The 144,179-nt window shown below is 44.1% G+C and overlaps 1 protein-coding gene and 1 non-coding gene across 2 annotated transcripts; both read right to left on the reverse strand.

The window, feature by feature from the left end:
• Window positions 1–5,281: 5,281 nt before the first annotated feature.
• Window positions 5,282–105,418, reverse strand: LOC121550602 (eukaryotic translation initiation factor 3 subunit C-like). Its single transcript, XM_041884693.2, has 26 exons — window positions 105,296–105,418; window positions 98,801–98,921; window positions 98,650–98,715; window positions 96,478–96,667; window positions 96,113–96,238; window positions 86,819–86,870; window positions 86,358–86,470; window positions 71,553–71,677; window positions 70,986–71,148; window positions 68,609–68,700; window positions 68,104–68,245; window positions 67,395–67,523; window positions 66,948–67,041; window positions 66,450–66,638; window positions 60,567–60,793; window positions 26,656–26,847; window positions 23,156–23,327; window positions 22,109–22,268; window positions 21,724–21,789; window positions 20,888–20,975; window positions 20,541–20,706; window positions 7,686–7,730; window positions 7,098–7,142; window positions 6,872–6,919; window positions 6,180–6,221; window positions 5,282–5,627 (listed from the first exon to the last, which is right to left on the reverse strand). Exons 2-26 carry the CDS (start codon window positions 98,899–98,901, stop codon window positions 5,575–5,577), a joined length of 2,886 nt encoding a protein of 961 aa, XP_041740627.2. The 5' UTR covers window positions 98,902–98,921; window positions 105,296–105,418; the 3' UTR covers window positions 5,282–5,574.
• Window positions 67,871–68,019, reverse strand: LOC121585179. The gene has a single exon (XR_006003811.2). It is a non-coding gene; the product is annotated as a small nucleolar RNA SNORA29 (small nucleolar RNA).
• Window positions 105,419–144,179: the final 38,761 nt, after the last annotated feature.

The raw sequence follows: 144,179 nt of genomic DNA on the forward strand, positions 1-144,179 counted from the left end.
TCCTTTACACGGATCAGTCGTCCTGGTCCCTTTGCAGAAAAACAGCCCCAAAGCATGATGTTTCCACCCCCATGCTTCACAGTAGGTATGGTGTTCTTTGGATGCAACTCAGCATTCTTTGTCCTCCAAATACGACGAGTTGAGTTTTTACCAAAAAGTTATATTTTGGTTTCATCTGACCATATGACATTCTCCCAATCCTCTTCTGGATCATCCAAATGCACTCTAGCAAACTTCAGACGGGCCTGGACATGTACTGGCTTAAGCAGGGGGACACGTCTGGCACTGCAGGATTTGAGTCCCTGGCGGCGTAGTGTGTTACTGATGGTAGGCTTTGTTACTTTGGTCCCAGCTCTCTGTAGGTCATTCACTAGGTCCCCCCGTGTGGTTCTGGGATTTTTGCTCACCGTTCTTGTGATCATTTTGACCCCACGGGGTGAGATCTTACGTGGAGCCCCAGATCGAGGGAGATTATCAGTGGTCTTGTATGTCTTCCATTTCCTAATAATTGCTCCCACAGTTGATTTCTTCAAACCAAGCTGCTTACCTATTGCAGATTCAGTCTTCCCAGCCTGGTGCAGGTCTACAATTTTGTTTCTGGTGTCCTTTGACAGCTCTTTGGTCTTGGCCATAGTGGAGTTTGGAGTGTGACTGTTTGAGGTTGTGGACAGGTGTCTTTTATACTGATAACAAGTTCAAACAGGTGCCATTAATACAGGTAACGAGTGGAGGACAGAGGGGCCTCTTAAAGAAGAAGTTACAGGTCTGTGAGAGCCAGAAATCTTGCTTGTTTGTGGGTGACCAAATACTTATTTTCCACCATAATTTGCAAATAAATTCATAAAAAAATCCTACAATGTGATTTTCTGGAATTTTTTCCCTCAATTTGTCTGTCATAGTTGACGTGTACCTATGATGAAAATTACAGGCCTCTCATCTTTTTAAGTGGGAGAACTTGCACAATTGGTGGCTGACTAAATACTTTTTTTCCCCACTGTACATCTCTGGTCCTGGCTTGTAGACGACCTTAAGGCTGTAGTTTTGCAGAGTCAGGAGCATGCTTTGAAGCCTCTTGGGTGCGTTGAGGAGAGGTTTACTGAATATTGCAATGAGTGGTTTGTGGTCAGTTTCAGTGGTGACCAGCTCTCGTCCACATAAGTAGTGATGGAAGCGCTGGCAGGAGAAGACGATGCCAAGGCACTCTTTCTCGAGGCAAACGCAATGGGCTGGCCTTCCTGCATAAAGCAGCATCCAAGTCCACTTTGGCTTGAGTTGCTCTGGATTGTGACAGGCTTTGTACGTAGTAGCACAACACTGGCATGGATGAAGCCAGAGATTTAATCTCCTGCACCGAGACCTCGTGTTTGGGTAGCCAGTGCCATGGTGTGTCTTTGTCCAGCAGCCGGCGCTGGGGCTCACAGACTGCTGATAGGTGTGGCATGAAATGTGCAATAGTTTGCAAAGCCGATGAGACGCTACACTCCTTTTGCATCAGATGGGTTTGGCATGTCGAGGATCATGCTGACTTTATCTGGGTCCGGCTTCAGGCCTGTGGCCGAGAGAATGTGGCCATGGAAGTGACCGTCTTTTACCTTGAACTGCAGCTTCTTCAGGCCAAGGGGCAGCTTAACTGATCGGCAGCACTCCATCAGTGCCAGGAGCTTCACCTCGTGGTCGTGTTCTGCGTCTTCGTCTGTGTCACCACAGCCTACGATCAGGACATCATCAGCGATGGGTTCAATGCCCTTGAGCCCAGCCAGTAACTCGTGCCGCTTGTGTTGGTATACCTCAGGCGCCATGGAAACACCAAACGGGAGCTTGAGCCAGCGTTTGACCCCAGGAGGTCCAGAAGGTAGGTCATGAAGCTGCTTTCTTTGTCCATTTTGCATTGCAGGAATGCATCTCGGGCGTCCACCAAGGTGAAAATCCAGGCCTTGGGAAGCTTGTAGAGGACATCCTCCAGTTTGGTTCAGATGCTTTGGGTCGATGCAGACCCTCAGCTTCTCTGACTTTTTCATTATGACCATATTGCTGATCCAGTCAGCTGGTTCAGTCATGTGGCCATCGGCCTCATACTTGTCCAGCTGGGCCTTCACAGCCACTTTCATTGCAATGGGCACATTGCGAGGAGCACACTGGACAGGAGTGACGCTCTCATCCAATTCAAAGTGTACCTCCCCAGGTACTGACTCAACAGGCCTGTTGAATACATCGTCATATCTGCTGAGTAGTTGTTCTTTGGACAGGAGTACATGCTGGACATGCTCCACGATGTGCAGGTCATTGGGTAAGGTGAACTGTCTCAGTCCCAGGCGTTCGCATGTAGAGCCTGAGAGGAGAGGATGTTGACTGGTTTTCACAATCTCAAAACACCAGCTTGTTTGTGTCCCCGAATAACACATTCGGTCTCAAAGATGCCCATAGAGCTCATTAGCTCTCCTGAGTACAGCTTTAGTCTAGTATTGCTGGGCAAGAGATGCGTGTCAGGTGCCAGATTGATTTTGCTGTAGTTATCATTATTAGAGGGCAACAATGTTTTAATGGACTTATCAAATAATCATACAAAACCATATATTAATTCAATGTTTATTTCGGAGGTTACAACTGAAAAGACTTCACTTGACATATCTCTGACCCTGCTACACTGCAAATGCATTAATCTTGTCACACACAATTATTAAATGCCATTTGTCCAAAAACACATTCACACTCGACAAAAAGCATAGGCAATGCGGATATTACACTACACATTTTTAATATATAGGGAAACTGACTTTTATTTTGAAGAAGTAAAACAGTTTTCAAGCCTGTCATGTATAGGGACAGGCGGTCCTATACATGACAGGCTTGGTCCTGCTCATTCAAGGGTCTTTCTTTATATTTACTATTTTCTACATTGTAGAATAATAGTGAAGACATCCAAATTATGAAATAACACATATGGAATCATGTAGTAAATAAAAAAGTGTTGAACAAATCAAAATATATTTTATATTTGAGATTCTTCAAAGTAGCCACCCTCTTTGCCTTGTTGACAGCTTTGCACACTCTTGGCATTCTCACAACCAGTTCATGAGGAATGCCAACGGTCTTGATGGAGTTCCCACATATGCTGAGCACTTGTTGGCTGCTGTTCCTTCACTCTGTGGTCCAACTCATCCCAAACCATCTCAATTGGGTTGAGGACGGGTGATTGTGGAGGCCAGGTCATCTGATGCAGCACTCCATCACTCTCTTTGGTCAAATAGCCCTTACGCTGTACTTTGCTCCGTTCATCTTTCCCTCAATCCTGACTAGTTTCCCAGTTCCTGCCGCTGAAAAACATCCCCACAGCATGATGCTGCCACCACCATGCTTCACCGTAGGGATGGTGCCAAGTTTCCTCCAGACGTGACGCTTGGCATTCAGGCCAAAGAGTTCAATCTTGGTTTCATTAGACCAGAGAATACTGTTTCTCATGGTCTGAACGTCCTTTAGGTGCCTTTTGACAAACTCCAAGCGGGCTGTCATGTGCCTTTTACTGAGGAGTGGCTTCCGTCTGGCCACTCTACCATAAAGGCCTGATTGGTGGAGTGCTGCAGAGATGGTTGTCCTTCTGGAAGGTTCTCCTTTCTCCACAGAAGAACTCTGGAGCTCTGTCAGAGTGAACATTGGGTTCCTGGTCACCTCCCTGACCAAGGCCCTTCTCCCCCGATTGCTCAGTTTGGCCAGGTTCTAAACTTCTTCCATTTAAAAATTATGGAGGCCACTGTGTTCTTGGATTTCCAATGCTGCAGACATTTATTGGTACCCTTCGCCAGATCTGTGCCTTGGCACAATCCTGTCTCAGAGCTCTACGGACAATTCCTTCGACCTCATGGCTTGGTTTTTGCTCTGAAATGCACTGTAAACTGTGGGACCTTATATACAGTGTATTGACATTTTCCACATTTGTAAAAATTTATAAAAAATAAAAAACATATCTTATTTACATAAGTATTCAGACCCTTTGCTATGAGACTCAAAATTGAGCTCAGGTACATCCTGTTTCCATTGATCATCATTGATATGCTTCTACAACTTGCTTGGAGTCCACCTGTGGTAAATTAAATTGATTTGACATGATTTAGAAAGGTATGCACAACTGTCTGTATAAGGTCCCACAGTTGACAGTGCATGTCAGAGCAAAAACCAAGCCAGGAGGTAGAAGAAATTGTCCTTAGAGCTCAGAGACAGGATTGTATTGAGGCACCGATCTGGGGAAGGGTACCAAAAAAGTGCTGCAGCATTGAAAGTCCCCAAGAACACAGTGGCCTCCATCATTCTTGAATGGAAGAAGTTTGGAACCACTAAGACTCTTCCTAGAGCTGGCCGCCCGGGCAAACAGAGCAATCGGGGAAGAAGGGCCTTGGTCAGGGAGGTGACCAAGAACCCAATGCTCACTCTGACAGTGCTCCAGAGTTCCTCTGTGGAGATAGGAGAACCTTCCAGAAGGACAACCATCTCTGCAGCACTCCACCAATCAGGCCTTTATGGTAGAGTGGCCAGACGGAAGCCACTCCTCAGTAAAATGCACGACAGCCCGCTTGGAGTTTGCCAAAAGGCACCTAAAGGACTCAAGATTCTCTGGTCTGATGAAACCAAGATTGAACTCTTTGCCCTGAATGCCAAGCGTCACGTCTGGTGGAAACCTGGCACCATCCCTACGGTGAAGCATGGTGGTGGCAGTATCATGCTGTCGGGATGTTTTTCAGCAGCAGGGACTGGGAAACTAGTCAGGATCGAGGGAAAGATGAACAGAGCAAAGTACAGCGAGATACTTGATGAAAACCTGCTCCAGAGCACTCAGGACCTCAGAGAGGGGCGAAGGTTCACCTTCCAACAGGACAACGACCCTAAGCACACAGCCAAGACAACAGGACAAGTCTTTGAATGTCCTTGAGTGGCCCAACCAGAGTCCGGACCTGAACCCGATTGAACATCTCTGGAGAGACCTGAAAATAGCTGTGCAACGACGCTCCCCATCCAACCTGACAAGAGCATGAGAGGATCTGCAGAGAAGAATGGGAGAAACTCCCCAAATACAGGTGTGACAAGCTTGTAGCATCATACCCAAGAAGACTCAAGGCTATAATCGCTGCCAAAGGTACTTCAACAAAGTACTGAGTAAAGGGTCTGAATACTTATGGAAATGTGATATTTCAGTCTTTTATTTTTTTATACATTTTCTATAAACCTGTTTTTGCTTTGTCATTATGGGGTATTGTGTGTAGATTGAGGGGGAAAAAACAATTTCATCAAATTTAGAATAAGGCTGTAACGTAACAAAATGTGGAAAAAGTCAAGGGGTCTGAATACTTTCCGAATGCACTGTACTATGTGTGGGCTAATGCTAACAAGTTGTGCGAAGAACGGAAGTGAAAGACTGCAGGAGAGAATGTGAAAAAAATTAAATGTGGAGGGATGTTTTTAGAGTGGCCTAAAGGCTCAGGCATGAAGGGATGATAAGGGGTGAGTGCAGGTCACAGACTGTGGCTTTAAGAAAAAACAGAAGTAAAAATTCAGAAATTTTTTAGAGGATAAAGGTGGTATAAATTAATATGCACCTCGGTTGTAACCGCCTTGCCTCTGTTGGTAACCACCTCCGTCTGAAACCAACCTTAAATGGTAAGCATGTGCGAGGCCACAACTAACGTGTCCAATATATTCTACAAATGACTTTTGTGCTTGTTTGCATTGGTGGTTAGTTATGTTTTCATGATTTGCATGCGGGTTTAGGGTACTTTTCTTTCTCGTTATATAAATAATATGTTACTGGGTTCAAATACATGTTCTTTCTGTTTCAGAGTTTTAGCTCAAGTAATCCACAAATAAAAACAAAATGTGTGTTTTTTTCCCCAAATAAATATAAAGTTGATAGTATGTTTGAAATACTGGTTTCCTTAGAACTACCTAAACATAACCAATGCATTGTTTTTACGATGGTATATATTACATGGAATTAGTACACTTTAAAAAATAATAATGTTATAGGCGTCAAATCCCATTCTAGACTACTATTAATGGTGCCCAAGGTTTGGGCATTTCGAAATGGGAGAAGAGGGGACTGCAGCTCACTGACGGTAGCTTTACGAAGAAACAGAAGGAGAATTCAGACATTCATAAGAAAATAAAGGTGGTATAAAATGGTTCATAAGCACCTCGGTTGTAACCGCCTTGCCTCTGTTGGTAACCGCCTCCGTCTGAAAACAACCGTAACCATAAACTGTAAGCACAAGCGAGGCCACAACTAATGTGTCCAATATAATCCACAAATGACTTGTGCACTTTAATAACAGTTATTTTCCTTTATAATGTCTATACATTTGTGCTTGTTCACACTTTATATCAAGTTAATTGTTCAGCTATGCTTTCATCAATTGACCTTGCATCTGGGTTTACTTAAAATAAAATATTTGTCATCATAGCAAGAAGCTGTTACTGGGTTCAATTACATGTTCTTTCTGTTTCATAGTTCAAGCTAGAGCAATCCCTAAATACAATTAAGACAGTATTTACAGTGCAGTAAACCCATTAATACATTGTGTTCTTAGAAATTCTAACTTATCCCAATGTTTCTGAAGAACTGCCTAAACACAATGTGAAGATATACATATTACAATACTCTTTAAAATGTAGATATTAAAAATATGGTTGTTGCCGCCATTCTGTAGGTGTCAAATCCTGATGGTTCTAGAATAGTATCAACCATGTCCAGCGGCTCTGGCACGACAGAATGATAAGAGGTGTCTGCAGCTCACTGATAGTGGCTTTAAAAATATCATAAGATTTTATTTTTTCAATAAAGACATTCATTAGAAAATAAAGGCAGTAGAAATTGGTTCATAAGCACCTCTGTTGTAACCTCCTTGTTTCTGTTGGTAGCCGCCTCTCTGACCGTCTGAAAACGTACAATGAAAACACTTTACACACAGCTGAAAAAATAACACATTTCTGACGACATATATATTTTTTTGTCTCACTCTCTCTCACATACAAACTGAAATAAGACCCATACACACAGTTGCTCTCTTATAAGATTCAGACAATCATGCATTTCAATCAATTATTTCAAACACCTCTGTTGTAACCACCTTGCTTCTGTTGGTAACTGCCTCTCTGGTCTGAAACCGTACAGTGAAAACAGTTTAGAATTACACACAGCTGCGGCACGCAATGAGCGTGGGCATACACACAAGGATAACAAAATAAATATCACATACAAACACAAATATTCAGTTTTTTCCCACACAATATATGCCTATTGCCTACAGGCAATACTTTTTTCACACTATCGTGCCAGCCACAATCTCATTGTGTTAGCTTAATATTTTATTTTCACATTGTCCTCTCCGGCACGGTTCCAGTATTTATGGTGGATGTATAACCAGGCAGCCCGTCTCAGTAGTGAGAAATGGGCAATACACCACCACCCTCACACCCAAACATTTTAACATATTCAATAAACCATGCATTATAATTAACTCTCAATGCATTGAGAGAAAATAATACATCATTACAACATTCAAAATACAGGACAGCGACCACCTGCGTTGCATCCACTCTAAGAAATGTTCAGGTTTGCTAAGGATAATATTGTGGTCAGTGGTACGGAAACACACACACACACCCTAAGGCAGACCTGTGTTTACAAGATTGGCACTTACCTCTGTTGTAGCCACCCTGCTTCTGCTGGTAGCCACCTTTCTGATCTGTAATAGAGACACACAGGACCCGTTAAAATCAATTACAGTCTGTGTTACTTGTGGTATGTGGTGCCTTATGTGTCCCAAGGGACCAAGAGGATTCAATTACATTTACATAATTTAGCAGATGCTCTAATCCAGAGCGATTGACAAATTGGATAAGTGGTATGTGGCAATTTTCATCATGTCACGCAACAGGGCATATAAAAACAAAATACTGATACATAATCAGTATGCTAGTATTTGTGTTCTTGTTGGACTATGTAGGAGTAAGGCATTTCATTCTACACCATATTGCAACGTTTGGCTAAAAGCCCTAGAAGCTGCCACATTTTAAAAAGTAACTTTCAGGAAGAAAAAAAATATTCTCCATCTAAAACCAGATTAGTTATAGTGAAACAAGTTAATTCTGGTCTTCATTTTGACAGTTTGTTGCATAAGTTAAACTCTACCATTGAAATCGTGATGTAGAGACACCTTGTGAAGGTGGGAGGGGTTCGGTATGAAATACACTCCTCTCTAGATGTGCTGGGTGGTACCACCTCAAAGCTTACTATAAAAGCAGGTGACAGCGCGCCTTATTTGGCAATGGAGTGTGCCAATATATTTACCATGATGCTTCCTTGACTACACTACAGACATTACACAAAATTCACAAGGCAGTAAGGCACATTTCCACATGACCAAATTCAAAGTTTTTGCTTACCGTTTCATATACATCTGTGTTTCTACAAAGACAAATAAACATGTAGGCTATGAGGATTATACGATTATATTCGTACCTACACTATATATGCAAAAGTATGTGGACACCCCTTCTCACAAGGTGAGTGGATTTGGCTATTTCATCTACACCCTTGCGGATAGGTGTAAAAAATCGAGCACACAGCCATGCAATCTCCATATAGACACATTGGCAGTAGAATGGCCTTACTAAAGAGCTCAGTGACTTTCAACGTGGCACAGTCATAGGATGCTACCTTTCCAACAAGTCAGTCAAATTTCTGCACTGCTAGAGCTGCCTCAGTCAACTGTAAGTGCTGTTATTGTGAAGTGGAAACGTCTAGGAGCAACAACGGCTCAGCTGCAAAATGGTAGGCCACACAAGCTCACAGAACGGGACCACCGAGTGCTGAAGCGCGTAGCGTGTAAAACTCGTCTGTCCTCGGTTGCAACACTCACTACTGAGTTCCAAACTGCCTCTGGAAGCAACGTCAGCACAAGAACTGTTCGTCAGGAGCTTCATGAAATGGGTTTCCATGGCCGAGCAGCCGCACACAAGCCTAAGATCACCATGCGCAATGGCAAATGTTGGCTGGAGTGGTGTAAAGCTCGCCGTCATTAGACTCTGGAGCAGTGGAAACATGCTCTGGAGTGATGAATCACGCTTAACCATCTGGCAGTCCATCGGACAAATCTGGGTTTGGCGGATGCCATGAGAACGCTACCTGCCTGAATGCATAGTGAACGCTATCTGCCCTGTACAGTTTGGTGGAGGAGGAATAATGGTCTAGGGCTGTTTTTCATGGTTCGGGCTAGGCCCCTTAGTTCCAGTGAAGGGAAATCTTAACACTACAGCATACAATGACATTCTAGACCATTCTGTGCTTCCAACGTTTTGGCAACAGTTTGGGGAAAGCCTTTTCCCGTTTCAGCATGACAATGCCGCCGTGCACAAAGCGAGGTCCATACAGAAATGGTTTGTCGAGATCGGTGTGGAAGAACTTGACTGGCCTGCACAGAGCCCTGATCTCAAGCCCATCTGACACCTTTAGGATGAGTTGGAACGCAGACTGCGAGCCAGGCCAAATCGCCCAACATCAGGGCCCGACCTCACTAATGCTCGTGGCTGAATGGAAGCAAGTCCCTGCAGCAATGTTCCAACATCTAGTGGAAAGCCTTCCCAGAAGAGTGGAGGCTGTTATAGCAGCAAAGGGGGGACCAACTCCATATTAATGCCCATGATTTTGGAATGAGATATTTGACGAGCAGGTGTCCACATACTTTTGGTTATGTAGTGTACATCCATCGTAAACAAGAAATAGATGACAATGGTGGTCATGTGAACTCGTTTTTTTCCCCACCCCCTATGACTAATTGGTGGCACAGTCCGCTAAGACAGTTGGTTCTTGGTTCAACGGTTGTGAGTTCTAATCCCACATGGGTCAGATATCTATATATATATTTTTTTATCCTTTATTTACAATATTCATCCCGTACACACACACTTCTAATTTTGAAAAGTGAAAGCATACCTGTTAGAGGGGTCGCCCTGGTAGTAGTTTTTTTATATACAGTACCCAAGACCAATCTGTGAGTTAGTTTGACCATTGGAAAAAGAGCTATTGCGTAAATAATTACGGCAATGCAGGTTGGATTGAACCCCTAATCTTCATTTTCAAGGTGATGATTGCACTTTTCTTCCCAACACAATACCGCAATAAATGTGAATCCACATTTTAAATATATTTTTGGGGTGCCCAATGGGGGATTCGAACTTACACCGCAAGTGGAAATAGATGTCAGGAACTAAGCACGTTACCACTGTGAGCTAACTGTCCAGAACCATATTTCCTCGCAAAGCACAATTTTATTATCAGTACACTTATAGTGAGAAAGTGTTGGGATCTGGCACAACTACATTTACCCGCCCCCAAAATGAATATTTATGAGCAACTCCCCCCACCCACAAATGTCTTACCTGATCGCTTTTTTAAATTTTTATTTGAAGGGGTTGGGCAAAGGCTGAAATTGGGGTTGAGTAACGCTTCACATTTCAGGTAATTTGATACAGAGCCACAGATGGACTATTCTATATGACTGATTTGATAGACTGATCTGATTAAGACCATTGGTGAACTAACCCTTGTATCTAGTAAGGGTGGGTGATAAGAAACGTACGCACTCCATTTTATTTTAAATTGACTCCTACATGGCTAACGATTTACAGTCTCTCCCCTATGTCTGTCGTGTTGAGTGCTTTTATTTTGTGCTTTATTTAGACATACACTGAGTGTACAAACATTAAGAACACCTGCTATTTCCATGACAAACTGACCAGATGAATCCAAGTGAAAGCTATGATCCCTTATGTCACTTGTTAAATCCACTTCAATCAGTGTAGATGAAGGGGAGGAGACCAGTTAAATTATTTTTAAGCCTTAAGACAATAAGGTATTGTGTATGTGTGCCATTCAGAGGGTGAATGGGCAAGACAAAAAAGGTTTAAGTGCCTTTGAACAGGGTATGGTAGTAGGTGCATTCCATTGCATGAGCCACATCAGTTAGCATAATTTATGAACATTCTAAGTTACCATGGCAATTGAGCATCAGTTGATAGAACATCCCAAATTACCATGGAAATTATTGCATCACAATACCAGGCAGCCATTGCGAGTGTACCGATAGTTACCGGAGTTGTAACTCCAGTTCTATGAGTGGAGCGGAGCCCCATAGGGGAGCTCTGCTCCTATTGGTTTACCCCGCTGCCTAGGCAGCGAACAGCCTGAGACAAAATTATGCACACACCTGCAGCCAATAGGAGTACAGGTGTCCCTATAAGAGGGGACGCTTCCCCTCAATCAGCCTCCCAAGAAATGATCTTCAGCGAGACTGGAGGGTTGGCAGGGCCTTAAGTCCTATGGGGCTCCGCTCCACTCATAGAACTGGAGCTACAACTCCGGTAACTATCGTTCTATATCGTGGAGCTCCGCCCCATAGGGGAGCTCTGCTCCTATTGGTTTAAGGCAGAGCGCAACGCTCCAAAATGAACTCCCTGCCGAGCCCAACACTTCCCACTTAAATGAAAAGGTCGGGCCTAGCAATGGCTGCGACCAAGTCCCACAGTACTGTAACACACTGTGTTACAATATACTGTGTCCTCGGTACAAATCCGCCCCACCTAGTCCAATGGCATTGCCAATGTCTAGTGGGCAGATAACCAGAATATGAGTCATACTAATCTGAACCAGCAGATAGATGATGTCACAATTCCGTCAATATTTTATGACCGGTCTAATAGTAATGTAACAAAGTTACAAAAACTATTTCCCTCATTATCCCGCCCCAACCCAGTAACACTGGTGGGCAGATTAACAACATTCCCTCTACTGTACTGAACATGTCAATCAGGAGTCATGTCCTATACAGTGAGGGAAAAAAGTATTTGATCCCCTGCTGATTTTGTACGTTTGCCCACTGACAAAGAAATGATCAGTCTATAATTTTAATGGTAGGTTTATATGAACAGTGAGAGACAGAATAACAACAAAAAAATGCAGAAAAAAACGCATGTCAAAAATGTTATAAATTGATTTGCATTTTAATAAGGGAAATAAGTATTTGACCCCCTCTCAATCAGAAAGATTTCTGGCTCCCAGGTGTCTTTTATACAGGTAACGAGCTGAGATTAGGAGCACACTCTTAAAGGGAGTGCTCCTAATCTCAGCTTGTTACCTGTATAAAAGACACCTGTCCACAGAAGCAATCAATCAATCAGATTCCAAACTCTCCACCATGGCCAAGACCAAAGAGCTCTCCAAGGATGTCAGGGACAAGATTGTAGACCTACACAAGGCTGGAATGGGCTACAAGACCATCGCCAAGCAGCTTGGTGAGAAGGTGACAACAGTTGGTGCGATTATTCGCAAATGGAAGAAACACAAAATAACTGTCAATCTCCCTCGGCCTGGGGCTCCATGCAAGATCTCACTTCGTGGAGTTGCAATGATCATGAGAACGGTGAGGAATCAGCCCAGAACTACACGGGAGGATCTTGTCAATGATCTCAAGGCAGCTGGGACCATAGTCACCAAGAAAACAATTGGTAACACACTATGCCGTGAAGGACTGAAATCCTGCAGCGCCCGCAAGGTCCCCCTGCTCAAGAAAGCACATATACAGGCCCGTCTGAAGTTTGCCAATGAACATCTGAATGATTCAGAGGAGAACTGGGTGAAAGTGTTGTGGTCAGATGAGACCAAAATCGAGCTCTTTACCATCAACTCAACTCGCCGTGTTTGGAGGAGGAGGAATGCTGCCTATGACCCCAAGAACACCATCCCCACCGTCAAACATGGAGGTGGAAACATTATGCTTTGGGGGTGTTTTTCTGCTAAGGGGACAGGACAACTTCACCGCATCAAAGGGACGATGGACGGGGCCATGTACCGTTAAATCTTGGGTGAGAACCTCCTTCCCTAAGCCAGGGCATTGAAAATGGGTCGTGGATGGGTATTACAGCATGACAATGACCCAAAACACACAGCCAAGGCAACAAAGGAGTGGCTCAAGAAGAAGCACATTAAGGTCCTGGAGTGGCCTAGCCAGTCTCCAGACCTTAATCCCATAGAAAATATGTGGAGGGAGCTGAAGGTTTGAGTTGCCAAACGTCAGCCTCGAAACCTTAATGACTTGGAGAAGATCTGCAAAGAGGAGTGGGACAAAATCCCTCCTGAGATGTGTGCAAACCTGGTGGCCAACTACAAGAAACATCTGACCTCTGTGATTGCCAACAAGGGTTTTGCCACCAAGTACTAAGTAATGTTTTGCAGAGGGGTCAAATACTTATTTCCCTCATTAAAATGAAAATCAATTTATAACATTTTTGACATGCATTTTTCTGGATTTTTGTTGTTGTTATTCTGTCTCTCACTGTTCAAATAAACCTATCATTAAAATTATAGACTGATCATGTCTTTGTCAGTGGGCAAACGTACAAAATCAGCAGGGGATCAAATACTTTTTTCCCTCACTGTAACAACGCTCTGCTCAAATCGCCATTAAGGGCAAGGCAGTCGGGTCTCGTAGAAAGCGCACACAAATCACTGACACGCTTAGCAGTAGTCAAAGCGAGCAACAGTGCAGTCTTCAAAGACAGCATCTTGAGGGGAATTTGGTTCAATGGTTCGAACGGCGGCTCGCAGAGCGCTTCGAGTACCAGAGACAAATCCCACTGAGGAACCGTGGCTCTAGGCGTTGGCCTAAGCCGCCGTGTTCCCAAAAGGAAACGTTTCACCAGAGGGTGGCTGATGAGAGTGTCTCTGCCAAACCCCTCATGACAAGCCGAAATCGCCGCTGCAAACACCTTAATGGTGGCGGGCGATCGTTGCTTATCAAATAAGAACTGTAGGAACGAGAGAACACTCTCAACCTGACAGCACACGGGGTCCACATTTTCTGTGGCACACCACTGTGAAAACACGTTCCATTTGCTGGCATAAACCCTGGAAGTGGAACTGGCACGTGAACCCTGTATGGTTCTGATTACAGAATCAGATAACCCACGGCGCTCTAGCCTGTCCCTCTCAGGAGCCAAGCCTTCAGTGGTTGGCCGATTATGGGCAACTGCCCTATCGCGCCTCCCACCTGAGACAACGTGTCCCGTTGATGTGGAATTGGCCAAGGTGGTGCAATCAACATCTGAATCATCTCCGCGAACCATGGAGCCCCTGGGCGATCGGGAGCCACCAATATGATTGACAGCCCGCCTGATCTCACACTGGCTAACAGTGGGAGAATGCAGGACAGCGGTGGGAAAGCATACAGGAGAACTCTCGGCCACAGTCGGTGTGCAAATGCGTCCCTCCCCAGTGGCGGTTCGTCCTGAGCTCGAAGAGGGAACCAAAGAGGGCAATGCGCGTTCATGCGTGACGCGAATAGATCCACCTCGTCTCTCCCGAACCGTTCCCAAATTTGGAGAATGATGTTCGGATGCAGACGCCACTCGTTGTCTCGAGGACCCCCTCGAGACATGATGTCTGCCCCTACGTTCAAGTAGCCTGGAATGTGTGCTGCTCTCAATGAGCGAAGGTGCTCGTGAGCCCACAGCTCTTTTTCCAATTCACAGCGAACCCAGACGCGTGAGATTAATCACTGTCTGTGTCGTGTGAGTGAACGCCAGCTCTGCTGACGGGGCGAGAACCAGTAGGTCGTCTAGGTAGGCTAGTAGCCTTATTCCCTGACGACGCAACGGTTCTAATGCCGCCTCCACACATTTGGAAAACGTGCGAGCTGCCAGGGCGTACCCGAATGGCATCCTCGTGAACTCGTAGGCCACCCCTTGAAAGGCGAACCGCAGAAACTTCCTGTGACGCGGCTGCACCGGCACATGAAAGTACGCGTCCTTTAGGTCTATGCTCGTACAAAAGTCTCTCTTCTGGACACATTCCAGTAGACGTTTTGTCTTTAGCATTCGGAAGGGCCGTTTGGCTACGCTCTCGTTGAGAATGCGTAAATCCCCCTGTCTTTTTTGGCACCAGGAAATAGGGCGAATATAGTCCTTTGTTCCTTTGCTCCCAGGGAACTACTGTGACCGCCTCCTTCGCCAAAAATTCCGTAATCTCTGCAACCAGAGTGGCGACTTTTTCGGGCGTTTTCATTACCGTCTCCACCACCCCCCTGAATGGGGGAGGGGTCCGATGAAATTGGATGTCATAACCCTTCTGAAGCGTCTGGTCTAACCAGAGGGAGAGGGTACAGCTTCGCCGCCACTCCCAGCAATGCAGAGAAAGCGGAAGAGCGCGAAGCTGTGGTACATTCAGTAGGAAGGACCTGTATTCCTCGACGGCCCTCGCCGCTGCTCTTCCCCAACACTGAAGTTGTGGAACAGCCCAAGGTGGGCCTCCCAAGAAAGGGAGAGGAAACATTAGCTCATTCGGAGAGAAACGGGGACGCCGATACGTTGGTTAAACTCGTAACCTCGATATCCCGGCCCTCCGTGAACGCAGCACGGGTCTGAACTGCACTGACTGAGGAGCCTGAGACAGAGCGCCGTCCCCGAATAGCGATTGCGTCATCATTCCATTATCTGGCTGTGACTGCAGTCTGCTATGTGAGACCTTCACTACAGCACTAGAAGTCTGTGATGTGAGGTCTTTATGAGGTAAAGCAAGGCGGCGCCTTGTCACCTTAACACCCGCCTCGTGTGTACTCAACTACGCACCCTTGGTGGGCTGAGCTACACTCAGAGTGGTGAGAGAGAGACATAGAGTGAAGAATCCTGAACGTTCTCAGATGTATTATGGAAAAGGGGCTCTCTTGTGACAAAGTCAATTGGAGCCAACTCTTTATTACACACGTCGATACATAGTCTCCTCCGTACCCTCAACAGAAGGGTGGGGTGGGAATAGTGGGCGCAGTCGAACCAGACACTGTGCCAGCCTCCATTCTCTCCCCCTCGTCCTGTCATAGACGCCGTCGCTTCTGGCTGCCCTTCGGGTGATGCCAGGTCGGCGTTCTGATGACCTCCCTTGCCGGCGGAATGGTCGGAACCTCAGGTGCTGCTGGGGGGGCGGAGCCCTCTCTCCTGCTGCTCGAAGTCGCCGTCTGACGCCGGGCACGACGCCTTGCAGTAGACCCAGGTCTACTAGAGACGGTGGAGGTGGACGGTTTCTGCGTCGCATGGCTAGATCTCCCTGCCAGTGGCAGGTGTCTGGCCAACTGCTTACTCTCCTCGTCCAGCTTCATGAATCGCACAGTCGCATCCTTGACGACGACCCCAAAAAGGCTGTCGTCAGAGATGGGGGCGTTCAAGAGCAACGCTCTATCAGCCTCCTTCATGGCCGTCATGGACAGCCACAGGTGTCGCTCCGTGACCACCGAAGTGGCCATGGACCTCCCCGCACAGACAGCTGACGCTTGTGTCAGGTGGAGAATAGCGCCAGAAATCCTGGACACCTCTTCCACCTCCTCCCTCGTGAGCTCAGTCCTACCCGTGGTTAAGCGGGACAGAGAAGCTGCGAGTAGGGCAATGTTATTTGCTGCTGCTACAGCTTGGGCTCCCAACACAAAGGACTTCTCAAGAAGCTGCGCTGTGAATCGGTCCTTCTGTGTAGGCAAGGTGGCTTTCTTGGACGAGGGCCAGGGACTCAAACCCGGCACGAGATACGCAGCCATGGCGCTCTCGAGCCTGGGGATTCCCTTTGAGAAGCCCTGGTGTCTCCCTTCCACTCTGGTGAATGGGAGGTACGCCTTGGCCGGCGAACGCACCGCCAAAGGTGCCTCCCATGAGCCCTTAACCTACTTACCAAGTGAGGGCATGGCTGGAGCCAGAGGCTCCGCCTTCCTCCTCGGCCGAGAATAAGGGCCGCCCTCCATCATATCCACTTCCGATCTGGAGGGCAGCTTGATCTCTAGACGTTTGGCAGCCCTCTCAATGAGCCCTGGAAAATCTGAGCGCAGAGAGGCTGCAGCGTAAGACAGGGCTGCTGAATGTTCAGAGCCCGTGTCGTCATTGCCCAGGGATGAACATGACCTCTTGCTTTCCAAAGGAAAGGGGTTCTTGAAAATCTGGGTCATTGAGACGGATTGTTCCAATGGAATATCCATCTCATCCCCAATATCCCTTTCTTCTCCTGAATCAGCGCCCTCGGATGACACCTCAGAAGCTGAGGCTAACACCGATAGCACATCCTCAAGAGGAATATCCCCCCTGAAAAATGCCCAATGCTGCTTCCTCTCCTTTAAAGAAAGGAGGGCGCAGCTGGCGGATCAATGAGGCCGTCCCTGGCGTGCTGTGACCCTAAACACACGAAACATAAATCGTGGGGGTCAGAAGCCGTCATGGCGGAACAGCGACATTGAGCTGAAAATCAACAACGTTCTTCATCCTGAGTCTTCGTCTCGTAGCTTCTTCAGTCCAAGATAATGGGAGGCTGATTGAGGGGAAGTGTCCCCTCTTATAGGGACACCTGTACTCCTATTGGCTGCAGGTGTGTGCATAATTTTGTCTCAGGCTGTTCGCTGCCTAGGCAGCGGGGTAAACCAAATAGGAGCAGAGCTCCCCTATGGGGCGGAGCTCCACGATATAGAACAATAGTTACCGGAGTTGTAACTCCAGTTCTATGAGTGGAGCAGAGCACTATACCAGGCAACCATTGCGAGTGTACCCATTAGTTTATCAGTCAAATTGCCAGGGTTAGAGCTTCAAAGCATGTTCTATTCTTTCTATTTCTATAAGTAGCATGTTGCTTTCAGTTGCCTAGCAACTGCAGTAAACAAGTCCATCACACAGTCACAGATAGAACAATGAGCCAGATGCTTCACTGGATGTTTAAAAAAATTGCGTTGTTTAGAAGGAGTGCAAGGGTGAATTGAGTTATTGCACACACGCACTAACGGAAATACAGTGGGGAGAACAAGTATTTGATACACTGCCGATTTTGCAGGTTTTCCTACTTACAAAGCATGTAGAGGTCTGTAATTTTTATCATAGGTACACTTCAACTGTGAGAGACGGAATCTAAAACAAAAATCCAGAAAATGACATTGTATGATTTTTAAGTAATTAATTTGCATTTTATTGCATGACACAAGTATTTGATCACCTACCAACCAGTAAGAATTCCGGCTCTCACAGACCTGTTAGTTTTTCTTTAAGAAGCCCTCCTGTTCTCCACTCATTACCTGTATTAACTGCACCTGTTTGAACTAGTTACCTGTATAAAAGACACCTGTCCACACACTCAATCAAACAGACTCCAACCTCTCCACAATGGCCAAGACCAGAGAGCTGTGTAAGGACATCAGGGATAAAATTGTAGACCTGCACAAGGCTGGGATGGGCTACAGGACAATAGGCAAGCAGCTTGGTGAGAAGGCAACAACTCTTGGTGCAATTATTAGAAAATGGAAGTAGTTCAAGATGACGGTCAATCATCCTCGGTCTGGGGCTCCATGCAAGATCTCACCTCGTGGGGCATCAATGATCATGAGGAAGGTGAGGGATCAGCCCAGAACTACATGGCAAGACCTGGTCAATGACCTGAAGAGAGCTGGAACCACAATCTCAAAGAAAACCATTAGTAACACACTACGCCGTCATGGATTAAAATCCTGCAGTGCACGCAAGGTCCCCCTGCTCAAGCCAGCGCATGTCCAGGCCCGTCTGAAGTTTGCCAATGACCATCTGGATGATCCAGAGGAGGAATGGGAGAAGGTCATGTGGTCTGATGAGACAAAAATAGAGCTTTTTGGTCTAAACTCCACTCGCCGTGTTTGGAGGAAGAAGAAGGATGAGTTCAACCCCAAGAACACCATCCCAACCGTGAAGCATGGAGGTGGAAACATCATTCTTTGGGGATGCTTTTCTGCAAATGGGACAGGACGACTGCACCGTATTGAGGGGAGGATGGATGGGGCCATGTATCGCAAGATCTTGGCCAACAACCTCCTTCCCTCAGTAAGCGCATTGAAGATGGGTCGTGGCTGGGTCTTCCAGCATGACAATGACCCGAAACACACAGCCAGGGCAACTAAGGAGTGGCTCCATTAGAAGCATCTCAAGGTCCTGGAGTGGCCTAGCCAGTCTCCAGACCTGAACCCAATAGAAAATCTTTGGAGGGAGCTGATAATCCGTATTGCCCAGCGACAGCCTCGAAACCTGAAGGATCTGGAGAAGGTCTGTATGGAGGAGTGGGCCAAAATCCCTGCTGCAGTGTGTGCAAACCTGGTCAAGACCTACAGGAAACGTATGATCTCTGTAATTGCAAACAAAGGTTTCTGTACCAAATATTAAGTTCTGCTTTTCTGATGTATCAAATACTTATGTCATGCAATAAAATGCAAATTAATTACTTAAAAATCATACAATGTGATTTTCTTGATATTTGTTTCAGATTCCGTCTCTCACAGTTGAAGTGTACCTATGTTAAAAATTACAGACCTCTACATGCTTTGTAAGTAGGAAAACCTGCAAAATCGGCAGTGTATCCAATACTTGTTCTCCCCACTGTATGTAAATACATCCTAGATCGCACCAATAGGATCTCGCTTGCGCGTGCTTGGCTCTGCCCACCACCTTGCTTGTTCTGCCCTCTATGATTAATGTGCTCCCATTGGAAACGACAGGCTGTGGTCTATCTTGGGTTATATATACAAATATTTGAAGCAGTGATCATGCTGTTGCACACATGCATCACTTTTGCTAGTCTAGCATGGATTTCAACTTCGGTTTTCATCGGTCATGGCTAGAAGAGATAGATCTTTGGTCAAATTAACGTCAAAAGATTTTGGGGGCATTTTATCTAACCCTAACCCTTTTCATAACCTTAAACTAATTATCCTAACCTACTACATTAATTATCCTAACCTGCTGCGGAAGTTCTCCTAACATGCTACAAAGTCAAATCTGACAAAAGCTGTATTCCATCTATTCAAAACCGTTTTCATCACCTTCTCAGATTCACATTCCCTTATAAAGGTCCACACTCAACAAGAATCACATCTGGTAGTTCATTTCAGCAGAGATGGTGGTTTTTAGCATTGTTTTTGCATCTTTACAAACCGGATTACATTTACATTTTAGTCATTTAGCAGACGCTCTTATCCAGAGCGACTCCCAATTAGTGAGTGCATACATTTTTCATACTGGCCCCCCGGATAAAACGTATAGCGGGGCACATAAGGTAGATACAGATCATGTTACAGCATCAAAGGGAGTATATTTTAAGGAGAGAGCGCATTTTAGAGGGAGAAGATGGAGACCGTTTGACGGATTAAGGTAGAAAAACTATTATTTATAATACTCATTCATGTACACTACCGCTATTGGGCATATGTACTTAAAAATACAATACAATTAATGTATTCGAACGGTTATGACGGTTATTTTATTTTATTTTATTTACGGTCTTCATCCATAATCGTCGGTTACACGGTTATACAATTACCATGTCAGCCCTAGAAGGGAGACCGTATAAATGGCGGACACGGAGATTGAACCCCGGTCTCTGCGGTTGGCATGTATGTGCTAGGAGTCAGGTGTTACCACTAGACAAAAGGCTCTGCACATGTATTCTATGTGGCTGCTTCACTAACCTCTGTTGAAGTAGCCTCCGTAGACGCACTGCTTGAGGTCAAAAACGCGCTCGTTGTTCTCCACCAGGCCACCCAGCTTCTCGGCCAGCTGCAGGGCCATGTTCTGGAGGGAGGTGGGCTCTGTGCGGTGCATCACCACCGTCTGGGTGGGCTGGTCCAGGGATGCCTGGGGGAGGAGCGACACAGACGAGACACGGACAGACAGACACACACACAGGCGAAAGCCATTCAGAGAGACACACACAAACATATTACACCTCCAGATTCATACAATCATGTCATCTAGCTTTATTAAGTCTATGGTGCTGTACGGTTTACACATGACACATTGATGCCGTGGGTTTTACCATGAGCTCTTCGTTGATGATCATCTTGCTGATGATACTGTGCACCATGGGCAGCTCCAGCTCAAACATCTCCTTCAGCGTCTCCATACTGAGACACAATAAAAGGGGAAGGAGAAATTCGTTTATTTTATTTTATCCATTCATCTGTTTAACCAGGCAAGCAAATGATATAATGAGGCAGAGTAGATGTAGCCTGGTCCCAGATCATTTTGTGCTGTATAACCAATGGTAGCCTCAGAATCCCAGGTTTCTCACAGTAGTTAGAAAGCAACTCCTCAGGAAGCAGTCTTGCTTGGGTTGAGTTTGGTAGTCTAGATGGAAACTAGTGACGTGTTGACATATCAAACCAATCAAGGATTTTGCATGGGTGGAGTTCTTAAAAGCCATTGTGTTTCAAAAACAAATGTTGACTTGCAACAAGTTGGCATACATAAGATACACAACGAATGCCGCATAGGCTACTAAAACCGAGATATGGACAAAAAAACGAAAACACGATAGACAAGGAAATGCCTCTCCGGAGGGGAAACGCCATTTCTACTCAGAGCCAATCAAATGCGAGCACTGAATGTCACCGACTCTGGCAGAAACCCAAACATGAAGTTCACCAGACTTCCAATAGCTGAGTGAACAAGACGGGATTTTGGAAGACTGACTACGCCAGAATAAGCATATAGTAATCCCCATGGTCGTTGTCATGCAATAGGAGTTGGCTATACAACAGTTGGGGACCAGGCTACACGGAATAGACAATCTCCATTGAAAGTGCTTTTTAGTCCAGGACTAGGCTTAATCTATAACTGGGAAACCGCCCGATTAGTTTTAAAAGTTATTACCTGATGGAGTCGTAAACGCTGCTGTAGGTGAACAGGTACGTCCTCAAAGACTCCTCCTGGATCTTCCTGCAACCACAAACCATCAGGAAACGTTACAGGAATGATACCTCTGAAGGAGGCACTGTGTTGCCGAAACATTAGTTCAGTCATGAAATTACAAACTACTGTGAGTACTAGTGTGCAACTTTATTTTTCTAAAGGAAAGCTACTAAAGGGTTGTTTTATTAGCCCTACTACAACTTGATTGAATTCATTTTATTCAACCATTCCAGGCTGCGATTCGTTGATACTGCCTACTGAAATACGACTACTGATAAAATGGGGGACAGTTGCACAATAGGGGTTAAAGCAGCCCTTTTATATCATCCATTTTTGACACACTCACCTGACAAGCATCTCTCGTACGCAATGCGTCTCAGGGAATAGGTCCCAAACCTTGCTGTTCATCTTCTCGTTGATGATGAATGAGTGGCAGGTGCGCCAGTCGCCCATCTTCATGGACTTGCTGGCCGCGACCACGTGCTCGCGCATGCTTTCTGGGGGTCCTGGAAGGGCCATGGAGAGGGATAGATTTGTTTAGTGTATGTCCATTGCTGTATCGGTACTTGTCTGTATTAGCTGTACAATCTTATCGTAAGGATTAATGACATTCTTAGCCACCCACTTTCCTCAAAGTACATCTCGGGATTACTGGATATTTTTGATATTGTGAAGGCCAATCAGAAAACAAAAACCAAAACATTTTTGCCCCTATGTCTTCTTAAAGGTCTAATGCAGCCGTTTTTATCACAATATCAAATAATTTCTGGTTAAGAATTAAGTACCTTACTGTGATTGTTTTCAATTAAAATGGTCAAAAAGAAACAAAAACAGCTACTTCTCAAGCAAGAATTTTGCAAGGACTGTCTGGGAGTGGTCAGAGAGGGGCATATTTGGAAGAGCCTAATGGGAGGGATGTGTAACCTGAAACTAGCTGTTATTGGCAGAGAGCAGGACAAACTCTCTTATTGGTCTATTAACTTATTTCTGGACTGGCTGGTGATGTCACCAGGCAGTCCAAAAACCCCACCCAGCCAAACATGCTGAAATTTCAGGCTGTCTTTTCATGCAGCTCTTACACTAAAATGCATTATCACAATTTCACAGTATTATTCCAACCTCATAGTGTGGAAATACATATAAAACACGTATTTGACTGCACTGCCCCTTTAAATCCTGTCCGTCTCTTATCTAGGTATGTAACCACCCACATTTTGGTCCTAAACTAGGCTGTGTTCATTAGAGCACTCAACAGAAAAAGTTTGAAAATAAAATAAATTAGCATTTATTATTGGACAGGTCCTGGTAGTCCCTCCCAGTTTCTGTCTTTTTTCTTCCATTTAGTGCATAATGAACACAACCCTGCTTTGTCTGCACAGTCTACTGTACGTACCCAGAAGGGGCTGCCTCTCGCCCACCCTGAGCTGGTGGTGGAACTGCTTGCTGATCATTCTGCGGCGGGCATCAAATTCATGGGCTGCCATGTAGGGGATCTCCAGAAGCATGGCAGACACCAGGTACACGCACTCCAGCAGCTCCAGGTTGATGTGCATGTGGAAGGGCACCTGGAACAAGATGGATAACAATGTCACGTCGGAAACCAACTAAAGTCAGTGTAATACTGTACAATATTCATAAAGAGACTATAGTACACTATTTATATACAAAAGTATGTGGACACCCCTTCAAATTAGTGGATTCGGCTGTTTCAGCCACACACGTTGCCGACAGGTGTATAAAATCGAGCACACAGCCATGCAATCTCCATGGACAAACATTGGCAGTAGAATGGCTTTCCTGAAGAGCTCAGTGACTTTCAACGTCATAGGATGCCACCTTTCCAACAAGTCAGTTCGTAAAACAAGTCAGTTTTGCCCTGCTAGAGCTGCCCCGGTCAACTGTAAGTGCTGTTATTGAGAAGTGGAAATGTCTAGGAGCAACAACAGCTCAGTCGCAAAGTGGTAGGCCACACAAGCTCACAGAACGGGATCGCCGAGTGCTGAAGCGCGTAAATATTGCCTGTCTTCGGTTGCAACACTCACTACCGAGTTCCAAATTGCCTCTGGAAGCAACATAAGCACAATAACTGTTTCTTCGGGAGCTTCATGAAATGGGTTTCCATGGCCGAGCAGCCGCACACAAGCCTAAGATCACCATGCGCAATGTTAAGCGTCGACTTGAGTGGTGTAAAACTCTCCACCATTGACTCTGGAGCAGTGGAAACGCGTTCTCTGGAGTAATGAATCACGCTTAACCATCTGGCAGTCCGACGAACAAACCTGCGTTTGGCGGAAGCCAGGAGAACACTACCTGCCCTAATGCATAGTGCCAACTGTAAAGTTTGGTGGAAGAGGAATAATAGTCTGGGGCTGTTTTTCCATGGTTCGGCCTAGGCCCCTTAGTTCCAGTGAAAGGAAATCTTAACGCTACAGCATACAATGACATTCTAGACCATTCTGTGCTTCCAACTTTGTAGCAACAGTTTGGGGAAGGCCCTTTCCTGTTTCAGCATGACCATACCCCCGTGCACAAAGCGAGGTCCATACAGAAATGGTTTGTCGAGATCGGTGTGGAAGAACTTGACTGGTCTGCACTGAGCCCTGATCTCAACCCCATCTAATACCTTTGGGATTAATTGGAACGCCGACTGCGAGCCAGGCCTAATCGCCCAACATCAGTGCCCGACCACACTAATGCTCGTGGCTGAATGGAAGCAAGTCCCCGCAGCAATGTTCCAACATCTAGTGGAAAGCCTTCCCAGAAGAGTTGAGGCTGTTATAGCAGCAAGGGGGGACCATCTCCATATTAATGCCCATGATTTTTGAATGAGATGTTTGAAGAGCAGTTGCCCACATACTTTTGGTTATGTTGTATATACAGTGGGGAAAAAAGTATTTAGTCAGCCACCAATTGTGCAAGTTCTCCCACTTAAAAAGATGAGAGAGGCCTGTAATTTTCAGCATAGGTACACGTCAAATATGACAGACAAAATGAGAAAAAAAAATCCAGAAAATCACATTGTAGGATTTTTAATGAATTTATTTGCAAATTATGGTGGAAAATAAGTATTTGGTCACCTACAAACAAGCAAGATTTCTGGCTCTCACAGACCAGTAACTTCTTCTTTAAGAGGCTCCTCTGTCCTCCACTCGTTACCTGTATTAATGGCACCTGTTTGAACTTGTTATCAGTATAAAAGACACCTGTCCACAACCTCAAACAGTCACACTCCAAACTCCACTATGGCCAAGACCAAAGAGCTGTCAAAGGACACCAGAAACAAAATTGTAGACCTGCACCAGGCTGGGAAGACTGAATCTGCAATAGGTAAGCAGCTTGGTTTGAAGAAATCAACTGTGGGAGCAATTATTAGGAAATGGAAGACATACAAGACCACTGATAATCTCCCTCGATCTGGGGCTCCACGCAAGATCTCACCCCGTGGGGTCAAAATGATCACAAGAACGGTGAGCAAAAATCCCAGAACCACACGGGGGGACCTAGTGAATGACCTGCAGAGAGCTGGGACCAAAGTAACAAAGCCTACCATCAGTAACACACTACGCCGCCAGGGACTCAAATCCTGCAGTGCTAGACGTGTCCCCCCTGCTTAAGCCAGTACATGTCCAGGCCCGTCTGAAGTTTGCTAGAGTGCATCCAGAAGAGGATTGGGAGAAAGTCATATGGTCAGATGAAACCAAAATAGAACTTTTTGGTAAAAACTCAACTTGTCGTGTTTGGAGGACAAAGAATGCTGAGTTGCATCCAAAGAACACCATACCTACTGTGAAGCATGGGAGTGAAAACATCATACTTTGGGGCTGTTTTTCTGCAAAGGGACCAGGACGACTGATCAGTGTAAAGGAAAAATGAATGGGGCCATGTATCGTGAGATTTTGAGTGAAAACCTCCTTCCATCAGCAAGGGCATTGAAGATGAAACGTGGCTGGGTCTTTCAGCATGACAATGATCCCAAACACACCACCCGGGCAACGAAGGAGTGGCTTCGTAAGAAGCATTTCAAGGTCCTGGAGTCTCCAGATCTCAACCCCATAGAAAATATTTGGAGGGAGTTGAAAGTCCGTGTTGCCCAGCGACAGCCCCAAAACATCACTGCTCTAGAGGAGATCTGCATGGAGGAATGGGCCAAAATACCAGCAACAGTGTGTGAAAACCTTGTGAAGACTTACAGAAAACGTTTGACCTGTGTCATTGCCAACAAAGGGTATATAACAAAGTATTGAGAAACTTTTGATATTGACCAAATACTTATTTTCCACCATAATTTGCAAATAAATTCATTAAAAATCCTACAATGTGATTTTCTGGAATATTTTTTCTCATTTTGTCTATCATAGTTGACGTGTACCTATGATGAAAATTACAGGCCTCCCTCATCTTTTTAAGTGGGAGAACTTGCACAATTGGTGGCTGACTAAATACTTTTTTTCCCCACTGTATCATCCTAAGACGATACAAAGTTGATTGACTGTTTAATGGATTTCATATTTTTCGAAAAGTGACGCGAGCGAGTGAATAAAGATTAAATATCTGAAAAAATAAGAGGTGAACGCACCCCTTGTAAAAATACTACTACTAACAACCTTTAGTACAACACCTAGTGACCTTACCAAGCGAGGCTACAGCTAATATTTGTTGCTAAAATTACTGTTCGCGATTCACAAATGATTATTTTGAGTCACTGCGATTGAACCAATCCAAACTTTTATAACGGCAAAGTGAACCATTAGTTTAATCAAAAATAACTGTTTAAAAGATTTGATTCATATGCCTATCCTCAGGCTACCTCTGGTCTTTTCTGCTGGGCCTAACCTAGCCGTAGCCGACCAGTCGTCTCTTTGCGGAGTTTAGCTTAGCTGAGCCGTAGCTTACCTGTCGCCTCTTCTCGATTTTCTCCTGCTCGGCGTTCCTCTCCTGCATGTTCCTCATGAGCAGGCCCTGGCCCAGCAGCTCCTTGGCGTGGCCACTCGATTGGATGTCCAGCAGGGCATTGTGGGCATCCTTGATCATGCCCTGGTGGAAGGCACAGATCCCCAGCTGCACCATGGTCCTGTTGTACAGGATCTGGAAGGGGGAGAGGGTTGGGGGAGACATGGTCACACACAGATAGTTCTAGCAGTCTGTGTGGGTGGGTGTACATACGCAAAAACATATTTTGAGCGCAGGGCTCCAGAGTGGGACCATTTAATAAAATGTTGTGTCTCTTTGACTTAGCTATTCAAGTTTAATGTTTACTTGGTCGCATCAGTGCCAGCTGCAAATTCTAGTTGGTAAGTTCACTCAAAGCTTTCTGTTTTCGGGGCGGCTTAAACCTTGATTTGGTCAAACAGGCTTATCCTGATCCCTGCAATCAAAGTGTCTGCCCTGCCCTGGGCACTTCGGGTAGACAGCTTCTGTAGACATACAATTTATTTCTGAACTCTCAATAGAGATTTCTAGCACAGTTTTTACAACTGGTATGGATCTTTGAGAGTCAGAGCGGGTGAAGTGCGCATCGACCAATTCCTTGTGATTGCATAGGCCTATATAGACACCATTGGATAGTATCATGCCACATTTTTAAAACATTAAATGTACTGTTAGATTGATCAATTACACGTCTAACTAGCAGCCTATTATATTTAGCGGTCTAGCCAATTAATTGATTTTCCACTTCCTTAGATGGTGAAGAAGCCCCAAATAAAGAAAAGCCTATGTGATATTAGCACACAAAAAATATGTAAGTAAATGAAGTCATATAGACCAAATCAGAATGTTTGTAAACAAAGGCTGCTCTGTTAGTTTTGGGTTGTTGTAACCGTCGGAATTCGGACTAATGTGAACGCATTAAGATTGGTAGACCTAAACGGACCATTTACATTTCTTCATAATGCCAAAATCATGCTGTGTTTGGGGGTGCAAGGCCGTATTTTCGAAAAGGGGGGGGGATTAGGGTTTTATCGATTTGCCACAGGGAAAAACTAAATCGCGAAAAGTCAAAGAAAAGCTTGGATAAACAAGCTCAAACCTCAGGAGGCTGAAGAAATTTGGCTTGGCACCTAAAACTTTTACAGATGCACAATTGAGAGCATCCTGTCGGGCTGTATCACCGCCTGGTACGGCAACTGCACCGCCCACAACCACAGGGCTCTCCAGAGGGTGGTGTGGTCTGCCGAACGCATTACCGGGGGCAAACTACCCGCCCTCCAAGACACCTACAGCACCCGATGTCACAGGAAGGCCAAAAAGATCAAGGACATCAACCACCCGAGCCACTGCCTGTTCACCCCGCTATCATCCAGAAGGCGAGGTCAGTACAGGTGCATCAAAGCTGGGACCGAGAGAATGAAAAACAGCTTCTATCTCAAGGCCATCAGACTGTAAAATAGCCATCACTAGCACATTAGAGGGTGCTACTGCCTATTGAAATAACTGGCCACTTTAAGAAATGGAACACTAGTCACTTTAATAATGTTTACATATCTTGCACTACTCATCTCATATGTATATACTGTATACTATAATATTCTACTGTATCTTAGTCCATGCCGCTCTGTCATTGCTTTCCCATTTATGTATATATTCTTAAATTCCATTCCTTACTAGATGTGTGTATATGTTGTGAAATTGTTAGATATTACTTGTTAGATATTACTGCACTGTCGGAGCTAGAAGCACAAGAATTTCGCTACACCCGCAATAACATCTGCTAAACATGTGTATGTGACAAATACAATTTGATTTGATTTGATTTGAAACAAGAAGATCCTGATCAAGCTACTCTGCAAAGGTTGCTCCTTTCCAGCGGTGGTGTTTGGTAAACAAAGGAAAAACATCAAACAACTGGCAGACTTCGATTAACCATTGGATTTGTGGGAAGCACTTTGTAACAAGTAAGTCATTAGAATAGTTTTTCTTACTTTGGTTTCATTGTAGGTTGTATGAGTCATTAGCCAGCGGGCTAGCAACAACATGGTTAACGTTAGCTACACTAACGATTATTTTTCTAACTGTCCAGTGCAGTGGTTCGTTTACATAACCTTTGATTGCCGTAAAGCACTTTTGTTGCAAATTTTCCATGACAGACTGACCAGGTGAATCCAGGTGAAAGGTAAGATCCCTTATTGATGTCAACTGTTAAATCCACCTCAAATCAGTGTAGATGAAGGGGAGGAGACAGGTTAAAGAAGGGTTTTTAAGTCTTGAGACAATTGAGACATGGATTGTGTGTGTGCCATTCAGAGGGTGAATGGGCAAGACAAAAAATGCAAGTGCCTATGGTAGTAGGTGCCAGGCGCAGCGGTTTGAGTGTGTCAAGTACTGCAATGCTGCTGGGTTTCAGCAGAGAGAGACTTCTACAAAGAGAAGGCATCTAAATCCTCTCGCTCTCTGTTGACACCTTTACAAGCAGAAACAACAATGAAACACATGAAGAGAGAGAGAGGAAAGAGATTTTTCTCATACTACTGTGGGATTCCCAGCATGGCTTTTTTGTGTGGATTTTTTAACCTGGTATCACAATTAATTAGTGAGAGGATTCTTTCAAAGGAAAGCCAATTGTTCCTTACATTGATTAAGTTACGCCAGTGGTTTTCAAAGTCAGGGTCACGACCCTAGGGAACTGCAGTATGGTCGCCAAAATGTAAAAAATAGGAACAAAAAGTTACGAGTATAGATTATTGTATGGGACAATATACAAACGCTTTTGAGAAAGATAATTTGAAAGTTAATTTTATTGAGTAAATGTACACTGCTCAAAACACTTAAACAACACAATGTAACTCCAAGTCAATCACACTTCTGTGAAATCAAACTGTCCACTTAGGAAGCAACACTGATTGACAATACATTTCACATACTGTTGTGCAAATGGAATAGACAGCAGGTGGAAATTATAGGCAATTAGCAAGACACCCCCAATAAAGAAGTGGTTCTGCAGGTGGTGACCACAGACCACTTCTCAGTTCCTATGCTTCCTGGCTGATGTTTTGGTCACTTTTGAATGCTGGCCGTGCTTTCACTCTAGTGGTAGCATGAGACGGAGTCTACAACCCACACAAGTGGCTCAGGTAGTGCAGCTCATCCAGGATGGCACATCAATGCGAGCTGTGGCAAGAAGGTTTGCGGTGTCTGTCAGCGTAGTGTCCAGAGCATTGAGGCGCTACCAGGAGACAGGCCAGTACATCAGGAGACGTGGAGGAGGCCGTAGGTGGGCAACAACCCAGCAGCAGGACCGCTACCTCCGCCTTTGTGCAAGGAGGAGCAGGAGGAGCACTGCCAGAGCCCTGCAAAATGTGTCTGCTCAAACGGTCAGAAACTCCATGAGGGTGGTATGAGGGCCCGACGTCCACAGGTGGGGGTTGTGCTTACAGCCCAACACCGTGCAGGACGTTTGGCATTTGCCAGAGAACACCAAGATTGGCAAATTCGCGACTGGCACCCTGTGCTCTTCACAGATGAAAGCAGGTTCACACTGAGCACATGTGACAGACGTGACAGAGTCTGGAGACGCCGTGGAGAACGTTCTGCTGCCTGCAACATCCTCCAGCATGACCGGTTTGGCGGTGGGTCAGTCATGGTGTGGGGTGGCATTTCTTTGGGGGGCCACACAGCCCTCCATGTGCTCGCCAGAGGTAGCCTGAGTGCCATTAGGTACCGAGATGAGATCCTCAGACCCCTTGTGAGACCATATGCTGGTGCGGTTGGCCCTGGGTTCCTCCTACTGCAAGACAATGCTAGACCTCATGTGGCTGGAGTGTGTCAGCAGTTCCTGCAAGAGGAAGGCATTGATGCTATGGACTGGCCCGCCCGTTCCCCAGACCTGAATCCAATTGAGCACATCTGGGACATCATGTCTCGCTCCATCCACCAACGCCACATTGCACCACAGACTGTCCAGGAGTTGGCGGATGCTTTAGTCCAGGTCTGGGAGGAGATCCCTCAGGAGACCATCCGCCACCTCATCAGGAGCATGCCCAGGCGTTGTAGGGAGGCACATACAGGCACGTGGAGGCCACACACACTACTGAGCCTCATTTTGATTTGTTTTAAGGACATTACATCAAAGTTGGATCAGCCTGTAGTGTGGTTTTCCACTTTAATTTTGAGGGTGACTCCAAATCCAGACCTCCATGGGTTGATACATTTGATTTCCATTGATAATTTTTGCGTTATTTTGTTGTCAGCACATTCAACTATGTAAAGAAAAAATTATTTAATAAGATTATTTCATTCATTCAGATCTAGGATGTGTTGTTTAAGTGTTCCCTTTATTTTTTTGAGCAGTGTATTTTGACCATGACAGTTTACAATCTAAGGTAATGCCAAGTAATTTAGTCTCCTCAACTTGTTCAACAGCTACACCATTCATTACCAGATTCAGCTGAGGTCTAGAACTTAGACCTGGGGAGCTTCGGGAAATTAAATTAAATTTTGATAAAAGATAAATGCAATTAATTGAAGGTTATTTGTTGTTGAAAAATCAACATTTACAGATTTTATGGTTGTGTCATTCGATTAGGGGTGGGGTGGGATCGCAATAAATTCTTGGGGCAAAACATGGTGTCCCTGCTGAAATAGTTTGAAAACTACTGAGTTACGGCATGGACTCAACACAGACTTAACATTTAGTTCCCGGGTGTCTGCTGCTTGTGTGTTAAAAATAATTAATCAAACAATACCTATTCTGGCACAGCGTTTGTGGTTTGTTATTGCCTTGCAATTAGCAAAGATGTTGAAGAATATGCCGGAAAAATGCAAGAATTATATTTATTTATTATGAGGCCATTAAATTTGAGGGCAAGGGCACAGACCTGGTCTAGCTACAAACACCATAATACAGAAAGCTTTAATTGGCATCATACCATATGATGCCATTTCGTTTGTTTCAAAGCTTTTGGGAGGGAGAATCTCAGACAAAGACATTACAGCAGCAAAGTCTGACTTTCATGCATGTATCAATCCTGGAGACCAGGTGATGGCAGAAAGATGATTCCTGATTGCTCAAGACTTGGCTACACTTGGTGCCACACTTGATATGCAACCCTTTCTCAAGGGAAGGCATCAACGGTCAGGACATGCAGTCGATAGGGCCAGACAGTTGTCTGCCTTATAATTCACGTGGAGCGAGCCATTGATAGAATTACGATTTAAAAGACTCTTCCACTCACGTTCGTGCCTCTGGCTAGTGAAATTTTAACATTTTGCTGTGCCTTGAGCGATCTTAGACCTAAGCTCATTCAATAACTGTTTGTGTATGTGTATGAGCGAGAGAAACCAACACACACAATTCAAAATATTGTTCAACCATTAAATAATTTATTTGATTTATTCTGTAGCATTAGTTTTGATACACCATATTGACATTTCATGAACACATTTTTAAAAAATTCAATGTAATGTGGCACGCTATAATGCTCAAAAGGTAGGCCTATATCAAAACAGAAACCTACACAATAACTGGGGGAGCTAGCCTCTTACCCCAGTTTTTTTTGTTGCATTTTGACTTATAAAACGGTGTGAAATGAATAATCAGCTTAAAAAGGTTAAATCTGGGGAAGCTATTCCCTTGCCCCTGTCAGGGCGTGCTGTAGGTGCAATGATGGAATCAAACGCAGGACTCAGAACGATATTCCAAAGGCTTGTATTACTGCCCAAACTAAGGCAAAAGGACAACTTTGCCCGAAGGCGAAAAATACGCACGAAGGCGAAAAGTAACAGCGCACAAACAGGTGCGACAAATGGTAACTGCGCACAAACAGGTGCGAAAATACTCCAGCGCAGTGGAGAGAAGCTCAACCGAGCAATACACACAACTGACGGAAAATAATTACACACAACACTAGACAAACACAACGAGAAACTTATAGGACACTAATTACGCCAAAACAGAAACAGGTGTGGAAACAAACAGACAAAAGCAAACGAACATGAAACATACAGCGGTGGCAGCTAGAATTCCGGAGACGACGAACGCCGAAACCTGCCCGAACAAGGGAGAGAGGCAGCCTCGGCCGAAACCGTGACAGTACCCCCCCCTTGACGCGCGGCTCCAGACGTGCGCCGACTCCGGCCTCGGGGACGACCAGGAGGACGCGGAGCAGGGCGCGTCGGATGCCCCCGATGGAATTCCGTCAGGAGCGACGGGTCCAAAATGTCTCTCCTCGGCACCCAGCACCGCTCCTCCGGACCGTACCCCTCCCACTCCACTAGATACTGGAGACCCCCCATCCGACGTCTCGAATCCAAAATGGACCTCACGGAGTACGCCGGTACCCCCTCGATGTCCAATGGGGGCGGAGGAGTCTCCAAGATCTCATTTTCTTGGAGTGGGCCCGCTACCACCGGCCTGAGAAGGGACACATGGAACGAGGGGTTAATACACTTATACTCCACAGGTAGCTGTAATCTATAACATACCTCGTTCAACCTTCTCAGGACTTTAAACGGCCCCACAAACCGCCGACCCAGTTTCCGACAGGGCAGGCGGAGGGGCAGGTTTCTGGTAGAGAGCCAGACTCGATCACCAGGTGCGTACACTGGTCCCTCACTGCGGTGGAGATCAGCGCTCGCCTTCTGACGTCGGAGGGCCCGCTGCAGGTGGACGTGTGCAGCGTTCCACGTCTCCTCCGAGCGCCGCGCCCACTCATCCACCGCAGGAGCCTCGATCTGGCTCTGCTGCCAGGGTGCCAGAACCGGCTGGTAACCCAACACACATTGAAATGGAGTTAGGTTAGTGGAGGAATGGCGTAGGGAATTCTGGGCCATCTCGGCCCAGGGAACGTACCTTGACCACTCCTCCGGCCGGTCCTGGCAGTATGTTCTGAGAAACCTACCCACATCCTGGTTTACGCGTTCCCACCTGCCCATTACTCTCCGGGTGGTAACCCGAGGTGAGGCTCACCGAGACCCCCAACCGCTCCATAAACGCTCTCCAGACTCTGGAGGTGAATTGGGGACCCCGATCAGCCACAATGTCCTCGGGTACCCCGTAGTGCCGGAACACATGGGTAAACAGTGCCTCGGCAGTTTGTAGGGCAGTAGGAAGACCCGGCATGGGGAGCAAACGACAGGCCTTAGAGAACCGGTCCACAACGACCAGGATGGTAGTATTCCCTTGGGAGAGGGGAAGGTCTGTTATAAAGTCCACCGAGAGGTGGGACCATGGTCGTTGTGGAACGGGCAGGGGTAGCAACTTACCCCTAGGTAGATGTCTAGGCGCCTTACACTGGGCGCACACCGAGCAGGAGGAAACATAAACCCTCACATCCCTTGCCAACGTGGGCCACCAGTACTTGGCACTAAGACAGTGCACTGTCCGGCCGATACCCGGATGTCCAGAGGAGGGTGACGTGTGAGCCCAATAGATCAATCGATCCCGAACCTCGAGCGGAACGTACTTCCGACCCTCCGGGCACTGTGGTGGACTAGGGTCGGTGCGTAACGCCCGCTCGAGTTCAGCATCGACCTCCCACACTACCGGTGCCACCAGACACGACTCAGGCAGTATGGGAGTGGGCTCCACGGACCTCTCCTCCGTGTCATACCGCCGAGACAGCGCATCTGCCTTGCCATTCTGTGACCCAGGGATGTACGTGATCTTAAAAGTAAACCTGGTCAAGAACATACTCCATCTTGCCTGGCGAGGGTTCAGCCTCCTCGCCGCCCGGATGTACTCCAGGTTACGGTGGTCCGTCAAAATGAGGAAAGGGTGTTGAGCCCCCTCAAGCCAGTGCCTCCACACCTTTAGAGCCTGTACCACGGCTAACAGCTCCCTGTCCCCTACGTCATAGTTCCGCTCCGCCGGACTGAGCTTCTTAGAATAAAAAGCACAGGGGCGGAGTTTAGGTGGCGCGCCAGACCGTTGTGAAAGCACGGCTCCTAAACCGGCCTCCGACGCGTCCACCTCTACCTGGAACGGCAAAGAGGGATCCGGATGTGCCAGCACCGGGGCCGAGGTAAACAGGTCCTTCAGCCTCCCAAACGCCCTGTCCGCCTCGGCCGACCACTGCAGACGCACCGGACCCCCCTTCAACAGAGACGTGATGGGAGCTGCCACCTGTCCAAAACCCCGGATAAACCTCCTGTAGTAATTTGCAAACCCCAAAAACTGCTGCACCTCCTTCACAGTGGTTGGTGTTTGCCAATTACGCACGGCCGACACCCGGTCTATCTCCATCTTCACCCCTGACGCAGACAACTGATAACCCAAAAAGGAGACCGACCCCTGGAAAAACAGACACTTCTCTGCCTTCACATACAGGTCGTGCTCCACCAGCCTCCGCAACACTCTACGCACCAGGGCCACATGCTCGACACGGGTAGGCGAGTACACGAGAATGTCATCAATGTACACCACCACCCCCTGCCCCTGCATGTCCCTGAAGATCTCATCCACGAATGATTGGAAAACTGACGGAGCGTTCATCAACCCGTATGGCATGACCAGATACTCGTAATGGCCCGAGGTGGTACTAAAGGCTGTTTTCCATTCATCACCCTCCCTGATGCGCACCAAGTTGTACGCGCTCCTGAGATCTAATTTCGTGAAGAAACGCGCCCCATGCAACGACTCAGTCATGGTCGCAATCAGCGGGAGTGGATAACTATACTTCACCGTAATCTGATTGAGACCACGGTAATCGATGCACGGGCGCAAACCACCATCCTTTTTCTTCACAAAAAAGAAACTCGAGGACGCAGGGGAAGTGGAAGGCCGTATGTATCCTTGTCTCAGAGATTCGTCTATGTAAATCTCCATAGCTTTCTTCTCCTCCTGAGACAGAGGATACACATGGCTCCGTGGGAGCGCAGCTCCTGCCTGGAGGTCTATCGCACAATCCCCCTGCCTATGGGGTGGCAACCGCGTCGCCCTCGCCTTACTAAACGCAATAGCCAAATCCCCATACTCAGGTGGAACGTGCAATGCGGGCACCTGGTTTGGACTCTCCACCGAGGTAGCCCCTATGGAAACGCCCAAACATCTACCCACACACTGAGCAGACCACTCCATCAGAGCCCTCTCCTGCCACGAAATAGCTGGGTTATGGGTACTCAACCAGGGCATGCCCAGCACCACCGGATACGCAGGAGAGTCAATCAGGAACAGCTGAATCATCTCCTGATGATCCCCCTGCGCACACATCCTAAGTGGCGCCGTGACTTCCCTGATTAAGACCCAACGGACGACTATCTAGGGCATGAACGGGGAAAGGAACATCAACAGGAATAAGGGGAATCCCTAACGCTAAACAAAACTTTTTATCAATAAAATTCCCAGCCGCGCCTGAATCTACCAGCGCCTTATGCTGGGAATGAGGTGCTACCTGTGGAAAACATACAGGCATACAAAAATGGGCAACAGTGAGCTCTGGGTGAGTGGGGCGCCTACTCACCTGGAGGGAATCCCCAGTGCGGGACCTGTCGTCATCTCCCCTAGGAGGCCATCCCCAGCACCTAGCCGCGGTGTGTCCTCCCCGACCACAGTTGGTGCAGTGGATGGACCCCCTAGCCTGCCGACTCCTCCTCTCTCTAGCGCCAGCGCCCCCGAGCTCCATAGGACACGGCTCGGAGGGTGAAATGGACGGACCCTCCGCAGGACGTCCGCGGGTAGCCAGTAGGTTATCCAGCCTGATGGACATGTCGACCAGCTGGTCGAAAGAGAGGCTGGTGTCCCTACAAGCCAGCTCCCGACGGACGTCCTCTCGTAGGCTACATCTGTATAGATCGATGAGGGCCCGATCATTCCACCCTGCATCTGCCGCTAGAGTACGGAATTCGAGAGCGAATTCCTGGGCACTCCTCCTCCCCTGCCGGAGGAAGACCAGACGCTCCCCCGCGCTTTCCCCTCCGGGGGATGGTCAAACACCGCCCTGAAGCGGCGGGAGAACTCGTCGTAGGTAATCGTGCGTGGCGTCGATCTTCCTCCACTCCGCGTTGGCCCACTCCAACGCTTTTCCGGCCAGGCAGGAGATCAGGGCGGACACGCTCTCATGCCCCGAAGGTGCCGGGTGCACTGTGGCCAGGTATAGCTCCACCTGGAGTAGGAATCCCTGACACCCAGCCGCGGTTCCGTCGTAGGCCCTCGGGAGAGATAGTCGGACTCCTCGAGGTTCCGGCGCTGGAATGGGCGGGCTGGCCAATGGTGCTGGCAGGGAGGGAGGCGGTGGAGGCGTACCCCAGCCTCGGAGGGTGGAAATCACCTCCTGCAGGGCGGTCCCCATCTGCAGGATCTGATCTTGTTGGTCCCGAACCTGGGCCTCCAGTCTCGTCTGGGCTGCTTCGGCTCCTGCTGATTCCATTGAAGGTGTGTAATTCTGTCAGGGCGTGCTGTAGGTGCAATGATGGAATCAAACGCAGGACTCAGAACGATATTCCAAAGGCTTGTATTACTGCCCAAACTAAGGCAAAAGGACAACTTTGCCCGAAGGCGAAAAATACGCACGAAGGCGAAAAGTAACAGCGCACAAACAGGTGCGACAAATGGTAACTGCGCACAAACAGGTGCGAAAATACTCCAGCGCAGTGGAGAGAAGCTCAACCGAGCAATACACACAACTGACGGAAAATAATTACACACAACACTAGACAAACACAACGAGAAACTTATAGGACACTAATTACGCCAAAACAGAAACAGGTGTGGAAACAAACAGACAAAAGCAAACGAACATGAAACATACAGCGGTGGCAGCTAGAATTCCGGAGACGACGAACGCCGAAACCTGCCCGAACAAGGGAGAGAGGCAGCCTCGGCCGAAACCGTGACAGCCCCAGTGTCTTCAGACTGGGGGAGCTAGCCTTACCACAGTCTACAGTCCAAACTTTGTATACTCTTGACTCAGTCATGTGTAAAATCAACACTGTATACTTCTTGTTTAGGTTACTTCCTACATGCATTGCCCTGTCTTCCTTATGATTCCTACAGACTCCCGAGTGGCGCAGTAGTCTAAGGCACTGCATCGCAGTGCTAGCTGTGCCACTAGAGATCCTGGTTTGAGTCCAGGCTCTGTCGCAGCCGGCCGCGACCAGGAGACCCCTGGGCGGCGCACAATTGGTCCAGCATCGTCCAAGGTAGGGGAGGGTTTGGCCGGCAGGGATGTGGGTTCGTTTCCCACGGGGGGCCAGTATGAGAGAGAAAAATAAATAAATAAAACATTTATGCATTCACTAACTGTAAGTCGCTCTGGATAAGAGCGTCTGCTAAATGACTAAAATGTAAATGTACACAGCTGTAATGGAACCACTTTACCATGCGGTCCTTATTTGTGCAGCAGATTATCTTGCCGAACTTCAGTCTCTTGCAGGAACAGATTGCTGCTGATCCCTCCTGTTCATTCAATACCATTTGCAACTTTGGAATCAGGTGATGTTCAACAAAGGCTTGGGTTTTGCTCAACAGGTCTTGAATAAATGCCTAATCTCGGGGAACATTGATGACAGAAATGCCTTGCTGTGTCCAAACAACAAAGTTACCCTATTGACATCCTGTGACAGGCAGTTGTGTTTGAACTTGAGTGAAGAACTGGTGTGTTCTCTTCAACCCATATGTGTCCAGGCCAAATACAGGATCCTCCAGTTAAACTACGTCCATTGGAGGCAAGTCCTTGTATTTGCGGGGACACTTGATCTCGAGGACCGTATACCCATGGCAGTCACACCAGGAAATCCCATCAGGCGAAGTGGCTAGGAAGGATAAGGGCTGGTCTGTCATCTGTCGACAGTATTCCTTTCTTGCAGTTTCCTCATGATCAATTCCCCATTTCACTGTGGGCACATGGGAAATGCACTGCATGATGGCCTTCACAACTGACTCACTGTTGCAGTGAATGACCTTGTGCATTTTACTTACAGTCACCCTCCCTCTTCTGTGGGCACTCCAGAGAGATGAGTGAGATTGTGAGACAATAGCATGGTGGAGGTTGATGGCCTGTTGAAGGGTATGGAGTGCATCGTTAACTATTTCCTTGGGGAAATAACTTTCAACTTTTGTTACTTGGGCCAACCTGTATGATACCGGTGGGTATAGCTCATTTTCTGACTTAAAGGCCTTGTCTATATCACTCTCCCTCCTGACTAAAACTGTTGCCTAGGGCAGAATCTGTAGCTGAGCAAGAGCTTGCTGCTGTTGCTCATTGGAGGCCTGGTGGTTTTTGCCATTTCCTACGTTTGCAGGTGACTTCCTTGCCATGTCTTGAGTGTTGCATGTGTAGGTTTTCTACTGATAGCCTTTCTACAGACACTTAATGTCAGTGGCTTGAGAGCTCTCCATTTGCAGTGGCTTGTGTGCAACCTTCAACAGCAAACAAAACACCTGCTCGTCAATCATCTCATTCCAAAATCATTAATATGGAGTTGGCCCCCCTCCGCTGCTATATCAGCCTCCTCTCTTCTGGGAAGGCTTTCAACTAGATGTTGGAACATTGCTGCGGGGACTTGATTCCATTCAGCCACAAGACCATTAGTGAGGTCGGACACAAATGTTGGGAGATTAGGCCTAGCTCACAGTCGGTGTTCCAATTCATCCCAAAGGTGTTAGATGGGGTTGAGGTCAGGGCTCTGTGCAGGCCAGTCAAGTTCTTCCACACCGATCTCGACAAACCATTTCTGTATGGACCTTGCTTTGTGCACAGGGCATTGTCATGTTGAAACAGGAAAGGGCCTTCCCCAAACTTTTGCCACAAAGTTGGAGGCATAGAAAAGTCTAGAATGTAATTGTATGCTGTAGCGTTATAATTTCCCTTAACTGGAACTAAGGGGCCTAGTCTGAACCATGAAAAACAGCCCCAGACCATTATTCCTCTTCCACCAAACTTTAAAGTTGGCACAGGTAGCGTTTACTGGTAGCGTTTATTCATTGGGCAGGTAGCGTTCTCTTGGCATACACCAAACCCAGATTAATCCGTCAGACTGCCAGATAGTGAAGCGTGATTCATCACTCAAGAGAACGCATTTCCACTACTCCAGAATCCAATGGCGCCGAGCTGTACACCACTCCAGCCGACACTTGGCATTGCGCATGGTGATCTTAGACTTGTGTGCGGCTGCTCGGCCATGGAAACCCATTTCCGAAGCTCCCGACAAACAGTTATTGTGCTGATGTTGCTTCCAGAGGCAGTTTAGAACTCGGTAGTGAGTGTCGCAACCGAGGACAGACGATTTTTACGCGCTTCAGCACTCAGCGGTCCCGTTCTGTGAGCTTGTGTGGCCACCCACTTTGTGGCTGAGCAGTTGTTGCTCCTAGACGTTTCCACTTCACAATAAGAGCACTTACAGTTGACCGGGGCAGCTCTATCAGGGCAGAAATTTTTTCCGAACTGACTTGTTGGAAAGGTGGCATCCTATGACGGTGCCATGTTGAAAGTCACTGAGTTCTTCAGTAAGGCCATTCTAATGCCAATGTTTGTCTATGGAGATTGCATGGCCGTGTGCTCGATTTTATACACCTGTCAGCAACGGGTGTGGCTGAAATAGCCAAATCCACTAATTTGAAGGCATGTCCACATACTTTTGTAAATATATACAGTGCATTCGGAAAGTATTCAGACCCCTAGACTTTTTCCACATTGTTACGTTACAGCCTTATTCTAAAATTGATTAAATAGTTTTTTCCCCTCATCAATCTACACACAATACACAATAATGGTAACGCAAAAACAGGTTAAGACATTTTTGCTAATTTATAAAAAATAAAAAACTGAAATATAACATTTACATAAGTATTCAGACCTTTTACTCAGTACTTTGCTGAAGCACCTTTGCCAACAATGACAGCCCAAGTATTCTTGGGTATGATGCTAGAAGCTTGGCACACCTTGTATTTGGGGAGTTTCTTCCATTCCTCTCTGCGTATCCTCCCAAGCTCTGTCAGGTTTGATAGGGAGCGTCGCTGTACAGCTATTTTCAGGTCTCTCCAGATATGTTCGATCAGGTTCAAGACCGGGCTCTGGTTGGGCCACTCAAGGACATTCAGAGACTTGTCCCAAAGCCACTCCTGCGCTGTCTTGGCTGTGTGCTTAGGGTCGTTGTCCTGTTGGAAGGTGAACCTTCGCCCCAGTCTGAGGTCCTTAGCGATCTGGAGCAGGTTTTCATCAAGGATCTCTCTGTACTTTACTCCGTTCATCTTTCCCTTGATCATGACTAGTCTTCCAGTCCCTGCAGCTGAAAAACATCCCCACAGCATGATGCTGCCACCACCATGCTTCACCATTGGGATGGTGCCAGGTTTCCTCCAGACGTGACGCTTGGCATTTCATCAGACCAGAGAATCTTGTTTATCATGGTCTGAGAGTCCTTTAGGTGCCTTTTGGCAAACTCCAAGCGGGCTGTCATGTGCCTTTTACTGAAGAGAGGCTTCCGTCTGGCCACTCTACCATAAAGGCCTGATTGGTGGAGTGCTGCAGAGATGGTTGTCCTCCTGGAAGGTTCTCCCATCTCCACAGAGGAAATCTGGCAGAGACCATCAGGTTCTTGGTCACCTCCCTGACCAAGGCCCTTCTCCCCCGATTGCTCAGTTTGGCCGGGCGGCCAGCTCTAGGAAGAGTCTTGGTGGTTCCAAACTTCTTCCATTTAAGAATGATAGAGGCCACTGTGTTCTTGGGGACCTTCAATGCTGCAGAAATGTTTTGGTGCCCTTCCCCAGATCTGTGCCTTGACAAAATCCTGTCTTGGCGCTCTACGGACAATTCCTTCGACCTCATGGCTTGGTTTTTGCTCTGACATGCACTGTCAACTGTGGGTCCTTATATAGACAGGAGTGTGCCTTTCCAAATCATGTCCAATCAATTTAATTTACCACAGATGGACTCCAATCAAGTTGTAGAAACATCAAGGATGATCAATGGAAACAGGATGCACCTGAGCTCAATTTCGAGGCTCATAGCAAAGGGTCTGAATACTTATGTAAATAAGATGTTTATATATTTTTTTCCATAGATTTGCTCAAAATTCAAAAACCTGTTTTCGCTTTGTCATTATGGGTTATTATGTGTAGATTGATGAGGACATTTTTTTATTTAATCCATTTTAGAATAAGGCTGTAACGTAACAAAATGTGAAAAATGGGAAGTGGTCTAAATACTTAAATCAGTAAGAATACTTTACGGCTGAACCCTGCATCAATACATCAAACACACACACACACATACATATATATCATATAGAGTAGGGGGAACACATTCACTGTGGTGAAGTGTGTGTACCAATGGTAAATAAGTCTGGTGAGGGGAGGACGGCTCGTAGTGGTGGCCGGGGTGGGGTGAGTGGAATGGTATCAAGCACATGGTTTTAGTCAGTTTTGTGTTGTTCCATTCACTCCATTCTGGCCATTGCTGTGGGCCGTCCTCCCGTCACCAGCCCCCCACTGGCTTTATATATACAGTGGGGAGAACAAGTATTTGATACACTGCCGACTTTGCAGGTACTCCTACTTACAAAGCATGTAGAGGTCTGTAATTTTTTATCATAGGTACACTTCAACTGTGAGAGATGGAATATAAAACAAATATCCAGAAAATCACATTATGATTTTTAAGTAATTAATTTGCATTTTATTGCATGACATAAGTATTTAATCACCTACCAACCAGTAAGAATTCCGGCTCTCACAGACCTGTTAGTTTTTCTTTAAGAAGCCCTCCTGTTCTCCACTCATTACCTGTATTAACTGCACCTGTTTGAACTCGTTACCTGTATAAAAGACACCTGTCCACACACTCAATCAAACAGACTCCAACCTCTCCACAATGGCAAAGACCAGAGAGCTGTGTAAGGACATCAGGGATAAAATTGTAGACCTGCACAGGGCTGGGATGGGCTACAGGACAATAGGCAAGCAGCTTGGTGAGAAGGCAACAACTGTTGGCGCAATTATTAGAAAATGGAAGAAGTTCAAGATGACGGTCAATCACCCTCGGTCTGGGGCTCCATGCAAGATCTCACCTCGTGGGGCACCAATTTTCATGAGGAAGGTGAGGGATCAGCCCAGAACTACACGGCAGGACCTGGTCAATGATCTCAAGGCAGCTGCGACCATAGTCACCAAGAAAACAATTGGTAACACACTACGCCGTGAAGGACTGAAATCCTGCAGCGCACACAAGGTCCCCCTGCTCAAGAAAGCACATATACAGGCCCGTCTGAAGTTTGCCAATGAACATCTGAATGATTCAGAGGAGAACTTGGTGAAAGTGCTGTGGTCAGATGAGACCAAAATCGAGCTCTTTGGCATCAACTCATCTTGCCGTGTTTGGAGGAGGAATGCTGCCTATGACCCCAAGAACACCATCCCCACCGTCAAACATGGAGGTGGAAACATTATGCTTTGGGGGTGTTTTTCTTGGCCTAGCCAATCTCCAGACCTTAATCCCATAGAAAATCTGTGGAGGGAGCTGAAGGTTCGAGTTGCCAAACGTCAGCCTCGAAACCTTATTGACTTGGAGAAGATCTGCAAAGAGGAGTGGGACAAAATCCCTCCTGAGATGTGTGCAAACCTGGTGGCCAACTACAAGAAACGTCTGACCTCTGATTGCCAACAAGGGTTTTGCCACCAAGTACTAAGTCATGTTTTGCAGAGGGGTCAAATACTTATTTCCCTCATTAAAATGCAAATCAATTTATAACATTTTTGACATGCGTTTTTCTGGATTTTGTTGTTGTTATTTTGTCTCTCACTGTTCAAATAAACCTACCATTAAAATTATAGACTGATCATTTCTTTGTCAGTGGGCAAACATACAAAATCAGCAGAGGATCAAATACTTTTTTCCCCTCACTGTATATCGCAAGACCAGTTCTTTATGTCCATTACATGCAAGACATATTTAATGTATCCTGTTTTATTCCGACAAAAAAAGGAAGGAAAAAGGAACAGATTCTAACGGCTGCCAGTAAAAAATAGTCTTAGGTATTCTTTTATGGGTAGTGTGATGCCTAAGTTTAACTTATAATCAACTCTGACACAGCCATGCATGGCACGATAGCCAAGAATACATGCAGTACTTACAATCCAGAGTGAGTAAACCTGTAAAACCAACCCTCTCTCCACCCATACACATTTTGTTTTTATTCCAGGGTCCTCGGCTGTTTTACACCTAGGCCTATATCATTAGGATCAATAATATAAAAGGTAGCGTAAGTAGCTTATATAGAAATATATAATATACCTCTCGCTTAGAGAAGTGCTTCCATAAGCCAGTTATTGTGTTGGTTCTACCGTTAACTTTAATCAGTTTATCCCAGTGTTAACCAGCCCGCCACACACTAATAGAGACAACAACACTGTTTACAATACCTAATCCATTTGCCGGTGTGTATCGGAACAATAATGTCCTTTACATTTTTAATATTGAGATTAATTTTTTTAATGTGCAGTGCTAACTGTGCCACTAGAGATCCTGGTTCGAATCCAGGCTCTGTCGCAGCCGGCCGCGACCGGGAGACTCATGGGCGGCGCACAATTGGCCCAGCGTCGTCCAGGGTAGGGGAGGGAATGGCCGGCAGGGATGTAGCTCAGTTGATAGAGCATGGCGTTTGCAACGCCAGGGTTGTGGGTTCGATTCCCACGGGGGGCCAGTATATATAAAAAAAAATATGTATTCACTAACTGTAAGTCGCTCTGGATAAGAGCGTCTGCTAAATGACTAAAATGTAATGTAAAATGATAATGACACCAATTATTTTAGGATCGTATAGGCCTACTCCAATAGAGAACCTAGACAGGTTTTTAATTATATAATCCTTTATCCTTATATTACATCTACTCATATTTATTACGTTATATCTTAAAAGCAAATCGTTCCGATTCACTTCCGCGAACAAGGGCCGCACTATATAACAGCTTCTATGTCATAATATACCAGACCTCTATAATTATTTCTAATGTACTACTGTACAATCTTCAAATTAAATAAACAAATCAAAAAGGAAAAAAAGGTCAGCCTTACCCATCTTCGACTTTCCCCTAAATCAAAACTTGTCTTTAAGTCCATATAGTCCAAAGTTCCATATTGCGTAAATAAAAAAAAGTCCATCATGCAAAAAATGTTTTTTGTAAAAAACAAATGAATCCATAATTGTACTGTGTAATGTAGTGCAAATCTGTATTGGGGACTACTTCAGCAAGAAGGAGCAATCACTCACAGCCATGTTGTAATCTTTGTGTCCTTGAACATTTGGTTGTTTACATTCAATTTATCGACCACTAGGCTCTCTGCTCGGAGCCTTTGGAAGTGGGGTACAGGGCACGTCGTCTCTCCACTATTTCATGGGGAAATTGTTTATTAATAGAGAACGGGGTGTTTTATCATACCGTAGTGTCTTTTAGGGAGTCCACAGTAGTTTTCAATATCTTATTTTATGCTCGTATTTCTTCCATCATTTTATTATTGTAATCCATTACTGTTTTTAAGGCCTCAACCTCCCCCAGTAGCCCAGGCAATATATCCAGCTTTTTAACTGCTCGCTCATGCTTGTAAGCAATGCTCTATCTTCTGGACAGTTATAAAAATGTCCCCCTCTAATGTTAAATTTGGAATTTTAGACGGCGGCTTCCCTTCAGTTTCGCTCGCAGAGCTCGAGGAAAGGTCTTCTCATTTGCTTCGATGTATCTGATTCTTTTTCCGAGCATATCAAAATGCTGATCACTAAATAGTTCAAGGTTCTCAAATTATCCAGAATGTTTGTTTCGCAGTTATCAGCTAATCCTCAATGTTTATGATTAATTCATGGGACAAGCTGTGCCTGCCACGTCATGAAGACAGTATGATTCAAGAAATATGTCTCTCAGCAGCACTGTGAATTACTTTATAAAGACTTTATAAAATGATTGAAATTTTTGTTAAATTTTTTGCCGCCACAACAAAATGTTGGTGCGACCAAATCATGGGCTGGTGCAAACAACTGAAAATGTTGATTTGATTGATCTTATTATAGTGTCATGCATCTTCATGATGCCCAGCCCACATGGGCTTATAAAACACTATTTGTTGTATCCAAATAAAGGGTGCGTTCGTAAATTGCCTCCAGTGTGTCCGAGTGCGCTCTGGGTCGTTTGTAAATTCGGAGCTTTCAGAGCACACACTGGACACTCTGACCGAGGAGTAGGGTTGATCCGAGCGTTCTGACCTCAACGGCAGTCAAGCACCCAAGCTAACTGGCTAAAGTTGGCTAGCTTGCTAGCTACTTCTAGACACAAATGAGAAAACCCCTCACTGACCATTTTACTCGCCCTAGCAGAGCTGGTTAGGCTGTTTTTCATGTTATCTAGAGCGTTAGTGACTAACTGTGCTGGCAAAAATTTAATTACTTTCAGTGTTGTGTTCGAGACCCCATAAAGCGAGACAGATTCAAGACCGGAGCAAATCGAGTCCGAGTCAAGACCAAGACCGGGAGGAGGACAAGGGGCCTGAGACCGAGACCAGAAAAATGTGAGTTCAATTCAAGATCATGATTGTAATTTTGTCAAAACCCCACCATAATAAAGAGCTCAAAATGTCCAGTAGTGTCAATATTTCAGAACATATATTCTTTAGACATTCAGATTAGTGAAAAAATGCATGCCGAGTGAAAATAGCCACTCTACAAATTATTACTAACCCAAACACAGTGGGGAACAATGGGCCTTCTACCCCTTCAGAGAAGGGCTAAGGATTTATAAAATAATACTTTTAATAATAATATGATATTATTGTCAATGTTATGATTTAATCTCTTCAGTTTTTGTTGGAAAGGAAAGGGTTAACACTAAAGAGAAAAAAAGATCAAATCAGGATTTGTCTTTGCCGTCTCTGGGGAGATAAATCTAGTTAACTAAGTCAGTCATTGGCTAGGACATCAGAAGCTAGATAAAGGCATCTGCCATTCAACTGTATTAGGGCAACATTTTGAAGTGACAGTGGAATCAACCAATCACATTGACTTAATGAGTGGGACCATCTTTACAAAAAGTATGGAAACTTCTGCATTCTTGAAGGCCAACAAGTCACTGCGCAATAGCGAGCAGTAGATTTCCATGGTCTAGCTAGCTAGCTATTGTTGTCGGCTAATTTGTACCAGCTGCAGCAGCTGTTATCAAAGAGGATGTTGTTGCTAATTTGTTAGCTTCTCCCTTTCCAAGAATAACTTTCAACAAGAAGTTAAGTTTCAAATGATCATCATCTGGTAAGTGGAACTGTGTTATTTATTGCAGCGCGCTTGCTGTTGTTAACCATCTCTTTAAAATTAACTTATGTTTGTGAAACATTGTTGCATTTAAAGTGGAACTGCCAGCATATTAGCAACATGAAATCGTATTAAAATCTGTTCATATACAGTCGTGGTCAAACGTTTTGAGAATGACACAAGTATTGGTCTTCACAAAGTTTGCTGCTTCAGTGTTATGAGATATTTTTGTCAGATGTTACTATGGTATACTGAAGTATAATTAAAAGCATTCCATAAGTGTCAAAGGCTTTAATTGACAATGACATTAAGTTTATGCAAAGAGTCAATATTTGCAGTGTTGACCCTTCTTTTTCAAGACCTCTGCAATCCGCCCTGGCATGCTGTCAATTAACTTCTGGGCCACATCCTGACTGATGGCAGCCCATTCTTGCATAATCCTCATCCTTCTGCAGCTTGGCCTGCCAATGCATGCTTGTCCCAACCAAGCACCCAAGCTAACTGGCTAGCTTGCTACTTCCAGACACAAATGAGAGAGAACCTCACTCTGACCATTTTATTTGCCGTAGCAAAGCTGGTTAGGCTGTTTACATGTTATCTAGAGCGTTCTTGACTAACTATTACTTTTTTTGCCTACGTTTACTGACATCGGTCATATTCAGCAGGTGTTGCGAGTTCGTAAATTCATCAATTGGCTAGCTTGCTACTTCCAGACACAAATGAGAGAGAACCTCACTCTGACCATTTTATTTGCCGTAGCAAAGCTGGTTAGGCTGTTTACATGTTATCTAGAGCGTTCTTGACTAACTATTACTTTTTTTGCCTACGTTTACTGACATCGGTCATATTCAGCAGGTGGTGCGAGTTCGTAAATTCATCAGTTGTTCTGCGCTTTGGCACACTCAGACAAGAGTGCTCTGCAATCGGAGTAGACAGCCAGAGTGAATTTGCGAACGCAAGAGACATTTGTTCAAGTTCTTGCTAGCTAACCAAATGACACCTGCATCTCTAGCTTTTTATATCCACTGAAAAACAATGGAGGGGAAAAAGTCAGTCAGTCACCCACTCCTCCAATGGCATGACATCCTCCTAGCAGCTTGCTAGATAGCTAGCTATCTAGCTAACGTTAGGCTCCAGGTTTTTAGCATGGTACATAAATAGATAAGCTAGCCTATTAGCCACGTTATGACTGACTTGTGATCATTGCCCTTGCTAGTTAGATTGTATTGACATTCCTAGCCTTAGTTTTTGTCCAGAATATTGAGTCACTGAAACAATGCATCCCGAAGATGCAGCAAACAATGTACCAGGCCAGCTGTGATTTACAACCTGATAGCAATATTTTTTTGACTACCAAAAAATGTATTGCTGAATTATATTAATCATGCATTGAACTGCATCCATCTATTCTGCCAACAATGCCTTGGCGTAAATCATGGAACGCTGAGTCAAATATAACCTTTTTTTTTTTTTTTTTTTAAACCTCTTATAAAGTTGGTTTTGTAGCATAAACTGGGAATTTGATATATATTTTTAAACAGATTTTAGGATTGTCTGCTGGTTTCATATCTGCAAAGTAGTTAAAACGGTGTCAGTTCCACTTTAAACCTTAGGTCACCGATTACTTTGTGTGCTAAATGTGAAATGTTTTTTTGCAATGGGAATTATTAGTTGTACATTTCGATTTGGAAATGCTTAAATGGTTGTGTTTTTGTATTCTTATGATTGGGACCTACTAGATTATTACGTCTGAGTTTATGGACTGCTTATCCTTTAACATCATTCTGTGTGTGACTGCTGTCTTTCCATCGGCCCTATGCAGTGGTGTAGTGGTGCCTGGAGAAGTGGGTATACTCTAATTTTGCCAAAAGGTTCCCAAACGGCCCACACAGCGAAGGAAAGACACTCTGTGTGAAAAATCCAGTGTGAAAAATCCAGAGTTTTCCTATAGATTTGTATATGTTCACTCTCAAAAAAATAACAATAATAATAATAATATTTTATGGTGTAAGTCCACAACAATGCTTAAACCACATCAATCTAATTGGGTGGGCCTGTCAGGGCCTGGCTCCCCAGTGGATAGACCTCTGTCCACCCAGGCCCATCCATGTCTACGCCCTTATGCAAACAGGCATGACGACAACTGCGCATCACAAATAGCCTACTATTCAACACGTCGGACTAAACATTTTCAATACCTTGTTTGCATACCCAATGTTGCCTTAGTTAGCGTTTACTGGTAGATATAAGTTGAAACATCTTTCCTACCCTACCGGCTACCGATGTCATTCTTCTGTGAGCTGCTCCATGCCAAAACCAGCTGAGAGCTGCACACTCTTGCTTCCTGCAGATGATATTCCGCTGAAACTAGGCGAGCATGTGAATATATTTCATGTGCTTTGCGATTGTGTATGCTACTTTGGGAGAAAGTCTCCGAAAATGGTCTGGAGAAGAGAGGAGGGGATAGGGTCAAGCGGCCGCCCAACAACCTGGCCGCTTGACCCTATCCCCTCCTCTCTTCTCCAGACCATTTCCGGAGACCTTCTCCCTTACCTCACCTCGCTCATCAACTCATCCTTGACCGCTGGCTATGTCCCTTCCATCTTCAAGAGAGCGAGAGTTGCACCCCTTCTCAAAAAACCTACACTCGATCCCTCCGATGTCAACAACTACAAACCAGTATCCCTTCTTTCTTTTCTCTCCAAAACTCTTGAGCGTGCCGTCTTTAGCCAACTGTCTTGCTATCTCTCTCAGAATTACCTTCTTGATCCAAAGCAGTCTGGTTTCAAGACTGGTCATTCAACTGAGACTGCTCTTCTCTGTGTCACGGAGGCTCTCCGCACTGCTAAAGCTAACTCTCTCTCCTCTGCTCTCGTCCTTCTAGACCCATCTGCTGCCTTTGATACTGTGAACCATCAGATCCTCCTCTCCACCCTCTCCGAGTTGGGCATCTCCGGCGCGGCTCACTCTTGGATTGCGTCCTACCTGACAGGGCACTCCTACCAGGTGGCGTGGCGAGAATCTGTCTCCGCACCACGTGCTCTCACCACTGGTGTCCCCCAGGGCTCAGTTCTAGGCCCTCTCCTATTCTCGCTATACACCAAGTCACTTGGCTCTGTCATATCCTCACATGGCCTCTCATATCATTGCTACGCAGACGACACACAATTCATCTTCTCCTTTCCCCCTTCTGATAACCAGGTGGCGAATCGCATCTCTGCATGTCTGGCAGACATATCAGTGTGGATGACGGATCACCACCTCAAGCTCAACCTCGGCAAGACGGCGCTGCTCTTCCTCCCGGGGAAGGACTGCCCGTTCCATGATCTCGCCATCACGGTTGACAACTTCGTTGTGTCCTCCTCCCAGAGTGCAAAGAGCCTTGGCGTGACCCTGGACAACACCCTGTCGTTCTCCGCTAACATCAAGGCGGTGACCCGATCCTGTAGGTTCATGCTCTACAACATTCGCAGAGTACGACCCTGCCTTACACAGGAAGCGGCACAGGTTCTAATCCAGGAACTTGTCATCTCCCGTCTGGATTACTGCAACTCGCTGTTGGCTGGGCTCCCTGCCTGTGCCATTAAACCCCTACAACTCATCCAGAACGCCACAGCCCGTCTGGTGTTCAACCTTCCAAAGTTCTCTCACGTCACCCCGCTCCTCCAAACACTCCACTGGATTCCAGTTGAAGCTCGCATCTGCTACAAGACCATGGTGCTTGCCTACGGAGCTGTGAGGGGAACGGCACCTCCGTACCTTCAGGCTCTGATCAGTCCCTACACCCAAACGAAGGCATTGCGTTCATCCACCTCTGGCCTGCTGGCCCCCCTACCTCTGCGGAAGCACAGTTCCCGCTCAGCCCAGTCAAAACTGTTCGCTGCTCTGGCACCTCAATGGTGGAACAAGCTCCCTCACGACGCCAGGACAGCGGAGTCACTCTCCACCTTCCGGAGACACTTGAAACCCCACATCTTTAAGGAATACCTGGGATAGGATAAAGTAATCCTTCTACCCCCCCCTTACCCCACCCCAAAGAAAAAAGAAAAATAATAATAATTGTAAAGTGTTTGTCCCACTGGCTATCATAATGTGAATGCACCAATTTGTAAGTCGCTCTGGATAAGAGCGTCTGCTAAATGACGAAAATGTAAATGAAAATGTGCATGATTTCTCTATTGTACTACATAATTGATAAATCGTATACCTCCACTACACTACTTTGAAACACATCAGTAGGGATTAAGAAGTGAGTATAAGCAATGCCCACTGAAAAAAAAAAGTGTGAATACCCTCCACTGTACCAATGGCCCTTTGTGTTTTATAAAAAGTGGACTCTCCTACATGAGTGCGCTGGTATTACGGTTGCTGTCCTTTCAGAATCACGAACCTGTCACACACTGAAGGCCTATAGGTTCGTCACTGCGCAAACATGTCTATAATAGATGAAGGATGTTAAGACATTTATGTTTCAAGAAAGCAGTGTATCTATTTACCCTGGCAAAGAGGTTTTATGCACTGATTGATTGGATGCTGATAATGAGTTTTTACTCCGCTGGTCTCCGGAAGAAATTACTAGTCCTCACTGTCTGAGACGAGACAAGACCGAGACACACAACATGTGGTCTCGAGAGCGGACTCGAGTACTTCAACGTTTACTGACACTGGTCATATTTGTAAATTCATCTGTTATTCTGCGCTCTGGCACACAGATGAGTGCTCTGAATTCGGAGTAGATAGCCAAAGTGAATTTATAAAAACACATGCAAAATGACCATACTTACAGTGCATTCGGAAAGTATTCAGACCACTTGACTTTTTCCACATTTTGTTACATTACAGCCTTATTCTAAAATGGATTAAATACATGTTTTTCCTTATCAATCCACACACAATACCCCATAATGACAAAGCGAAAACAGTTTGGATTTTTTTGCAAATGTATTAAAAATAAACAGTAATACCTTATTTTACATAAGTATTCAGACCCCTTGCTATGAGACTCGAAATTGAGCTCAGGTGCATCCTGTTTCCATTGAACATCCTTGAGATGTTTCTACAATTTCGAGCCAACTGTGGTAAATTCAATTGATTGGACATGATTTTGAAAGGCACACACCTATCTATATAAGGTCCCACAGTTGACAGTGCACGTCAGAGCAAAAACCAAGCCATGAGGTCAAAGGAATTGTCCGTAAAGCTCAGAGACAGGATTGTGTGCAGGCACAGATCTGGGGAAGGGTACCAAAACATTTCTGCAGCATTGAAGGTTCAAGAACACAGTGGCCTCCATCATTGTTAAATGGAAGAAGTTTGGAACCACCAAGACTCTTCCTAGAGCAGGCCACCCGTCCAAACTGAGCAATCGGGGGAGAAGGGCCTTGGTCAGGAAGGCACATGGGAGCTTGCTTGGTGGTGGTAGCACCATGCTGTGGGGATGTTTTTCAGCAGCAGGGACTGGGAGACTAGTCAAGATCGAGGGAAAGATAAACGGAGCAAAGTACAGAGAGATCCTTGATGAAGTCCTGAGCGCTCTGGAGCAGGTTCTCAGACTGGGGAGAAGGTTCACCTTCCAACAGGACAACGACCCTAAGCACACAGCCAAGACAACGCGGCTGTGGCTTTGGCACAAGTCTCTGAATGTCCTTGAGTGGCCTAGCCAGAGCCAGGACTTGAACACAATCTAACGTCTCTGGAGAGACCTGAAAATAGCTGTGCATCGACTCTCCCCATCCAACCTGACAGAGCTTGAGAGGATCTGCATAGAATAATGGGAGAAACACCCCAAATACAGGTGTGCCAAGCTTGTAGCGTCAATCCCAAGAAGACTTGACGCTGTAATCGCTACGAAAGATGCTTCAGAGTACTGAGTAAAGGGTCTGAATACTTATGTAAATGTGAGTAATGGCGCCGGAGGGGATAGCTGCTGTTTTATGGGCTCTTAACCAACCGTGCTATTTTAAAAATTTTTTTGCATTGTTTGTAACTTATTTTGTACATAATGTCGCTGTTACCGTCTCTTATGACCGAAAATAGCTTCTGGACATTAGAACAGCGACTACACACCTTGAATTGGACTAATTATTTTTCTTTAATGAGTCCGACGAGAGGGATTTGTTCAAGACACCCGACAGGGTCCTCATTCCCGTCATTCGTAGTAGAAAGAGAAGGAGATACCGCGGAAGGAGATCGGGGTGTCCGGTAAGGAGCCAGCGACAAGTGGCTAATCTGCTAATAATAAAGTGGACGAACTACAAGCACGTATATCCTACCAACGGGACATTAAAAACTGTAATATCTTATGTTGTTTCAACGAGTCATGTCTGAACGACGACATGAATAACATACAGCTTGTGGGATATACACTGTATAGGCAGGATAGAACAGCAGCCTCTGGTAAGACAAGGGGTGGCGGTCTATGTATATTTGTAAACAACAGCTGATGCACGATATCTAAGGAATGCTCAAGGTTTTGCTCGCCTGAGGTAGAGTATCTCATGATAAGCTGTAGACCACACTATCTACCAAGAGAGTTTTCATCTATATTTTTCATAGCGGTCTATTTACCACCACAAACTGATGCTAGCACTAAGTCCGCACTCAATGAGCTGTATACGGCCATAAGCAAACAGGAAAACGCTCATCCAGAGGCGGCGCTCCTAGTGGCCGGGGAATTTAATGCAGGGAAAATTAAATCAGTTTTACCTAATTTCTACCAGCATGTTTTTTATTTTTTTTATTTAACCTTTATTTAACCAGGTAAGCCAGTTGAGAACAAGTTCTCATTTACAACTGCGACCTGGCCAAGATAAAGCAAAGCAGTGCGATAAAAACAACAGAGTTACACATGGGATAAACAAAACGTACAGTCAAAAACACAATAGAAAATCTATATATAGTGTGTGCAAATTTAGTAAGTTATGGAGGTAAGGCAATAAATAGGCCATAGTGCAAAATAATTACAATTTAGTATTAACACTGGAGCGATAGATGTGCAGAAGATGATGTGCAAATATAAATACTGGTGTGCAAAATAGCAAAAGAAATAACAATATGGGGATGAGGTAGTTGGGTGGGCTAATTACAGACAGGCTGTGTACAGGTGCAGTGATCGGTAAGCTGCTCTGACAACTGATGCTTAAAGTGAGGGAGATAAGAGTCTCCAGCTTCAGAGATTTTTGCAGTTTGTTCCAGTCATTGGCAGCAGAGAACTGGAAGGAATGGCGGCCAAAGGAGGTGTTGGCTTTGGGGATGACCAGTGAGATATACCTGCTAAATGTTAAATGTGCAACCAGAGGGAAAAAACTCTAGACCACCTTTACTCCACGCACAGAGACGTGTACAAAGCTCTCCCTCGCCCTCCATTTGCAAATCTGACCATAATTCTATCCTCCTGATTCCTGCTTACAAGCACAAACTGAAGCTGGAAGCACCAGTGACTCGGTCAAAAAAAAAGTGGTCAGATGAAGCAGATGCTAAGCTACAGGACTGTTTTTCTAGCACAGACTGGAATATGTTCTGGGATTCTTCCGATGGCAATGAGGTGTATACCACCACATCAGTCACTGGCTTCATCAATAAGTGCATTGATGACGTCGTCCCCACAGTGACTATACGTACATATCCCAACCAGAAGCCAAGTAACACTGAAACATGCATGAGAGCATCAGCTGTTCCGAATGACTGTGTGATCACGCTCTCCGTAGCCGATGTGAGTAAGACCTTTAAACAGGTGAACATTCACAAGGCTGCAAGGCCAGACAGAATACCAGGACGTGTACTCCCAGCATGCGCTGACCAACTGGCAAGTGTCTTCACTGACATTTTTAACCTCTCCCTGTCTGAGTCTGTAATAACAACATGTTTCAAGCAGACCACCATAATCCCTGTGCCCAAGAACACCAAGGTAACCTGCCTAAATGACTACCGACCCGTAGCACTCACATCTGTAGCCATGAAGTGCTTTGAAAGGCTGGTCATGGCTCACATAAACACCATTATCCCAGAAACCCTAGACCCACTCTAATTTGCATACCGCCCCAACAGATCCACAGATGATGCAATCTCTATTGCGCTCCACACTGCCCTTTCACACATGGACAAAACAAACACCTATATGAGAATGCTATTAATTGACTACAGCTCAGCATTCAACACCATAGTGCCCTCAAAGCTCATCACTAAGCTAAGGACCCTGGGACTAAACACCTCCCTCTGCAACTGGATCCTGGACTTCCTGACGGGCTGCCCCCAGGTGGTAAGGGTAGGTAACAACACATCTGCCATGCTGATCCTCAACACGGGGACCCCTCAGGGGTGCATGCTCAGTCCCCTCCTGTACCCTCTGTTCACCCATGACTGCATGGCCAGGCACGACTCCAACACCATCATTAAGTTTGCCGACGACACAACAGTGGTAGGCCTGATCACCGAAAACGACGAGACAGCCTATAGGGAGGAGGTCAGAGACCTGGCCGTGTTGTGCCAGGACAACAACCTCTCCCTCAACGTGATCAAGACAAAGGAGATGATTATGGACCACAGGAAAAGAAGGACCAAGCACACCCCCATTCTCATCAAGGGGGCTGTAGTGAAGCAGGTTGAGAGCTTCAAGTTCCTTGGTGTCCACATCACCAACAAACGAACATGGTCCAAGCACACCAAGACAGTCGTGAAGAGGGCACGACAAAACCTATTCCCCCTAAGGAGACTGAAAAGATTTGGCATGTGTCCTCAGATCCTCAAAAGGTTCTACAGCTGCACCATCGAGAGCATCCTGACTGGTTGCATCACTGCCTGGAATGGCAACTGCTCGGCCTCCGACCGCAAGGCACTACAGAGGGTAGTGCGTACGGCCCAGTACATCACTGGGGCCAAGCTTCCTGCCATCCAGGACCTGTATACCAGGTGGTGTCAGAGGAAGGCCCTAAAAATTGTCAAACTCCAGCCACCCTAGTCATAGACTGTTCTCTCTGCTACTGCACGGCAAGCGGTACCGGAGCGCCAAGTCTATGTCCAAGAGGCTTCTAAACAGCTTCTACCCCCAAGCCATAAGACTCCCGAACATCTAATCAAATGGCTACCCAGACTATTTACATTGCCCCCCCCCACCTTTACGCTGCTGCTACTCTCTGTTAATGATCTATGCATAGTCACTTTAATAACTCGACTTACATGTACATATTACCTCAATTACCTCGACTAACCGGTGCCCCCGCACATTTACTCGGTACCGGTACCCCCTGTATATAGCCTCGCTATGGTTATTGTACTGCTGCTCTTTAATTATTTGTGATTTTTTTTTAAGGTTATTTCTTTCTTAAAACTGCATTGTTGGTTAAGGGCTTGTAAGTAAGCATTTCATTGTAAGGTCTACACCTGTTGTATTCAGTGCATGTGACAAATAAAGTTTGATTTGATAGTTTTTTTTTTTTTATACATTTGCAAAAAAATCAAAAAATCTGTTTTTGCTTGGTCATTATGGGGTATTGTGTGTAGATTAATGAGGGGAAAAAACAACTCAACCCATTTTATAATAAGGCTGTAACGTAACAAAATGTGGAAAAAGTAAAGGGGTCTGAATACTTTCCGAATGCACTGTACATTCGGTTTTTTACACAAGCTTCAAAACAGCTGTAAATACAATATTTTTGGTTATGGAAAATATATTTCACAGCGGTTTACATGGTAGAATGATTCTCAACACTATACTTGCTTGTTTTGTCACATAAACTGAAATTTGGCAAACCATTACAATTTTTGCAACCAGGAAAAGGCCAAGTCATAATAGGCCAAGTCATCTTCATATCAAATGTAGAGAAAATAGAAAATGTGGGCTTCTATAACAAGACACCAGAGTGTCCGCTATTGGCCTAGATAAAAAAAAATACAGAAAACATTTGACATTTTGCGCTGCTTTGGTGAGACTAGCTCTGTCTACATTGTTCTCTTGCTTTGTGTAAATAACATATTTATTGAAATAGGCTATAGCAAATAGGAAAATAGGCAATTAATCAGAACGTCAACCATGCACTGCCCTGCTGTGCGCTGCCTGATCCAATTCTGATCAAAGTAATTGTTTGATACAGATTTTTTACTTGTCCAATCGGACAACTGAAATCTATATTCTGGTTGTCCGGCATTTTTTTATTTAAAAACTTGCCCCGGATAAGCGGACAAGCCTTAATGTCGAGCCCTTTAAATACACAGTGTACAAAACTAGAGAACGACCAATATGAATTTTTTAGGGCCGATGCAGATTTGTGGGGGTCAAGGTCGATGGCCGATATTTTACGCCGATATTCAATATCATTACATTTGAATCTTTTTATGACAAAACCTCCCAGAGACAGCCATGTATGCATTAATGCATAAATTTTTTAATCAAACAATACATTTGACTTTGTTTTTACCAATCTAACTACATAACATAATGATAATTTTATTTGAATGGTAAATCTGTTGATAAACTGCGTAAATGAAGATGGCATAGTCCTACTCACAGTACAGGTGAAAGCATATTCGATAGGATGTGTGCATGCATTACGTTATTGAGCTTGTTTTGGCTGATCTGTGGAGTCTATGGTGCTACAGATGACAAACAACCTGTTTGCCTTCCATTTGGGACTTATATTAGCCTACTGATAAACAACATTTGCATAGAAGCATCACTCCAGCATTTCACACCTGTATGGAAGGACATCATATAGGCACTACCGTTAGTTTGAGAATATAAAACATCTATTCAATGCAAATGGGTCCAACGTAACATGATTTGTGATCACGGATGCTTACGAAACTAGTATATTTTGTAATTTTCCGTGATCTGGAAAAGGGTATTTTTTCCCCCAGCTGTCAGTACCTATTGCCAACCTTTATTTTGGCATTTGAAAACACTTCCTTCCCTAATACGACAATTATCTAATCAACTGTCAATTTATGGATACAATTGCGGCTGGTCAGATCAGCAAACCAGTAAATAGCTAACGTTAGACCACAAATCAGATGGCTCGTTGCTGAAAATTGTGCATGTTCAAAATGATAACCAGCTAACATTAGCTAGCTACGTTGGCTATTAGTTCCTATCTGATATCTCAGCACTGTGTTTATCTAGCCAGCTAGCTAGCATAGCAGCTAATATAGCTAGCTAGCCAAAACCACAGATGAAAGGGTTAGTTATCGTAATCTTTGCTAACTGGTCACATAGCTATCTGCTAAGCTATCTTGCTTATTGCATGCATGTCCGGGCACATCGTCAAGCCTTATTATTAGTGAATTAACTAAACTAAACTCAGCAAAAAAAGAAACGTCCTCTCACTGTCAACTGCGTTTATTTTCAGCAAACTTAACATGTGTAAATATTTGTATGAACATAACAAGATTCAACAACTGAGACATAAACTGAACAAGTTCCACATACATGACTAACAGAAATGGAATAATGTGTCCCTGAACAAAGGGGGGGTCAAAATCAAAAGTAACAGTCAGTATCTGGTGTGGCCACCAGCTACATTAAGTACTGCAGTGAATCTCCTCCTCCTAATGTACTCCACCAGATTTGCCAGTTCTTGCTGTGAGATTTTACCCCACTCTTCCACCAAGGCACCTGCAAGTTCCCAGACATTTCTGGGGGGAATGGCCCTAGCCCTCACCCTCAGATCCAACAGGTCCCAGACGTGCTCAATGGGATTGAGATCTGGGCTCTTCGCTGGTCATTGCAGAACACTGACATTCCTGTCTTGCAGGAAATCACACACAGAACGGTGGCATTGTCATGCTGGAGGGTCATGTCAGGATGAGCCTGCAGGAAGGGTACCACATGAGGGAAGAGGATGTCTTCCCTGTAACGCACAGCGTTGAGATTACCTGCAATGACAACAAGCTCAGTCCGATGATGCTGTGACACACCGCCCCAGACCATGAGACGATAAACGCAAATCCGACCATCACCCCTGGTTAGACAAAACCGCGACTCGTCAGTGAAGAGCACTTTTTGCCAGTCCTGTCCGATCCAGCGACGGTGGGTTTGTGCCCATAGGCGACGTCGTTGCATGCCTAAGGCACGTTCACGCAGATGAGCAGGGACCCTGGGCATCTTTCTTTTGGTGTTTTTCAGAGTCAGTAGAAAGGCCTCTTTATTGTCCTAAGTTTTCATAACTGTGACCTTAATTGCCAACCGTCTGTAAGCCGTTAGTGTCTTAACGACCGTTCCACAGGTGCATGTTCATTAATTGTTTATGGTTCATTGAACAAGCATGGGAAACAGTGTTTAAACCCTTTACAATGAAGATCTGTGACGTTATTTGGATTTTTACGAATTATCTTTGAAAGACAGGGTCCTGAAAAAGGTTAGTATTTGCAACAGGAGTTCGATTTTGGTTACTACGTCAATTAATAATTTTCTCAATACTGCCCCTTTCTGTTGAAGAATGAGCTAGCTTGCTGCTGATTATTTTCTCTGCTAGACATTCCTCGGCATAGTGCAGTGCTCGTAGCTCAGGCAGTGAGTGGCGGCTGGCATAGCAGCAGCTTTGCTATGTAGAGGGAATATCGGCAAAGCCGATAGAAAGGGGCAGAAAGCCTGGAAAAGGCCAATATCGGTTGTTCTCTATACAAAACATTAGGAACACCTCCATAATATTGAGTTGCACCCCCTTTTTTGCCATCAAAACAGCCTCAATTAGTCTGGGAATGGACTCTACAAGGTGTCGAAAGCGTTCCACAGGCTGCTGCCCCATGTTGACTCCAATGCTTCCCACAGTTGTGTCAAGTTGGCTTGCCCATTCACCCTCAATGAGGCACACAGGCAATCCATGTCTCAATTGTCTCAAGGCTTAAAAATCCTTCTTTAAATGTGTCTCCTCCCCTTCATCTACACTGATTGAAGTGGATTTAACAGGTGACATCAATAAGGGGTAATAGATTTAACCTGGATTTACCTGGGCAGTTTATGTCATGGAAAGAGCAGGTGTTCCTAATGTTTTGTACAGTCAGTGTACATACATGCACACATTTGCAATTCTACTTTTTTTTTTTTTTTTGTCATTTAGCAGACGCTCTTATCCAGAGCGACTTACAGGAGCAAGTAGGGTTATGTGCCTTGCTCAAGGGCACATCGACAGATTTTTCACCTAGTCGGCTCGGGGATTAGAACCAGCGACCTTTCGGTTACTGGCACAACGCTCTTAACCACTAAGCTACCTGCCGCCCTACTTCAATTTCCAGAGGCAGTATCCCGGTTCTCAACTGGGCACACAAGGATCTTTTATTTCCTGTTAAGCGAAAGGTGACATAGGGTTCTGGATCATAGGTGTTTTGATCTGGTTATAAGTTCTGAGCTTTGGTTTTAGCCATATATCAGCTGACCATTTTTCTTTGTAGCTAAGGGTTAACTTGTGTTTGATCAAGTTGACATTGCATCGTAACTTGTTTCTAAATATGTGAAGTAGATCAGCTTCCTTAATTATATCATTGAGTTCCTTTGTCCAAGGGTAATTGTGTGTTTTAGTGGCACCAGTTAGTCTGGAGCCCTGTAGTGTGCCGGATGTTGCCCAGCAGGTGTGTGTGCCCCTGCATGTATGAACAGCTTGGCATACTGGATGCTCCCCTGTTGTGTGTGTGTGTGTGTGTCCACACTCACGTGTTCATACCTGTACAGGCGGGTCGGCGTGCTGAATATTATCCTGCAGGTGGCTCATGAGCATTAGGTCACGGGCTTGATACCAGCGCGAGTGCAGCGCGTGGTGGTAGATGTGGCACAGGATGGCACATGTGCGGATGCGGTCCGTACGGTCCTTAGCGTAGATGAACTTGCACAGGCGGTCCATGATGAAGGCACTGTCCTCACCCTCACTCTCCTCTGCATCCTGCTCAGACTAGGGAGGAAGTAGAAAGACAAAGAGAGAAGGGGGAGAGGGACAGTGCCAATTCAATGGTAGGTGTGTATAGTGTTGCACGGTATACCGGTACCACGTTATCATCACGGTACCAAAATGTCATGATACTTATGATAACCTTTTAGAATACCGTAGTATCGTTTCATATGATGCTACCGACCTTTTCAGCCCTACCGATCTAAAGAACCTGCTGGCGCCTGCCTGTTATAAAATGCTTATAAAGTCAGTTTTGTTTATAAATTCAGTTGAATTTAAGCAACAGCTACTAGTCTCTTGTGTGCGCAAGTCCAATAATATCCACTTCAGGTTCATGCGCATGTCACATGTGGCAGCTGTAATCAGCTATCAGCATCCCCTACCAGCCCTCACCTGCTTCTCTCCATCCGCTCTTCCTCCGTGTCTATTCCTCCGTCAGTTAGAATATATATATATAATTTAGCAAGGATGGTGAACAGGGATGCAGACCCAGACCCTGATGAGTCTTCTGTTATTAGATTTGTACATTTGTTACAGTCGAGCAGCGCGCAAAGCGAGCAATGTTGATACATTGTATAATTTCATTGCCTGTTATAACCAAGAGCACAGAGTCTGAGTAGACTTTGCAAGTTCACTGTCATGCAGCCTCAGTGTCAGAGGGAAAATGGAGCACCGCTTCGCGACAGGCATGCTTGCAGCTTTACAGCAAAGTAAACGGCTTGTCTCTAGCCCAAACAGTAAAAACAAATATGACCCATATTACCGAGGATGCCTTTTTCCCTTTCTATTGGGATTCGCGCACATTTTATATAATTTCACAAACCATGGTGAAGGCCGTTTTAAACAAATCCCGGGTCGCTAACCTTTGGTTTAATAAACAACATTGTTCTGTCATGGTACCTAGCTAGCTAACAACCAGGTAACATGACAGTAGGTTTAGGCACATTTGATTGGCACAGGGAAAAAAGGAAAAGGGTCTGCTACTCATGAGATGTGCTTCAAAAGGTAGGATTCATATAGGCCTAATAAATTCAGCAAAAAAATAAACGTCCTCTCACTGTCAACTGCGTTTATTTTCAGCAAACTTAACATGTGTAAATATTTGTATGAACATAAGATTCAACAACTGAGACATAAACTGAACAAGTTCCACAGACATGTGGGGGGGGGGTCAAAATCAAAAGTAACAGTCAGTATCTGGTGTGGCCACCAGCTACATGAAGTACTGCAGTGAATCTCTTCCTCCTAATATACTCCACCAGATTTGCCAGTTCTTGCTGTGAGATTTTACCCCACTCTTCCACCAAGGCACCTGCAAGTTCCCGGACATTTCTGGGGGGAATGGCCCTAGCCCTCACCCTCCGATCCAACAGGTCCCAGACGTGCTCAATGGGATTGAGATCCGGGCTCTTCGCTGGCCATGGCAGAACACTGACATTCCTGTCTTGCAGAAAATTACGCACAGAACAAGTAGTATGGTTGGTGGCATTGTCATGCTGGAGGGTCATGTCAGGATGAGCCTGCAGGAAGGGTACCACATGAGGGAAGAGGATGTCTTCCCTGTAACGCACAGCGTTGAGATTACCTGCAATGACAACAAGCTCAGTCCGATGATGCTGTGACACCGCCCCAGACCATGACAGACCCTCCACCTCCAAATCGATCCCGCTCCAGAGTACAGGCCTCGGTGTAACGCTCATTGCTTCGACAATAAACGCAAATCCGACCATCACCCCTGGTGAGACAAAACCGCGACTCGTCAGTGAAGAGCACTTTTTGCCAGTCCTGTCTGGTCCAGCGACGGTAGGTTTGTGCCCATAGGCGACGTTGTTGCCGGTGATGTCTGGTGAGGACCTGCCTTACAACAGGCCTACAAACCCTCAGTCCAGCCTCTCTCAGCCTATTGCGGACAGTCTGAGCACTGATTGAGAGATTGTGCGTTCCTGGTATACAGTGGGGGAAAAAAGTATTTAGTCAGCCACCAATTGTGCAAGTTCTCCCACTTAAAAAGATGAGAGAGGCCTGTAATTTTCATCATAGGTACACGTCAACTATGACAGACAAATTGAGGAAAAAATTTCAGAAAATCACATTGTAGGATTTTTAATGAATTTATTTACAAATTATGGTGGAAAATAAGTATTTGGTCACCTACAAACAAGCAAGATTTCTGGCTCTCACAGACCTGTAACTTCTTCTTTAAGAGGCTCCTCTGTCCTCCACTCGTTACCTGTATTAATGGCACCTGTTTGAACTTGTTATCAGTATAAAAGACACCTGTCCACAACCTCAAACAGTCACACTCCAAACTCCAATATGGCCAAGACCAAAGAGCTGTCAAAGGACACCAGAAACAAAATTGTAGACCTGCACCAGGCTGGGAAGACTGAATCTGCAATAGGTAAGCAGCTTGGTTTGAAGAAATCAACTGTGGGAGCAATTATTAGGAAATGGAAGACATACAAGACCACTGATAATCTCCCTCGATCTGGGGCTCCACGCAAGATCTCACCCCGTGGGGTCAAAATGATCACAAGAACGGTGAGCAGAAATCCCAGAACCACACGGGGGGACCTAGTGAATGACCTGCAGAGAGCTGGGACCAAAGTAACAAAGCCTACCATCAGTAACACACTACGCCGCCAGGGACTCAAATCCTGCAGTGCCAGACGTGTCCCCCTGCTTAAGCCAGTACATGTCCAGGCCCGTCTGAAGTTTGCTAGAGTGCATTTGGATGATCCAGAAGAGGATGGGGAGAATGTCATATGGTCAGATGAAACCAAAATATAACTTTTTGGTAAAAACTCAACTCGTCGTGTAGCATGGGGGTGGAAACATCATGCTTTGGGGCTGTTTTTCTGCAAAGGGACCAGGACGACTGATCCGTGTAAAGGAAAGAATGAATGGGGCCATGTATCGTGAGATTTTGAGTGAAAACCTCCTTCCATCAGCAAGGGCATTGAAGATGAAACGTGGCTGGGTCTTTCAGCATGACAATGATCCCAAACACACCGCCCGGGCAACGAAGGAGTGGCTTCGTAAGAAGCATTTCAAGGTCCTGGAGTGGCCTAGCCAGTCTCCAGATCTCAACCCCCATAGAAAATCTTTGGAGGGAGTTGAAAGTCCGTGTTGCCCAGCGACAGCCCCAAAACATCACTGCTCTAGAGGAGATCTGCATGGAGGAATGGGCCAAAATACCAGCAACAGTGTGTGAAAACCTTGTGAAGACTTACAGAAAACGTTTGACCTGTGTCATTGCCAACAACGGGTATATAACAAAGTATTGAGAAACTTTTGTTATTGACCAAATACTTATTTTTCACCATAATTTGCAAATAAATTAATAAAAAATCCTACAATGTGATTTTCTGGAGAAAAAAAATCTCATTTTGTCTGTCATAGTTGACATGTACCTATGATGAAAATTACAGGCCTCTCTCATCTTTTTAAGTGGGAGAACTTGCACAATTGGTGGCTGACTAAATACTTTTTCCCCCACTGTAACTCGGGCAGTTGTTGTACCTGTCCCGCAGGTGTGATGTTCGGATGTACCGATCCTGTGCAGGTGTTGTTACATGTAGTCTGCCACTGCGAGGATGATCAGCTGTCTGTCCTGTCTCCCTGTAGCGCTGTCTTAGGCGTCTCACAGTACAGACATTGCAATTTATTGCCCTGGCCACATCTGCAGTCCTCATGCCTCCTTGCAGCATGCCTAAGGCACGTTCGCACAGATGAGCAGGGACCCTGGGCATCTTTCTTTTGGTGTTTTTCAGAGTCAGTAGAAAAGCCTCTTTAGTGTCCTAAGTTTTCATAACTGTGACCTTAATTGCCTACCGTCTGTAAGCTGTTAGTGTCTTAACGACCGTTCCACAGGTGCATGTTCATTAATTGTTCATGGTTCATTGAACAAGCATATGAAACAGTGTTTAAACCCTTTACAATGAAGATCTGTGAAGTTAATTTGATTTTTTACAAATTATCTTTGAAAACAGGGTCCTGAAAAAAGGATGTTTCTTTTTTTGCTGAGTTTAGTATGCCTAAACTATATCAAAAATCTATTACTTTCTGGTGCTCCTTAAATTCTGTTTGGTGCCTAACATTTTAAAAGATGGGAGCAGTGTGTGTATGTGTGTTTGCGGGAGAGAGAGAGGTGTGTGTTTTTATGAGAGTGAGGGAGACAGAGTGTGAGGAAGGGAGGGAGAGTGTGTGTCTGTGTTAACTGAAGTGTAAAGAAGGTTTCATGCAATGTTTTCCCCTTACTGACACAATGACATGCAGATCATTATGCATGTTTATTCTTTCCTCCCACCAAATCACAGGTAGGCATTTGCAAATATGAGCAAATCAGCCATTCTATGCAGTATTCTATTATACACTGAACAGTGTGGAGTTTTCCCCCCACAAAATTAAAATCAAAGTGCAGTTATCACAAAACTACCACTAACAGGTCCCGATCATCATCATAAAGGGAAAAATACAAAATACCTAAACACAACAATGTTGTAATGTTAGTAAGAGGAGATATGCATCTTTCAAATTATTTGCCAAGGAAAATAAAAAATCCTGAACAACACTTGCACTTGACTCCATCCCCCCGAAACTACAGTGGCAGTACAGGTGCAATGCTGAAAGGGAGGCATCGTGAGACCCAAACTGTTGCTGGCAGCGGTGCGATAAGGGACGGAGTGAGAAAATCACAGCGCTGATACCAGAAATTATTGCAGTTGATATACAGCCATTTTAAATGGTAGAGGATGTCGGCTTCATTGCCCTAATGGCATATCTAGAACTAGACTACAAGATGCCATGTCTAAAAAAACATGACGGCCCAGATGGAGAAATTGTACAACAATGAAACTGCAAGTACAAAGCTCTCAAACCCCATACGTTGCGTTAACAACAGATTATTAGACGTCTAAGAACACGCTGTCATACAGTACTGCAACGAGCCATCATATTGATGAGAAGTGGGACATGAAGTCCCATGTACTGCCAAATGAGAACAGCAGAGAACCTATAACGATATTAAATACCATTGTTGCTAAGTGGGTGCGGGACAGCAGTAAGGTGAGCGCTGTCTGGTAGGTAGCCAGGACTGCGGTAGATTGAACGGCATTGCACCCTAGTGGTCATATGCAGGACCATATCTGAATTCACAACCTTTTATTATTGTTTTCATCTTTGTTCAAACATTTTTTTTTTTTTGTATTTAAACATTTAGTCACATCCTCTAGTTATGGCATTAGCTCATGGATAATAATTATTTCGGATCCACATACGTTTTGCACGAGTTCCTAGTAAGTATCCACCACGTCGCTTACATTTAAATTTTTGTCATTTAGCAGATGCTCTTATCCAGAGCGACTTACAGTTAGTTTTTATTTTTTTCATACTGGCCCCCCGTGGGAATCGAACCCACAACCCTGGCGTTGCAAGCGCCATGCTCTACCAACTGAGCTACACGGGGCCAATTTGAAACGAATAAGAGGAGACAAAGTCATTTCAGACAATTGAGAAGCAGCCATGGGGTCCATAGAAATATAATGACTAAAACAGACACTCCCATTCAAGTTATATGATGGGTGGACCAGCTGCCATATTGAGTGTACCCATAACCCGGAAGTAATTCTGTGTCTATTGTGGGGTCTCTGCCCGTTTCCTTACCTTGGTCTCTCCCTGGAGGCCCAGGGCGCTGGTGAGCCTTGTAGTCAAACTTGTAGTAGGTGTGCATGATGCGGCGTAGGTAGACGCGGCACACCTCCTCCGTGCTGCCCTTGGTCTCCAGGTAGCCCAGTAGGCGGTCGATGATGCCGCACACACGCCCCTCGTCCTTCAGGTTGTCCACGTACTCTGGGGGAGGGAGAGAGAGTGAGTGATTGAATATGATCATGTGAAATGTAAAGTTAGTGTGAAAAAGAGATCGGATCAATATGCAAAGGGAATGAGTGAAAAAGTAATCCCAATAGTGTGTTATGTACATGGTACAGGTTTTCATAGGAATTATATTGCTGTCTATTCTATTAATCCATTTACTTCATATGTGTCTATAGTGATTGAGTATCAATTAAGTTTGTCTTTGACAGACGCACAAGTGACTTCTATAATGTGAAAATGAGGGTGTGGATCTAAAATGGCGAGTACACTATGGGAGGGCCTCACCTTGAGAGTGGGGGTCAGTGTTCTGCATGATCTTGGTGAACTCCTCGTCCATCCTCTCCACCAAGGTCAGAATGCAGCCGCGCACCCTGAATGGCTGAGGAACAGATAGAGAAACAGACTTTAGTTGGACAATCTACTGCAAACTGCAAACTGTAGCCTATCACATGAAGTGTCTTGCCATTCTTGCCACGCCTGTCTATTCTTGCCAAAAGGACCACAATGGCAATAAGTAAAAGACTAATGTATTTGATAGGATTTTCTAATGTACATACTGCTTGTTCTTGACTGTATATGTATTTATATAAAAAAAAAAGATATTAGAACTTTATTTTCCTGTTAGGGAACTTCTCGTTTGGAGTAGTTCAAATAAATTAAATTAACCAATCAATCATTCACTCACTGTAAGAAACTCAATCAACCACTAAGAGTTTTCTGTGAGATAATTACCTGAGAGTCAGCAATGGCCAGGTTCTCGCTGTCCTCAGCGATGTTCTCGCCGATAAAGATGTTGTTGTTGTTAAAGAGGATGTCCAGCAGCTCGTCAATGCAGTCCAGACACTTCTTCCACATATCAGCCTGGGAGAGGGGTGGGGCGGGACAGGTAAAAGGGATGAGGAGAATATTAGTGGGAATTGGGGTCACACTCAGGGCCGGATACGGGAGAATCCGGGCCGAAAACGGGAGATTATGGTTGTCAGCACCATTTCACCAGGTGAATGTACTTTGAGAATCAAGGCGATTCTGATGCTGAGAACACATTTCTAAAAACGGACAAAGTACAACTTGAACTTGTCCAATAAGTTAGTTTTTACATTAAATAAATTCCCCTACCCCATGTTTTCCCCAACTGCTATGGGGGGGACATTAAAATGGATGGAATTGCCATTACTGTAGAATTGCACATTAAATATTCAGTTTTTCTCTCTCAAATGTGCCGTCATTTCATATAGAGGTGGCAGAATTAAGACCACTCAGGATCAACCCCTTCAGACAACGACGGACAGTCTATCTATCCCGTTAGCATAGCCACACATCCGTGGAGTGGGCAGATGGGCGGTAATAAAACAGGAAAGTTTTAGCATTTATCAATTTAGGCATTTAGTAATTTAACAATTAAGCATTTAACCATTTGGCATTTAACGCCAGTGAGTCTGACCTTCATGAAGGCAGCCAGGTTAGGGTTGTAGTCGTACAGGGAGGCAATGATGTTGAACTTGATCTTGACCATGATGCCCTCACCTAGAATGTTCTCATTGGAGATGTTGGCCAGGGTGTGGAGAAGCTCGATCTGGGCAGCTCTGAACAAAGTGGAATGTAGAGAAGGAGGGAGGTAGAGAGAACAATGGGTGTAGGGAAGGAGGGACAGTGTTAAGTTAGTTTATGGTCTTTTCAGGCTTTGGTGTCATATTGGCTAGGGCTTTTACTGAATGGAGTTTTTGTCTGGTCGCAAAAGAAACCCCAAAACCCTACCTGATGTCCCCTTGTAGACATGAAAGTGCTATATCTGTGAAAGGCAAAAACCTTGCCTAGCCTTAGGTAGAACCGATACCATATTGTTTACATCGGCATGGTTTTCAGATCTACAAAAGCGCCATCAAGAAGTGACTAGGGGCACATTTTGTGACAGAGCATTTATGTCAACGTAGTCAAATGAGTTGTACCTGTCTGTTCCCTTCTTTCCACGGGCCTGCAGAATCTCGTTGAGTTTCTTTACCACAACTGTTGTGTTGATTTCTGTTCCCTTGGCAAACATCTTAAAGGGTAGGAAGCATGAGTTTTTACTCACTAAAAGTAACAACACAGTGTGGTCAAAGACTTAGTTGAAGTCACGATCTGGTTAGCTATAACTACAAACATAGTTATGTTATTATTATTTACATATTTATTTACTTATTTCTGGATAACCACAATTAACTATTTCTCAAAGTCATATGGAGAATCTACTCTGCGTTAGCTAGCTCGAGCTGGCTAACGTTAGCCACTAGCCATGCTGACAGAGTGCTGGCAGTGGTGAGCTACACTCCACCAATCACGAGGTGGTGTGATGTAAAGAACCAAATCAGATTCCCCACACGTGGGGGCCGCATGATCCTGCTCGCCTGCTCCATGTAGCTCTGACTTATCCTGCACCGGCAGGCTTGCCTCTGGCGCAAAAGGAAAGTGGAAAATCATTCTTGCCTGCTCTAATTGTATAGTACCTTGTCTGTTCTTAGTTTGTTTTTTGTCCTACAATTTACTTGGTAAACTTTTCGACCTGTTGTGAGTTTTTCAACCTTAGCTTAGTACTAGCGCACTACAGTAACTGACTGACTGTGCTGTTCATTTCCATCTGCCTGGAGCCTTCATCGGATCACCGTTTTATTGCCGACTCTTCCCTTTGTCTCCTGTGCCCAATGCCGCCTCTGGATTATTGCCTCTGGAATCTATCTACTTTAGATTTACCTCACTATAGGATTGATTAGCTGACTCTCCCTCCGCCGGTGAAACGGCCTCTCCCTTTGAAGTGCCTCTCTCCTTGGCTCTTCTTTGGTAGCCAACTCAGCCGTCTATCAGTCTCCGCTCTCTGTACTTTATATCTGCTGGCTTTTTTTGTGTGTGTTCTATGGGTTCCTGCCTGTGCTAGACTAGTTGGTGTTGTTCTCTGGCTTACTATTTAGCTATGTCGACCGTGGTGGTTGGCTAGCTAGGCTAGTTAGCTGGCTAAAATAACTCACTTTAGCTGGCTGACTTGCTGGCTAAGATAACTGCATATACCGGTAACATTATTTGATAACTGGTTAAATTGCGTTATGCATTTCCAAAACTTTGGCTTACTTTAATGTAGCTGTAAGCTAGGTTTTTATAGCAACTGGCTGACCAATGCAGTTCTAACATAACGTTAGCAGGCTGGTAGGGCTAACGTTAGCAGGCTGGTAGGGCTAACGTTAGCAGGCTGGTAGGGCTAACGTTAGCAGGCTGGTAGGGCTAACGTTAGCAGGCTGGTAGGGCTAACGTTAGCAGGCTGGTAGGGCTAACGTTAGCAGGCTGGTAGGGCTAACGTTAGCAGGCTGGTAGGGCTAACGTTAGCAGGCTGGTAGGGCTAACGTTAGCAGGCTGGTAGGGCTAACGTTAGCAGGCTGGTAGGGCTAACGTTAGCAGGCTGGTAGGGCTAACGTTAGCAGGCTGGTAGGGCTAACGTTAGCAGGCTGGTAGGGCTAACGTTAGCAGGCTGGTTGGCCTAACGTTAGCAGGCTGGTTGGCCTAACGTTAGCAGGCTGGTTGGCCTAACGTTAGCAGGCTGGTTGGCCTAACGTTAGCAGGCTGGTTAGCTAGCAACCTCAACAAATTAGCTTGCAACAATACATTCATAAAGTATTTTCTTGTAAGTTGGCTGAAAATGTAATTGAGTGCAAACGATTTGGTTGAATTTTAAGTTATTTCTGTTGGAGTTTACATTATAGGGAAAAGGCTGGCTTGCCGGGTCCTCCATATTACATCACAACCCACAAAAACGTTTTCTGGCATGACTTCGGCATTCTGATAGGTTTTATGTAATCATCCGAAAAATTTAAAAGTGAGGTGCAACTTTGCATTGGGACTTTTGATGCATATACTAATGCCAATCCATATGTTACATGTGGTTACGTTTATGCTACCTAACCTTTAAATGTCTCCTGTCGGGAAAAGCAATTAGCACACTATCCACATTCCCTGGAAGGTTTGGGTCAGTTTTCATAAAGCGTTTCAGAGTAGCAGCGCTGAGCTAGGATCAGGTCCCCCCAGTCTAGTCATTACAATCTAAAAGGCAGAACTTCTACTCTAAGACGTGTTATGACCATATAGGACCATTGGGTCGTGTTCATTTGGGCTCGAGACAGAAAATGTTTCAAAACATTTTGCAATTAAAAACGAAAATGAGTGTTTCTAATTAGTAAAGTTCAGGTGGTCCCTCCCCATTTCTGTCAGTTTTCTTACATTTGGTGATTAATGAACACAAACCATATATACAGATAAGTGGAGTGAGGATATGCATTGTCATGCCATGACTTGATTACCCACCTTAACGAGGGGCACTCCTCCCTTCACCTTCTCCCATTCTCCTTCGCCCTCCTCTTGGGCCTCTTCCTCTGCCTCTTCCTCCAGGCGCTCCTTCCGCTTGTGTCTCTTCTTCCTGTCCTCCTTTTTCTTCTCACTGGTGTGTCGCTCAACCTCGCTACCAGACCTGGCAAGACAGAATGAGGTGTTGTGAATACATTTCAGTCAGTGTGTAAAACTGATCTGATGTCAGAGACAAGAGTCTCTAGAGCTGGGGGTAGGCAAATAGATTCAGTCGTCAGCCAATTTTTAAACATGATTATATATTTTTTTATTAACTAACTAACAAAACCGGGAGGCCAAATAAAATCGCTTTGGGGCCAAATTTGTCCCGCAGGCCGTCTGTTGCCGACCACTGCTTTAGAATATAGTTTTACATACAGAGTGAGAGATACTGAATGAAAGTCAGAGGCAGGATGTTTAGACTTAGAGCAATGTTCGGTTACAGTGGCACTGATATTGACTCTAGACTCAATCCACAATAATTCCGTCCTAACGTGCGATGTACAAAGGACAGGGAAAGGGACTGACTTCTTGAGGAAGATTTTGGCAATGGCGTTATTGCCCTCTTCGTCTTCACTACCGCTGCCGCTTTCCGCAGTGTCTGAGTCCCAGTCTTCATCATCCCCATCACTGCTGCTGGAAGACTCCTCATCCTGTTGAAGACAAGCACTGTCATTACACAATACACACAAGTTAGATTAAAGCCCCCATGCAGTCTTTTTAATGTTCTTTTTAAATCATCTCTGTATATCTAATCAATCACTGTTTATTTATTGAATATAACACCAAAATATATTTGTCATAATTTATTTCCCTGAGCCTCCTTGGGCCACTGAAATGTTCAGTCTGACTGTGTGGGCGTGGGGATACAAATTTGAATATATTTACATAGTCAGGCCTGATTGACTGATAGAATCGTCTAAAGCCCACCCCCTTACCTCTTCAACTAACAAAGGCACATGGTATTCAACCTGTCAGTTGGAGTTGGACTCTGAAAGCAATGAACTTCAGCAAGTGTGTAGGATTCTTTGTTTTGTCATCAAAACAAACAAGTCATACAGCATGCCTCTTAACTTGCTATATCATTGTTGTACTGTTTTCAATAGGTCACCAGAAGATGCAGGACCAGAACAGCCTGTTTGCATGGTGGACCATCTTGGCCTACACTGTGTCTGCGGTCTATTCAATGCAGAATGCCATGATTATCTACAGTACAGACCATATGGTATAATCTTCAGTATCAACACAAAGTCTATTTATTCATTTTACGAAATAGACCTAAAAGACTCTTGAATAACACATTTTGGAATGTTTTCTGATGTTGAAAATATAGAAACCAATGAAAAGTTTGCCATTCTTCATAAATTCTAATCAGATATGTACATAACATAATAAACAGATCATAAACAAGGTTATAATGAAAGTCTAAATCATAGCATGCAAGTATATTTTCCAGTTATTGTTATACATGTGCTCAAGCTCTGGAAAATTGTCCCTGTGAGAGGAAAACAGATCACGGAGAAAGTAAGAGGGTGTTAAACATAACCAGATAAGTCTAAAACGTAGAGCAGTAGCAGAGTAGCCATTGATTGTATAAAGTACAAAAAAGTAGTGGTTTTATTTACATTGTCCTCACCAGCTTTCTCAAACACTGACATTACTATACACAACTATAACCTCATCCCATCACAGGAAAGGCAGAAGAGTTAGTAGTAAAAAAAAAAATTTGGGGGGGGGTGGCATTTAATCTTAGTAAACTGAGCCACACATAAAGTGGGGAAAAAAAGTATTTAGTCAGCCACCAATTGTGCAAGTTCTCCCACTTACACAGATGAGAGAGGCCTGTAATTTTCATCATAGGTACACGTCAACTATGACAGACATATTGAGGGAAAAAAATCCAGAAAATCACATTGTAGGATTTTTTATGAATTTATTTGCAAATTATGGTGGAAAATAAGTATTTGGTCACCTACAAACAAGCAAGATTTCTGGCTCTCACAGACCTGTAACTTCTTCTTTAAGAGGCTCATCTGTCCTCCTCTCGTTACCTGTATTAATGGCACCTGTTTGAACTTGTTATCAGTATAAAAGACACCTGTCCACAACTTCAAACAGTCACACTCCAAACTCCAATATGGCCAAGACCAAAGAGCTGTCAAAGGACACCAGAAACAAAATTGTAGACTTGCACCAGGCTGGGAAGACTGAATCTGCAATAGGTAAGCAGCTTGGTTTGAAGAAATCAACTGTGGGAGCAATTATTAGGAAATGGAAGACATACAAGACCACTGATAATCTCCCTCGATCTGGGGCTCCACGCAAGATCTCACCCCGTGGGGTCAAAATGATCACAAGAACGGTGAGCAAAAATCCCAGAACCACACGGGGGGACCTAGTGAATGACCTGCAGAGAGCTGGGAACAAAGTAACAAAGCCTACCATCAGTAACACAGTACCCCGCCAGGGACTCAAATCCTGCAGTGCCAGACGTGTCCCCCTGCTTAAGCCAGTACATGTCCAGGCCCGTCTGAAGTTTGCTAGAGTGCATTTGGATGATCCAGAAGAGGATTGGGAGAATGTCATATGGTCAGATGAAAAAAAACTCAACTCGTCGTGTTTGGAGGACAAAGAATGCTGAGTTGCATCCAAAGAACACCATACCTACTGTGAAGTATGGGGGTGGAAACATCATGCTTTGGGGCTGTTTTTCTGCAAAGGGACCAGGATGACCGATCCGTGTAAAGGAAAGAATGAATAGGGCCATGTATCGTGAGATTTTGAGTGAAAACCTCCTTCCATCAGCAAGGGCATTGAAGATGAAACGTGGCTGGGTCTTTCAGCATGACAATGATCCCAAACACACCGCCCGGGCAACGAAGGAGTGGCTTCGTAAGAAGCATTTCAAGGTCCTGGAGTGGCCTAGCCAGTCTCCAGATCTCAACCCCATAGAAAATCTTTGGAGGGAGTTGAAAGTCCATGTTGCCCGGCGACAGCCCCAAAACATCACTGCTCTAGAGGAGATCTGCATGGAGGAATGGGCCAAAATACCAGCAACAGTGTGTGAAAACCTTGTGAAGACTTACAGAAAACGTTTGACCTGTGTCATTGCCAAAAAAGGGTATATAACAAAGTATTGAGAAACTTTTGTTATTGACCAAATACTTATTTTCCACCATAATTTGCAAATAAATTCATTAAAAATCCTACAATGTGATTTTCTGGATTTCTTTTTCTCATTTTGTCTGTCATAGTTGACGTGTACCTATGATGAAAATTACAGGCCTCTCTCATCTTTTTAAGTGGGAGAACTTGCACAATTGGTGGCTGACTAAATACATTTTTTCCCCACTGTACAGTTGAAGTCGGAAGTTTACATACACCTTAGCCAAATACATTTCAACAATTCCTGACATTTAATCCTAGTAAGAATTCCCTGTCTTAGGTCAGTTAGGATCACCACTTTATTTTAAGAACGTGAAATGTCAGAATAATAGAGATAATGATTTATTTCAGCTTTTATTTATTTTCATCACATTCCCAGTGGGTCAGAAGTTTACATACACTCAATTAGTATTTGGTAGCATTGCCTTTAAATTGTTTAACTTGGGTCAAACATTTCGGGTAGCCTTCCACAAGCTTCCCACAATACGTTGGGTGAATTTTGGCCCATTCCTCCTGACAGAGCTGGTGTAACTGAGTCAGGTTTCTAGGCCTCCTTGCTCGCACACGCTTTTTCAGTTCTGCCCACAAATGTTCTATAGGATTGAGGTCAGGGCTTTGTGATGGCCACTCCAATACCTTGACTTTGTTGTTCTTAAGCCATTTTGCCACAACTTTGGAAGTATGCTTGGGGTCATTGTCCATTTGGAAGACCCATTTGCGACCAAGCTTTAACTTCCTGACTGATGTCTTGAGATGTTGCTTCAATATATCCACATAATTTTCCTTCCTCATGATGCCATCTATTTTGTGAAGTGCACCAGTCCGTCCTGCAGCAAAGCACCCCCACAGCATGATGCTGCCACCCCCGTGCTTCACGGTTGGGATGGTGTTCTTCGGCTTGCAAGCGACCCCTTTTATCCTCCAAACATAACGATGGTCATTATGGCCATGTTTCATCAGACCAGAGGACATTTCTCCAAAAAGTATGATCTTTGTCCCCATGGCGGTTTTCGAGCAGTGGCTTCTTCCTTGCTGAGCGGCCTTTCAGGTTATGTCGATATAGGACTCGTTTTACTGTGGATATAGATACTTTTGTACCCGTTTCCTCCAGCATCTTCACAAGGTCCTTTGCTGTTGTTCTGGGATTGATTTGCACTTTTCGCACCAAAGTACGTTCATCTCTAGGAGACAGAACGCATCTCCTTCCTGAGCGGTATGACGGCTGCGTGGTCCCATGGTGTTTATACTTTCATACTATTGTTTGTACAGATGAACGTGGTACCTTCAGGCATTTGGAAATTGCTCCCAAGGATGAAGCAGACTTGTGGAGGTCTACCATTTTTTTTCTGAGGTCTTGGCAGATTTTATTTTAGATTTTCCCATGATGTCAAGCAAAGAGGCACTGAGTTTGAACGTAGGCCTTGAAATACATCCACAGGTACACATCCAATTGACTCAAATTATGTCAATTAGCCTTTTTGAAGCTTCTAAAGCCATGACATCATTTTCTGGAATTTTCCAAGCTGTTTATAGGCACAGTCAACTTAGTGTATGTAAACTTCTGACCCACTGGAATTGTGATACAGTGAATTATAAGTGAAATAATCTGTCTATAAACAATTGTTGGAAAAATTACTTGTGTGCACAAAGTAGATGTCCTAACCGATTTGCCAAAACTACAGTTTGTTAACAAGAAATTTGTGGAGTGGTTGAAAAACGAGTTTTAATGACTCCAACCTAAGTGTATGTAAACTTCCGACTTCAACTGTAGGTCATGGTTCAACTACTACACTCTCTGAAAAAAGTAATAGAACTTTTGCCCCCAAAGCAGAACAATCTTGGGTCTATATTAGGGATGTTAATGGTTAACTGTTGATCGGTTAGTGGCCGAAAATACATGCTTATTGGACTATAGGTTAATTAGCTAAATTTAGTGGAATTCAATTGATGCGTGTGTACATTTATTTATCAAACAGGCACAGCATATGCTACAGTGCCTAGTAGGCTATGAGCTAAATAATATTACCTGTCGGACAATGCAGCTCTCGAACAGCTGGATGCTGCTGGAGTTAAAACGTGTTCTTATAAGCACAGTAATTGCGCAACAATTTTAAATGCAATCGCATGTTAAAAACATAGTTTTGAAGGCCACAATTAATATTGCTACTATTTTTATTTCTCAACTCCGAATTGAAGCCAGTCATCCAGTCGCCATTCGAGTGCATGGTCAATACAATAGGCAAGGCTATGAGTGTGTCACCCACCCCCTTGCAACTGGAGGAAGTATGCGTTTTGAAAACATACTTCAATTGTTTGAAACCTGGGCGTTTCACTTCATATTATTACCTTGCTTCTAAGTAGCCAGCCTAGCCAAAATCAAACCATTGAAACGTAGAGGCAATTTTATAAAGACTTCATCATTTGCCATTGAAACAGCATTTCTCTCCTGTTCTATTGGTTTTCATATCAACTTTATTTTGTTGACCAGAAGCAAAAGGCACAATCCTAGTCATATTAGCAACCCATCCTAGTTGTTGCATCTTTAGATTCCCCCTCTTTCTACGTTTGAGATTTTCAGCTCTGTCACATATGGAACCACTTGCATCAGATGCGCTATTTAGAATGGCATTTTCCCACGAATAGCATTTTGGCAAATGTTTGAAATTATGCTTTACATTTGTTGCTTCTTTAGAGTAGTTGTATGTTCAATAACAACTTTTTTTAGGGCTGTGAGACGATTGGCTTGCTACTTAAAGTGCAGTCGCAAAAACCATCAAGCGCTATGATGAAACACCGCCACAGCAATGGAAGACCAAGAGTTCTCTGCTGCAGGGGATAAGTTCATTAGAGCTACCAGCCTCAGGAATTGCAGCCCAAATAAATGCTTCACAGAGTTCAAGTAACATACACATCTCAACATCAACTATTCAGAGGGGACTGTGTGAATCAGGCCTTCATGGTCGAATTGCTGCAAAGAAACCACTACTAAAGGACGGCAATAAGAAGAAGAGACCTGCTTGGGCTAAGAAAGAGAGGTGGAAATTTGTCCTTTGGTCTGGAGTCCAAATTTGAGATTTTTGGTTCCAACCGCCGTGTCTTTGTGAGATGTGGTGTGGGTGAACAGATGATCTCTGCATGTGTCGTTCCCACCGTAAAGCATGGAGGAGGAGGTGTTATGGTGTTGGGGTGCTTTGCTGGTGACACTGATTTATTTAGAATTCAAGGCACACTTAACCAGCATGGCTACCACAGCATTCTGCAGCGATACGCCATCCCATATGGTTTGGGCTTAGTGGGACTATCATTGGTTTTTCAACAGGACAATGACCCAACACACCTCCAGGCTGTGTAAGGGCTATTTTACCACGAAGGAGAGTGATGAGTGCTGCATCAGATGACCTGGCCTCCACAATCCCCTGACCTCAACCCAATTGAGATGGTTTGGGATGAGTCGGACGGCAGAGTGAAGGAAAAGCAGCCAACATGTGATCAGCATATGTGGGCACTCCTTCAAGACTGTTGGAAAAGCATTCCAGGTGAAGCTGATTGAGAGAACGCCAAGAGTGTGCAAAGCTGTCATCAAGGCAAAGTGTGGCTACTTCGAAGAATCTCAAATATAAAATATATTTTGATTTGTTTAACACTTTTTTTGTTATTACATGATTCCATATGTGTTATTTCATAGTTTTAAATGTCGTCACTATTATTCTACAATGTAGAAAATAGTAAAAAAATAAAGGAAAACCCTTGAATGAGTAGGTGCGTCCAAACCTTTGACTGGTACTGTATACTAAATAATATTTGTGTGAAATATGTTTTGATTTAGAATGGACCATTATCATGCACCCGTCTCGAAACAGGGGCAGCGGGAAAAAATACATGGCATCTATGCACTTAAATAGCGAATGGAGGACGCTTTTCCCGTGGTTCATTTTCATGCCAGCCAGGTAGGCTATACTCCTGTTGTAAAGATAAGCAATGTGCTTAATATTAGGAAAGTTGAGAAATAAATATAGTAGGCCTAGCCTATAGATTGCTGATGGGATCGTCTTTTTAATAGAGGCCATCAACTGTTTTCTCGCGCAATTGCATAGCCTATAGAAATGTTGCACAACATGAGCTCATGGGCTCTCATTAAGTGTTTGATTAGATTTTAGATTACATTTGCATTGATTTCAGAATGTTTAAAGGGACAATAGAATACTGAGTTTCTGGCAGTTCGCAAGTTTGGTAGCCTACTAATGACCATCAGCAGCATCAGAGCTTGGAGAAGCCTAATTACCGTGACTAAACGGTCACGTAGAATTTAACTGCCTTGTGTGGCGGTAATACGGTCACCACAACAGCCCTAGTCACGTTATTTTTATCTATTTGGAACAAATTTAACCGTTTGTTAACCGAGGGTCGGTTAGTCGGCAGCAAAATTGACCGAAATGTCTATATATTACTATTTTTCAGCACATGTTGTGGCTAAACCATGCACTTTGACAGACTTAGTAGGAATTGTTAATGAACAGGGGCTACTCGTCTATGTGATTGGCTGCACTCTTACACCTTACCTTTTGATTATAGAATGGGGTGACATAAAGTTCTCTATAGAGCTGCTGCCTATGCTGTCTGACAAAATCACTATTTTAGTAGTTCTTCAAAGTAAACAAGACACTTTTATGACTGCTGAATACCAACTATCAATCACTTAGGTATCAATCACGTATTTTCAGGTAGACGTTGGTCAATCAGTTAAAAAATATATATGTTAATTGCTCAGCACTACTAACGAGTCCTGCGCAGCTTGTGAGTGTTGTAAAGGGAAACCGATGTGTTTCTGATAATCTTAGTTTTCAGGAATGGGGTCATAATAGCTTATAGCTCCAACCGTACAGAAGTTCTGAAATTTCCATCCCCAACTATAACATTTTCCGTCTAGATAGAACTGCCAAAGGGGGTGGAGTTGTAATCTACTGTAGAGATAGCCTGCAGAGCTCTATCATACTATCCAGGTCTGTGCCCAAACAGTTTGAGCTTCTACTTCTAAAAATCCACCTTTCCAGAAATAAGTCTCTCACTGTTGCCGCTTGCTACAGAGCCCCCAGCTGTGCCCCGGACACCATATGTGAATTGATTGCCCCCCATTTATCCTCAGAGTTCGTACTGCTTGGTGACCTAAATTGGTATATGCTTAACACCACGGCCATCCTACAATCCAAACTAGATGCCCTCAATCTCACACAAATTATCAACGAACCTACCAGGTACAATCCTAAATATGGGTACCCTCATAGATATCGTCCTGACTAACTTACCCTCTAAATACACCTCCGCTGTCTTCAACCAGGATCTCAGCGATCACTGCCTTATTGCCTGCGTCCGTAACGGGTCCGCGCTCAAACGACCACCCCTCATCACTGTCAAACGCTCCCTAAAACACTTTAGCGAGCAGGCCTTCCTAATTGACCTGGCCCAGGTATCCTGGATGGATATAGATCTCATTCTGTCAGTAGAGGATGCCTGGTTGTTCTTTAAAAGTAATTTCCTCTCAATCTTAAATAAACATGCCCCATTCAAAAAATACAGAACTAGGAACAGATATAGCCCCTGGTTCTCCTCAGACTTGACTGCCCTTGACCAGCACAAAAACATCCTGTGGCGTACTGCATTAGCATCAAATAGCCCCCGCGATATGCAACTTTTCAGGGAAGTTAGGAACCAATATACACAAGCAGTCAGGAAAGCAAAGGCTAACTTTTTCAAACAGATATTTGCATCCTGTAGCACTAACTCCAAAAAGTTTTGGGACACTGTAAAGTCCATGGAGAATAAGAGCACTTCCTCCCAGCTGCCCACTGCACTGAGGCTAGGAAACACTATCACCACCGATAAATCTACAATAATCGAGAATTTCAACAAGCATTTTGCTACGGCTGGCCATGCGTTCCACCTGGCTACCACTACCCCGGCCACCAGCTCTGCACCCTCAGCTGCAACTTGCCCATGCCAAGGCTTTTGACTCTGTCAACCACCGCATTCTTATTGGCAGACTAAATAGCCTTGGTTTCTCAAATGACTGCCTCGCCTGGTTCACCAACTACTTCTCAGATAGCGTTCAATGTGTCAAATCGGAGGGCCTGTTGTCTGGACCTATGGCAGTCTCTATGGGGGTGCCACAGGGTTCAATTCTTGGGCCGAATCTTTTCTCCGTGTATATCAATGATGTCGCTCTTGCTGCTGGTGACTCTCAGATCCACCTCTACGCAGACGACACCATTTTGTATACATCTGGCCCTTCATTGGACACTGTGTTAACAAACCTCCAAACGAGCTTCAATGTCATACAACACTCCTTCAGTAGCCTCCAACTGCTCTTAAACACTAGTAAAACTAAATGCATGCTCTTCAATCGAACGCTGCAGGCACCCGCCCACCCGACTAGAATCACTACTCTTGACGGGCCCTGACCTAGAGTATGTGGACAACCACAAATACCTAGGTGTCTGGTTAGACTGTAAACTCTACTTCCAGACTCACATTAAGAATCTCCAATCCAAAGTCAAATCTAGAATCAGCTTCCTATTTCGCAACAAAGCCTCCTTCACTCATGCTGCCAAACATGCCCTCGTAAAACTGACTATCCTACCGATCCTTGACTTCGGCGATGTCATTTACAAAATAGCCTCCAACACTCTACTCAGCAAATTGGATGTAGTCTATCACAGTGCCATCAATTTTGTCTCCAAAGCCCCATACACTACCCACCACTGTGACCTGTACGCTCTTGTTGGCTGGTCCTCACTACATGTTCGTCGTCAAACCCACTGGCTCTAGGCCATCTATAAATCACTGCTAGGCAAATCCCCGCCTTATCTTGGTGTGGTCCTCTGTAGCTCAATTGGTAGAGCATGGCGCTTGTAACGCCAGGGTAGTGGGTTCGAACCCCGGGACCACCCATACGTAAACATTTATGCACACATGACTAAGTCGCTTTGGATAAAAGCGTCTGCTAAATGGCATATTATTTATTATTATTATTATCTTAGCTCATTGGTCACCATAGCAACACCCACCCGTAGTCTGCGCTCCAGCAGGTATATCTCACTGGTCATCCCCAAAGCCAACACCTCCTTTGGCCGCCATTCCTTCCAGTTCTCTGCTGCCAATGACTGGAACGAATTGCAAAAATCTCTGAAGCTGGAGACACTTATCTCCCTCACTAACTTTAAGCATCAGTTGTCAGAGCACCTTACCGATCACTGCACCTGTACACAGCCCATCTGAAATTAGCCCACCCAACTACCTCATCCCTATATTGTTATTTATTTTGCTCATTTGCACCCCAGTATCTCTATTTGCACATAATCTCTTGCACATCTATTATTCCAGTGTTAATACTCATTGTAATTATTTTGCACTATAGCCTATTTATTGCTTTACCTCCATAACTTGCTACATTTGCACATACTGTATATATATTTTCTGTTGTATTTTTTTTACCCCATATGTAACTCTGTGTTGTTGTTTTTATCGCACTGCTTTGCTTTATCTTGGCCAGGTCGCAGTTGTAAATGAGAACTTGTTCTCAACTGGCTTACCTGGTTAAATAAAGGTGAAATAAAAATAACAAAATAAAAAAGTTAGACACATTACAGGAGAAAAACAGAAAGCACTGTTTATCACAACCGCATTTAGGGGCTATCGGAGGTTACACATGTACCAATGGTTCGATTAACTTCGCAACGCATTTATATTTTATGCAGAGCTTCTTTTGCCTCCCACAATGTAAAATTTGCAGCATAAACTTTCACCCTACACTTTCCCTAGGTTGGGGATGCAGTTAGCTAGCTAACGTTAGCTAGCTTCCCCGTATTTTGGATATTGACGTGACATGCATTTACCTAGGAACCTGTACATAAAGCTATGTCAGAATCGTAAATATAGCTAAATGTCATGTCAGTATACTAGCTAATTGCGGTCGAAGCTAGCTACTTACTAGCTAATGTTAGCTAGCTGAATCCCAGAATGGGGAAAAGTGTAGCTGGCTATGCGGGAACATATACTGAACAAAAAAATAAACGCAACATCATGAGCTGAAATAAAAGATTGCAGAAATGTTCCATATGCACACAATGCTTATTTCTCTCAAATATTCTGCAAGAATGTGTTTACATCCCTGTTGGTGAGCATTTCTCCTTTGCCCTGATAATACATCTGTTATGATGAGTTTCTCGGGTATCAAAGAATCAAGGATGCAAGGATATACTTAGACATTTTGTGGAGATTTCATACCAAGTATTTATTGAATCACGAGCTCGTGGGTTCATATAACAAATGGACATGGCTTTGCCGTTCGTCAGTTGAACAAAGACACTCTACCTTATATACCCTTTATTACCATCTTCCTGGCATACATCTGGTAAGTCTCCATGGGCACTCCCTATCTTTGATGTTCATCACTCTTTACCCCAAGTCACTATCCTAAACATCATTCATGCTATCCTAAACATCACTAATCTCCTTTGACATAATGGAATGTAGACTTCATGGCCCCAAACCACTCATCTTTTAACTCTTCCTCTGTCCTCACAATACTATGACATGACATCATTACAACATCCACCTGACAGGTGTGGCATATCAAGAAGCTGATTCAACAGCATGATCATTACACAGGTGCACTTTGTGCTGGGGACAATAAAAGGCCACTAAAAATTTGCACTTTTGTCACACATCACAATTCCACAGTTTTGAGGGCGCGTGCAATTAGCATGCTGACTGCAGGAATGGCCACCAGAGCTGTTGCCAGAGAATTGAATGTTCATTTCGCTACCATAAGCCGCCTCCAACGTAGTTTAAGAGAATTTGGCAGTACGTCCAACCGGCCTCACAACCGCAGATCACGTGTATGGCGTCGAGTGGGCGAGCGTTCTGCTGATATCAACTTTGTGAACAGAGTGGCCCATGGTGGTGTTGGGGTTATGGTACTGGAAGGCATAAGCTATGGACAACGAACAAAATTGCATTTTATCGATGGCAATTTGAATGCACAAAGATACCGTGACAAGATGCTGAGGCCCATTGTCGTGCCATTCATCCGCCGCCATCACCTCCTGTTTCAGCATAATGCACGGCCCCACGTCTCAAAGATCTGTACACAATTCCTGGAAGCTGAAAACGTCCCAGTTCTTCCATGGCCTGCATACTCACCAGACATGTCACCAACTGAGCATGTTTGGGATGCTCTGGATCGACGTGTAGGACAGCGTGTTCCAGTTCCCTCCAATATCCAGCAACTTCTCACAGCCATTGAAGAGTGGGACAACATTCCACAAGCCACAATCATCAGCCTGATCAACTCTATGCAAAGGAGATGTGTTGCGCTGCATGAGGCAAATGGTGGTCACACCAGATTCTAACTGGTTTTCTGATCCACGCCCCTACAGGTATCTGTGACCAACAGATGAATATCTGTATTCCCAGTCATGTGAAATCCATAGATTAGGGCCCAATTAACTTATTTCAATTGACTGATTTTGTAACGATCCCGGCAGTCTGAGTCGGGTCCTGTCTGTGGACTAGTTGTTCTGCTCGTGATCTCCAGTTTCCCGAGGGTTCTGGAACGCTCCGGGGAGCTCTCTTGATTTCCGCACCTGCATCCCATCAGCAATCTGCACACCTGGTCCTGATCATCACCCTTCTTAGGCTCTGGCCTAACATCCATTCCCTGCCGGATCGTTAGCCATGAACATCACTCGTCCGGAACCTTCATCCAACCTCTGCCTGGTGGTCGGCGGCTGCCGAGCCATGATCGGATCAACCACTGCACCCCCAACAACTAATCAACGCCGCCCGCTCTGTTCCCTGGATTACTCAGCATCACTCTTGAATTTGTAAATAAACACTCACCTTCGTTTCAACTTACCTTGTCCTGGTCTGCTTCTGGGTTCTGGCTTTGTAACTCGTGACAGACTCCTCCGCCTCCTCCTCCTCCTCCTCGGATGATCGGAGGTGGTCCTGCCTACACGGTGCGACGCATCATGGATTCCAGACGGCGGGGCCGGGGTTTCCAGTATCTCGTGGACTGGGAGGGGTATGGTCCTGAAGAGAGGAGTTGGATTCCGCGGCGACAGATCCTAGATGCTGACCTCATCCGTGACTTCTACCGCCTCCATCCTGGCGCTCCGGGGAGTCCGCCCGGTGGCGTTCGTCGGAGGGGGGGTACTGTAACGATCCCGGCAGTCTGAGTCGGGTCCTGTCTGTGGACTAGTTGTTCTGCTCGTGATCTCCAGTTTCCCGAGGGTTCTGGAACGCTCCCGGGGAGCTCTCTTGATTTCCGCACCTGCATCCCATCAGCAATCTGCACACCTGGTCCTGATCATCACCCTTCTTAGGCTCTGGCCTAACATCCATTCCCTGCCGGATCGTTAGCCATGAACATCACTCGTCCGGAACCTTCATCCAACCTCTGCCTGGTGGTCGGCGGCTGCCGAGCCATGATCGGATCAACCACTGCACCCCCAACAACTAATCAACGCCGCCCGCTCTGTTCCCTGGATTACTCAGCATCACTCTTGAATTTGTAAATAAACACTCACCTTCGTTTCAACTTACCTTGTCCTGGTCTGCTTCTGGGTTCTGGCTTTGTAACTCGTGACAGAGGCCGGATCGTTCTGTCACGAGTTACAAAGCCAGAACCCAGAAGCAGACCAGGACAAGGTAAGTTGAAACGAGGTGAGTGTTTATTTACAAATTCAGAGTGATGCTGAGTAATCGAGGCAGAGCGGCGGCGTTGATTAGTTGTTGGGGTGCAGTGGTTGATCGATCGTAACCGGCGCCGCCGACCACCAGGCAGAGGTTGGATGAAGGTTCCGGACGAGTGATGTTCATGGCTAACGATCCGGCAGGGGAATGGATGTTAGGCCAGAGCTAAGAAGGGTGATGATCAGGACCAGGTGTGCAGATTGCTGATGGGATGCAGGTGGGAAATCAGAGAGCTCCCGGAGCGTTCCAGAACCCTCGGGAAACTGGAGATCACGAGCAGAACAACTAGTCCACAGACAGGACCCGACTCAGACTGCCGGGATCGTTACAGATTTCCTTATATGAACTGTAACTCAGTAAAATTATTTACATTTTTGCATTTATATTTTTGTTCAGTATAGTTTACAATGTCGGATGCAACGTCTGCCGACTTACAGAAAGCAATTCTGACATTACTTTATATGTAGCTAGCTAAAGGTACCCATGTAAATACAAATCAGGTCAGTAGCTAGCTAGCTATCCACTTTGCTGCCGAGGCTAGTAGCTAGCTAGCTAAGCTAACATTAGCTCGCTAGCAGCAGAGCGACAATATCATGTCCATCACATTGAAGCTAGATAGAAGAATAATAGAGACTTACTTCTTGAATGCTTGCTGCTGGCTGCCACTGCCGGATGCAAGATGTAGCTATGGGACAGACCCTTTATGGAGGATGAAAGCTGCAAATCCACTGGCTAGCTACCTTGTCGAAGTCTGCTGTGCATATGTTAAGGTTCAGACTGAATTTCTTCGGCACTTAAGTGAAATAAAATCAAAGCCAAATCAGACAAAGTGATTGTTCTGATGGAAGACAGTGCAAAGAAACAGTTGCTGCATTGCAGCCGGCTACTGCACATTCACTCTTGCATTTGGCCGTGCATAACTAGCTACCTCTCCTGTGCATGTTAACAATGAGGAATACCAATTTGACCAGGCGGGACTGGCAGAAGTAGGAGGATATATGGTCATTGGTCTATTTTTACCATATCGCCTTGTGACGTTATGCGGCGGCCCAAAAGCTCAATTCCACCTGAAGAGGCTGAAATACGAGACGTAAAAAAAGAAATAATTATAACAACTTTTACACAAAAAGGGCATTAACATCATTTTCTGAATTTCAGTGTTATTTCCCCCAGTGTGGAAATATCATAAAAAACCAAATTCATGTTTTAGACTGCACTGCCCCTTTAAAGTGATGGTAGACAATAGAATTGACTGTCAGCGGGAGAAGGCTTGGTAGGGAGAATGATGATTAGGCAGGCCCTTAGCCAAAATAGATAGATGTCACATTTCTGGCTTACTCGACTAATTCTTGTAGAATTGTTGAGTGAGTTAACTGTGCACTACAATAGAGCCACTGAGAGCGTCCTCCATCTTACCGCCGCTCCCTTCAGGAACTTGCTACCGTCTGGCGGCGGTGCCTCGGTGGCCGGTTTCTTCTTCAGAAAGCTCTTGGCGTCACCCGGCTCGTCGTCGCTATCTGACGACACCCCTACAGACATCAAGGAAGATGGGTGATTTTGAAAAAAAAAACAGCAGGTAAAACAGTGGCTAGTCCATAGAATGAATGCATCAATGGCGCCCTGAGATGGATTGGGGGTAAGGCCCTGCAATAGAATAGCCTCCTGTCCAGTGGGTTTCCTTGTACATCAAGCTGCCTCTTTATACCGAAACAGGAAGTAAGCTCCTGCCCTATTGGCTGTTCTGTCTTGGACAAGGCTACTTTCTTTACTATGGGCTAGCTCCCAAATGACAAAAGCAGACGTTTGAGTCTTCCATTAATGGCATTTACTGTAGGCATAGATCGAGGTGTAATGAAAAGGCATGGAAAGAAACTCACCTGATTCAACCTCATCCTTCTCCTCCTCCTCATCCGCAGACGCCATTGGGTTCTGAAAATGAGAGAGAGAAAAGATTGCTATTATACCACAGAGCCATTAGTAGGAACTAAGCGTCTTACACTGGCTCGCAGGGTCTTGGGAAAGATTAATTAAGCCGAAAACACACGGGGGACATCTGTCAACGGAGTGAATTTAGGCGCGGGAGAGCTGCAAGCATGTGTAGTGTAGTGTACACCAGAATAAGAGTAAATTATTCTAAACAGTTGTATTCTCTTTTGAAATCGGAGTTACCTAATTCTCCAAGTTTTCCAACCGTCATTTTGCCCCGTAAAATGACGGTTGTTATATTTCCCCTGCATCAGAATTTGCTAAAAATAGTCCCATATCCAACACTTTTGGAATTTTCGATAAGCAAGCAGGACAGATACGGAATATAAATGTAGGTCCATTATAATCTTTACACAGTTTCAATTTGGTTGTAGTCATTTCAATGTCAATTAAGATCGCTTTTCTCAGAAAACAATTATAAAATGTTTTATTTTACTCAACCCCCCCTGCATATAAGCAGCGGTGTCAAACATACGGCCCGGAGCCCAGTCAATCTGGCCTGTGGCCCGTATGTTTGACACCCCTATGCCCATGATCGAAATCAACACAGGCAGGCTGCTGCATTGATTTCAAATAGATAGCCTATTTGTCAGATTAACTCAGGGCTCCAGACTGCGACCATTTAGTCACATTTTGCGACCCTTTGACATGGCGAGCTACATTTTAATTGGTCGCATTGGTGCGAACTGCACATTCTACATGGTCACCTCACTCAAAACTTGATTTTGAGATACTTTACTGTTTGAGTTGGTCAAACTGTAAAGTACATTATCCTCATGATTCCTGTAATGAAAGTCTCTGCCTGCCCTTGCACCTGTTTTGCTGGGGCCTGCTGCCGTGTCGAGCGAGCCATTCTTTCATGAAAAATATAAATAAAGTGTTCTGATTGAATTACATTTTTAAATCCAATTGTGGGGAAAACACAGCTATCCTGTCGTCACAGTTGAAGAGAGGTTCCCAGCTTTCTGAAGGTGTAATTTGTATTTCTCAAGAATGAACTATTTTATAACCAAGATATTCAATATGGCTTTGATATACGCACAACGCAAAATACGCATTGGCCATCGCATGGGTCTCATTGGGCGACAGGCTTCAACTGCAACTTTTTTTGGACATTCAATTCACTGTTAGATTAATACATGGTTACTAGCAGTGGCTATTATATTTAGAGTTAACGATCTAGCTAATGTTTATTTTTGGTTTCCACATACTCAGGCAGTGACCTAAATAAATTAGCCTAGTATATTAGTGCACATAAAGATGCAGGCAAATTCATCTATTGAACCAAAAGAAATCTGAAAATTCTGGAGCCATAATTTAACAGTAAATACAACAAATAGCCTAATTGTGAACCCAAGATAGCAATCACTGGACAATACTCCATTAATTTTTTTATTTTACCTTTATTTAACTAGGCAAGTCACTTAAGAACAAATTCTTATTTACAAATGACGGCCTACACCGGCCAAACCCGGACGACCCTGGGTCAATTTTACGCCGCCCTATGGGACTCCCAATCACGGCCGGTTGTGATACAGCCTGGAATCGAACCAGGGGGTCTGTAGTGATGCCTCAAGCACTGAGATGCAGTGCCTTAGACCACTGTTTTTAGAAATGTATGCAAATGTATTGAAAATGAAATGCAGAAATCAAATTTACTTAAGTATTCACACCTGAGTCAATACTTTATAGAAGTACCTTTGGCAGTGATTACAGCTGTGAGTCTTTCTGGGTAAAGGCGTCAACATGCTTCAGTTTGGCTGTCGGCTAGCCGAAGTCAGCTAGCTGAACCGAACGAGTGTGCTCGAATGCGCCATAAGATGCTTGCTTGAAAAACAAATAAAAGGGGAAAGTGGCAATATTACCCTGGGACAGTAGAGGGCGATGAGCTGGTAATAGCCATCTACGGCCAAACAAGTGAAGAGATGAAGCGCGGGAGAATAAAATTGTGTACAGAGACACTTGATTGGCAAGAACATTTTATTGGTGCGAATTGGATGTACCTAGCAACACATAATAGGCGAGATATGGCGACAGATAAGATGCCCACTGCATGTTCACAATGGTGGATGTAGGGGCATACGGCCGAGAGAGCTATGGTGGAGTGTTTTAAGATAGTTATTTTGGGTCCAAAGACATGATGGAACGTCCCTTTAACCCCGAGTGCATAAAAAGCCTTGTGACGAAATTCACCTCAGACCAGCAGACGTGAAGCGTGAGCCAAACGTTGCAAATGGTTGAATTTCTACCAGACCAGTAAGCCCCACTCTACAAGACCAAGAAGCGTGAAGCTGAAGCTACACGTTACAAAATGGTTAGACTAGAAAGACCAGAAAACGTGAGACGTTAGTCCACACGTTTGAAATTGAGAAACTCTGGAACTCTCAACCTCTACACGAGGTGAAGAAGACGACAATGCACTAGACCTTATCATCATTTCAGTCTGCAGCTGGCATGTATAGTCGTCTAGAGAACTTTCACTAAAGACACGAAGTGGGAAGGACAATCCCTCTCAGACAACCGCTGGTACATCTGTAGTATCCATTCTAACCACCACTGCGACCAGATACTCTACCAAGGACATTGAGATCTCTGGTGGGCAAACCAGAGTCCTACATCATCAACTCAACTATCGAGGACAGCCACACGTAAATACATGTTGCATTTCTAATCCGAATGAGCATTATTAGGGTGCATAAGTATTATGATTACTGTGAGCATAGTCTCCAAAGTAACCACGATAGTTTGAATCTCTGTCTCTCCCTTCCACTCTGAACCTCCCTCTACCCAAGCAGTCATGCTATTGTTAGTCCAGTTCACTAGGGACCTGTTTTCATTGTATTACGTTAGTAATCAACCTGTGTGTGTTTGTTTTATTATTTAGTTAGTAAATAAATAATGAAGCCAATTTGTGTATTGCAGATTCATCAATAAGGTTAGGGTTCTTACAGGTTCAAGGATTATGCGACATTCAGAATGAGACTAAAAAGAGGTAATTATTTAATAAGTGACTGTTATCGATATAACATATATCTTCTAAGAGTTTAATTCGGGAGATGGTAACTCGTTAAACAACTTCTTCCGTGGTGCCCCAAATTCCTAAAGAGTTAATTGTTACATGATTCATTTAATCGAGTGACAATTAAACATAGTTAGGTGATTCGATAAATAACAGTCATACATTAAAGTAAGTCACGTCACCACACTGCATACATGTATGCACCACTATATGATAAGTGCCATTTTATCAAGGCTTTTGGAATATGGTTCCTGAAAAATGGTATGGTGTTTTTTTTGTTTACCAAATATAAATATATGAAATATATTCTCGTTACCTCGCATTCACAGGTGTCCAGCTCAGTAAACCTGGAACTACCACTCCCGTTGTCGGAGTGGCTGCAAGGATGAGGATTATTGGATGCACAGACTCAGTTCTTGGTGTGCACCGTGAACCAGTAGTTTTTTAATCTTGTTAATAAAATGAAATCAGATTCTGGGACGTCTCAGTGTGCAATAATTTTGATTAAACTACTACTACACAAGTAGAAGAAAATCTGTGGCACACAGCTCTTCTGTATGTTGTCAGCACTTGATGTTAAAATTTAAACACCTTGAAGAAATGCCAACAAAGCTTTTTCAGCACACAAATAAACCTTTATTCTTGCTTCTGAAAGTAAACCACAATACAAAAAAGTGTCTGCTGAGAACTGACATGAAAACGTGTCTATGGAATAAAATGTGTCAGAGTAGTTAAATATTCCTGAATATAAATATTTCTGAACAATAGTACAACAGTGTCTTATGAACAGACCTGTGGATAACAAAAGTGTCTATGGAATAAAATGAAAGTGTCTGACTCCTGAGATGTCTGAACAACAGAACAAGTTATGTCATGCACAAACTCATGCAACTGGTGATCGAATTCCTCCTGGAGTTTTGGCGCGAGTTCATCCATGAAATCAGCTATAGGTGACAGGACCCTGTGGAGAGGATGAGAAGAGGAGGGAAATTAAGAGTGTCTGGAGAGCCGTATGTATGGTGAGGAGAGGAGGAAAAAGGACAACACAAGAGAGGAAAGGGGATCAGAGTAAAGTCTGAAATTATTTGTTATTTACCTCTGTGAGAAGCTGGTGGCTCGGTGCATGACGTTCTCCAGATCTTGAGATGCGTCTTCAATCATTTGCAATGCCTTTGCGAGTGATGTGTCAAGGACTGAGTCTGCAGGTCTTTTCTCCCTTCTCACACCCCTGCTACTACTGCTGCTGCTCTGTGGCATCGGTCTTGGAGGTGGGCCCAGGATAGAGCTTCCCAGGTCCTGCATGTTGATCGTTTCTAATTCTGCACTGCAACTATGTGCAGGAGATGGGCTGGGGGCCGATCACCCGTCAGTACTGGCAGCAGAGATAGTGCTTAGGGCCGGTGAACAGGCAGTGCTGGGGCGCAGAGAACAAAACCAGGTGCTGTCTCCATTCACTGGTGTTTGTGCCTTAAAAATATAAGTAAGAGGGCTATTTACTACACATATCCGAAACATTAATGACCATCAAATATTATTAACCAAGACTACAATAGATTATATAATGTGGCAAACGTTTGAGTAGAGTTGAGTAGGCCTGGACTAGCTACTCAACTCTGCTCAAACTTTTGCAACATTTTGACTAGCTGGACCTTGCTAGCAAACTTTGACTTTGGTGTTACCAATGTGGGAATATGATTTTCTTTCTATGACAAAATTATGTTTGATCAAAAGTTCTAAAGATCTTTAGTTGGTTGGCTTGCTTTCCCTGCACGAGTATGCTGCTAGGCTAGCTAGCCACTAGCCAGCCAAGTAGCTAGCGCTAGCTATTGTTACCAAAACATGGCTACTCTTTTCGTCGACTACAATAGAAAATACAACAACATACCCCATCATTTGGTGAAGACGACATGTGGCCTTCAGTAATCCCATGCTTCATGTGCCAAACAAGCCAGCAGCAACATTTCTGGAGTAGCCTTTCCACCGGCATCTCCACTGCGGCCAGTTTATTTTCTTTGCCTTGACGAACTTGTTGCGAACCATACCCCACTTTTTCAAACAAGTGGTTGGGTCGGACCCCAGCGTCTCCGCTATCTCCCTCCATGAAATGGCATTTACATGCTGGTCTTTATATAATGCATGGCTAGAATCGTACTGGTGAAGGTACTTTCGTACCTCCTCGGTCAATCGATGCTCGAAGTTGTCGTTCGCCATGTTGAATCCACACTGAGTTTCAGGGTTAATTGACAAGAAGCAGAAACTTGCGTCACCCCTACAGTTGACCAATAACGGACGAAGGGGTGTGTGCTCGAACAACCGACAAAACCCTAACCAAACTCCAAAACGAACAAAAACGTTAGAAAATGTCATCAGTAAATACGCACAAACTGTACCGAATTGTTTCGGTTGGGAAGCATGCGTCTGCCTTAAGTATGTAAGAGCTTTCCACACCTGGATTGTGCAATATTTGGACATTATTCATTTCAAAATCCTTTAAGCTCTGTCAAATTGGTTGTTGTTCATGGCTAGACACCCATTTTCAGGTCTTGCCATAGATTTTCAAGTAAATTAAGTAAAAACTGTAACTCTGCCACTCAGGAACATTCACTGTCTTCTTGGTAAGCAATTCCAGTGTAGATTTGGCCTTGTGTTTTATGTTATTGTCCTGCTGAAAGGTAACTTCATCTCCCAGTGTCTGGTGGAAAGCAGCCTGCACCAGATTTTCCTCTAGGATTATGCCTGTGCTTAGCACCATTCCATTTCTATGCTGAAAAACTCTGCAGTACTTAACAATTACAAGCACACCCATAACATGACGCAGCCACCACTATGCTTGAAAATATGGAGAGTGGTAGTCAGTAATGTGTTGTATTGGATTTCCCCCAAAGATAACATTTTTGTATTCAGGACAAAAAAGTGAATTACTTTGCCACATTTTTTGCAGTATTACTTTAGTGCCTTGTTGCAAACAGGATGCATGTTTTGGAATATTTCTCTCTCTACAGGCTTCCTTTTCACTCTGTCAATTAGGTTAGTATTGTGGAGTAACTAAAATGTTGTTGATCCATCCTTAGTTCTCCCATCACAGCCATTAAACTAACTGTTTTAAAGTCACCATTGGCTTCATGGTGAAATCCCTGAGCGGTTTCCTTCCGCTCCGGCAACTGAGTTAGGAAGGACGTCTGTATCTTTGTAGTGACTGGGTGTATTGATACACCATCCAAAGTGTAATTAATAACTTCAAAATGCTCAAAGGGATATTCAATATCTGCTTTTTTTTTTACCCATCTACCAATAGGTGCCCTTCTTTGCGAGGCAAACACTTTTTTGTTTACTACATGATTCCATATGTGTTATTTCATAGGTTTGATGTCTTCACTATTATTCCACAACATCAAAAATAGTAAGAAAAACCCTTGAATGAGTAGGTGTGTCCAAACTTTTGACTGGTAGTGTGTGTGTGTGTGTGTATACACACACACACACACACACTAATATATATATATATATATATATATATATATATATACACACACATACATACATACACACACACACACACACACACACACACACACACACATACACACACACACAGTGAAAAAATTATGATTTTGTACATTTGCCCACTGACAAAGAAATGATCAGTCTATCATTTTAATGGTAGGTTTATTTGAACAGAAAAAGGCATGTCAAAAATGTTATCAATTGATTTGCATTTTAATTAGGGAAATAAGCATTTGACCCCCTTAATCAGAAAGATTTCTGGCTCCCAGTTGTCTTTTATACAGGTAACGAGCTGAGATTAGGAGCACACTCTTAAAGGGAGTGCTCCTAATCTCAGTTTGTTACCTGTATAAAAGACACCTGTCCACAGAAGCAATCAATCAATCAGATTCCAAACTCTCCACCATGGCCAAGACCAAAGAGCTCTCCAAGGATGTCAGGGACAAGATTGTAGACTTACACAAGGCTGGAATGGGCTACAAGACCATCGCCAAGCAGCTTGGTGAGAAGGTGACAACAGTTGGTGCGATTATTCGCAAATGGAAGAAACACAAAATAACTGTCTCCCTCGGGCTTGGGCTCCATGCAAGACCTCACCTCGTGGAGTTGCAATGATCATGCGAACTACACGGGAGGATCTTGTCAATGATCTCAGGGCAGCTGGGACCATAGTCACCAAGAAAACAATTGGTAACACACTACGCCGTGAAGGACTGAAATCCTGCAGCGCACGCAAGTTCCCCCTGCTCAACAAAGCACATATAGAGGGCCGTCTGAAGTTTGCCAATGAACATCTGAATGATTCAGTGGAGAACTGGGTGAAAGTGTTGTGGTCAGATGAGACCAAAATCGAGTTCTTTGGCATCAACTCAACTCGCCGTGTTTGGAGGAGGAGGAATGCTGCCTATGACCCCAAGAACACCATCCCCACCGTCAAACATGGAGGTGGAAACATTATGCTTTGGGGGTGTTTTTCTGCTAAGGGGACAGGACAACTTCACCGCATCAAAGGGACGATGGACGGGGCCATGTACCATCAAATCTTGGGTGAGAACCTCCTTCCCTCAGCCAGGGCATTGAAAATGGGTCGAGGATGGGTATTCCAGCATGACAATGACCCAAAACACACGGGCAAGGCAACAAAGGAGTGGCTCAAGAAGAAGCACATTAAGGTACTGGAGTGGCCTACCCAGTCTCCAGACCTTAATCCCATAGAAAATCTGTGGAGGGAGCTGAAGGTTCGAGTTGCCAAACGTCAGCTTTGAAATCTTAATGACTTGGAGAAGATCTGCAAAGAGGAGTGGAACAAAATCCCTCCTGAGATGTGTGCAAACCTGGTGGCCAACTACAAGAAACGTCTGACCTCTGTGATTGCCAACAAGGGTTTTGCCACCAAGTACCAAGTAATGTTTTGCAGAGGGGTCAAATACTTATTTCCCTCATTAAAATGCTAATCAATTTATAACATTTTTGAAATGCGTTTTTCTGGATTTTTTTGTTGTTATTCTGTCTCTCACTGTTCGAATAAACCTACCATTAAAATTATAGACTGATCATGTCTTTGTCAGTGGGCAAACGTACAAAATCAGCAGGGGATCAAATACTTTTTCCACCTCATTGTGTGTGTGTGTGTATGTATATATAAATAAATAAATTGGCTTGCAGTTAAACACTAAATAGACCCTTTTTAACTATACACTTCAGAATTCCAGAGGTAAAACTGAAAAACTGGAGAAAGTATTTACACATTTCCAGTCAGATGCTTATTTCTTTAAATAGTAGCTGAGCTTTTGGTCAGTCAGGTGAAGATATGCACTGATCGGTCGACTGACCGAAAGCTCAGCTACTATTAAAATACATTTGAACCTGACTGGAAGTGTGTACAGACTTTTTCAGTTTAGCATTTTGGCTCCAGCACCTCCACTTATCGGTTTTGGGTGTGCGGTAGATTCTGCCAATTTTCTACAATTCCAGAGGTAGCAATGCACAAACAGTCTATTATCTGACAATTTATTAGCGCTCGGAAATCCCAGGGACCTCACCATGTGATATTACGATCCTACGATTTTATTGCGATTTGATATTCCAAACATATTGCTCACTACTTGTCTGCTGCAGAGAGACAAGAAAGAGAAAATGAGTTTTGATCAGTCATGGAAATAAAAGTGCTGAAAACGTGGTGGCTGACTATTTAAGGTATAGGATGAAATATACCAGAGATTTGTCGGAGGTACGGCCGACAAATGCTAGCATTTAATTAATTTATCGATACTTGGGAGTCAAAGTACTGATATTATATTTTCCAAAATAATATTACGATAAATAACCATCTATTTTTTCCCCCATCACTAGAATTTATCAGCAAATTTTACCAGCATTGCTCTGCGTAGACGCGATAACAATTTGACACGCTATATATGCTCATGACGCAGTTGATGCTCGCGGCCCATCTTCTCTCATTCACTCCCATGCATTTGATTTCCCAACTCCCCGTGTGATTTGGGCTCCAAAAGGTTCCACAAATGTTGCCAAAAGAGAATGCATATGTGGATTATTTAATGTAGCTTCATATGTGCGTTCCTTATTGGTAAGTGTTATTTGCTACATAAAAACCCCCCAGAAAGAATCTACCATCCTGTATTGTCATAATGAAAAGCCTCACCTCCTTGTAGCTGGCGATCTCTGTCTCGTAGTCCCTGTTGTACTTGCGGATCTTCTGCCGCAGGGTGCTGAGTGCTTTGGCATTGTTCTTGTTCATCTTCTTCTTGCCTTCTTTGTCCTCCCAAAGCTGTAGGGAAACACATTGTGCTTAGGCATAGTGGTAGGAGTGTGAGTCTTAATAAATCACTGGGGAGCTTAGCAGATTTATGGACATTACTATGTTTTTTTTCTTCTTTCTATCGAGAACCTGATTGATGTGCATATTTTTCCTTTCCTTTTTCAGTTTGCATAACCTCACATCAGATGTCACCGAGTGACATCGGAGCAGTTTCACAAGCATAAACAGTGTGAACTGAGAATGTTTACCTGATTTAAATAGTCTTCCAGGTCGGACAGAAGACGGATGTAGAAGGGGGGCACCCCTTCCTTGTCCACTATAGTCTTGCTTTTGAGGAACGCTCGACATAGCTGCTCAAACTCCTCCAGACACTTGGACATATCTCGGATCTTCATGGCGTTGCGGATCGTCTTGATCAGGTTAGTTAGCTCCTCGAACCTAGGACATAATATTTTTTTAATGATTGTTTATTGAGATAGCCTATATTAAATACAACACCAGCTTGATTTTGTTTAATTTGAGGGACCTAGGAAAATATATTTTTTCCCCCGACGCTCATTTCCTGCAGATCTACAGAGTTTAACTAGACTCATGACATATTTTAGGTAGGCTATTTAATGATAATACTAATAATGGATAAGGAAAATAAAGTCTAGATCCAATTTCCACAAATGTTATTCCGCTACCAAATATATTTTATTAAGATTATTTACATGAACCTTCAATTTAATTATACATTCTCTTTTACAGAAAGTGATTTGATCAATTGGTAGCAACAGAGTGACACATTGTATAAGATTACTTCCCAAGCAAAGTCAAATTTATTTGACTCCTCGTAGCTCAGCTTCTGAATGTCATAGAGACAAACCAAAAATATCCCCTTGTGCTTCCTCTGGCATTTAACAGCTTGTTTCTAGCCTAAAGCATTGCGGATTTCTGCGTTGTTTTAGATTGGTATAAACAATCGAGAATTGCACCCCAAAAAAAGTATTACGCCCCCCACACGAAATTTTGGCACCCCAAATGTTGGGAATCCCTGGGTTAGATGGCACAGTCCAGGGCAGGCATACCAGCATATACTAGACTGCCTCAGACAGTCAGGGGATGGTAGCCTAGTCCCAGATATGTATATGTTGCACAGCCAACTCCTATGGGTGGTAGCCTGGTCCCAGATCAGTTTATGCCTATGCTGTAATGCCAACTCCTATCATCAGGCATAAAAACTAACATACAGTGAGGGAAAAAAGTATACTCATCCACAACCCATTTTCAATGCCCTGGCTGAGGGAAGGAGGTTCTCACCCAAGATTTGATGGTACATGGCCCCGTCCATCATCCCTTTGATGCGGTGAAGTTGTCCTGTCCCCTTAGCAGAAAAACACCCCCAAAGCATAATGTTTCCATCTCCATGTTTGACGGTGGGGATGGTGTTCTTGGGGTCATAGGCAGCATTCCTCCTCCTCCAAACACGGCGAGTTGAGTTGATGCCAAAGAGCTTCATTTTGGTCTCATCTGACCACAACACTTTCACCCAGTTCTCCTCTGAATCATTCAGATGTTCATTGGCAAACTTCAGATGGGCATGTATATGTGCTTTCTTGAGCAAGGGGACCTTGCGGGCGCTGCAGGATTTCAGTCCTTCACGGCTTAGTGTTTTACCAATTGTTTTCTTGGTGACTATGGTCCCAGCTGCCTTGAGATCATTGACAAGATACTCCCGTGTAGTTCTGGGCTGATTCCTCACCGTTCTCATGATCATTGCAACTCCACAAGGTGAGATCTTGCATGGAGCCCCAGGCCGAGGGAGATTGACAGTTATTTTGTGTTTCTTCCATTTGCGAATAATCGCACCAACTGTTGTCACCTTCTCACCAAGCTGCTTGGAGATGGTCTTGTAGCCCATTCCAGCCTTGTGTAGGTCTACAATCTTGTCCCTGACATCCTTGGAGAGCTCTTTGGTCTTGGCCATGGTGGAGAGTGGAATCTGATTGATTGATTGCTTCTGTGGACAGGTGTCTTTTATACAGGTAACAAACTGAGATTAGGAGCACTCCCTTTAAGAGTGTGCTCCTAATCTCAGCTCGTTACCTGTATAAAAGACACCTGGGAGCCAGAAGTCTTTCTGATTGAGAGGGGGTCAAATACTTATTTCCCTAATTAAAAAGCAAATCAATTTATAACATTTTTGACATGCGCTTTTTAGGATTTTTTTGTTGTTATTCTGTCTCTCACTGTTCAAATAAACCTACCATTAAAATTATAGACTGATCATTTCTTTGTCAGTGGGCAAACGTACAAAATCAGCAGGGGACCAAATACTTTTTTCCCTCACTGTAGGAGTTGGCTATAGAGCACAACCAGATCAGGGACAAGGCTAAGGAGATGGTTCTTTGGATAATGAAGTAGAGTAAATTACTGACCTCTTGTCCTTGGCACTACGCACCACTCTCTTGGTGTCTTCCTCATCGTCACGAAGCAGCAATGACCTACAGGGACCAAATGTGGAAAAGTGGGAAAGCTGCCGAAACAGTTAGTGTGACTGAGATTTCGGAAAGAGAAAGTAGTACTGACTGCTTGGTGAAAGTAGTGCCGGGTACTTTTGGGGTGATCTCATCAGACGACAAGGAATCCTCCGAATCGCTGTCGGACCCGGTGGCAAAGAAACGTGACATTGCTGAAGGGTGCCGTCAATCTGTGGGAGTGGAATCATGATATCTTATATTGAGGCTCAAACATATTGTGCAAAGGAGCAACATGAAAAAACAACTATTCTATAATCCACTTCAATGACCCAGTGTTTTCCATAAGCGCTTTTTCTACTTCATAAATTAACTAGCCTTCTTTCAATTTAAAAGTTTCAATTCACTCGTCAGAAAAGTCCATACAGCCTTTTCTACCTAGAATGAACTATATAAATCTTCTAGTGATCTATTGCCTGGGAAAAACTGCTGGTTTGTCAGTCTGCCCTGCCTCTCGGTACCTGTGTTATTTTTGTTCGGTGATTGACGATCGAACAGCTTGTGTTGACTAGTTTATTAAAGGTGTTGAACTGACGGAACAAAGTAAATCTATATCCCTTTGTTATTCATAAATCATACAACGTATGGTATCGCGTTGGGAAAAGTAAACCAAAGACCTTGTTTGTATTTTCCTAGGATTCGAATGCCCATGTCGAGACTTGCCGGTGACCACTAAAGTGAGTAGAGCTTGGCGATACATTGCCTGAACTGATGCGATAACAATAAATAGAACAATATGTTTATAACATTAATGTGCGCCACAGTTTTTTCAAATTATCCTTTAAACTACTACTACTGGTTTGATGGTTGTAGCCATCAATTGTCCCATTAACAATCACTATATTAGCATACGTATTTCATGGTATGGTCGGTGTAGATAATTTTTGGTTTATCGTCCCAGCTCTACTCGTCAGTGTAGCCTAGTGCCGTTCGTTCGTAAACAACCCAACTGGTCACTAAACCTTGAGTCCAAATCGAGTCCCAAGTCCCCCGTGCTCAAGTCCTGGTCCCTGTGCTCAAGTTAAAGTGCTCAAGTTATAGTGCTCAAGTTAAAGTCCTGGTCAAAGCACTCAAGTCCTGGTCAAAGCGCTCAAGTCCTGGTCAAAGCGCTCAAGTCCTGGTCAAAGCACTCAAGTCCAAGTCCTGGTCCAAGCGCTCAAGTCCAAGTCCTGGTCCAAGTGCTCAAGTCCAAGTCCTGGTCCAAGTGCTCAAGTCCAAGTCCTGGTCCAAGTGCTCAAGTCTGAGTCACTGGGTCCTTATTAACTCCAATTATTTACCAGGTCAGATATAGTGTAGTGGCAAGAAGGATTTAAATCAATAAATAGTTTTCTATCCATTTTCCGTTCTTTCTGTGCCTCCAAATATTTGCAATAATGCTACTGGTAATGTTACCAGGGCCGCGTTCAGTCGAAAAATGTTTTTGAACATTGCAAATAGAAATTCCATTAATAGAGCCAACATTATTCCTTATTCAAGATGTCAGAGGCATGTTTGTTCTACATAGCATATATTTTTATTTGAACGTTCCAAACATTGTGTCCTGCTGAACGCGCCCCAGGTTGTTAGCTTAGCTAGCTAATGAGGTAACATGACTGAACAAGTTCTAGCCTAAACAAATGGTTAACAGGTCCGATCCGCAAGTTGCCTAATTTTAGAACGGCTAAGCGATATGCTGTTTGAATGTAAAATGCGGCCCGCCAATGCGCGATAGAAAGAAAAAAGTGGTTTTCAGTGTCTCCAAAGCGCATGGAGGCCTTATATGAGAACATCAACTGTGGGGAGAAACCTTTACAGATAACCAAGGTGTGTGCCAAGGTGCTCACCATTGAACCTGCAGTTTCATGCATTTTGAACCAGTGGGAGGAGCTTAGGCTGCATTTCGCAGTCACCAAGTCCAGTGAACACTGCTACATTTTACATTTTAGTCATTTAGCAGACGCTCTTATCCAGAGCGACTTACAGTTAGTGAATACATTTTTTTTTTTTTTTAATTATACTGGCCCCCCGTGGGAATCAAACCCACAACCCTGGCGTTGCAAATGCCATGCTCTATCAACTGAGCTACATCCCTGCCGGCCATTCCCTCCCCTACCCTGGACAACGGTGGGCCAATTGTGCGCCGCCCATGAGTCTCCCGGTCGCGGCTGGCTGCGACAGAGCCTGGATTCGAACCAGGATCTCTAGTGGCACAGTTAGCACTGTGATGCAGTGCCTTAGACCACTGCGCCACTCAGGAGTACATGGCTGAGGTTTTATACTCCATGTACAGTGATCCTCAAAACATATTGTATCTGACTTTTTTTAAGTCAGTGCTGGGTGAGGTACAGTTGGCCATCAAGGCTTTTGAGGGAGAGCAAGTAGATCCTCTTAAGCTACTTGACAGCTTGATTAGCCTGATAAAGTCTGAGCAGCAGGGTGCTGAATCCACTGGCAAATGTTGATGTACTCAAAGGGCCTACAGTTGGATACATCAGTCCCAAACCGTATCTTGGTTCCTTTTTGAGTCAAAGGCAGCTGAGCTCCACCTTGCGCCTGAGGATGAAAACAATGTCCGAAAGCGGTGTGTAGCCTTCACCATCTCCCTCACTAATGAGTTGAGGGTGAGACTGACGGACAACATCGAAGCATTGCAGTACATGTCAGTTTTCAATGTGGAGGAAACTCTAAAGCACAATAAGAGCCCTGGAGACATAGAAAAAATAGCCAGGTGGGGAAGCGAAAGCTACTGCGTGCGTCATAGTGAAAGGGGGAGATATGTTGTGTGGGGAACTGGCTTTTTTCACCCGATTTGTCCAACTTATCACCTCTAAAATGTAAATAAAACACTATAAAGAGTTTATATAATGTCTCACTACATACCTATTTGAATAGGGTTTTTAGGACAGCGCAAAATGTATATTTTTATTTTATTTTATTTCACCTTTATTTAACCAGGTAAGCCAGTTGAGAACAAGTTCTCATTTACAACTGCGACCTGGCCAAGATAAAGCAAAGCAGTGCGATAAAAACAACAACACATAGTTACAGTGGGGAAAAAAAATATTTAGTCAGCCACCAATTGTGCAAGTTCTCCCACTTAAAAAGATGAGAGAGGCCTGTAATTTTCATCATAGGTACACGTCAACTATGACAGACAAATTGAGGAAAAAATCCAGAAAATCCCATTGTAGGATTTTTAATGAATTTATTTGCAAATTATGGTGGAAAATAAGTATTTGGTCACCTACAAACAAGCAAGATTTCTGGCTCTCACAGACCTGTAACTTCTTCTTTAAGAGGCTCCTCTGTCCTCCACTCGTTACCTGTATTAATGGCACCTGTTTGAACTTGTTATCAGTATAAAAGACACCTGTCCACAACGTCAAACAGTCACACTCCAAATTTCACAATGGCCAAGACCAAAGAGCTGTCAAAGGACACCAGAAACTAAATTGTAGACCTGCACCAGGCTGGGAAGACTGAATCTGCAATAGGTAAGCAGCTTGGTTTGAAGAAATCAACTGTGGGAGCAATTATTAGGAAATGGAAGACATACAAGACCACTGATAATCTCCCTCGATCTGGGGCTCCACGCAAGATCTCACCCCGTGGGGGTCAAAATGATCACAAGAACGGTGAGCAAAATCCCAGAACCACACGGGGGGGACCTAGTGAATGACCTGCAGAGAGCTGGGACCAAAGTAACAAAGCCAACCATCAGTAACACACTACGCCGCCAGGGACTCAAATCCTGCAATGCGAGACGTGTCCCCCTGCTTAAGCCAGTACATGTCCAGGCCCGTCTGAAGTGCATTTGGATGATCCAGAAGAGGATTGGGGAGAATGTCATATGGTCAGATGAAACCAAAATATAACTTTTTGGTAAAAACTCAACTCGTCATGTTTGGAGGACAAAGAATGCTGAGTTGCATCCAAAGAACACCATACCTACTGTGAAGCATGGGGTTGGAAACATCATGCTTTGGGGCTGTTTTTCTGCAAAGGGACCAGGACGACTGATCCGTGTAAAGGAAAGAATGAATGGGGCCATGTATCGTGAGATTTTGAGTGAAACCCTCCTTCCATCAGCAAGGGCATTGAAGATGAAACGTGGCTGGGTCTTTCAGCATGACAATGATCCCAAACACACCGCCGGGCAACGAAGGAGTGGCTTCGTAAGAAGCATTTCAAGGTCCTGGAGTGGCCTAGCCAGTCTCCAGATCTCAACCCCCATAGAAAATCTTTGGAGGGGAGTTGAAAGTCTGTGTTGCCCAGCGACAGCCCCAAAACATCACTGCTCTAGAGGAGATCTGCATGGAGGAATGGGCCAAAAATACCAGCAACGGTGTGTGAAAACCTTGTGAAGACTTACAGAAAACGTTTGACCTGTGTCATTGCCAACAAACGGTATATAACAAAGTATTGAGAAACTTTTGTTATTGACCAAATACTTATTTTCCACCATCATATGCCAATAAATTCATAAAAATCCTACAATGTGATTTTCTGGAATTTTTTTCTCATTTGTCTGTCATAGTTGACGTGTACCTATGATGAAAATTACAGGCCTCTCTCATCTTTTTAAGTGGGAGAACTTGCACAATTGGTGGCTGACTAAATACTTTTTTTCCCACTGTACATATGGGGTAAAAAATAACATAAAGTCAAAAAAATACAACAGAAAATATATATACAGTGTGTGCAAATGTAGCAAGTTATGGAGGTAAGGCAATAAATAGGCTATAGTGCAAAATAATTACAATTAGTATTAACACTGGAATGCTAGATGTGCAAGAGATGATGTGCAAATAGAGATACTGGGGTGCAAAAGAGCAAAATAAATAACAATATAGGGATGAGGTATTTGGGTGGGCTAATTTCAGATGGGCTGTGTACATGTGCAGTGATCGGTAAGGTGCTCTGACAACTGATGCTTCAAGTTAGTGAGGGAGATAAGAGTCTTCACAATTAAACTGTGGGTGTCACGGTTTTTGAGAGTCATGATGGCTAGAAGTGATTACGCGAAAAATTAACAATTGATTGAATTAACTATTTATTGATGAACGAGTAATTAACTTTACACTCACCATTGATCATTTCTTGTTTTTAATCTGCGTGAGAAGCGCTACACCTGGTGGACAGAGGCTGTACGGCACAGAATGAGTTGAATAATGCGTGCCATACGTTACGTCATGACATTACAAACTTTTACGTACAGCGTCAGGTGTCCGATAAGCATGATTTTTTCTCCAATACTATTGGTCCATTACCATGTCAATCAACGCTGAATCGAAACTTAGTTCCCACCCCGGATTTTGATGCCAACACAGTCCCATTACTTTTCATTGCCAACACAGTCCCATTAGTTTTCATTGCAGCCTCGTTTGAATGCCGCGGTTGCCCACATGTATGTACGTAACCGAGTTAGCTACCGTTAATTGTCGGAGTAGAGGACCTTGTGCATTTCAGGTAAAATAACAACCCAATGTATATATCCCAGGACAGATTAGCTAGCAACAGCAAGCTAGCTAGCTAAATTGCCATAAATGTTTAATTATTTTCAACCTGTCCCCAAATTAATATAATTGGTTCAGAGTTTATTTTGATATTTCAACCTGCGTGTCCTGATCGCGTCTGGTGTGGGGGGGACAAAATCAACTTGCGCGCTATGGCGGACGCACGCGCGGTCTGGGTAACATGTAACTTAAACATACCTTTTCAACCAGCAAAGATATCCCCTTCAAATCATCATTGGATGCGTTCGTAAATTTTATCTGGCTATCAACTCCGATTTCAGAGCACTCTCGTCTGAGTGTGCCAGATCGCAGAATAACTGACGAATTTACGAACGCTCAACACCCGTTGAATATGGCCGGTGTCAGTAAACGTCGGCAAAAAAGCGTAATTAAATTGTCGCCAGCAGCAGTTAGTAAATTCAGAGCGTTGGTGACTAACGCCCAGAGGGCACTGAGCGCACTCTGGCACTCCAGGTTGAATTTACAAACACAGACCTAGTTAGCTAACACTAGCCCAGTTAGTTACTGTTATTGCTAACGTTAGTTTACTAGTTACCTAGTTAGCTAACTATGTCTGATTAATGAACAAGTCGTATAACCAAAGATACTGAATATCCTTCCTGGCTATCTAATCACTAGCAAAATAGTGAATACACCAATCTTGTGGTCAGAGTAGTTACGTTAGCTAGTTAACTGACAAACGCTTGTATAACGACTGACAAGTTAGCATGCTAACACTAACGTTTACTACACAGGTAAACAGAAAAGCATATGGTAGGTTACAATCATCCATTCTTGGCGGGGTAAGGTAACTAGCTAGCCAATTAACTAATTCACATAAACTAGCTAGTAAGGAAAATAACTATTTGTTTGCCGTATTTCTCGCACTGTGAAATGGCTAGTTAGACAAGATAAATAACAGCGAACGCTTCCTTTTCACGGCAAAAACGGCGACAAGTTAGCTAGTGCTGCGGACATGCCTAGCCAAAACATTCCCAGCAAATGTAAACGCCATTTAAGACAGATCCAACAAATCATTGCGAGGGACTCACCTATGTTCTTTTGAAAAAAGTCCTGTGGTGTAATCCAGTTTTGCGATTTTACGGGAAAACTGACAGCGTGCAAAGCCTCTCTCGGACACTTGCATCAAGAAAGGAAATAGGCCCTTTTCACGTGACGTCAGACAACTTCCGTTCTGCCGCGATGCAGGTTATGTTTACATCCGGTGTCGCTTAGGAACGCTTAGCTAGTAGCACATCATTATGGAGTTCACCCAGTCCCTTTCACATCTGCCACCAATACGACTTAACGACGTAGAACGACTTGCTGACAAGTGGTCCCTTACTTCAAGATCGAATCTTGATAAAGGCTACAAGTTCTTCGTTGAAGGTTACCTGTTTGATTATGAAGGTACGTGTTTATCTTTATTTAGCTTAAATTAGCCCTATGCTAGCGAAGGTTATGAGCTGACGAAGTTTCTGTTTTGCAGCCTCTTTTTAATATTACTGCTGTTTGTATCGACCGTAAGATAAGAGTCAGTAATGTATTAATGGCTAATGCTGCGCCCTTTCTCCCAATCACTGTATTGAAACAGTCTCAAGTGTAGTTAACGGTGAGGTGACAGTGAGAGGGCGATGTTACAGGTCCATGAAGAAAAATGAGGAGGCTCATCGGCTTCAGGTTTCTCAGATAAACAGTTCTCTAACATTATGATAAGATAGGTTAAGATAGATAAGTTTTCTTTTTTGTTGTGTTTTGCTGCGGTTGCAGATTTAATAAGAATGATTCCACAAAGTTCCACTGTGGATCAGTTTGTTTCTCAGTCTGAGCTCTGATTTTGTATCATTAAACTTAATACACAACGAAATTCTTACAAACCGATGTGGGTTGTTGACGGCAATAAAGACTGGGAAAGATTCTGTGATAACTCAAAATGTTCAAATTTTCGATAAGTGTTGGCACTACTTGTCAAAGGTTTCAGAACAGCCAATTTTTCTTAATTAAAAAAAGAAATTGGGTTTTGAAAATTGTGTACAGTAGTTTATAATGAAACGCAGAAAAAATGTTTTGTAAGTACAGCACTAATTGTTATGTCTCTATGAACAGGTTACACTAGACTCTGCAGAGGTTCCTGTGGTACTCAATCACATGTCATGTTCCTGCTCTGCTGGGAAAGCACTATGTAATCACATAGTAGCACTTCTTTTTCAAAGTGCTCACTATGTTACCATGGGCTTTAAGACAGTGCCATTGCCTCTGTCATGCACCAGCGCACTGCAGACCTGGCACCGGCCTAGGACACAGGTCAGACATTATTTGTTACACTGATGCAGAACTTTGCAGTTTGTATTGACTTTTGACAATGTATTGTTCATCATTATTATATCACAGGGAATTGTACCAGAGGCCACCAATGATATGGCGGTGGGTAAACCAGCGGCTAAGAAAAAAACAAGTGTCAGAGCTGGTGTGAAGTGCACACTGTACCGAGCCTATGATGGTGAGTCTGAATGAGCCCCCGCCTGTACTAGAGCACAAAGACTTTAGTGCATTTCTAAAATAATACAAACATAAAAGTGATTATTATTTGTTACTTTTTATATAGACTTTCAGTGGATATTTTTTTATTTGTATTAGAAGCATGTACGAGACTGGATGAGTGTGGTTGTCTTTTTTAGTGAAAAAGATAAGGTGGCATTTAATGAAATCTAAACTTGACATATCTCACTTTCATGCCAGGGCCTATTCCGGATCCTCACGTCATGGCCAGTGCTGAGAAACTGAAAGACATCCGTCCACAACCAGGGATTTGCAAATTGCTGCACGGGCTTGAGGGCCTTAATTTGGTGGACTCTAAATTTGGCCCTGTGCCATTTGGGTCTGTGCTTTCTTACCAGTGCCCTCTAGAATTAAGTAGAGATATTATTAAACACCCTGGTGCCAGTGAGTTTCCTCAGTTGCCTATTGAAGGTTACAACTTTAAATTTCCCATTGATTTTGAGCCCAACTACATACAACAATGTCATTTGGACAGCCTGATTGTGTCAGAGGAGATGTCTGCTGCTATTGAAGCAGAAACAAGAATGCAGTCAGAATGCCAGCTGTGGAGCCAGGTACGCAAACCCCGACTGACAGCCAGCAGATTCCGTGAAATATGCCATGTTCGTGGGGAGTTGTCTGCCAAGGCTTTGGCAACCCGCATTCTGAGAGGAACTCCTCAGACAGCTGCTATGAGAAGAGGGTTGGATCTGGAACCTGAGATACTGAGGCAATATTCTGATTTTTGTGATGTCTCTCTGAAACAATGCGGGGTCATCATCCACCCTGATTCACCTCACCTTGCAGCCAGCCCGGATGCTAAAGTCTTCTGCCCAACAGAAGCACCACCATTTGGTCTTGCTGAGGTTAAGAGTTGCGATGTTGAAAATGTTACCCAAGTTAAACACCTGATCACAGTTAAAGGCCAGGCCTGCCTTAAGAAGAGCCACAAATACTACTATCAGGTTCAAGGCCAACTCGCCTTAAGCGGACTTCAGTGGTGTGACTTCATCACAGATACCCGCACTGACTTCACAGTTGAGAGAATCTTTAGGGATGAGGAGATTATCCACTCAATGCGACAGAAGCTTGATCATTTCTATTATAACATCTACATGGATGTCTTCTTAAGTTATAAAACATAAGGCAGAATTTTATGTGTAAATAGTGTTAAGGTAAATGTGGAAGGTGAACCTTTGACATTTTTTTCTTTAACTGCAAATTAACTTGTCATATACTGTATATCTCCTATGTACTGAAACACACATTTTGAAAAGGATTGTGATGTAAATGTCGACATGTTTTTCTTTAACTGCAAATGAACTTAATTGTGTTATATACTGTATATCTATGTATTGAAATACAAATTTTGAAAAGGATTGCGATGTTGTAAATGCTCTTACCAAAATCAAAAAGGATTGGAAGCAGTTGCTTGCAAACATATATTTAATAGTTCCATCAGTGCCATGACACATAAGCACATAACATGGTTAATAGTTGGATATTTTTACAATATCACATTAGGTTCATTAATAGCTATGAAAAAGTTATTACCCTTAACAAAAACATACAGTATAACATTAGATCAATTAAATTACCAACAAAGTTAATTCATATTTACATTTTTTTGTACATACAATACAGTAATATAAAAGTACTTCTATTTACAGCCCATCTAGCTTACTCAGGAAATATACAACTTCCAGTTGACAAAAACATCAGACTGGTTTGTCTCCTTTAATGTCAAGAGGTCCCTGATAGTTCGACATGAGGCAGCAGATGGCCCACAGCTGATTCACTGAACCCACTGTGGAAAGAGGAACAAGCCCATCCCAGATATGGTACTCCTTCACCCTCCGTATGGCCCTCTCGACTAAAATCCTCAGCCGGGCGATGGCCTGGGTCTTAAGAGTGTCCTCCCTGCTGAGCTGAGGAGATTTTTTTCAGTGGAGGGATGACGAGTGTTGCCCCCACTTCTGACAACATCCTCTCGATCAGGAAACCCTTGTCCGCCATTAATTCATCTCCGGGCTGAAGTAAATGCAAGATCTGACATTTCCGTGTTATTTCCATGTCGGAGATGGAGCCTGTGTAGAGCTTTGATACAAATGTGATAACACCACATGGAGCTACACCAATCAGCCCTTTAAAGGTGGTGTGATTTTTGTAGCTCGAAAAGGTTTCTGACTGTAGTGAGAGGGAGGATGGTGTTTCACAGCGGATCTCGGTGCAGTCTACTATAACTCTCACCTGAGGGCAGTAGAGCTTGAACTTATCAGGCATTGTGGCCTGCACCTGCTCTCTTGTCATCCACACCGGCAGTGAGCCAAGAACCTGGTAAAGGTAGCTAGTCCATGTTAAAATGATGCGGCTAACTGTGGACAGGCTGACCTCAAAGATGGTAGACAAGGTTTTCTCCTGAAGCCCAGCTGCAACACGACACAGAAACATAAATAGTTCATCAATAAGTGGAAGTTTTCGGTGAGGGCTAGGTGTCACATGTGCCGTTTGCTGTGCCTTAGACCAGTATACAAGCCGTGAAGCATAGGGATAAACAGAATCCCAAAACACAGTGAAGACCTCCTTTGAGCTGAATCGTGTGTAGTAGCGATAGTCCTCATCTGTGACACAAAAATTAAAAAGGAGTGGATGCTGCTTCTTAACTGTCAGGTGCTGGATCTCAATTTCTAGGGACAACACTTGCAGCTCCAACTCTCGAATTCTTTGAGTAGCACTGTCCAGTTTACCTTAAGGGGAAGAAAAAGCATACATGTTGGTAGGTTAGTTATTACTCATCTATCCCATCCCATTTTCAATAAATAAAACTGAAGAAGCTTCTAAGATGGATGAGGTTTAAAACGCCAAGTCTTTTCACAGAGAGACCAGTTACTCCAAATCGTAGTATAAAATAGTATTTTTACTTAACTGCCATATACTTTTACTTTTTTTGCCAAACAGATACATGGTTACTCTTATTTGTAATACTAACCAGGAGAAGGACGGCAGGCATAGTCGTGATCGTTTGTCACTGCAGGCAAAGCACCCTCTGTGCTGTCAGGCATCTCATGATCAGAATCATCCAGGACAGCAACACCAAGACGCTTTCTTGCTCGCTGGTAAACTGACTCCCGAGCTTGTGAGCCGCCTCCTATATGTGTGAAATTAACCATATGCTTGTCATGATACATTTTGGTAATCACTTTTCAGTCCCTAAAATTACAAAATGTAGCAGCTATATTGCATCAGGATTAAATTATTAAACATTTTGTACAAGTAATATATTATTGGATTACAGTAGTATTACGTTTAACGCTGTCTACCTATCCTTACCCCAATCATTCCAGTGGAATCTAGACGGCACTGATCCCTGTTTAATACGGATCCGTCCACTGGCCGATGTGTATCTATCCTCAGGGGGAAAGTGCTGACCGCAAACAAAGGTGCTCCCACGAAGAATCTTAAAACTTGGTCCCTCATCTCTCCTGATCGCCCTCACCCAACGGGCACGTATTTCTCCATCAACAGGGAAATCGTGAAAACTCAGATACGGGAATTTCTGTTTGTTGTTTGAACAAAATGGTACACTGCAATAGCATCTTCTCGAAGATTGTGCCATGCTTCGGTGTTGGATGGGATACTGTTGCGATACAGACACCGGGAGAAAAGAAACAGCTAAATTAACATTCAGCTTTGACCAGGAATCAATATTTATCTAGCTATCATGCACAACAGTATTTGAATAGGTGAGTTACTATACATTCATGAATAAACTAACTGCCTAACAAAGGGTTAGATAGCTAGCTAAGTAAACTTGTTACATTACAGCCAGGCAGCAATGTAACGCTACCTTTTAACGTTATCGGTATCTGGTACTAAGTTGTTGTTAGCTAACGTTAGCCCACTTTTAAGTAACTAAGGCAGTGAACAATTATGAATTAACAATAACGTTAGCAAGTTACAAACCATTGCATATACGTAAACATTATTACTCTTAACTTTACTAATTTAACTTAAACGTACCTTTTGGAATTTCTTCAAGTAGCTAGCTTGCTAGTTAGTGGTCAACAGTTGTATTTTCGTTGAGAAGTCTCAGGTTACGGGCGAACGGAAGTGAAGTTAACCTGCTACGCGGAAAGGCGGAAGTTAGATGACGTCATCGTGAAAAGGGCCTATTATGGAAGAATTCACAAAACAGCCTCTGTGGGGTTTATCGGCGGTTGACATCCAACGGTGCCTTACCGCCACCTACTGTATTGGAGTGTGGGCCAGAGACAGGGAGAAACAGGGTTAAGGTTAGGAGTTAGGTTAATGGGTTAAGGTTAAGTGAAGGGTTAGCTAACATGCTAAGTAGTTGCAAAGTAGCTAAAAAAGTATACTGAACAAAAATATTAACGCAACAATTTCAGCGATTTTACTGAGTTACAGTTCATATAAGGAAATCAGTCAATTGAAATAAATTCATTAGGCCCTAATCTATGGCTTTCACATGACTGGGCAGGGGTCCAGCCATGGGTAGGCCTGGGAGAGGCCCAGCCACTATGCCAGGTCCAGCCAATCAGAATAAGTTTTTCCCCACAAAAGGCTTTATTACAGACAGAAATACTCCTTAGTTTCATCAGCTGTCCGGATGGCTGGTCTCAGACGATCCCGCAGGTGAATAAGCCGGATGTGGAGGTCCTGAGCTGGCGTGGTTACACATGGTCTGCGGTTGGATTTACTGCCAAATTCTCTAAAACGACGTTGGAGGAAGCTTATGGAAGAGAAATGACCATTCAATTATCTGGCAACAGCTCTGGTGGACATTCCTGCAGTCAGCATGCCAATTGCATGCTCCCTCAAAACTTGAGACATCTGTGACATTGTATTGTGTGACAAAACTGCACATTTTAGAGTGGCCTTTTATTGCTTTTATTGTCCCCAGCACAAGGTGCACCTGTGTAATGATCATGCTGTTTAATCAGCTTCTTGATATGCTACAACTGTCAGGTGGATGGATTATCTTGGAAAATAAAAAATGCTCACTAACAGGGATGTAAACAAATTTGTGCAAAAAAAATTGAGAGAAATAAGCTTTATGTGCTTATGGAACATTTTGGGGATCTTTTATTTCAGCTCATGAACCAACACGTTACATGCTGCGTTTATATTTTTGTTCAGTATAGATTTGAATAATGTTAATTTTTAAGGTTAACCACATAACGATGATTTTGAGATACAAAGATGATATTATAATATATACAGTACCAGTCAAAAGTTTGCACACACCTACTCATTCAAGGGTTTTTCTTTATTTTTAATTTTTTTTATATTGTAGAATAATAGTGAAGACATCAAAACTATGAAATAACACATATGGAATCATGTAGTAACCCAAAAAAGTGTTAAACAAATCCAAATATATTTGAGATTCTTCAAATAGCCACCCTTTGCCTTGATGACAGCTTTGAACACTCTTGGCATTCTCTCAACCAGCTTCATGAGGTAGTCACCTGAAATGCATTTCAATTAACAGGTGTGCCTTCTTAAAAGTTAATTTGTGGAATTTCTTTCCTTCTTACAGAAGATAGCCCAATTGAGATGGTTTGGGATGAGTTGGACCACAGAGTGAAGGAAATGCAGCATATGTGGGAACTCTTTCAAGACAGTTGGAAAAGCATTCCAGGTGAAGCTGGTTGAGAGAATGCCAAGAGTGTGCAAAGCTGCCATCAAGGCAAAGGGTGGCTATTTGAAGAATCTCAAATATAAAATAGATTTTGATTTGTTTAACACTTTATTGGTTACTAAATAATTCCATATGTGTTATTTCTTATTCTACAATGTAGAAAATACTAAAAATAAAGAAAAACCCTGGAATGAGTAGGTGTGTCCAAACTTTTGACTGGTACCAGATATAGAGATATGCCTGTGGCATGCTAAGACACTGATATGCATTTTTTTTTTATGTCAGATGGCTACTGCGTCTGCTATACATATATAGATGTACAGAAGGAAGGTAATTCATACATTTCCGATCAGAATATTTTGTATAAAGATAAGCATTATATTGTTCAATAATAGGAGTAACTCTGGTAGGCCTGAAACCGTCTTCCTCACCTCAAGTTCAACTGTCGTAGTCAGTTGGAGTGCCTTGGCGCACTGCCTTCATATCAAAGGCCTGCAGTAGCTAAAGCTTAATAATAGCCACACCATACCAAACGTTTCTAAACTTTATTAGGGTAATATCAAAAGTAAGTCAAGCCATTGTTTATAGGGAAAATACTGTACAAGCAGAAGAGCGAATGTAAACCAGGGGAAAAAATGCACTACCCTCCCCGTGTGCCCAATAAAAAACCACACAACCCTCCCCAAAGCAAAACAAAATGTTTGACAACTCTCCCCTATTTTGGTCCACCCCTCCCCCCGATCTGTCCTTAACGAGATTGTTTATGGCATGTATTTTGACAACGAAAGTGCAGCCTATCCATCCGTGACGCGCAGTGCCCATATACACATGGTACAAGAGCTATGTGCTTTTTATGCCTGTAAACCCCGTATTTAGAAACACAAAATAAAAGTTTTTTCCCATTTTCTTTAATTTGATTAAAAACCAAGCATAACCTCTCCTCTCAATGAAGGCTGTTTTTTTTGGTCAAAAGTCAAGACTATCGATAAAGGGTTTGGCTCGTGAGACCGCTTTGAAATAAATCTTAATCACCAAAGTTTTATTAAAACATCAAGTTTGGGAGCAGCAAAACAGTGAGCGGAAATCCCCTTTTTAGCCATGTAGGCTATTGTACATTATCCTTTTATTATTTTGGATGTCGTAAAAACCCCTCCATGTAGGCTATATGCCAATCATGGAATGAGACATGAGATAATCCGGTGACAATCCTATTTAGAAACATTTAAGTAGATTTTTCTGTAACAATTGCTTTTTCCCCTTTCGTTCGATTAAAAAACAAGCATAATGAAAGATGGTTCAACAGCAATGCCTCTGGTGTCTTTCTTATCCTGGCCATGCATTAGTCAATTAGCCTATCCATAAAAGGTTTTTAAATGGTCTACTCTTGAGGCTTTTGCTGTAATGCTTTTGTATTATTCACAATTCACATAGGCCTACCTGCAGCGCATACACCATTGGGCTTGTATCCATCCCCATTTCTAAAAAGCGCCTCTTGTCCAATTACCAAAGACACGCTCCTCCAAACATATTCATATTTTTCTACGCTATATCTTGCTTATTGAGAACGTGCCTCACACAAACAATACAATTTACGGGAGCCTAGTATGTTTTATTTGAGGAGATGCATAAAGGCCTATACTCATTGAAGCCAAATACAACAATGTTGACTGTCAACACTCCAAACACTGGATGTTTATTTTGGAGTTGATGACAACTCAAAGACCGTCAGAAGCTGGGTTTCCATCCAATTGGCGACAGATTTTCATGCGAATATTCTTAAATCCGCATTAAGAAAATATGTGAATTTTTCCTCCAGTTGTGTGTTTCCACCAAACTGACTTGTTGCAGATAAAAATCAGGGCATGATGACGTAGTGCACACATCATTTAATTTTTCGCTTACATTTTCAGGTACCGAATAAAAATCTAAAGTTCAATGTGTTTCCATCTCATTTTCAACTACTGATAGTTGTGTATGTTTTGTCACAAAAACTGTTGCATTAAATAGCAAACGTCCCTACTCTGGTCTTGGCCAATGTGCTCTAGCCAACAGCTAGCAGATACAGTGCGGGTAGGCTAGTCTACATGATGAGATTATGATGGATAAGAGCAGAGAATATTTGTAAAATGGCAGTCAAGTATTGATCATCATGCCAACAGAATAAGACCCTCAATATTTATCGGAAAGGAGCATCAAGCTCAGCATGCACTTTCACCACCCAGTGAACTTCACCATAAATTATTTCATTTTACATTTTAGTCATTTAGCAGATGCTCTAATCCAGAGCGATTTACAGTAGTGAGTGCCTACATTTTCTTACTTGTCCCCCGTGGGAATCGAATACACAACCTTGGCGTTGCAAGCGCAATGCTCTATCAACTGAGCCACACATACAGTTGAAGTCGGTCGTTTACATACACCTTGGCCAAATACATTTAAACTCAGTTTTTCACAATTCCTGACATTTAATCCTAGTAAAAATTCCCTGTTTTAGGTCAGTTAGGATCACCACTTTATTTTAAGAATGTGAAACGTCAGAATAATAGTAGAGAGAATGATTTATTTCAGCTTTTATTTCTTTCATCACATTCCCAGTGGGTCAAAAGTTTACATACACTCAATTAGTATTTGGTAGCATTGCCTTTAAATTGTTTAACTTGGGTCAAACGTTTCGGGTAGCCTTCCACAAGTTTCCCACAATAAGTTGGGTGAATTTTGGCCCATTCTTCCTGACAGAGATGGTGTAACTGAGTCAGGTTTGTAGGCCTCCTTGCTCGCACACACTTTTCAGTTCTGCCCACAAATGTTCTATAGGATTGAGGTCAGGGCTTTGTGATGGCCACTCCAATACCTTGACTTTGTTGTCCTTAAGCCATTTTTCCACAACTTTGGAAGTATGCTTGGGGTCATTGTCCATTTGGAACACACATTTGCGACCAAGCTTTAACTTCCTGACTGATGTCTTGAGATGTTGCTTCAATATGTCCACATAATTTCCCTTCCTCATGATGCCATCTATTTTGTGAAGTGCACCAGTCCCTCCTGCAGCAAAGCACCCCCACAGCATGATGCTGCCACCCCCGTTCTTCACGGTTGGGATGGTGTTCTTCGGCTTACAAGCAGCCCCCTTTATCCTCCAATCATAAAGATGGTCATTATGCCCAAACAGTTCTATTTTTGTTTCATCAGACCAGAGGACATTTCTCCAAAAAGTACAATCTTTGTCCCCATGTGCAGTTGCAAACCGTAGTCTGGCTTTTTTATGGCGGTTTTGGAGCAGTGGCTTCTTCCTTGCTGAGCGGCCTTTCAGGTTATGTCGATATAGGACTCGTTTTACTGTGGATATAGATACTTTTGTACCTGTTTCCTCCAGCATCTTCACAAGGTCCTTTGCTGTTGTTCTGGGATTGATTTGCACTTTTCTCACCAAAGTACATTTATCTCTAGGAGACAGAACGCGTCTCCTTCTTGAGCGGTATGACGGCTGCGTTGTCCAATGGTGTTTATACTTGCGTACTATTGTTTGTACAGATGAACGTGTTACCTTCAGGCATTTGGAAATTGCTCCCAAGGATTAACCAGACTTGTGGAGGTCTACATTTTATTTTCTGAGGTCTTGGCTGATTTCTTTTGACTTTCCCATGATGTCAAGCAAAGAGGCACTGAGTTTGAAGGTAGGCCTTGAAATAAATCCACAGGTACACCTCCAATTGACTCAAATTATGTAAAGTAGCCTCATTTTCTGGAGTTTATAGGCACAGTCAACTTAGTGTATGTAAACTTCTGACCCACTGGAATTGTGATACAGTGAATTATAAGTTAAATAATCTGTCTGTTTACAGACACAAAAAGATCCCACCATGTCGAAATAACAAATTATCTGTAGGCATTTATACATCTTCCTGTTTCCATCACAGCTGTCATGATTTTTTAAATATATGGTATGACTTTCCTTGCATGAAAACTATGGATGAAAACGTGGTTAATAACCAGATAAAAATTACATCAGATAAAAATAGTCATGACAGGCCTGATTTTTTTCAGTAAACTTTCCAAATATCGACAAAACAAAATACCCTAGACATGGTGGGATCTTTTAGTGTATGTAGCTAGGTTTCCATCCAATTGTCAACAGAATATTCTAAAATCTGCAAAAAGAAAATATAACATTTTCCCTCCAGTGGTGTGTTTCCACCAAACTGACTTGTTGTGGAGAAAGATCAGTGCATGATGACCTAGTGCACACAACATTTTATTTTTTGCTTAAGTTTTCATGTACCAAATAAAAATCTAAATTTCAATGTGTTTCCATAGCAACTCACCTCATCCACCACCAATGTGTAGCACCCACCTGGGTGATGCACAGCGACAATTTTTGTGCCAGAACGCTCACCACACATCAGCTATCAGGTGGAGAGGTGTGGAGTGATATATGCCAACTAGGAATGAGGGGGATGATTAGGTGGCCATGATGGAATGGGGCCAGGTTGGGAATTTAGCCATGACACCGGGGTTAACACCCCTACTCTTACGATAAGTGCCATGGGATTTTTAATGACCACTGAGAGTCAGGGTACCCGTTTAACATCCCATCCGAAAGACGGCAACCTACGCAGGGCAATATCCCCCTCACTGCTCTGGGGCATTGGGATCTCCTTAGACCAGAGGGAAGACCCTCCATCACCACTTACAGCAGCATCTGGTTTCCCATCCAGGGACAGACCAGGACCGACCCTACTTAGCTTCAGAGGCAAGCCAGCAGTGGGATGCAGGGTGGTATTTGACAACTTTTGTTCATAATAATCTCTCTGATAGAGAGGGGCCAGGTCAGGGTGGTTGCTCACCTGTAACAGAGGGAAAGAAGGAAGGACATGTTGGCTATTACTCTTACCCTGGTTACACATACAGGCCTCATATTCAATTGTGAAATGTGTGTGATATTACGAAAAACAGACCATATGGAAAAGATTGATATTGGGCCAATAGGCTATTTTACCAAAACTCAACAGGATGGACTGTTTTCCCTGCGCCACACTGAATAGACACTTGTTCTGTTGTTGAAACTTTTGTATGACCGAAATAACAGAGCGTTATAAAATGTTCTGCAGATTAAACAGCCTAAATGTAGCTAGTAACCAATAAACTAAATCTAGCTAATGTTATCAAATCAGCTTTACATAGCTAGCTAACTAGCTAGCAACTTAGCTAACAAGGCTAGCTAGCTAACTGGCCTCGATGCTAGCTAGAGGGACAAATAGCTATCTATATATTTAAATATGGGAAAGTATAATGGCCCCAATACCAGTTTATCGAGCTAAATGTTCTTTGGAGTTTGAGCGCAACAGACTAGCTAGCTAATAATATAATATAATATGCCATTTAGCAGACGCTTTTATCCAAAGCGACTTACAGTCATGCGTGCATACATTTTTGTGTATGGGTGGTCCCGGGGATCGAACCCACTACCTTGGCGTTACAAGCGCCGTGCTCTACCAGCTGAGCTACAGAGGACCACTAACATTAGCTAGTATTTGATATCAGTAATAACATGACTAATAAAAAGCTAACATTACCAAGCTAGTTAGCTGGCTATCAACAAACTAACTTTACCCCATAAAGACAAAACCAAAGACAAAACCACTGTGTTTCTAAACTGTCTGACAAAACCTTCTTCTTCTCTGGTATTATGACGGTCCGCAAACAAACAATAAAAGTGCATGCCGCCACCTACTGATAGGTAGTGAATATAAAAAAAATGTCCATTGCGGGAAAGGGGAAAAACCCAACATTATTTACAGTAGAGTAATAAAAGATACAAAGTCCACCTTTTTAACATGCAACATGTCAGGATCCTGTTGGTGAGTAACATTTACTGGTGTCTCTAATCAAACTACCATGGTTTATTCAACATTGCTCCCTTCTTCCACTCTTCTCAATGCCTCCATGCTTCATTCTATAGTTAGAGGACTCGTAATATCTCCAGGAGTGATAAGTAGAATTTTTGTCTTAATCTGTTGTTGTCTAGTACTGTCTTTTTGCTAGCTAGGGCCATCTACTTTCAGTGCTGCCTGTCTTCCCAGTAGCCTACTTGATGAGTGACCTGCTGACTGCTCATAACTTGCAGATAATTGCTGACACATCAACCAGTCGTTGTCAAAACTAAGACCGTCGCAGAAACAAAGACGGTTCTGCCAAGTTATTTGAGGAAGGAAAGAGAGGAAGGCTCCACAACACTTTCTCACTTGAGTATCATACCGAGTTATTTTCAGATGATCTAATTTTGCTATTTTGTAGCTTTGGCAACTATGTGTGTGTTTTCTATCCCAGTTCGCTCCTCTCCCTGTAGGCCTTACAGACGCTTCCTACCCCTTGGCTGCAACCCTTCTAATTTAGTGTACCCTGCGCGCACAACCCATGTGGAATTCCTGGTCTCCGGCAGTGTTTGGAACTGCCGATCTGCAGTCAAGAATGCAGAGTTCGTCTCAGCCTATGCTGCCCTAGACTTTTTGGCCCTGACGGAGACATGGATCACCCCACAGAACACAGAACACTGTTACTCCAGTTGTCATCTATCGCCCACCAGGTGGCCTTAGAGAGTTCCTCAATGAGCTTGACACCTTGATAAGCTCATTTCCTGACGATGGCTCAACGCTCTATGTACCGTGCGACTTCAACCTCCCGACATCTGCCTTCGATTAATTTATTTCCAGCTCTTTCTTTCCCCTCCTTGCCTCTTTTGACCTCACCGTTTCCCAGTCCCCTCCCACTCACCTCTTTATTAGAGGCTGTTCAGCTAATAATCTCACAGCAACTCCCCTCCAGGTCTCTGATCACTACTTTGTTTCCTTTTCTGTCTCCCTCTCCTCCAACCCTAGCCACTCAGCCCCTACCCAGATGGTCATGCACCATTGCAATTTTCACTCTCTCTCTCCCACTACTCTCTCCTCTTCTATCCTATCATCTCTGTGGTCCTCTGTAGCTCAATTGGTAGAGCATGGCGCTTGTAACGCCAGGGTAGTGGGTTCGATCCCTGGGACCACCCATATGTAAAATGTATGAGCACATGACTGTAAGTCACTTTGGATAAAAGCGTCTGCTAAATGGCATGTTATTATCTCTCCCTTCTGCTAAATCATTCTGCCTCTTCGACCCTACTATCCTCTCTTTTCATATCCTATGACTCACACTGTCCCCTTTCCTCCCAGCCTGCTCGGCCCTTCTGCTCCGTGGCTGAGTGACTCATTGCAAGCTTACAGAACAGGGCTGAGGGCAGCTGAGCAAAAATTAAGGAAAACTAAACTTCCGGAGGACCTATCATCCTTTCACTCCCTCCTCTCTAACTTCTGTATCCACTGCTAAATCCACTTTCACTCTAAATATAAAGATTCTGCCTCCAACCCTAGGAAACTCTTTCCCACATTCTCCTCCCTCCTTAATCCCCCCCTCCCCCTCCCTCCTCCCTTTCTGTGGACAACTTTGTCAACCACTTTAAAAAGAAGGTTGACGACATCTGCTCCTCATTCACTCAGCCTATTGAATCCATTGGTCCCACTCGCACAGATCTACCCTACGCCTTGACCTCTTTCTCCCCTCTCTCTCCAGATGAAATCCTGCGACTATTGAGATCCGGCCGACCGACATCCTGCCCACTCGACCCCATCCCCTCCTCCCTTCTCCAGACTATTTCTGACAAAACAAAAACCTGATAAGAATGAATTTATATGAATGCTGTAAGTACAGAAATTGTTTGCTCACCTTATTTATTTTATTGACATTTGTTAATAAAACTCATGAATGTAACTGTTTATGTCAAATAGTTGTGTGTTCTACTTGTAGCCCTGGTTGTCCTGAAAAGAAAATGGTAAAACACTTAATTGTGAGGCGAAATATAAGGGCTGGACATGCAGATAAATGAAAGTCTGATAAATGAAAAGCCGATTTTTGCTGGGATCTTGCGTCTGATAGGGTGAACAGCTGCTGCATATAAAATGCTCTGGACAGACCTAACTTTGGCCACCTCATTCTCTTTCACCCTCATCGGGCATTCCAAACACGTGGCTTAATGGTTCCCACCACAATTGCAACATGTCACATTTTCAAACACATATGATCTTTTCCACAACTTGGACATCTCGGCTTCTCCCCTCTACACTTGAAACATGTCCAAAAGCTTTACAGTGATCACACTGCATTGGTCTTGGGATAAATGCTCTGACTCTGTAGTTTATATACCCCAACTGCAACTGAGTAGGGAGAGACTCCATATATAAAAAAAAGAACAGATAGACTCTTCACTTTCTCTTCATTCACCACACGATTCATCCGACGCGCATCAATCACTCCAGGAATGTTTTTCATCTCTGCAACATCGATTTCCCACGAGATGCCAGATATTATCCCCTTGAGTGGCTCCCTGTTCCGAAGAGACACACGACATGACACATTTCTCAAATTAGGTGACACGCAACACAACTTCTCAAATGGATTCTTCAAGATTGCTAATCAGATCAGCTGCACATCATCAACATACCGTATTCCTACACAGTGGTGTAGTGGTGCCTGGAGAAGTGGGTATACTGTAATTTTGGCAAAAATGTCCCAAACTGCCCGCCCGGCAAAGGAAAGGTGCCCTGTGTGAAAAACACTCTGAATGACCTAAAATGATACATCCCATATTAGTATTTCACAGTCAGGCCAACCCCAAACTGTACTGTGCAAGTATGTTATAGCAGGCCTACTATTGAAACAAATAAATGAGGCTGTCAAATGAGTCAGAAATACACAGGTATGGATTTTCCAATTTTTGCTCTCAAAGTCACACTTTTTAAATTGAAAAACAACAAAATTGGACGTTGTAAGTGATTTTTTCACAGCCACCTAGCACTGTTGTTTGGTTAGCAGTGTTTCTGTAGCACATGAGATGGAGTTTGCAAAACAAATGGCCAATGGATTGATGCAAATAATCATGATATCATTCTGCCAGGTAGGCATAGGCTACTTTGTAGCTAGTTAACATTTAATTGAGAAGGTTTTTGGGAAAGCCTTTCCATCTACCAAAAGACGGTTAGGCCTAACATTAGTATCGCTAGATTTTTCCTGTTCCTTAATTGTTTGAAACCTGGACATTTTACTTCATATTATGAGGCATGTCTTATTTTATAAAGAATTCCTCATATGCGGTCTCCTGTTCTATTGTTTTTTTTACAACTTTATTTCATTGTCTAGCAGCCAAAGGCATTATCGTAGTCATATTAGCAACCCATGATAGCATTTTTAGATCTCCCCTCTTTCTAAATTTCTAACCGATATTTCCATCTCTGTCCATGAAACCGCTGTGCGCATTTTAGAATGGTGTTTTCCCGCAAATTGCATTTTAAAACATTTGCGCATAGGCCTACAGCTGTGTGCACATTGCTGCGCCCAAAATGTTATTTATTTGGTGAAAATAAACATTTTAAGCTAAACATTCTGATCTGTTCTATCAGCCACTACTTTGTTACACATCATGGAGATTAAGAAGTGAGTATACACAATGCCCACTGAAAAATAAGTGGGTATACAGCATATACTGAACCTGCGTATACCCTCCACTACACCACTGCTCCTACAAGACAAGAAGGGACATTCTCAGCATTGCATGCTATTTTACTTCGTTTTCCATTCTTTGGAGTAAAATGTTCCACCACCATCAGCGTCCTCTTCCACCATCTTTTTTTTAGCCCTCTTCTGACTGCCTTGCTCAGTCTTGTTTCTTCTTCTTCTTCTTCTTCTTCTTCTTCTTCTTCTTCTTCTTCTTCTTCTTCTTCTTGTGGTTTTCCGGCAGACTAGACATTTTGTTGCGTATTGCTGCCTTTCACAGTTCGGAAAGTGCATTGCACATTTGTTCACAAAAAAAGGGAAATGGGGGGAAAAACGAACTTGCACCACCATCCAACCGTATATACAGTATACAGTATATGCCACTATTGTCAACACACCCCACCTCCCCTTCCCACTACTTTGGCCCTAACAGATTCTACACTAGGCCGTCGGCACTAAAAAAAACTATTCTGCACTAAAATCTCTGACACCCAAACACTTATCTGCTGCTGCTACTACCAATTCAATCTTCTGGGATTTCCTTTCCATCTGGGTGGTACAATTAATCATCAGAGCAATAAACGCCAAGAAGCCAACCTTACTTAAGCACTCAGGTCACTCTGTACTGGCCTACTATTCACAGGGATCCTCTCAGGCTCCCTCACCCTTTGCCCACCATCTTCTACTTTCCTCACTGCCTCAGCATATGACACTTTCTGCACTGCTCTCACCATGGAAACTTCAACCTGTCTCACTCGCACAGGACATTTCTGATCCCCAGCAACATGGCCACCTCCACAATTGAAACACTCCACTTTTTCCACTGAAACTACACACTCCTTTGTCCCATGCCCTCCTGCAAACTTCTCACACCTCGGAATCTCCCTCCTACATACTGCTGCAACATGACCATAACCTTGGCACCTGAAACACCGGAGTGGGTGCCGAACAAAAGCTCTCACGGGATAACTTATATACCCTAGCATGACTTTATCCAGCAAACACTCTGCATCAAAACTCAGAAGGACAGACAGGGTCTCCTCAGTCTCCCACCCTCCACTGGGTCTGTGTCGCACCAAAGGGCATGCATCACAGACACCAACTTCAGTCAATCCACCTCAATGCCACCCCAGTTATCACACCTTTCAGCAAAGCAGGAGACCGCTCTCTTCCCGCATCGCGAAATGTGTAGCGCCCTCTCCCTCTGGGCATCAGACAAAAAAAATATCTACACAAATCCACTTCTGGATACTTTTACCTATTTGACAGAACCCAACTCCTTCTTCATCCAGCCTGATACCACAAACGGATCGGCCAAAAGGCATGGATCCATTTTTTCCACGAATCGTACTCCCACTAGGCCAGAGTCATCTCTGGCATTTTGCTGATCATTGGGGTGAGGCTCGGAAGCCTTCACCTCACCTGTCAGCGCAGGTTGTTCCTCTTCACTTCTGTCAGGTTCCATTTCTGAGAGTTCACCATTTGCAGACTGCTCAAGGTTTTCAGGAGCGTAACATGTAATTATATCCCCTGTACTTGACTCAAAGGAGAAAGTACTTGGCCTGTATTTCGCAGATTTGGGTTTGGGTTTCAACCACGCGCCCTTCTTTCTGCCTCGCGTCATCTCGCCTTCTGCCGTCTTCCTCCTCTTCACATCAGCTTCCAACCTAGATGCCAGTGCCCAGATGGTAAATGGACTCTTCTTCTTCTTCTTCTTCTTCTTCTTCTTCTTCTTCTTCTTCTTCTTCTTCTTCTTCTTCTTCTTCTTCTTCTTCTTCTATGCTATTATGGCAGTCCGCAAAAAAACGTTAGAGGTGCATACCGCCACCTACTGTAGGGTAGAAAAAAAAGTCCCGCAATAAGAGCTACGACGCTAATATTTGGGTAAACTCTTCACAGTTGTGTTCTGTTGGAGTCACTGAGTAGACTGATACCCCATTTCATTGTCATTTAGCAGACGCTCTTATCCAGAGCGACTTACAGTTATTCAGTGCATACATTTTTCACACTGGCCCCCCGTGGGAATCGAACCCACAACCCTGGCGTTGCAAGCGCCATGCTCTACCAACTGAGCTACAGGAGGCCCAATCAATAGGTAACGCTGTACAGTGCAATATGAATGTCAATATGCACAATAGGCTGACTAGGGAGGTGATTTACCACAGTCAAAGTTCCGCAATAAGAGCTACGATGCTAATATTTGTGTAATCTGTCATTTCAATCATAGAAATAGAATTCATAGATGGGACAAATCCCTTCAGACAACTGCAATTTAGCTGGTACACCATTGAAATTTAAATTGAATTGACATTTTAACTTCTAATTACTACCACAAAGATGACTTCAATGGTCATGTCTCTATTTTATTATCTATATTTATATGATTCAATAGATTTCCAATGGAGGATTGACAGTATAATTTAAAACAACAGATATTCCCATTCAAGTCAACATTCTCTGATGTGTGGACCTCCAATCATCTTTGTGGTACCATTTGAAAGTTGACATTTACATTTTATTCCCATTTTAGTCAATGTATTCTCCAAACATGACACCCACCCTGTATTAAAGAGCATGTTGTGTCAGCCGATGGCAGGCACAACACAAAAACCATAAATGATGTAAAATAGGGTCTAAGCTACAACATATGTGAATATATATATTCTTTCCAGAAAATATAAAATAGTTTGACAACCCTGTTTGTAAGCTGTTAAAGTTGCACTATGCAGAAATCACCCCGCCATTTCCTGGTTGCTAAAACTCTAATAGTTCGCCTAATTTCAGTTTATGTGCCAAAATTAGCTAGTATAGTGTGTAGAGAATCATTGTACCATCTAAACCGCTGTGAAATATATTTTCCATAACCAAAAATATTGTTGTTTCAGCTGATTGAGGCTGGTGTACAAAACCAAAAGTAAAGACGCAAAAACAAAACATAGAAATAGCACACATAGAACAGATCTATCGCTTCTTAGACTTGCTTTCAAGTAGAATGATAGATCGATAACTCACATTTCTATGTGAATTTGGTCGGGTCGCCCAAGAAGTTACATATTGCCACTTTAAATTATATCAATCTCAACTGTTTATCTTTCCTGTGATGAAGACATGGATGTCTCATGGAGTGTCATCCCAGCTGAGTAAGGCTCATTCCAGTTTCTCTGGCAGTGTTCAGAGTCCGGATTTCGGTGATGATATACTATCCCTGATTGGCTCTGTGAATCTGATGACATCAGTCCGGGGCAGCCTGAAGCCCCGGTTTTGGATTCGGCAGGGGAGAGCCATTGGTGGTGAATACGCCTTTGATGGCGTTTTCACCCCGCAGCGGAGTTCCTACATGTTTGGGGGAAGGTATTTACCTCCCGTCCCTGCAGTGGTGAAGCGTCGCTTACCCTGTTTAAAATTTTTGTAGATGAGTGGCGAGTTACTTAGCTCCAGAGGCTTACAAGTGGACTAGTCTTAGCATGGTGCTTCCGAATAAACAACGCTGGTTCTCAGGGTTCCTGAGAGGGACAGGCAGATGTTTTTGGATGAGCCAGTTTCGCCAACAAGGTTGTTTGGCTCGGGGCCCTCCTCCCTAAGCATTTACTGTGGTAACAGTGCACACAAGTGGCTCGGTCAGTGGGGGCAAGTTACTGGTTTCCAAGGTCCCCTAACATGTTGTGGGCCGGGTATCAGAACGCACGGTTCCTTTCCCCATTCAGACACACACGGTTGTCAAATGTGGTGGATATGAAAACAAGCATTACAAAAAAACAAATTATCCCAAGGATGCATCTCCCCACACCTTTTATATGGTAGTGGAGGCGGCTTTGGTACCGGTGCGGTGCCAGGGTTCCAGAGAATTGGCCAATCTGGATGATTTGGTAGTCGTAGCGGAATCGAGGGAACAGGTGGAGCTCCACACTGCCAAGCTGGTTTCCCATTTTTAGTCTCTGGGATTAATAGTGATTCACAAGAAAAATGGCTCAGCGCATTCAGTATCTGGGTCTCGTTCTGGACTCGGTTCTGAATCCCAACAGAGAATGGTCGCATTCCGGCTCTGTCTGGCACGGTTTCAGCTGGGGCACACTGGGCCTTTTTCGCTTGTGCTTGCGGTTATTGTGTCTGATGGCCTCTATGATAGCTGTGGTGCCTCTTGGACTTCTGTTGATGTGTCTGTTCCAGCACTGGGTGATTGCCGACAACAGGACGGTGGTGGAGTACATCGACAGGCAGGGAGGGACGCAGTCTCTCTCTCTCCTAAACCTGGCCCATTATCTGTGTGTATGGAGCAGTGCACATTTCCTGTCGCTCAGGGCGATGTATTTTCCCAGATCTTTCAACGTGGCTGCGGATCTACTTTCCGGGGGGGTCCTATCTCTATGGAGAGGAGACTGCACCCCTTGGTGGTGGCCCAGATATGGGAACGGTTCGGCAGGGCCGACTTAGATCTTACGCATCACGAGAAAATGCGCATTGTCGTCTGTTCTTCTCAATAAGGGATCTGGGCGCTCCATTGGGAACGGATGCTGTGGTGTACAGTGGCCTTGGAACCTGCACTTTGCATTCCTCCGGTGGACCTGATTTAGGGCACCGTGGAGAGGGGCCATCAGGAGGGTCTGTGGTTGATTTTGGTGGCTCCCCGTTTGCCCAGATAACTCTGGTTCTCGGAGATCATCCGCCTTTTGGGCGGGGACCCGTGGGGGGTTCTGTGTCGTCGGGATCTATTGTCCCAGGCACACGGGAGAATTTGGCACCCACAACCGCAGATATGTTCTTGCAAGAGCTTTTTAAGCAGGGCCTTTCTTTTTCCACATTGAAGGTTTATTTGGTAGCCATCTCGGCGTGTCATGTAGGGATTGACGGCTCTTCCCCAGGGTCTCATCCCCTGGTGATGCGGTTCCTGAAAGGTGTGCGTCGGCTCAGACCAATGTCTAAGCCTATGGCACTGACCTGGGACCTGGCTTTGGTCCTGGATGCTCTGTGTGAGCCTCCGTTTGAACCATTGGAGTCTGTGGACCTGAAGGTCCTTTCCTACCAGACTGTCCTGCTCATGGCCTTAGTGTTGACCAAGCGCGTTGGGGATCTCCACACGCTATCAGTACACCCTTCCTGTTTGGAGTTTGCATCTGGCAACTCCAAAGTGATGTTAAGTCCTAATGCAGGTTTTGCTCCCAAGGTTATGCCCATGTCTTACAGGTCCCTGGCTTTCGAGCTGTTCTCTTTCTCGCCTCCTCCGTTTTGTTCCAGGTTGCATGGCCTGTGTCTGGTGCGAGCTTTACACACGTATATGGATAGGACCATGGATATCCGCGTTTGTGACCAGCTTCTAAGCAGCATCTTTCTCATTGGATTGTGGAGGCTCCCTGGCATATGACAGCAAAGAACAAGGATTGCCTAATGGTGTGCGTGCTCACTCCACTAGGAGTTTGGCGGCTTCTTGGGCAGTGTTCAGGGACATGACGATTGGTGATATTTGTGCTGCAGCGAGTTGGTGTTCTCCACATACCTTTGTGAGGTTTTATCGCTTGGATGTAACTACTCCCAGTGTGACTCATAGTGTTCTTATGTCTGGTTCTGGGAGTGGTTGTTAGGCAGTGCGCAGGTTTCGCATTTATCCAGGTTACCACAGTTCCCCTCTGGGATTGAGCCTTGGGCTGCCTTGGTTTCCGGCAATGCCCAGATTGCGCATTTATCCAGGTTACCACAGTTTCCCTGTGGGTTTGAGCCTTGGGATGCCGTGGTTCGTCGATGAGGCAGCGCGTGACTGCGCATTATGAAGTCACAGCAGGTGCCCTTATGTTTTGGTACTTGAGGTTCCTAGTATGAGTTCTGGTATTCCAGACTCCTCAGGTCTCGGTGTGAGGCTTTTTGGAACCGCTGTGGTCGATGTTAGGCAGCATTTTGTCCGGGTTACTTTGGTCTGCCGTGGCAGCGCAGAAGTACACAGTTGCAGGTTACTGCAGGTTTCCTGTGGGTTTGAGCCTCGGGCTTTCGTGGTTCATCGACTTTGCGCTTTACCAAATTTGTAGTTGTCTACATATTCTAAGTCAGACCCGCCGAGAGTAGTGATTCTAGTCGGGCGGGCGGGTGCAAGCAGCGTTCGATTGAAGAGCATGCATTTAGTTTTCTAGTGTTTAAGAGCAGTTGAAGGCCACGGAAGGAGTGTTGTATGGCATTGAAGCTCGTTTGGAGGTTTGTTAACACAGTGTCCAATGAAGGGCCAGATGTATACAAAATGGTGTCGTCTGCATAGAGGTGGATCTGAGAGTCACCAGCAGCAAGAGCGACATCATTGATATACACAGAGAATAGAGTTGGCCTGAGAATTGAACCCTGTGGCACCCCCATAGAGACTGCCAGAGGTCCAGACAACAGGCCCTCCGATTTGACACATTGAACTCTATCTGAGAAGTAGTTGGTGAACCAGGCGAGGCAGTCATTTGAGAAACCAAGGCTATTTAGTCTGCCAATAAGAATGCGATGATTGACAGAGTCAAAAGCCTTGGCCAGGTCGATGAAGACTGTCTTCTATCGATCACGGTTATTATATCGTTTAGGACCTTGAGCGTGGCTGAGGTGCACCCATGACCAGCTCGGAACCCAGATTGCATAGCGGAGAAGGTACGGTGGGATTCTAAATGGTCGGTGATCTGTTTGTTAACTTGGCTTTCAAATATTTTCGCAGGGCAGGATGGATATAGGTCTATAACAGTTTGGATCTAGAGTGTCACCCCCTTTGTACACATCCTGGTAATCCGTCTGGCCCTGCGGCCTTGTGAATTTTGACCTGCTTAAAAGTCTTACTCACATCGGCTACGGAGAGCGTGATCACATAGTCATCCGGAACAGCTGATGCTCTCATGCATGCTTCAGTGTTGCTTGCCACGAAGCAAGCATAGAAGTGATTTAGCTCGTCTGGTAGGCTTGTGTCACTGGGCAGCTCGCGGCTGTGCTTCCCTTTGTATTCTGTAATAGTTTTCATGCCCTGCCACATCCGACGAGCGTCAGAGCCGGTGTAGTATTCAATCTTAGTCCTGCATTGACTCTTTGCCTGTTTGATGGTTTGTCGGAGGGCATAGCGGGATTTCTTATAAGCGTCCGGGTTAGAGTCCCGCTCCTTGAAAGCGGCAGCTCTACCCTTTAGCTCAATGCGGATGTTGCCTGTAATCCATGGCTTCTGGTTGGGGTATGTACGTACGGTCACTTTGGGGACAACGTCATCGATGCACTTATTTATGAAGCCAGTGGCTGATGTGATGTACTCCTCAATGCTATCGGAAGAATCCCGTAACATATTCCAGTCTGTGCATCTGACCACTTCCTTATTAACCAAGTCACTGGTGCTTCCTGCTTTAGTTTTTGCTTATAAGCGGGAATCAGGAGGATAGAGTTATGGTCAGATTTGCCAAATGGAGGGCGAGGGAGAGCTTTGTACGCGTCTCTGTGTGGAGTAAAGGTGGTCTAGAGTTTTCTTTCCTCTGGTTGCACATTTAACATACTGGTAGAAATTAGATAGAACGGATGTAAGTTTCCCTGCATTACACCAGGCTGGATGTAGCTCTGGTACACTCTGATGGCTATTCTGGGGGTGGCGCCTCATTTTCTTCTGCAGAGTACCCTCAGGTGGTTCAGGCACTTCCCTCTTTCTTCAGGCACTCAACTGTATGTGGGCACTCCAGGACATGTTTTCTTGGAATGTGACTCCAAGGAACTTGGCCGTTGGGTTCGTCTGGAATGCCTGTCCATACAGTTAAAGGTCCACTTGCTTGGTTCTTTTAGGGTGCCTGGAGAATAGGACGCACTGGGTCTTCAGGGGGTTGAGCATGACCCACCACAGATTGGCCCAGTTCTCGATCTCTGTAATGCTCTTCTGTAGCTTTTTTCCAGCATGGATAACGTTTTTGGAGGAGGCCCAATGACAGAGATCATCTGCGAACTGGGCCACTTGTCCCTTTCTTGGGTGGGGGTAATAAATATCACAGATGTACATTAAAATCAGCCACCCGAGCCACTGCCTGTTCACCCCGTTATCATCCAGAAGGCGAGGTCAGTACAGGTGCATCAAAGCTGGGACCGAGAGACAGAAAAACAGCTTCTATCTCAAGGCCATCAGACTGTCTGTACAAGCAGTTGGCACACAGTTCGGACACTCATCGGTATCACACAAGACATGCAACCAGAGGTCTCTTTACAGTCCCCAGGTCCAGAACAGAGGCTGGGAAACACATAGTTTTAAGAGTTTTTTAGAGACATGACTAAATGGAACTCTCTGCCAGCCCAGGTAACTCAATCTAGCAATAAAAACAGATTCAAAATCAGATAAAAGAACACCATACGGCACGACGGGGACTGTGAAGAGACACACAGACATTTTTCTGCATTTTGTATTGCATTTTGCATTGTATTATGTATGCGATACGTGGTTGTGATACAGCACATTTGGAAAGTATTCAGACCCCTTGACTTTCTCCAAATGTTGTTACGTTATAGCCTTATTCTAAAATGGATTGAGTAATTTTTTTTCTCTCATGAATCTACACACAATACCCCATAATGACAAAGCGAAAACAGGTTTTTAGATTTTTTTGCAGATTTATTAAAAATAAGAAACAGAAATACCTTATTTACATAAGTTGAGCTCAGGTGCATCCTGTTTCCATTGATCATCCTTGAGATGTTTCAACAACTTGATTGGAGTCCACCTGTGATAAATTCAATTCATTGGACATTATTTGGAAAAGCACACACCTATCAACATAAGGTCACACAGTTGACAGTGCATGTCAGAGCAAAAACCAAGCCATGAGGTCGAAGGAATTGTAGTGCTCTGAGACAGGATTGTGTCGAGGCACAGATCCGGGGAAGGGTACCAAAACAATTCTGCAGCATTGAAGGTCCCCAAGAACACAGTGGCCTCCATCATTCTTAAATGGAAGAAGTTAGGAACCACCAAGACTCTTCCTAGAGCTGTCCGCCCAGCCAAACAAAGCAATCGGGGGAGAAGGGCCTTGGTCAGGGAGGTGACCAAGAACCCGATGGTCACTCTTACAGAGCTCCAGAGTTTCTCTGTGGAGATGGGAGAACCTTCCAGAAGGACAACCATCTCTGCAGCACTCCACCAATCAGGCCTTTATGGTAGAGTGGCCAGACGGAAGCCACCCCTCAGTAAAAGCCACATCACAGCCTGCTTGGAGTTTGCCAAAAGGCACCTAAAGGACTCTCAGACCATGAGAAACAAGATTCTCTGGTCTGATGAAACCAAGATTGAACTCTTTGGCCTGAATGCCAAGCGTCACGTCTGGAGGAAACCAGGCACCACTCATCAACTGGCCAATACCATCCCTACGGTGAAGCATGGTGGTGGCATCATCATGCTGTGGGGATGTTTTTCAGCGGTAGGGACTGGGAGACTAGTCAGGATGGAGGGAAAGATGACAGGACAACGACTCTAAGCACACAGCCAAAACAACGCAGGAGTGGCTTCAGGACAAGTCTCTGAATGTCCTTGAGTGGCCCAGCCAGAGCCCGGACTTGAACCCGAACATCTCTGGAGAGACCTGAAAATAGCTGTGCATCGACGCTCCCCATCCAACCTGACAGAGCTTGAGAGGATCTGCAGAGAAGAATGGGAGAAACTCCCCAAATACAGGTGTGCCAAGCTTGTAGCGTCATACCCAAGAAGACTCGAGGCTGTAATCGCTGCCAAAGGTGCTTCAACAAAGTCCTGAGTAAAAGGTCAGAATACTTATGTAAATGTAATATTTCAGTTTTTTTGTTTTCTTTTTATACATTTGCAAAAAGAAAACAGTTTTTGCTTTGTCATTATGGGGTATTGTGTGTACATTGATGAGGAAAAAAAACAATTCAATCCATTTTATAATAAAAGTGAAGGGGTCTGAATGCTTTCCGAATGTACTGTAGTTCTGACTCATAGAAATGTACCATGATTTCAGCCCTGACGTTTGATGGTATTGCTGTTCACCTAAATAATACCATGGTATTGCATCATTAATGCCATGGTATAGATGTGGATCATGGAAATACCATGGCTTAACTGCATTATAAATAGCTGCATTGTACCATTGTAACACACAATTATGATGGTACCAATAATTCCCATATACCATCATTATTAAGAGAATTACAATAGTTCCTCAATGTATTTGAAAAATCTTTCCAGCTCTCTCCCTTTCAATAACCACTCAGCGTGAAAGGGAAAAATGTGATGCCCTGATCCAGTGGATACGTCATAAAATAGGCCTACCTGATTACTTCTTATCAGTGCTTGACTTGGACTGAAATAGGTTCCGGTACTCATTTTGGGTGCTGGTACTGTTTATATTTAGGTGCAAGAGCTCCACAATACTTTTGAGCTAATATTCCATTAGAGGAACATTTGATGTACACAGCTCCGGTGAGCTCCTGCCCAAGTCAAGCACTGCTTCTTATCCCTTGCCCAAATAGCCTACAGCTGTGTCTGTCCAGAGCTCACTGGCACGGGAACTCAGATGGCCCATAATGTTTTATACAATCTTGCAAGTTCGCTAGCACAATGTCGGGAGGACGTCTGACGGGAGCTAGCCTGCCGGGACACCATGTCGTCCTTCAATAAACTGGTGGACATGGCCATTGGTTTGGACAACCTGCTGGCAGCCAGAGGACATCCTGGTAGGGGTCTGCCCATTTCCACCCCGGACGACTCGGATGCCGAGCAAATGGAGCTGGGTGGAGCCGCAGGCCGAGAGAGCGTAGGAGGACAGTGACAGTGCCACTCTGGTGGCACGAAGGGACAGTACACCACACGTCGTAATCAATGTTCTTTTGGGCCTGGAGGCGCAAGGCAGGGCACTCACGCATCACCCCCGGTATCGAACACCCACTACCTATCCACTTTCCCGATCACATGGTAGTTCCCCAGTGTAAGGGCTAGTCGATTCAGGCGCAGCTGGGAACTTTATGGACAGGGCATTCACACGCTGTCAAGGCATTTCATTGGTTCCCCTATCCATTCCACTCCCCAATGAGAGCACTCGATAGTCGACCATTAGGGTCCGGGTTTGTTACGGAAGTCACTATACCAGTCACCATGATCACCCAGGAGACTATTTTTGGGATTATTGAGTCTCCTGCTTTCCCTGTGGTATTACAGTGGGGGAAAAAAGTATTTAGTCAGCCACCAATTGTGCAAGTTCTCCCACTTAAAAAGATGAGAGAGGCCTGTAATTTTCATCATAGGTACACGTCAACTATGACAGACAAAATGAGGAAAAAAAATCCAGAAAATCACATTGTAGAATTTTTTATGAATTTATTTGCAAATTATGGTGGAAAATAAGTATTTGGTCAATAACAAAAGTTTCTCAATACTTTGTTATATACCCTTTGTTGGCAATGACACAGGTCAAACGTTTTCTGTAAGTCTTCACAAGGTTTTCACACACTGTTGCTGGTATTTTGGCTCATTCCTCCATGCAGATCTCCTCTAGAGCAGTGATGTTTTGGGGCTGTTGCTGGGCAACACAGACTTTCAACTCCCTCCAAAGATTTTCTATGGGGTTGAGATCTGGAGACTGGCTAGGCCACTCCAGGACCTTGAAATGCTTCTTACGAAGCCACTCCTTCGTTGCCCGGGCGGTGTGTTTGGGATCATTGTCATGCTGAAAGACCCAGACACGTTTCATCTTCAATGCCCTTGCTGATGGAAGGAGGTTTTCACTCAAAATCTCACGATACATGGCCCCATTCATTCTTTCCTTTACACGGTTCAGTCGTCCTGGTCCCTTTGCAGAAAGACAGCCCCAAAGCATGATGTTTCCACCCCCATGCTTCACAGTAGGTATGGTGTTCTTTGGATGCAACTCAGCATTCTTTGTCCTCCAAACACGACGAGTTGAGTTTTTACCAAAAAGTTCTATTTTGGTTTCATCTGACCATATGACATCCTCCCAATCCTCTTCTGGATCATCCAAATGCACTCTATCCCACGGGGTGAGATCTTGCGTGGAGCCCCAGATCGAGGGAGATTATCAGTGGTCTTGTATGTCTTCCATTTCCTAATAATTGCTCCCACAGTTGATTTCATCAAACCAAGCTGCTTACCTATTGCAGATTCAGTCTTCCCAGCCTGGTGCAGGTCTACAATGTTGTTTCTGGTGTCCTTTGACAGGTCTTTGGTCTTGGCCATAGTGGAGTTTGGAGTGTGACTGTTTGAGGTTGTGGACAGGTGTCTTTTATACTGATAACAAGTTCAAACAGGTGCCATTAATACAGGTAACGAGTGGAGGACAGAGGAGCCTCTTAAAGAAGAAGTTACAGGTCTGTGAGAGCCAGAAATCCTGCTTGTTTGTAGGTGACCAAATACTTATTTTCCACCATAATTTGCAAATAAATTCATAAAAAATCCTACAATGTGATTTTCTGGATATTTTTTTCTCAATTTGTCTGTCATAGTTGACGTGTACCTATGAAGAAGATTACAGGCCTCTCTCATCTTTTTAAGTGGGAGAACTTGCACAATTGTTGGCTGACTCAGTATGCTCTCTCTAATTCTCTCGTTCTCTCTTTCTCTCTGAGAACCTGAGCCCTAGGACCATACGTCAGGACTACCGGGCATGATGACACCTTGCTGTCCCCAGTCCGCCTGGCATGCTGCTATTCCAGTTTCAACTGTTCTGCCTGCGGTTACGAAACCCCTACCTGTCCCAGACCTGCTGTTTTCAACTCTTAATGATCGGCTATGAAAAGCCAACTGAGAGACCTGAGCCCTAGGACCATACGTCGGGACTACCGGCCGTGGTGACTCCTTGCTGTCCCCAGTCCGCCTGGCCTTGCTGCTATTCCAGTTTCAACTGTTCTGCCTGCGGTTATGGAACCCCTACCTGTCCCAGACCTGCTGTTTTCAACTCTTAATGATCGGCTATGAAAAGCCAACTGAGATTTATTCCTGATTATTATTTGACCATGCTTGTCACTTATGAACATTTTTGAACATCTTGGCATGGTTCTGTTATAATCTTCACCCGGCACAGCCAGAAGAGGACTGGCCACCCCTCATAGCCTGGTTCCTCTCTAGGTTTCTTCCTAGGTTTTCGCCTTTCTAGGGAGTTTTTCCTAGCCACCGTGCTTCTACACCTGCATTACTAGCTGTTTGGGGTTTTAGGCTGGGTTTCTGTACAGCACTTCGAGATATTAGCTGATGTAAGAAGGGCTATATAAAATAAAATTGAATTGAATTGACTAAATACTTTTTTTCCCCACTGTAGGTATCCCTTGGCTAGCACTCCACAACCCCACCTTCTCATGGCCGCAGAGGGCTCTCATAGGGTGGTCGCGAGAGTGTCAGGGTAGGTGTCTAGATGTCTCAGTTGGTGCAACCATGGTGGAAAGTCCAGACGGTACCTTCACCGTGCGCATTCCCCCCCGAATACCTCGATTTGGCGCACGCGTTTTCCAAGACGCGTGCTACTAAATTACCACCTCATCGGGCGGGGGATTGCGCGATAGACCTTCGGGTAGACGCTGTACCTCCCAGGAGTTATGTGTACCCACTGTGGCAGGCTGAAACTGAGGCTATGGAAACATACGTCTCCGAGTCCCTGGACCAGGGGTATATACGTCCCTCCACTTCACCCGCATCCTCGACTTTCTTCTTTGTGAAGAAGAAAGACGGCGGTCTGCGCCCGTGCATTGATTATCGATCACTGAACAAGGAGACAATAAGATTTAGTTATCCTCTCCCCCTCATTCCTTCAGTGATTGAGCCAATGCATGGGGCGCACTTCTTCACTAAGCTAGATCTCAGGAGTGCATACAACCTGGTGCGTGTTCAGGAGGGGGATGAGTAGAAGACAGCATTCAGCACAACCACGGGGCATTATGAATACCTGGTGATGCCCTACGGTTTGATGAATGCTCCATCTGTCTTCCAGTCCTTTATGAACGAGGTGTTTCGGGACATGCTTGGTCGCGGTGTGGTGGTCTCATCGATGACATCCTGGTGTATTCCGCTACTCGCGCCGAGCATGTGTCCCTGGTTCGCAAAGTGCTGGCCCGACTGTTGGAAAATGACCTTTGTGCCAAGGCAGAGAAGTGTATGTTTTTCCAGCAGTCCGTCTCCTTCCTCGGATACCGCATTACCACCTCAGGTGTGGAGATGGAGGGAGAATGCATTTCAGCCGTGCGTAATTGGCCGACTCCAACCACGGTTAAGGAGGTGCAGCGATTCCTTGGCTTTGCCAACTACTATCGAAGGTTTATCCGGGTCTTTGGCAAGGTCGCAGCTCCCATTACATCCCTGTTGAAGGGTGGGCCGTCCCGGCTCTGCTGGTCTGCTGAGGCTGACCTGGCCTTCAGGAGACTGCGGAGTCTGTTCACCTCAGCTCCGGTACTGGCCCACCTCGATCCATCACTACCGTTCGTAGTGGAGGTGGATGCGGCCGAGGTAGGGATAGGCGCTGTCCTGTCCCAACGCTTGGGCACGCCACCCAAGCTCCGCCCTGTGCCTTCTTCTCTAAGAAGCTCAGCCCGGCGGAGCAGAACTATGACGTTGGTGATCGAGAGCTGTTGGCTGTTGTCCGAGCTTTGACCGTGTGGAGGTATTGGCTCGAAGGGGCGAAACACCCTTTCCTCGTCTGGACGGACCACCGTAACTTGGAGTACATCCGTGCAGCGAGGAGGCTGAACTCTCGCCAGGCCAGGTGGGCCCTATTCTTCACCCGGTTTGATTTTACACTGTCATACATTCCGGGTACGAAGAACGTGAAGGCAGACGCACTGTCCCGGCTGTATGACACAGAGGAGAGGCCCAGAGACAACACCCCCATACTCCCGGCCTCCTGCATTGTGGCGCCGGTAGTATGGGTGATGGACGCGGATATAGAGCAGGCATTACGCACAGATCCATCTCCACCGCAGTAACCAGCTGGGCTGCGGTACGTGCCTGCTCTTATCCGTGATCGTCTGATCTTCTGGGCACACACGTCACCTTCCTCTGGTCACCCAGGTATCGGTCGTACAGTGCGCTGCTTGATCGGAAAGTACTGGTGGCCTACCTTGGCTAAGGACGTAAGGGTGTACATCTCCTCTTGCTTGGTGTGTTCCCAGAGTAAGGCACCTAGGCACCTCCCAGTGGGTAAGCTACAACCTTTACCAGTTCCACAACAACCATGGTCTCAACTTAGTATTGATTTTCTTGACTGATCTTCCCCTCTCCCAAGGTAACACTACCATCCTGGTCGTTGTGGACCGCGTCTCCAGGTCCTGCCGCCTCCTTCCTCTGCCCGGTCTCCCCACGGCCCTGCAGATTGCGGAGGCCCTGTTTACTCATGTCTTCCGGCACTACGGGGTGCCAGAGGATATAGTGTCCGACCGAGGTCCCCAGTTCACGTCTAAGGTTTGGAAGGTGTTCATGGAACGTCTGGGGTCTCGGTCAGCCTGACCTCTGGGTTCCACCCTGAGTCAAATGGGCAGGTGGAACGGGTAAATCAGGATGTGGGTAGGTTCCTGCGGTCCTACTGCCAGGACCGGCTGGGGGAGTGGTCTGTGTTTTTGCCATGGGAGAATATGCCCAGAACTCTCTCCGCCACTCCTCTACTAACCTAACACCATTCCAATGTGTTTTAGGTTACCAACCAGTTCTGGCACCGTGGCACCAGAGCCAGACCGAGGCTCCTGCGGTGGATGACTGGTTTCGGCGCGCGGAGGAGACATGGGACGCTGCCCACATTCACCTCCAGCGCGCTGTGCATCGTCAGAAGGCCAACGCTGACTGTTATGATGAGTTTCTCAGGTATCAAAGAATCAAGGATGCAAGGATATACTTAGACAATTTGTGGAGATTTCATACCAAGTATTTATTGAATCACGAGCTTGTGGGTTCATCTAACCAACGGACATAGCTTTGCCCTTCGTCAGTTGAACTAACTTGAACAAAGAAAACACTGTACCTTATATACCCTTCTGTTACCATCTTCCTGGCATACATCTGGCAAGTCTCCATGGGCACTCCCTGTCTTTGATGTTCATCACTCTTTACCCCAAGTCAGTATCCTAAACATCACTCATGCTATCCTAAACATCACTAATCTCCTTTGACATAATGGAATGTAGACTTCATGGCCCCAAACCACTCATCTCTTAACTCTTCCCTGTCCTCACAATCCTATAACATGACATCATTACAATCAAAAAAATGTTTTATTTTGTGGTAAGTGACATGACTTAACCCCAACAATGCCCATATAACTTTATATAAAATAAAATATTCTCCAATCAGTAGTACATACAGTGGGGAGAACAAGTTTTTGATACACTGCAGGTTTTCCTACTTACAAAGCATGTAGAGGTCTGTAATTTTTATCATAGGTACACTTCAACTGTGAGAGACGGAATCTAAAACAAAAATCCAGAAAATCAAATTGTATGATTTTTAAGTAATGAATTTGCATTTTATTGCATGACATAAGTATTTTATCACCTACCAACCAGTAAGAATTCCGGCTCTCACAGACCTGTTAGTTTTTCTTTAAGAAGCCCTCCTGTTCTCCACTCATTACTTGTATTTACTGCACCTGTTTGAACTCGTTACCTGTATAAAAGACACCTGTCCACACACTCAATCAAACAGACTCCAACCTCTCCACAATGGTCAAGACCAGAGAGCTGTGTAAGGACATCAGGGATAAAATTGTAGACCTGCACAAGGCTGGGATGGGCTACAGGACAATAGGCAAGCAGCTTGGTGAGAAGGCAACAACTGTTGGCGCAATTATTAGAAAATGGAAGAAGTTCAAGATGACGGTCAATCACCCTCGGTCTGGGGCTCCATGCAAGATCTCACCTCGTGGGGCATCAATGATCATGAGGAAGGTGAGGGATCAGCCCAGAACTACACGGCAGGACCTGGTCAATGACCTGAAGAGAGCTGGGACCACAGTCTCAAAGAAAACCATTAGTAACACACTACGCCGTCATGGATTAAAATCCTGCAGTGCACGCAAGGTCCCCCTGCTCAAGCCAGCGCATGTCCAGGCCCGTCTGAAGTTTGCCAATGACTATCTGGATGATCCAGAGGAGGAATGGGAGAAGGTCATGTGGTCTGATGAGACAAAAATAGAGCTTTTTGGTCTAAACTCCACTCGCCGTGTTTGGAGGAAGAAGAAGGATGAGTACAACCCCAAGAACAACATCCCAACCGTGAAGCATGGAGGTGGAAACATCATTCTTTGGGGGATGCTTTTCTGCAAAGGGGACAGGACGACTGCACCGTATTGAGGGGAGGATGGATGGGGCCATGTATCGCGAGATCTTGGCCAACAACCTCCTTCCCTCAGTAAGAGCATTGAAGATGGGTCGTGGCTGGGTCTTCCAGCATGACAAAGACCCGAAACACACAGCCAGGGCAACTAAGGAGTGGCTCCGCAAGAAGCATCTCAAGGTCCTGGAGTGGCCTAGCCAGTCTCCAGACCTGAACCCAATAGAAAATATTTGGAGTGAGCTGAAAGTCCGTATTGCCCAGCGACAGCCCCGAAACCTGAAGGATCTGGAGAAGGTCTGTATGGAGGAGTGGGCCAAAATCCCTGCTGCAGTGTGTGCAAACCTGGTCAAGACCTACAGGAAACGTATGATCTCTGTAATTGCAAACAAAGGTTTCTGTACCAAATATTAAGTTCTGCTTTTCTGATGTATCAAATACTTATGTCATGCAATAAAATGCAAATTAATTACTTAAAAATCATACAATGTGATTTTCTGGATTTTTAGATTCAGTCTCTCACAGTTGAAGTGTACCTATGATAAAAATTACAGACCTCTACATGCTTTGTAAGTAGGAAAACCTGCAAAATCGGCAGTGTATCAAATACTTGTTCTCCCCACTGTACATCTCTGACTAGATCCTAAACTATGCTAGATAACTGAGAATTGACCCCTTCAACCTTTCATACCTGAATCCAACTTGATTCTCCATATATTTAATCAACAAAGGTATACAATCTCAGTCATCTATCTTATGTGATATCAAACCTCTTAAACCCCTATAAACTCAGTCTGAGTAAAAGATAAACACATAATTAACTACTATATATTCATGCTAATAATCTATGTAGTCAAAACCTTATTCTTATATATATAAGGACCAATCCCACATAGACATCCCCTCTTTTAAAATTACCCCTTTTTCTGATACACGCAATCAAAAAAACATACATAGAAATAAATTGTTAACATAATGACATCAACAATACACAACAATTATACATAACCATTACTAAGTTACATGGATATTATAATCTATGCACATGAATATAAAAATAACAAAAACATCATTCTTCATCATCCATGCGCTGTCAGAGGAACCCCAAGTTTTTCCTGGTCACAAGGGGCTCTATCTGATCCACTGCGATATTCATCTGTCCACATCTACGATCCTATAAACCTTTAATTCCATGTTATACAATTCCACCTCAACATTCCTTGTCCTCAATCAACATTATCAATGGAATCTAAACTGGAAAAAGATGACAAAGAAGAATAATTATTCCTTTCCCTCCTTGCATTAACATTAACTGACACATCTCTAACTGTAGTCACAGGCATGTTAATAATCGTTTGTACCGATCTTAAAATTAATCGCAGAAAATTTTGAAAACAACACCCCATAACTATTGCTACAATAATTACTATGGCCACTATAGGACCTAGAATGCTTGCCATCCATGTTCCTATGGAATTACCACTAAAAAAAACTTTGAAAAAACTTCAACAGCATTCAAATTACCATATCATCCTCATCTTAATATAATAGCATCCAATGCTATGTAATTATCAATTACACATTCTAATGATTAACATCTCAGACCCAATTCTTAAAAACCCATGATTGTTAAAATAAACAATATTCAACTCCGACTTTGTCCTCCTAATATACCTCAAATATAACATACACATTATAACACTCTATTATCACTCCCTGTTAAATCATTACATCCCTAAACTATTCCTGCTTTGATAATTCAACCAAATTCAGATCATATGAAAATATCATAACCCCATGATAATAACCAACTAAGTACTTGCCTATCAACATAAATATTTACTACTCTAAACATCCATATCTATATCATCCAATACTTCAAATCTATATTATTACTAATATGTTAATACTTTAACCCAATTAATCAACATATTCATGATTTCATTCACAATCCTCACCTTAACTTCCCATTACAACTTCCAGAATGTATACTTATATTATCATACATTATAAACATCCATAATTCAATTATGACCTTCCTCATACTGATAATAAATACAGATCATTATCTCAATGCATTCTTAATACTATTAATTTAGCAGCGTATATACCTACTACCCAAATTATCAAATTTAGATAAATCCAATTTTATTATCAACAAGCAACCCCTTTATTCCTCCCAGCACTTAAATCTTCTGGCGTCTCTTCATAATGTTCTTCAGACATCTTCATATTTCAAAATGACTTGCCCATGACAATGTCACAACTATAATGTCTCATTCGATTCACCACCAACTCCACAACTTCAATGTCATGTCCATTTGCCAACCATTATACCAACAACATGAGAAATATTGCATTCAAACAGATCTTTCTCCATTCTCACTCAATGGTGAACTCCTTTCCCACTCCTTCGATATAAAAACATGAGAAAATCCTTTGATATCTTCGATTGGTTGTTGTAGACCAGTTGCATGTAGAAATTGTATTTTACAAAAATGTCTTCAACGCCTCTGATATTCATCTTCAGCCGGTTCATAGTTTGTTACTTTTACTTATTTATAGGTACACACCATTCTATGCCAAATTATCCCTTATTATGCATCAAGATACCATCTGTATTTACCTCACTAGAAGACAAAAACACAACAATTTAATTGATTTAATTTCTAAACCAATAAATCCATACAATCATTGATCATATGACAAATTATTATGCTTTAACAATTATTCCTAATACCAATTCCTAATATACTTCCCAATTTCTATTATATAAACTTTTTATATACATATAACCGAATGGAATGACAGCCAGTTGATTCCTGAAAATCTGGAAATCTTGAAATGATTGGAGGTCTATAGCTCTGTTCCTCCACTGAGGTACTCAGCCATAATCCACATCCCATCATTGTCATTCCTCAAACATCGTCCTCTATCACCTGATAATTGTCATCAACAGTATCCTCATTTCCCTCATCTCTAGATCGTCAGTTTCCTCGTAGCAATCCGTTGCATTGGTTGACATGATACCTGTTCAATCTCCCCTCTATCCATACCTCCGTTGGTGTAGACTGTGTGATGATGCATAAAACTTCTTCCTTCACCATCTCTCTGTGTATTGTGTCCTTCTATCAGCGTACCAATATTCCCTGCTTCCAAAAACACACAAACAAAACAAAACAATGCTCAGCTGAAGCAGTGCCATCTTCCTCCTCTGCGTTAGAAAAGTCCTACAATGGTACATACAGATCTAGGAATCTCTCTCTCTTACTTGCCCCTTCATCAAGGTAGCCATCAACACCTATTACTAACCTTCCCACTTGAGTGACTTCATTAATCCTTTACCACCACATAGTCTCCAAGTTGCAAAAAATGTCCAGATTCTCCTGGTAGGTCTGTCAGAGAAGCCTTCACCTTTTCGAAAGAAAGTCTGCATAACATTGTTAGTTGAGATACTTCATCCTTTCTTCTTATCATTCGTGATAAGCCTTTTAGATTAGGAATTGCACATTCTTGCAGCTTGTTATAGTCACTAATGTCATAGAAAGGCCTCCTCTAAATTCTGCCTTATACCACAAATACATTTTCCCCTAAAACATTTAATCTAACCCATAACACATTACTTACTACTGCTCATATTCTTAATACAATATGCAAATATACCATACTACCCCCTTTTTTGAACACATGAGTCACAACGTGATTCTTGCTTTCAAAAACAAAAAAACACCATTGTTTATTAAACCCTAATAAAAATGAAATTAAAAAGACAACCTTTGATAATACCTCAATTTACTTCTATTCCGTAAAGAAATCCAAGATTAGTACACTTAACTATCAACAGGTATCCCTCATTCATGATAGCTCCCTCTCTCTTTAGTTATTTTATGGTTCGATTCATATATATTATTACCAAATTATAAACTTCTTCACAATTATCCTTATCGTAACTAACCCCCAATTCAGCATGCCTCAAGATTTACAGTGCAGGTGATCAAGCCACACCATAAAGCCAGGACAGATTGCAGAGGTCATTGAAATCATTCAATGAATTGTTCCATCCAATAGTATACTAATCATTACCAACATTCAAACCCTTTCATAAAAGTTATGTACACCAAGTGTACATTAAATCCTCATGACATATATTCTAATAAGAAATCATGTATATCCAAAACTCAGTCAAAAAATAAAAATAAAAACTCCATAAAATTCACTGTGTGCTCTTTTAAGACATATCACCTTTGACCTGTTGAAAAACCTAACACTCAAAATAACAACCCTTTATAAACATCATACTAGGTGTGTTGTGTTTATTTGAAAAACCCATTTGGAAAACAAATAAAACAAACATGGCCAGGCCTTATTTAATTTGGTAGCTCCCTATGTCAACCTAAAAATAAGACTACTGACTTTTACTAACTAGTCCACCCTATCCCTGGGCAATATTCCAATGAGATAAAGAAATCCCCTTTCTCCTGGAATAGAAAGTATACATGTCGTTAACATATAATCAACAATCCAAAGAAAGTAATTACACACAAAACCTGATACATATATCCACAGTCCTATCTCATCAATAATCATTTGTATCAATCTAACTCCTCATAACTACTCCATAAAAATATTATCTAAAATCTCTCACAATATTAAAACCACTCAAAAAAAGTTTACAATGATTATGTTGAATTGATTACCCTTCAGATCATATCCTCTTTAAATGTCACCATGATTCTTGAACCCCTACATCTACTCCTTTTGATCCCCTATCAACGAATCCATTATCTTTTACTTTATCAACAACCTAGGAAATATCAGTTTCCCCTTTTATTGTTCCTAACTTCCCTCTAAATATCAAACCTATAACCCCTTTCTAGTAATTTAATCATCGCAAACTGTTGCATTTATGTTTTTAAAATAT

Source organism: Coregonus clupeaformis, chromosome 1 (genome assembly GCF_020615455.1).
Source record: "Coregonus clupeaformis isolate EN_2021a chromosome 1, ASM2061545v1, whole genome shotgun sequence".
Taxonomy (NCBI): Eukaryota; Metazoa; Chordata; class Actinopteri; order Salmoniformes; family Salmonidae; genus Coregonus; species Coregonus clupeaformis.

What these genes read in the sequence shown, in the direction of transcription:
- LOC121550602 (XM_041884693.2), bottom strand. Translation starts at nt 98,901, where the DNA reads ATGTCACGTTTCTTTGCCACCGGGTCCGACAGCGATTCGGAGGATTCC. An exon ending in GAAGGATGAGGTTGAATCAG is followed by an intron (nt 86,471 to 86,818) that starts GTGAGTTTCTTT and finishes TGATGTCTGTAG; the next exon opens with GGGTGTCGTCAGATAGCGAC. An exon ending in ACAAGGAGGTTACAACAGAG is followed by an intron (nt 6,222 to 6,871) that starts GTGCTTATGAAC and finishes GGTTGTTTTCAG; the next exon opens with ACGGAGGCGGTTACCAACAG.